This window comes from Colossoma macropomum, unplaced genomic scaffold, assembly GCF_904425465.1.
Source record: "Colossoma macropomum unplaced genomic scaffold, Colossoma_macropomum, whole genome shotgun sequence".
Classification (NCBI taxonomy): domain Eukaryota; kingdom Metazoa; phylum Chordata; class Actinopteri; order Characiformes; family Serrasalmidae; genus Colossoma; species Colossoma macropomum.
The window spans coordinates 15,643,664-15,771,751 of NW_023494793.1; the positions used below are offsets into that span (position 1 = coordinate 15,643,664).

The 128,088-nt window shown below is 39.1% G+C and overlaps 1 protein-coding gene across 1 annotated transcript; it reads left to right on the forward strand.

The window, feature by feature from the left end:
• Positions 1–3,893: 3,893 nt before the first annotated feature.
• lmx1bb (LIM homeobox transcription factor 1, beta b) lies at positions 3,894–72,888 on the forward strand. Its single transcript, XM_036578630.1, has 8 exons — positions 3,894–4,169; positions 4,879–5,074; positions 62,413–62,645; positions 65,530–65,705; positions 66,188–66,265; positions 66,756–66,822; positions 70,272–70,430; positions 71,557–72,888. The coding sequence occupies exons 1-8, from the start codon at positions 3,971–3,973 to the stop codon at positions 71,712–71,714; spliced, it is 1,266 nt and encodes a 421-aa protein (XP_036434523.1). The 5' UTR covers positions 3,894–3,970; the 3' UTR covers positions 71,715–72,888.
• Positions 72,889–128,088: the final 55,200 nt, after the last annotated feature.

Sequence of the window (128,088 nt, forward strand, 5' to 3'; positions counted from 1 at the left end):
GCAGGGTGATCAGCAGATTATGGAGAGCAGCGGCGCTCTTCACACGCACTACAGAGGAGAGGCAGCGAACCCTTGACAGCGAGGTAAAGCAGCTCTCTATTCACATTCAACTGCCAGACATGAGATTTTATATTATTAATGCTTGAGTATTTTGTTACTGTATGATGATCTAGGCCTAGGTTAATGATGAGTGACGGGCTGGGGGTCGTACATTTTTTAAATGTTTCAAACCGTTGCAGATGCTTAGGTATGACCGAATTGTTATTATTATTATTATTATTATTATTATTATTAATGTTACTGTTATTATTATTATTAGTAGTAGTAGTAATAGTAGTGGCAACAATAACAGTAATAGTAGTAGTTCATTTATAATAATAATAATAATAGAATAATACTTTCTACATGTGTTTTTACTTTTTACGCTCCAGTTTGTGTGTATGAAAAGAGACAGCTCTTTATGAATTATTAAGTGCTCTGTGATGTCCTGCTCTTCACCGTGAACATCATTCAGCTTATTTTTAGGTACAATTTATGATTAATGATTGTTGGATTAAAGCGCACTTGCACGAGCCTCACTCATAACTATGTTTTTTATATATATATATATAATTTTTTTAATATATGTCTGTCATGGCTTGTAGCCTTCGTGAGAAAAGTGTCAAAAATATTTACAAATGTTTAGAATTTGTAATAATAAATATAGAATTGAAACGCTGTGTGCTGCCGTAATTTTTGCAGCAATAAATGAAGCCGGCCTGCGCGCGCTTCCAAAAAACACATGTTAATACAATAAACGCTAGAAGCGCGTTGAACTCCTTTAAGCTTATGCAAATACTGCGCGCAGCGCTGACGCGGCTCTCCGGTTCCGCGCGATGACAGGTTGGGTTTGGTTTGATGCTGACTTTATTTGCCTTCTCGGACGTTTTAGCCGTTGGATTTAAACACCGGGCGATAAATAATGCCGTCTAATTAAGTCTAGAAGAGGACTTTACTCCCTCTCTCTCCCTCTCTCTCTCTCTCTCTCTCTCTCTCTCCACCTCTCCGTTTCCTTTCCCTTCATTTCATGCTTGATTCAGGCGAGCGAGCTCTGATAGCAGCGCACGCCCTCTGAGCTGGAGAAACGGGCTTTAGGGACAGTATTGCATTATCAGCTGAGCTTCTGAGAGGAGAAACGCGTTTAGAAGGGTTTAATGGGTGAAGTGCAGTGGCCGGTGGACCTTAAACTGTCGGCTGAAGTTTTTTACTCTTTTTTAATGAATGTGTGGGGAGTGCTTTCTAATGAAGGCGCGCAGGTATCTGGGGGTGCCTGTATGAAGGCTGGAAAAAAGCTTGAGGAGCAGAATCCCAGCCGCAGAGCAGAAAGAGACTCAGAGCGATGGAACTGTTCGCATTCAGCGCCTCCAGAGCAGATGGAGGCTTAAAGAGAGCCGTGCACTCGTTGTAGGCCCAAAACATGCCGACGCTTGGTCAAGGTGTTGCTGCCATTTTCGCTGGTGCCCAATTATTCCACAATTACAGTTAGATGAGCAGTTGGCTGGAGAGCGCGTGGTTGCAGAAGAACGAGCTCGACAGTTCCTCGTTATCTGAAATAATTGAGGAGCTGGTTTTGCGTAAAGACCGACCCCCACCGCACAACAAAAAAGCTTTTGAGGCAGTGAATCTGAGCAACAGCCAAAGACACGTGAAATTAATAAAAACTCGAAGCAGAAAGTAAGGTCCCTGGCTCTCAACACAAACGATCCACCATATGGATCCCCACCATTAGCGCAGTCCACACAGAGGAACAATGGAAAAGGTGCACCGAAGAGTTTCCATCGCACTCTGAATGCTGTTTATTTATTTATATTTACAACCGAGCATTTCTTTAACATCCCTCAAAGTAATGACGCTGAATTCCTTTTTAGAAATGTAATTGTATTGTTAACAGTATATAAATAAATAAAAAGATACATTTTTGTTTTAAATGGCAACAACGAATCAACAGCTGTTTCCTTAATAAATTTTCGCTAACGAATGAACTAATGATAACGCGGAGATTAGCTTGTCGATGGGTGCGTCAAATAAATTTACATCACAGTTATCTCGTGAGTTTTCTTCCTTTTTCTTTCTTTCTTTATTTATTCATTTATTTTATTTTTGTTGCTAGTTTTATCTGCTGTATGTAATTGGGCTGATGGTCGGATTGTAGCGTCGCCCCGTCCTTTAGCCCCCTTTTCCTCCAGTCCTCTCTGCCCTGCTCTTATCGGCCCTGATCGCCAGGTGCATCGGACACGCGGGTCAGAAGGTTCGAGTCTTCGTGATGGACACAGAGGCTGAAAGGCTGAAAGCGGCGCGGCCACGATGCTCCACTGACTCATATCAAAGCTCAGAGCGCCACAGCAGTGAGCCTGCGCAGCGAAAACCAGCACAAACACAAGCGTCTAATTCTGCTTTCAGACCTTGTTCGCTGCAGGGGAAATTCCTTATCCTAACAATAATAAAAATAATAATAATAATAATAATAATAATAATAAATAAATAAATAAATAACAATAATAATAGTTCGACGTTTGATTGATATATGAAAATATTACAGCGTTCTCAGTAATATATTTTATTCAGTGTGATATTCGGTTCTTTTTTTCCGCTGAATGTATTAACGTTAGTCTACTGTGTTCTTTTACCAGCAGATGCAGTAATCTTTAATTAGCATTGACAAAATGTTATATTTCATAACACTGTATTTCCTTTTTACGCAGTGATGTAATTATTAAGCCCTTCTTTTCTCTAAAAATTCTCAAAATATTCACATTTTCCAAAGTGTGTTTATGAACGCCTCTCTAACAGAACTCACTCTAACTGGCTCCACTTTAACCAACTTCTGACATCAACTTCTTTTTTTCTTTCTTTCTTTCTTTCTTTTTTCTATTATTTATTTTTCTTTCTCAATTTATTTTCTTTTTTCGTTTTTTCTTATGTTTAGTTTTCTCTTCCTTTTCCTATTTTCCCTTTCCTTTTTTCTTCCTTTCTTTTTTTCTCTGATAATTCATTCTTTCTTCGTTCTTTGTTATTCAGTTGTCTTGGTATTATCTTTCTTGTTTTCCCCTTTCTTTCTTTCTTTCTTTCTTTCTTTCTTTCTTTCTTTCGCTGCATTATTTCTTTTTTTCTCTTCCCTTTTTCGTGTTTGCTCTTCTTTCATCTCTTTCTTTCTTCCATACTTCTATCATTTTTTCTTTCGTAGTACAGTTTCGTCTTTCTTTCGTTCCTGGCTTCTTTCCTTCTCTCCCCCTTTTTTTCTTCCATTCTTTCTGCCACAGTACCCCTCCGCTAGCTCATTTTTCTCTCTTTTTCCCATTTCACCTCTGTTTCTCTTCTCTCTCGTGCTCTCAGTGTTGAGGACAGCAGCTCAGCAGCTCTGCACCAATAGCAGCTTCTCCGCGCGCAGGAGTGAAGGCGGGCAGAAAGAAGAGGAGGAGGAAGAGGGGGCATTTCCCTCAGCTCTTCTCAGGCTTAGGGCTTTCGTGAACGCCGCAGATCTCAATGGCACACTCATTTAACACTTAACGCCGTGACATCTCAGTCACACTGCTTTGGATTTTACTCGTTTCTTCCTGTTTTGGTGCGTCGAGGCCGCTCGTGTGTCTGCGCTCAGAGGGAGGATCCTGCTCTGTTGGTTAGCTCAGGGCGGCCAGGATACAAACTTTTGCGCTGTGCAAAAACAAAACAAAAAAAACATCCAGCGCAGCTCCTTCCTCATTAGCAGGTGATTGATCAACTTTTGCAGCTCTCTCTGTCTCTCTCTCTCTCTCTCTCTCTCTCACTCTCTCTCTCTCTATCTCTTGCCGAGCCTCTGCGCCAAAAAGCGTCAGGCTTTTGATGGAGCAAAGAGCCCTTCAGCATTGCCGGTGACGGCCGTAGTGAAAAGTTTGTAAAGTGGGCCGTTCCGTGCACGGTAGCGATTGAGATTGTGTGCTGTCAGCTGAGGTTTATGGGCTTTAGTGTTGGCATCTCAAGCGACAGCATGGCTGACGAAAAAAATATTGTTATGGATATTGCAACAGGTCCTGAGTCCCTGCAGCGGCGCCTCTGCGCGAGAAAAGGCTCGCGGTGTTCAGACATGCTGGACGGAATCAAAATCGAAGACCATCCGCTGCGGACAGGCCAGGCTGCTCTCGGAGTCATGCTGGGTAAGGAGCCTCTGAGGGCTGCTTGTTGTCCCACGTAGTTAGCATCGATGCGCAAGTACACGTGCACACGCTGCATGAAGTAATGTACTGTGTAGTTGTGACTGAGGTCTGTCAGATTACGAGCTTTAATACTGCTGCACAGTCATTTCTCCTGTCACGCGCATGGCCGCCATATACATGGCAAATGAAAGCCAATTTGACTGACAAAACTATTTCAGTGCACCAATGCAGTAACAGTTTCCAGTAAGCTCTACCTGTGTGTTATTAAAGAGATGCCCGGGTACTTGTCTCTGCAGAACTTCAGACATTCGTCATTCAAAACTTGCCAGAAGTGTGTAGAATTTTAAGTGTTTTAACTGTATTTGCATAAAGCACTGCACACGTTTTCATGTTGTCTCTTTAAGCTGAGTTAGATTTATTTATTTATTCAATTTCTTATTAGTTCATTTTTTTATTTCGAATGTATAAGTATATATATATATTTATATATATATATATATATATATATATATATATATATAGATAGATAGATAGATAGATAGATATATAGAGAGAGAGAGAGAGAGAGGTAAATGACATCTACATGTCTAAATAGAAATGAATATAAATAGAAAATCCTGTTTGATGTAAATCTGTTGCTCCAGTGTTCTGTAAAAGCTCTGGCTGATGTATGGCTTTGGAAGTCTAACAGTGAGGTGTGTGTTTGCAGGGCCGGAGTGCCATCATCATCATCACCAGGCGGTGTGTGAGGGCTGCCAGCGGCCCATATCTGACCGCTTCCTCATGCGCGTGAACGAGGCCTCGTGGCATGAGGAGTGTCTGCAGTGCGCTGTGTGTCAGCAGCCGCTCACCACCAGCTGCTATCTGCGCGAGAGGAAACTCTACTGCAAACACGACTACCAACAGTAAGAGCACGGCTTCTTCTCAGCCTTTACACATCCATTTACTGCTGTGCACAGGTGTGTGCTTTCAGTCCACTGTGGAGCGACTGGCCCCGATTCACTGCTCTAAATCCACCGTGGAGTGGCTTCCTTCCAAATCAGCACGCTTTTTAAAATCAGTTTTATTTTTAATATATATTTTTATTGTGTTTTGAGTAGGTCGCCAGCTTTTTCTTAATGAACCCATAGAGTAAATGTTGGAGCTTTCGTTTTCCTTAAGAGGCCGAATTTTTAAAGATTATATGCTTAACCAAACTATTGATTTACGCATTTTTTTTATTTGCGTCTTTATTGTTTTATAGGTTTCCTCTCGAATTCCCCAAACTTTAATCCAGGTATATGAAGAGGGGGCAGGCGGGGCGCTGAATGTTTTAAAGTGTAGGCCTCGCTCGCTTCGCTTCTCTTTTGCTCCTCGTTATTCCGCTGCTTGTGGGCGCTTTCAGTCCAAGTGTTTGGCCACCTGTCATCGACATGGTCAGCTATGGTCAGTGGGCTACAGAGGCCCATTGAGGCCGCGGAGAGCCGGCAATGCTTTCGGACAGTTTGTACCCTTCCAGTCGGACACACAGTGGCTAAATTATTAAAAGCCGGCATTAGTTATTTATTACATGAATTACAGGCAGCATTTTAGACACGCATTAATCTGTTATTTTGATATAAATGAATGGACGTATTTAGCGAGCCGTCTGTTCTGTTCATATTTTAAAATATTTAATATTTAATAAATAGCGTCGTTCACCGTGCTTTTTTACTGACAGAAAATAAACAGTTACAGACTGTTTCGCCGTGTAATATTAGTTAAATATCATAGACGTGTATTTGCTGTTTTGTAAGCAGCGCTGGGCTGTTGTAGTCGGTATGATCCTGTAGGCCTGTACAGCGATATTCTGCTTTATTTCTTCTGTTACTGTGCTGATGGGTATGGAGAACAGATTGATTGTGTGTGTGTGTGTGTGTGTGTATGTGTGTGTGTGTGTGTGTGTGTGTGTGTGTGTGTGTGTGTGATATTGTCGTTCACTCTTTACGCAGCTGATGAGGCGTTTTGTGTGAGAAGTTTTAAAAGCTCGCAGGTTTATACCGGCCTTAGCTGGAGCTCTTCTCAATGCCAGCAAACGAACAATGCAGACCTGCGCTGTGTCCGCTGCAGGACTTTACACTGGGCCACTCTCCCAGCATGCCTGAGCTGAGCGGGAGTAGTCAGAGGAGAGAATGAGAATTCCAGCCGAAGCTCTGGAGATGCCAGCAGGCCAGAGGCAGAGTGCTCACCATGGGCATCGAGGGGGATTATTTAATGCCGGTTTTGTGCAGTATTTGTGTTTGTTTCTGTACTGTTTTTAGGAACAAAATGTCCCGTCTTTGTAGGAATAGAAAAATAATAGACATATTATCAGCATCTTTTGGGTGTGTGCGTGTGCGTGTGTGTGTAACAAAAGCTACGTTTATTTTTTACGTTTTTTAACTGATTGGGCAAAGGATAAGGTTAGGGGACAGGATTTGGGTTAGTTTTTCTTGCATATATTCTTACATATATGTACCTGTGTGTGTGTATGTCGCTCTTGCTTGCACATGAATGGGTGCGCAAAGAATAATTGTAATAAATTATCCTTGAACGTTTATTATATACTTTTAAAGTTAGAAGGCCGTATAAAGACATTTGCCTGTAGTTTCGATTTTAGATGTAGACTACATTGGTTACGCAAATTACGCAAATTATTGCGCTGTTGCCTGTGCTGTGTCTTGAGGATTATAAATGCCTTAATAATGTTCCCTGTTCGTTTCCCTGCTGTGTTTGCGCGCAGTGTGCCTTCAGTAACAGTCCCCGCTGCGCGCTGCGCTCAGCTCCTCACAGGCGCCTTGTCGGAGCGAGCCGTGTGTCTGAGCTCACCTCTACACACTACTCTCTCACATAGCATCGGCCCATTTGTTTATTTGATCCTCACTGATAGCCTACTTAGAGATGTAATTGGCACCTTTTGGACTTTTATGACATTCATTTAGGTTGTAGTTGTCAGCGCGCGCAGAGCGCCTGCGGCTCAGGGCGGAAAGCTCGCGGCCGTTCGGCTGGATCTCTGCCTAATCACATCCCAGCATCGATTGATTCATGCGCTGTAATCATTAGAGGCATAAATCACAATAGCGGCGGAGCTTCATATTCACACCTCTCCTCTCCGCCTGCTAGCTCCAGCAGGAGCGTCACGCGCAGATTTACGGCTTGTTTTCAGACCCAAATTGCAGCCTGTTACACTAAAATGGAAGTGTAATTTAAGGACTGACTTTGGACACGCATTTAATGTGTTACAACTCGCGCATTGGAGATGGGCATAAACGTTAGTAAAATACATCTGCATTTGTCATAATAATAATAATAATAATAATAATAATAAAAACTATGGTCATTATTATTATTATTATTATTATTATTATTATTATTACTGTTGTTGTAGTTGCTGTTGTTGTTGTTTTCGTATGTCAATTAATATTTCACTCCATACAGCCGGTTGGTGATAAATGGTTGATTAATTGGCCTTCTGATTGGTTTTATATTTTGCAGTGAAATAGCTGTAAAAAAAAAACTCTCATTAAAACCTTTAATTCCTAAACACAACCAAAAGGTCTGAATAACAGCATTCCACAGCATGGAAAAAATAGAGCGATAATAAAACAGATTCGGTCCATACCGAATACCAGCACTATTACAAATATAATGTTAAATGTTCGGGGGAAAACAGGATTCTGACCTAAAAGCTTTCTGAGAGCTTTCTGAACCTTTACCGTCATTACTAACCACATAGCTCAATTTCTCAATTGCTCCAAACACAGTATTTTTAAATTGGTTCAAATGTCGTATTTCAATCACGTCGTTCAGTATTTCGTATTTATTTCTTATTACATATATATATATATATATATATATATATATATATATATATATATATATATATATATATAGGTAATTTCTCCACATGCACATATTTTGATAGTCTGTTTTTTTAAGTAATTAATTATTTTGATTATATGTACGTGTTTAACATCATAATATTGTATTGATTGGTTGTGATGATCATTCATATGTTTTAATGAAGAGCCTCAATGATATAGTCTGATTTCCATGAGCTAAAGTATTATTCTATACTCCAGGTTGTGAGCATCAAGCTGTATGGAATCACCTGGGTGGTATCTGCCGACCTCAGCAGGGGGAACTTAAGTGTGTGTGTGTGGGTGTGTGTGTGGGTGTGTGTGTGTGTATGTGCGCTAAGAGAGAATTTCATCCAGTCTTGTGTGTTCCTGTATCCCAGAGCAATGTGTGTTGTGATTCAGGCTTGCTGTACAGCACAGCACTGCACCAACATGTTTCCTAAATAATAAGAAAAGGAAAAAGAAATTTATTTTACTTCACTCAGTTAGTTACCACTGATTTACTGAGGAATGACAGTTAGACAGTGCTGACAAGTCTCAGTACTTGTGGTTTTAGCTATAGTTGTAGTATTTTACATAATCTTTATTCAATTCATGATCATTATGATAAGAATGCACATGAATATACCATATATGACATGATTGACATTTCATATGACATTACATGACATGATTGCATCTTATTATTGTCATGCTTTGATTTTCCACATGCTCCTTTCCCTTTAGAATAAAAGCTCTGGTATTATCTTATGTTGTTCTTGCTGTTGGTAGCTGGACTTGGCCATATTGTTTTGGTCCAGAGGCAATTTTGCCAAGCATAAGAAGTTGCGGATGTGCTCCCTGGTGTGCTGATGGGTGTTTTTTAACACCGAGGGAGTGAGTGTCCTCCTGCCATGTGTTGTTTTTTAATTAGCCCTGCACAGCACGTGGGACGTGGCATTAGCGCTGACGAGGGTGTATTTGGCTGGTTGTGTGCGTTTGTTGGATCACCAAGAGCTGTGGATCCTCCTGACTCACTAGGATGTAGTGTATGCTAAACACACAGCCAGGTTTTTCACCATGATGTCTTTGCTGGCCATTGCAATGTCATGCTGATATGTCCCTACACCATAATGTACATTTCCCAGTGCAAGGTGGTCATCTGGTTTTTGAATATTTCCTTGAATGAAGCATTCAATTCACACTCTGAACTATAAAGATATGAAAAAGGGTTCTTTGGAGCAATGCCATAGAAGAACCACTTTTGGTTCCCTGTAGAAGCTCTCAATGGATGGTTCTTTTGTAAATAAGATATGTGAGTCATTGAAAAGAAAGAACCTCCACAAAGTCACACCTGTAGTGGTTCAAGGTTTCTCCTGGAACTATATATCCATGCCAGGACCCATGTCGCCACCGATGATGTTATTGACCATTTGAATAGGGTGTAGCAGATCCTTTCAATCCCTCCACCAGAGCCTGAAGAAAAGAGAAAGAGTGAAGAGTATGGGTTTAGTGAGCGCACAAATTTGACAGCACAACAGCAGCAGTAATACACAGAATTAAGGAAACTGATGCAAGTGCATTGGTGCTGCTGCCTAGGCTCATTGCTGGATGTGGGTTAGCCCCTTATAGAGCTGTGCTCTGGGCTGCGGGCTGAAGCTCAGCCTGTTCCTCTGCACGGAAGTATTAGGTTTTGTGTCAACATCAGCCCAGTCTCTCCCAGCAGCATTAAAATGATGCAATGATCTGTCATCCCATGACTAGTGCGCCTTAATGCTTTGACCTGACGGGATGTTATTTTGAAGGGGGGTTGGGGTGTTGGATGGTGTTCTCCTATGTACACCTACATTGTGAAAGAGAGGTTTCTCTGTGGTGGACTCATTTCTTCTATAACAATTATTGTCTGTTCCTCTGCTCCCTTTTGCTAGCACTGATGGTTTTTGTATTTGACAAGGTAAGACGTTTGGGTGTTTAACGTAGCAGCTACAAATGTTAAAGGACTGAGAGTTCTCTTACTATTAAGTACAGTACTGGTTGTATTTAATATTACTCTAGGTGCTCCAAAGAGCATTAAATATGCATTAAAAATGAGCTGTTCCGCAGGCATTTAGCTTACCATTCTGCACAACCTCCTTAATGCTGCTTTTGTATTTGCTTTAATCGTAGAATCCTCACTTAGCCAGTTCATTTAATTTTATACCATATTGTTTCTTAAATAAGCATATTTTAACCGGAGCTGTAGCACAAGAGAAATCATGTATCAATAGTGGAATCCTTTTTGGTGCTATATGAAACCTTTTTTTAAAAAGAGTTCTTTGAAGGACTATACACACGGAAAAGAGCATTCAAATGGTCCTTTTAGTTGTCGTGGTTCTACGTATAACCACTCCCTTTACTAAAGAACCCTCAAAGCACTCCCTTTTATAAGGGTGCAAGCTTTAACAGTAATCTATTTTACAGTTTCATGTATGGTGCAATGTCTAATCATTAGAATTGATGACTTCAACAGACAAGATACATTTTTTTCTTTAAAAATCTTCATATAAATGTTTCTCTTTATTTGTTTAACATAGACTTTGAAAAAAAAAACCCTGTCAGAATTGTTTTTTCATTATGTCCTCATATGACCGTATTACCAACCAGGAGGTTTTCTCAGAAGGTGCTGTAGAATGTGCAGGGTGTCTGGTAAGTGAGCCCCAGCATGCTGGCTCTAACATTGGCTTTGACTGGTCCTGTGCTGATATCCTGGCCTCCAGCATGTGTCTGCTATGCTTTGGCTTTTCACAAGGACGCTGGAAAGAACTTGCACTGAGGTGCCAAATGATGCCAAGACTGTGTAGCCTGGACTGGACTGGCTCTAGAGCCCTCCTCATACATTCTACCAGCACATGCAGACACTGCTCATTGGTTTGGATTTAGCTCAAATGCAGAAGGCTCACTTCTTCACCATCCTGGGGCATCCTCACAGTATACTTAACAGCTCCGACACAGGCTTGCTCATACATACATGTTAAAAAAAGCTAAAACAGAGCAATTGACACATACTTTTGCTGTTTTGAAGTCTGGAAAAACTGTGCTGCCGGAATTAGTCCTCAGTGTGTTTCCAGCAATTCTTACAAGAAGACATTTTTAACAGCTTATTTGTTGCTTTGAATTTTGAAAAAGACTGTCTGGTGGAGCTTGCCTGGGGTGCAACTTATACATTTGATGATGAAGATTCATTTACTACATTCTTTCTCTCCTCTCATTTTCTCTATATTTCTCTCTCTCTAGCCCATCTCACTTTCTTTTCTTCCTTCCCTCTCTCAACTGTCTCTTTCTGTTTTTCTTTCTTTCTTTCTTTCTTTCTCCCACACTTTCTGTTTTCCTGTCTTATTTGCTTTCTCTCGTTCTCTCTCTCTTCCTTTCTTTCTCTCTCTCTCTTATTCGCATTCTCACTTGTTTTCTGTCTCTCTTCCTCTCTTTCTCTCTTGCTTTCTCTATCTCTGTCTTCACACTCTAACTTTCTGTTTTCTCTCAGTTTCTCTCTATCTTCCATTCTTTTTTCTCTCTCTTTCTATCTTTCTCTCTTGCTTTCTCTCTGTCTCTCTCTTGCTTTCTCTCTCCCCCTCAAGCTGTCTCGCAATCTCACTCTCTTGCTCTGTCTCATTCTCTCTGTCCTTTCTCTACCTCTCCCTCTCTCTCTCTCTCTCTCTCTCTCTCTCTCTCTCTCTCTCTCTCTTTCTCTCTTTCTCTCTCTCTCTCTCTCTCCCATATTGTAATGAGATTAGACACTCTTTGCAGCAGTAGTATTGACTGGTCTGAGTGGCAGAGATCAGTTGTGTATCCTGGGCTGTGTTAGTAAGCTCTGGGCTGCTTTGTGTTGAATGGAGGGTCTGGCGGAAGCTGTGTGCTCTAATCCCTTTATTCGTGTCGGGGGGAGAAAAGAGGCTTGAATGGGGTGGAACAGGACAGTGCCTCTGGAATGGCACTAGCCCTGACTCTGCCTTCTGAGCCCTCTCTCACAGCCAAGTGAGCATGAGAGATCTTATGACACACACACACACACACACACACACACACACACACACATACCACCGCATCACATTTGCTCATCGAAACTAATGTGTTGTCCTACTTAATTTTTTTTAGATTGTTTTGGACACTCCCGGTCTCAACACTGTTGGCACATTAGACAGATCAAAAGCCCTTAAAGTATAAATCGTTATTCTAGAGTTTGTAATTCCTATACAGACTATGCCAACTATATTCTGTTTATTTGCTGTTTATTTACCTCATTACTGTTACATTTCATGTGTTGCAGATTAAGGTAATGACAACAAACTCTGTCTTCACCATCAGCATGTGTGTACATGTGTTTGTCCACATCTGAACGGCCTAGGAAGAGCAGTGGCCCTAACTGGAATAAATAAGCTTCTCCGGTTCCTGGAGGAGGCCCTGCTGCTGGCTTTTGTGCCCACTCAGCCCTCCTCCTTCTGGGCTTAGCCTCCACTGTGCTGCACCCTCTCGGTGCTGGAGGTAATCTGTCTCCAGCTGGAGCTCCCTGTAGTTCTTTATTTACTCATTCAACTGGTTGGAAGTCTGTTAGACTGTAGATCAGGCGCACTGAAACCAATCTGATTACTGCAACTGGCCCGTCCCAGTGCATGCACCAGAGTGGAGGTTCAAGCAGAGGTCTGTCTGTAGGTTACATTTGCCTAGTTGAAAGTTATTCTCAAAGACCACTGAAAAGAACTGGACCAGTGGTAGCATAATAGAAATGTAATTATGGACATTATTTTTGAAATATACATATATCATACAGTACTGTGCAATAGTCAGAGACCTCCCTTAACAACCATCAAGTTATTCTTCAGCATCAAAAAAAAAACATATTCAGCAAAAAAATTCCTTGAAAAGAACTAAATATACGATAAGTTTTTAAGTTATATGTATATTTAGTGTGTCCAAGCCTTTTATTACAGCTTCCATTCTTTTCAGGAGACTTGCTTTAAGTTTTTGAAAGGGATCTATAGGGATATTTTTCAACACCTCCAAAGTTCAGTCTAAGTTGGTTGCATTTTCTGCTTCTCACGATTCAAGTAATTCCAGACACATTCAGTGATGGAAGGATGGGCCAAAACACCTTGACTTTCTCTTTACTTTCAAAGATGAAGGCTTTAAGTACTGTCTTCTGATGTTGACAGGAGCAACGTTTGATTGTTTTTTGAAAATGAAGGGTACACAATACTGTACATGTTATCTGTATGTTATAATCTGGTGCTCACAGCATCACATCGACTTCAAACGCTTGACCCTGTCTCTTTTGGTCTCTCATTGTGTTTTGGTTTTCTATATTATCTTCTGAGTGACTTCTTAACACTCTCAGACACATTATACTTCCTGTCAATAGTGTGGATCAGACATGTCTGAGAGAAGCTAAAAGGCTTTGCTGTCCATCAGCGCAGGAGCATCAGTCCTCAGTGTGTGTGTATCCGGGGCCAAATCCTGAACCCCGACCTCAAGAACTCTAGCTATGCCTTCTTCTCTTCAGGGCCTGGGGCAGTGCGGGCGGGGGGAAGGTTTAAGTAAACTGAAAGGACAATGTTTAAATCAGTGAAAACCCCTCCAACCCCCGCAAAGCCCTCCAACCCCAGTCCTCCTGTCCTTTTCTCTGTGGGGTTTGGGGATTGCTGCTGATCGACCCATCGCTGACTGGGCTAGGAAAAACAAACGCGAGCGCGAAACGAAGCAGATCACCTTTCAGTGTTTCCCGGTCTCGGCAAGTCGGGGAGCCCCCTCCCACGAGCGACTAAAATGATTTGTACCGAAGGTCGGGCGACCCATGGCAGCTTCAAAAAGCAGTGAGGGGAAATATTTGGAAGATAGAGAGGTTAGGAGGAGTGGAGGAGTTGACAGGAGGCAGGGTGATGGAAGGAGGAGAGAAGGATGAGTCGGAGAGGGAGGAGAGAGGAGGCTGTACGCCAGTGATGAGTAGCTTTACAACAATACAGATGTTGGCTTTACCCAAGCACTTGGCCAGAAATTTGGAAGAACTAAACAGACAGGCCAGTCAAAGATAATTTGATACAAGAGTGAGATCATAGGATTGATAGGAACGCAGAATTTTTCATTTTCCCAGTAAATGGAAGTATTCCTCAAGTTAACGGATCTTGTTTTTGTAGTGAGGGCTGCGTTGGCTGCAGTGTGTGTGTGTGATGTCAGCCTCAGCTCAGGTCTGATTTAGTCGCAGACTTTGTCACAATGAGCAAAGAAAGAGAGGAAATAAAGAAAAAGGAAAAGAGAAAGCAAGAAGGAAGAAAAAGACAGAAAAAGTGGGAAGAAAAGAAAGGAAGTAAGAAGGGATGAAAGGTAGAAAGAAAGACAGGAAAATAAGAAGAAAGAAAAAGAAGGAAAGAATAAAAGAAAGAGAAAGACAAGAAAAGACAGGAGGGAAAGCAAGAAGGAATGAGGGACTAAAGAAAGAAAGAACAAGATAGGAGGGAAGGGATAGAGAAATAAAAAAGCAGTAAATAAGAAAGAAAAAGGAAAGAATAATGGAAGAAATTGAGCAGTCAGAAAGAATAAAGGAAAGAAAGAAAGAAAAAATGGGAGAAAGGAGATAAGAAAGGAAGAATGAGAGGGTGGAAGAAAGGAGGAAGAAAACAGAGAAGGAGAAAAATAACGATAGCAAGGAAGGAAGTAGGGAGAGAAGGATGGAAGAAAGAAAAAGAAAGAATGATAGTGATCATCTCTCTGTCTCTCTCTCTGTCTCTCCCTCTCTCTTTCTCTCTCTTTCTCTCTCTCTCCCTCTCTCTCTCTCTCTCTCTCTCTCTCTCTCTCTCTCTCTCTCTCTCTCTCTCTCTCTCTCTGTCTGCTCCTCCCCTCTACTCTGTCCTCCCTCCTGGCTGCTTGCTAATATTTTTCTGAAAACAGCCACAATACATCTTCCTGGGAAATTCCAGCACTTGTGAACACTGCAAAATGATCTGCTCATCTCAGGAACATGCAGGATGAAAGGATGAGATATTGAAGCTTTTCAAAATGGAATAACCCCCTGATCTCTATTCTATTTATTCTATAGTTACATGCTAATGAAGACTCATGTGCCTTTGACAGGGAGTCACATAACATGAACATATTAACATCTGTACACAAAACAAAAGTCTGCTTACTTCTTAGTCTGATTGCAGAACATAATAATTGTACAAAGTAATTAAGTATCAAATTATAATTTATACAGATAAGGAACACTTCAATCAAAGATACTGTCAGGTAGCAGGCAATGTTCCTTGTGTTTCATCAGCATCATATTGCACCTGGTCTTAAATAGTGCTAAACACATTACAAATAGAAGCAGGTCCATGGTGATATGTCCCTCATTATTTTGTTTCATTTTTTTTTCTTTATTCTGCTCTAGACTTGTGTTTTGTTTTGAAAGGAATTTTTCCAAACCAGTCCAGCATACCTCATATTTGGCCTAAGCCAGCAACACAAAACCATGACAGGCACATGGTGCTAATGTTGGACTTTCCTAGAAGTCATGAAGATCTGCTTGGAAAACAGACCCTTCAGTCCATCTGATTTGACTTTCAGTGTCGAGTAGCATTTAATCCCTCCAGATTATTATTTATTGAGCAGCTTGCTGGAATATCAGCTATTGGAATATCACAAAGCTGTTGTGGTATTTATAAAAGTGCATAACATCATGTTACATAAGGAATTCTTGAGTTTTTTTTTTTGTTATTTTTGAATGACCTTTATGATTCCTTTAATATAGGTCTACTAAATAGCACCTCCATCATAAGCTAATAAACATCTATCACTTTTCTAACCGTATAAAACAAAGACCATATTTTTAACACAGAACAGACCTCGCATTGAAACGTGTGCTGCTGCACTTCAGACAGATTCATCTCCGCTCTGTATGGCTGTCCCACTACTGGTGTTGTTTTTGCGGAGAGAGTTAGACGCCTGGAGGTGGGCGTCTGTCTGTTGTCAGGCGTAAAGGGCAGCCCCCGTAAGCTGGGGGAGAATTGTGCTGACCCCCAGCCCCCTGAACATGAAACCAGAGCCAGCTTGTGGCACTCTGAGCTCAGCTGGAGAGGCGCTGGAGCTCTGACCCAGGAGGCACAGTACACTGTGTGCAGCCTCCTCTCAGGCTCCTCTCAGGTGTGGGCTCGACGATATGAAGTTTTTGTTATAACGATATTTTAAAGCTACACTGTGTAAGATTTTTTTAAATTGAAATAAGTTGCATTACTCAGTCATGCTAAAAAAAACACTAAAATATGGTGTCTGTGTGATGCTACAAGTCACCCTGTAAATGCTGAAATAATCATTTAAAAGTCAGGTGTTGGTTTGGATTTCACAGGAGTTTTTCACATCATGTTATATTACGTCTTTACATAATAACATCTCACTCAAAAAGAAGGTCTAGCTCGATGTTTAGATCTCAAATGCAAAATCAACACTAGGTTGATGAAGATATGATGACAATAATAGATAATTCACTTAGAAGACATGCTTCACCAAGCTATGACTGAGTTCTCTTTGAATGCTCTTTCAACACATTCACAATGAGCCAATTCCAAAGTTCCAGCTGACACTACAAAAGGTTCTTCTGCATGTTGCATGCAATCACACACTTCCACCAGAGAGGTCCCCAAAACTTACATAGTGTACCTTTAAGGAGCTGAAAATTCTGATAATGGCTAACATGAGCCAGTATCATGTAATGTGGTAAACAATGAAAAAGGCAGTTTTAGCTGAACAGGCCAGCCAATATTTTGGTTAGTTCCTCCTCTCAGACTCCTTTCAGTCTGCTCCCAGCTTTCTCCCTCGAGCTCAGCAGAGGCAGAATACCATGCCAAACCACCTGCGGCCTCAGCCCCAGTGCTCTAGCGTCCAAATAACACCTCCATCTGCACGCTAAGCAGCGCACTGACAATTTTAACTAGCTTGGTGTCATATTTTTCTCCCTGTGTACACATCATTTTCAGGTGTTTATAGCTTGCACTAAAGTAGGTTCCCAGGTCATTTTCAGTGTTTGCTGAGGAAATGTTAGAGTTGTTGTTAAAGGTGTGCCATCTTTATATCTTTTTCTCTTTTTATGGAAAAAAATGTTCTTTTGCATTACATGCCAGCATTTTTTATTTGGCAATCATATTCCTGCATACCATGATGAGTCATTTACTGTGAATGAAAAACGATTAAGTATGAATCTGAAGGATTATGTGGTTATTGCTTTAAAGAGCTATTTTTGGAGTTATGATTTAGTATCAAAATGAAAATTTCTTTCTTATATCTAGGGGTGTAACAGTCAAGGCCCACCCATTGTTAATCCACTGTCACTGTTTGCATTCAAGATGAATTAAAAGAACCCTTTTGTTTCCAACTAAAAGGAGTATTAGTACAATGTAACATTTCTGGGAAATAAAAAATGTTTACTTAATAAATTCATCATGCTTCTTGTATTTTAACTCTGCCAGTATGGTAGAACTACTCTTATTTTATTGTTAAGTTTTGTTTGGAAACAAAAGGATTAAAATTTTAAACATAAGTGACAGTGGAATTCACCAATCAGATTCTGGCTTACAGTGAGTGGAACCAATTAAGTGAGAATCTGTCACTCTAGCCCTTCTGGAGTTTCTAGATATGTCATTGACTGCAGTAGCCTAACAAGGTTTTAAAAAATGGAAAATGTAAGGGAAAATGCTTCACAGAAAACATATGTTAATGTCTATTAAAAGCTTCAAATGAACTGTATGGAAGGTTCAGATGTCTGTGTTTAATCTAGAGCAGGCAAAAAATGTTCATGTGCAGTAGCATTAGCTTAGCGCTAACTTACTATTGGAAGTCCCATAGGGGCACTAGCAGAATATTGCATTATCAGAAAGGTGAGGTTTAGTCCTAATTTTTTGACTAGGTTTTGACTTTTATGAGCTAGCTGAAGGCCTAGTTCTAATAGTCACAGTTCCCTACTAATAATGCATGATGAAATCATAACAGTGTGTAAAATATGACAGTATGTACCATTGAGATGAGTGATATCTGCATTGTAGTAATAATGCTATATAAAGCAATTACAAAAGGTTAATCAGCTAAACGTATGGCAGCATGATAAGTGACATACATCACATTCTCAGCTCCTGCTTGCCACCTTGCTAGCTCCAGTCTGGATGCAGTCATCATTTTCTCCATTTCTGTTTTGTTCAAAATATTATTCGAATATCGGGTTGTGAACCTTAACGAGAATCAAGTTCAATCACGAGCTGAGTGCATCATTACACCTTTACCAGCTTTACCACTTCTCAGAGACCCTTGCATATATTTGTGCAATTTTCTTTGTCAGTTTGTCAGGCACTGGACAGTGTGTTGGCAGAGACAGTATGGAGGTTCTAAGCCAGCTCAGGGTATCCAGGATGTGGAAGAGAGTGAGTGCCACTGAACCATGCTCTTTCTCTCTCTCTCTCTCTCTCTCTGGGTAAGCTCTGTATCCTGGCTTTCAGCAACGACAGCCTAGCTATGAATCTCTCTCTGCCTTCCATACATTTGCCTAGCAAGCCAAGCTAAACTCCCCCAATAATGAGTATTATCCCTCAAAGAAATCCCAGCAAAACACATCGGCCATAATGACAGTGTCTCCGACAGAGGAGGAAAAAAAATGATCCGCTCAGTAGTGTTAAGTGCTGCAGTGTTGTGCTATCAAATGGAGCGTGAAGGCTTGGACAGAGGTTTACGATTTCACTCGCTGTATCCTTTTCACGGCTCTTTCCTGTTACTATTTCCCAACCTCAGAACAGCTCTCTGTCAGTCACCCGTGGGCTGTATTTGCATACAGTTGCGACTCAGCACTGAACCTTTCTATACACCAGGGCTATATGCGTTTATCATGGTGACAAATAATGAGTTGGAGTGGGCACACTGTCTGTCAGCCATGCGATCCACACACTCCAAAAACTGGCTCCAGATAAGTGGGGGTGTGCGTGTATGTGGGTGTGTGTGTGTGTGTGTGTATGGCAGTTTGCAAATAGAAACAGCATGAGGTTGTATCTGACAGCAGGCTGTAGGGCTTGTGGGTACAGGCTTTTGAAGAGCTGGTGTTCTACGCATTTTCAGCGGGAGGGCAGCTGCTGTCTCCTTTCAACAATCTGGCTTGATCTACAGGTTACAGACACACAGCACATCTGTATCCCACATGCTTAGATGCAGACATACACATGTAGTCGCATTTGAGAATATAATTCAATTAATTGGTGCATCTTTCCATAGAAACAAAGCATACGCTGTGCCTAAAACATTTCTTTTTAAGAGCCACACTGGCGTGACATTAACCAGAAGCTATGCTCCAAGTGAGGGGTCAGAAGTGGCTTAGCGGGCCTCTAACATGACATCCTAATGCGATAAAGACTGAATCAAGAGAGAAGAGAAAATGAGTGAGGGATGAAGAGAGCAAGAAAGCAGGACAAATTTTCTCCATACTCTGCTTGCAAATTATGCTCCTAACTGTAGGTTTTCTCAAATGCCTTGATTTTCCAAAAAGTTAACATTTTGCTTCCTATGTTATGTCTTTGCTTTAGAAACATGAGTAAAAAATCAGTTTTGTTCCCAAGAGGGAAGAGAACATTAGTTGAAGTATGTTTTTAATCCTTATTAACATTCTCCAAAGTCATGCATGAAATATAGGGCTTGTGCCACACTACGCGCCATATGTTTTTCTTTTTCCCCACAAGTATTTTTCAAAAAGAGATCCACTACATCCACTGCTGTGCATTATTTTATTATAGGTTCTAAGTTCACCACAAGCCTGAGACACTGAGACCGAGAAGAAAATTCTCTCTTTCTCTCTCTCTCTCTCTCTCTCTCTCTCTCTCTCTCTATGCCTTTTCTTTCTGTCTTGCTCTCTTGCTTCCTGCTCTCTCTCTCTCTCTTTCTCTTCCCTTTTCTGTCTTTCTCTTTCTCCATCTTTTCTCTCTGCTTTCTCTCTCTCTCTCTCTCTCTCCCTCATTCTTGTCCAAAAAGTCTTTCTTTCAGTTGTCTTTTCTTTGTTTTGTCATGTCCAGTGATGTGGTATAAAATATAAAATGCGCTATACTTTATATTTTTAATATTCTTTTGTTTGCACAGACTTCGGCTTACATTTTATAGCATGTTTTCACCGTGGCAAACATGGTGGACAGTCCTCTTCTGCATCTTCATCTCCACAGACTTCATCTCCATGTTTTGGTGCGTCAAGTCTGTCTGCCTCTCTAGTTTGCAGGGTAATCATATTTCCAGGTACTTCCAGGGTATTTCTGGGGTAATCATAAAATTAATAGAAAGTGACTTTTTAAGCTTTCCGGGTTGTTTATGTGTGTGAACTGCCTGTGTTTTCAACTTCCACATTAATCCAAAGAATCTCAATTGAAATCTTCTGTAGGTGTTCAAAACTATTGCATTTCCGTGTGAAATAGTAACACAGTGGCAATCAGAACCAAACAGAATATATCAGAAAGGCTCCCAGTACAATACACAGTAGACCCTTGGCTCAGATTCTTGCTGTGACTCTCAAATCCACTTAGGTTATGCAGTATTTGGAGATGTGGTCTTTTTGCTCCATATTGCACGTCATGCATACAGAGTAATGGGGCAAAAGGAGAGAGAGAGGAAAGCAGTGAGTAAGTGGTTTCTGGAAGCAACATTAACACTGGGCTCTGTGGCATTAAAAGAGATTTACACTCCAATCTTTGAACGTTTTCTTTCGCTCAACAGATCCTCTTTTACAGATATTTCAGGGAAGTTATAAAAGTAAGTCGGCAAGTGAAGCAAAAACTTTCCAAATGCTTCTGTAAAGGCTAATTTGTGTCTAATGCTCTGCTGTAGAATCCAGCTGGTGTCAGTCAAATAAAGGTGCTTAAATAGGTCCTTTGGTATGATGCCCTTTTAGAAGACCTTCTTTTGGTTGCTTAAAAAAAAGTCAGTGGATGGTTCTTTAAAGTTTTGTACACAAGATGTGTTTAAAGGACCTCAGGATAATGTAAAGGTTCTGTAACAATTATTGCAATTATTGTTTTTTTTTTTTATGTCTAAGCCAAGAATCATTTGGGAACCTTTATTTTTAAACATAGGTCTAGAGACAAAGTCCAACTCCATATACAGAGATGCAGTACTTTTTAGCATGGTGATTCCGCTTTGCTTTTGGACTGATTCAGAAGCTCTTGAGCCCCTCCTGATGGCTATAAAGACAGGACCTCATGTCCTCTCAGATATTAAAGGCCCAGCCATGAAGCAGTGTTGTGTTGCCTGATGTTTTTTCCGTGCAGGAGCTGGAGTCTTTTGAAGCACGGGGTCTGCACAGTCCAAGAGCGGTTCTGCTCATTGTTAGATGTCATTCTCCCCTCAGCAGTGACCAACAGGCCCTGATGTGCCCATAACATTTAACGGTGCCTTGGCAACCATGAATGGAAACTCTTACTTTGCCCCTGCAATCAATGATCGTTCAAGTCTCGAGTTGCATTTCTTTTTGTTTTTTTTTTCCCTTCTCTGCGCTCCTTTATTTACTGTAATTATTTACCCCTGAGTCTTTGATATTCGTGAGCAAAGAGATGGGGTCTTAAAATGGTGGAGAAAAAACTGTATTATCTGAAGATTATTAAGATTATTGATGGGATAAATAAACCAAAACGAAAGAGAACATTTGTATCGAGTAAAGCATGGTGCCCCATGTATGGCGCCCCCAGGCAGCCCATGCTAAAGCATGCTGGGAGGACAGAGGGGACAGGACAGAACATCACAGGGAGGGCTGTGAGACCTCGGCCTGGCCTAGGAAATCATAAAGGTCACTTGAGGGTCTGCTTGGAGGAGAAGGGTCAAGGTTTTAGGTGTATGCGTGTTTGTCTGTGTGAGACTGTGTCTCCACTGCAGACGTTTTGGACCTTTAAACGAGTTCTGGACTCAGGGCCTGCTTTGGATTAGTCACTGGGATACTCTATGATAAACAATTCCTGTGGTCTTTATTGGGGCAGAGTGCTCTGTGAATACACTTGAGTTTTGGCCTCCACTGTTGATGCAGCTATGCTTGTACTATTGTTTATATACAGTGGAAGTACTAAGAAGGTTTTCTGTGGCAAAGTAAGTAGGTGAGGAAAATACAGTGCAATAAAAGTCAGAGACCACCTATCATGTATTTAATTTCCAGTCAAAAAGTTATTCATTTTTTAGCGTCAGGAAAAAAGTCTTAACAAATTAATATATATTTTTTTCAGTATTTAATGTGTCCACTTTTTGCCCTTATTACAGCTTCCATTCTTGTTGGGAGACTTGCTTTTAGTTTTTAAAAGATTTTTCCACACCACCAAAATTTAGTCTTAAAGGTTGGTTGTGTATTCTGCTTCCAAGTACTCCCAAACACATTCAATGATTTTGAGGTCTGGACTCTGGGATGGCCGGTCCATCTATCTGAGTCATTTGTTTTGTCTCTTTACTTTTCTCAGTAACAGCCTCTTGACAGTTACACATCATTTCAGGCCCATAGTGTTGAGTTGTTTTCTCTCAGTGGAAGAATGAAGAGAAACACCTGTAGATTTTTTTTCAGATCTGAAGAAAGAGTGGATAAAAGTTGTTAGAAGGCCCATAACTTTTTGAACTTCTGCTTTTTCATTTATTTTTCCTTATTTTTTTACTTTCTCTTTCTTTATGCAACTGGTTTGTGTTATATCTAGTCTTCTTAATTTTCTGAGAAATATCTCCTGAACAATTATTAAATTGTACATAATGGCCGTTGACTGGAAATTAAAAAAATGGAGGGTGGTCTCTAACTTTTGCACAGTACTGTATACTGATTGGCAGCAAATAGACATAGCATTTAGCTAAAGCCAATCAGCTTTAGCATTCAAAGGAGTTTACCATTAATACAATACTGATATTGAAACCTCAAGTCATCCAATATCAATATTGATCTAATATTACAACTGCTTAAAAAGAGCGATTTTGAACCGAAGCATTTCACTTAAAACAAGCTTTTAGTACGCTTTTATGCTTAATCTACTCAAACACTATACTAATCCACAGGAAAATTACAGCTGACAAAACGACATTACACAGTGTCAGTGTGTGCTATTTCAGGCTAGATTTGTTACAAGATTGGATCAAATTCATTCTTTTTTTTCCTAGTTTGATTCAGCATGTTCTGCTGATATCGGCCCAATACTGATACCTTATCCTGTGCCATCTCTAATGCTATGGAGTGTTATGGATGAGGAATACCTCTTTGCTCTCATTTACAGTCATTAAACAGTGAAACGTTTAATTGTGTATTTATGACTTTATAACTATGAGCTGTGGCTACCCCAATATTGTCGAATATGATGAGCTGAGTTTGAGAGGTCAGAAACAGCTTGCTCTGAACTGACTGAACATTCTCCAGTGTGTTTATCATGTCTGAGCTGTCCTCCTCCGAGGAGAAAGTTGCCCTGCAGCGGCGAACTGCCAGAGGCTGGTGAGTAATTGCACAAGCGGTTGACATTTCAAAGCCCAGGCTGAATCACCATGTCTCAAACACATTCAGGTGTTTGGGCCGGCTGCCACAATGCAGCCTCGTAATCCTGCCATACCGATGACATTTCAGAACGCTGGAGATGCCATTTTGACTATTGTTGCATTGATCGAACATGACACAGACACAGAAAAATCGAGGAAAGAACTACATCTCTTTTCCCCAGATATTGCCAGTTGAAAGTGAAGGTGTTTATCATCTCCCCAGGACAAAGAAGAAATTGTCAATAGAGGTAGCCATCTGATTTGTCCCCGCGATCCATGATTCGATCCAATATTTTGAGACGTCCACACAGATGCCTTGCATCAAACCCGGAAGGCACTAAAAGTGTCCCGAGCAGGTAGCCATTTATGTGGAAGATTCATAAGGCCAGCAGGATCAAAGAGCCCCTGAAAGAGCAACATGTAGAGAAACAGGAAAACTAAACAGAGCTTTTTTCCCCCTTCATCAGTGCTGTTAATCACGTTAACATTTGCTTTATGGCTTCTTCCACAGTCTGTGCTGTAGAGAGCCCCTGTTTTTTAATTCATCTTTTAATTGAAGAAGAATAACAGATGGAAAATCAGAAACAGACACCTAAATGCAAGAACAATGGTAGTTAAAAATGATCTAAATAAAAAATAAACTCTAAACTTTGCAACACGCACGCCTATTCTTTTGCAGGGTGTTTTTATATAGCTCCATAATATTTTCTTTTCTCAGGCCAAAGCACAACAGGGCTGGAGAGTGGACAGAGATCATGTTTGACATTTGTTTCTTTTTTTCCCTCCAACACAGCACTCAATTTATATCTCAAGGTTTTTTTTTTATAGGGATTTGTTTTGCAGGGAAACATTTAGCAACCTACTGTGTGAATTATATGCCTGAATGCCAGACAAGCAACTTAGCCTTGACCTGGTTTTAGCATCCACAGCCATCTGTTCTGTGTAAGTAAGCAATCTTGATTGACTTGACTATTGTAACTGTGTAGTCTCATGCATTATTACATTTACCTAACTAATACTTTCAGCAGTGACGCCTATGAACTAGCCCCCCATAGATAGACCATTACACTGCGTTATCTTATATGTGATTCATCTTAGGTATGTCCACAGAATCACAATGGATTATTTCTGTAATGGGGCAAGATTATGCAGAAGTATGGAGGCTGATTCTCTGATTTATTAAACCTTTAGGCCCACCCGGACCTAAAAAATGTTCGGCGTTCAACTTTGCAGGCCCTTTTTTGCCTCCTAATCAGAATTTATTTAGAAGCAGGGTCGAACAGGATTTCTTTTAGCTGTCAGATGGAGTGTGAGTGTGAACGAAGAGCCTGGTGCAGAAGAGTGTATGAGGAGCCCTTAAAACCTTTGGTTCCTATGTCTCAATTCATCAGTTACACTCTTTCAGTTTTAATTGGAATTTATTGCTTGTGAGATAAGCGTGGAAATAAGCCAGCTCTTTTTCCTACTGATCTATGAGGTGTTTGGTTGTTGCCAGTGCTGTGTGGTAATAGAACATGTTTGGGCCTCAGGATTGACCCTTGCGGCACTCCTCTTGACCTGCTCTGACACTTGCTGAGGACCCGATCTCTCACACCCTGTAGGAATTTTTTTCCCACAGAATTTCTTTTCCATGATGCGTACTGTAACCTGCAGTCCCATGATTTATGCTCATCATTATTCCTTGGTCCCACATCATGTGTAGCCACCAATGCTCTTCGATGACTTGGATTTTGAGGGCAAAGTTCACACAAAACAGTAATTAAGGGTTACTTGATAATCTAATATTTATGGAAAAGGTGTCTATGGGGTTTTCCCCATGCTGGTGATACACACGTGGGTGTTTTGAGGCAGAGCATTCCAGACCCAGCTATGTTAATTCTCAGCCTAAGGGGGGTACAGAAGAATGTAGCTGCTTTGAAGATGCATACCACCTCCTTTTTTCACTTCTACTGTTTTCTCTCTTGCACATTCTGCTAACTCTTGTTACTCATGGCCCTACTCATTCTTCACCTGTAAGAAGATGGTGGGGATGACGGATTACCACTCACATGGCTATGTTTCACAAGAATTAATGGGTCTACAAGTGCTTTCTCTGAGTGCAAAGAGACAAATCAGAGTATTAAATTTGTTGACATTGACATGTCAAAAGTATTTGGGTACTTTTGCAAGCAAGGCACAGGTATAAAGGAGCTGTTGTTTGTGTTTAGATAGAAGGCAATTCCTAGTTTGAGTTGAGCAATTCCATAACTTAAATTCCATAAGGAGAATTCAACTAATTCTACTTATTTCTACATAATTCAAGCATTTCAAATGTAAACAAAGTCATTCAGAGCTTACTCACTGATTCAGATTTCTTTACAATGGTGGTGACAGGAATCAAGGGTTGCAATGTCTGCAGAACAAATAAAGCCATTTTATTATTAAAACCAACAGTTAACCTACATGAATGAATTATTATATGTAATACTGTTAATATTGGTAAAATAGAAGTATATCTGAAAAAAAACAATGGTGCCTTACAATGCCCTGCATGTACATCTACACCATGATCATATGTATATATATATATATATATATATATATATATATATATATATATATATATATAGATAGATAGATAGATAGATATAGATATGTATATATATATATATAATGTATTTATGATCAATTCATGTAATAACTTCCTGTGAGGTAGATTTTAGACATTGAATGCTTCAGACGTCTATAAATTTCAACCAAACCACTCCGAATGGCTTTGTTTACATCTTAACAATTGAAGTATGCACACAAATGGTGGAATTCCCCTTTAAAATCTTATTGCTATGGCATATGCTTGTGATCATATAGGAATTGGAATATCATATGACTGTAATAATGTCTGTCATTGCCTTTGCTTTGATTAACCGCTGACTAAAGAGGCCTAGTTTTCTGTATTCTGCCAACACTGAAAAAACTGATGTATTGAATGTACTTGATTTTAATGTGTACATAATCTTCACATGCATATGTATTACACCAACACAGTTGCTTTCAAAAGTAAGTCAAATGAAAGACACAGTTGTGTTAATGTAATATATTTAAGTCATATAGAAATGATACAAATACATTTTTCAGTCAAGTGACCTAAGTACGTCACTTTTTTTCTCAGTGAACCCTCAGTGATGTAGGGGTCATATGTACCTTCTGACGTTTTTTTCAGAGGTTAATGCTCCCTCTCTTTCTCATTCACTTTCTCACACACAGTCCTGTGCGGCACTTCCACACACTCACGCACACGCGGGCACACACACGCACGCACCTTTTTTATTAATCATTTGATCTGTCCTGTGATGCTCCTGTGGGACTCCTAGCTGTGTTTAGCCGCGTCTGCGTCTCTGGACCCGCGGGCTGGCTCCCTCAGTGCCCGCACCGGAGCCTCCATTATTAGCTTTGGATCCGGGAGCGTGGCGGCCGTCTTTTTGGCCCCGGGGGAGAGCGGGAGCTGCGATGAGAGATGAAGACAGGCAGTAGTGGTGGGGAGAGGAGGGCTGCATATGCTGTAATTACTCCATTGATATTCCTTCCACAATAACGCTGTCACCGCTCATTTGCATAAGTGCTGCTCCCTCCCTCATGGAGGCAGATGAGCGCAGGCAGAGGAGCAGAGAGCTGTAGGACTTCTGCATGAGTCTGTGTGTGTGTGTGTGTGTGTGTATGTGTTTGTTTGTGTTTGTGTGTGTGTGTGTCTTCTGTTCTGTGTTTTTGGCCACACTCAGAAAGGAGGAAGCTTGTGTCTAGACTGGAAATCCTAATGTCTCTGCTACATTTTAGAAGATGCCTGTTCAGTGGTCTTTGTTTGATTCAGTAATTTAATTTGAGTTTAGATCTATTCTTAGATCTCTTAGCCATGCCTCCCATGACAGTGGAAAGGGTGATAACAGAATTTGAGTGGCTTTTAGTTGACAGCATATTTACAATATTCACTTATGATGAACATTTGGACTGCATTATTGATTATTTTAGCAATCAAGATTCCAAAATGTGTTATTTGAAAAAGATGGGATGCAAAGCCTTATTTGTGTCCCATAACATATTGGGGAAAAGAATAAAAGTGCCGTAACTTTTGCACAGGCCACATTTTATATTTATATTTTTTTCCCAGTATGTTCAGTTCAGCAGGTAAACAATAATTGTACATCAAAATGTGCAGAAGTGTGTGTAGAGGACGTGGGATGTGCTAACTTTTTTCATGTCATTTGTTATTGTCATTGTATATATATATATTAGTGCTGTCAGAACAAAACCTTGTATCTCCATTTTTGTCATTTTTCAGTTTTTGATGTAATTTGAAAATGCCTGTTGCTCTTTACATTGTGTGTAAATTTCATGAACAATGAACTGAAAGAAATGGCTGAAACTTAAAAAGTCATTAAAGACATTAAAGGTAAAGTATGTTATAGGTTTTCTTTCGACAGCAGTGACTGTAATTTTACAAAATACAAAAAGCTGTGATTTTATGTGTGCCAATGTGTTCAACTCAACCATTTCCAAACCTCTACTCATAGAAGCCCAAGATTATTGGTAGTTTCATACAATACCTGGTTTGGCTAATCAGCCCTTTGGTGAAAATTCCTAAAACAAGAGAAAAAAGACTCTTAGTTGGCTACAAAAAAAAAAAACATTTGCAAGCTGTGACATCTAATATCTATCAAAGTGGGTGCCATTAAGCACTGATTCCTTATCCAAATTTTTACGTCACAAATACTATTTCATTTTTCCCTATTACACACTCTTTGTATTTTTTTATAAAAATAATTTTTACAGAGCATATCACTGAAGAGACACCATCTGTTTATAGTTTATAGCGCAGGTTTGTAGAAAAATGGGTCAACTTTCAGTACACAAAAAATTGTTCATCTTCTTTTATTATAAGGGTTCAAAATTACATCACCTATCTATTTGACTGGAAAGAAGACAGTTACAGCTCTCATATAACACCCACCTTTTGAATGTAGGTTATGAAATATGAAAGTTATGAAGAATATGATGAAGTGCATTTTGGAACCCCCGGTGGTCTCAAGGAGTTGAAAAGGTTAAAATGATCAAATTCAAAGTAACTGTGCCTTAACATATGCAAAAAAATCTCCTTTTTAAAAAGAGTTTGCTGCAGAGGTTGTGTTTACTGTCTTTCAATGATCAGAAAATTATGCAATTTTGCCAGAGGTGCTCAAGCTTTCTTTTGCATGCAAAAAGTTTTACTTGGAATAAAATCTTGTTACATTGACTTCCATTCAAAGCTCAGAACAATTCTTCCTTTTCCAATAAAGTTATCATTTTGGAGAAACAAGGTTTTCTTCCAAATGAAAGTTCAGAAACGACAACGTATGTTCACTATATATTATAATAGCATGTATACACATATATGATACAATACACATCAATAATACAATTTAAAACATGTATTATTATCACACACACTACAAATAATCATTGTTGATTCAATGAGAAGGAAAATTTTATTCAATTCAATCGAGTAATCATTATGGCCTTGCAGCACTTCAAATATCCATCAAACTAAGACTCTAACTGCCTTATATGGAATGCACGCATCTAGCTTTTCTCCTTTGGGCAGCAGGCATGTTGGGCAGGCTGTGTGGACGTGTAAGTGTGTGTGTGGTGTGTGACAGATCCTCCATCTTGGCAGCGCGAGGTGTTGGGGACGTTTATTTAATGTCACTGATCTTCGCCTCAGTGCTGGCGTGATGAGTATTGGTCATTGGCTGTCTCTCCTCTATTGCTTTTCCTCGGCAGGCCCTGTCCTTCTTCCTTTCCCCTCAGAGTCAGGCCCTCAGGCTCCACATCATTTATTGCTGTCAAGATTCAGTGAGAGGAGGAGAAAAAAAAGATGTGGTGATGAGTGGGGGGCTAAAGAGAGACAGAAAGGGTGGGAGGGAGCGAGAGAGAGGAGAGAAAGTGTCCTGGAGTGTGGCAGAGAGAGTAGTGATTCCGAAGGGATGCAGGGAAGCGAAACACAGACGCTTTAGTCAAATCTCCGCTGGTGAATATTTAATGGAGCCAAGAGTGTTTATTTAGTTAGGCTGTCGATTTTTGCGCTCTGTCAATAGCAGGTTCGTGCGCCGAGCCCTGATGATCTTTGGTGTCTCCGTTCCCTAGGGTCCAGACACTAAACGCAATTATGGATTTTTTCTCCCCCCCCCTCCACCCTTCCCCACCACTGCAATGTGTTTGATATTTTTACTGATCTAATTTGCAATCTGGTAGTTTATTGTTTGGCATTTTAGTGGCGCTCAAGTGGCGAGGCAAATTTGATTTCCCCTCATAATTCTTTATAACGTCATTAATGCAGTTAGCGCACTGGAGCAGGTCTTAAATAAAAACGTGGAGAATCTGTCTGTGGATGGGCACATTCCTGCTTTTATTGTCTGTCCTCCCACTTTCTTTTCAGTCATTCAATTTTTAATTAAAAATCCTCACCATGGTTTTTGTCATTGTGAAATATGAAATTAGAATGATATTGCGTTGAGTCTAAAACAGGGCGTAGGTTAGAAGGTTTAACAGATTTTCGTGAGAAAAAAAATGACCAACTAACTGACAAGATGACAAGAATGAAACTTGAGACTGATCATGCAAGTTGGTGCCACTGAGCAGTGGTACACACAAGAGCATCCTGAAGCTACAAGGCCTGTGTACAAGGAGGTACTTCAGGGTTCATCAGGAACTAAGCACTGTTTGGATTGTGTGCTCTTAGCTGCTTGCTTTGCTTTGCTAGCAATGCTAGTGCTAGGGGATCATTCAGTAGCAGTGTTAATAGCATTAATGTGCAGGGCTCTTGTGAGGGATCTGTTAGCCGATGATGGATGAGAGGCAAGCCACCCAGACCTGAGCCTTTCCTCACCCGCAAGTCTGTCAGCTTCTTAAGTGGATGAGCACAATTAGCGTTGAAACCAGAGATCAGGCTAATCTGATGGCACGCTTCAACAACAAGAGAGAGAGAGAGCAAAAGAGAGATAGAGAGAGAAATTGGCCCTTTACAAGAAACCAGAAAAGGGTGTGTTAGTTTCTGTCTACACAGATTGTGAAAGCAGCAAGATGCAAGATGGGTCATGATCACTTTGATGGATTATAGCAATTACATATTTAGCACTGTGCAAAAGTCTTAAGCATCTGAGAGAACGATATGTAGAGCTATTTATCTGAGCAGTAAGCATTTAATTGTTAAAAAAACTTTAACATTAGTAAATAAATAAGTGAATAAATAAAGAAACACTATATTGAGATTTGATATGTGTGAGTGTTAGCTTAAACATTTCCAAATGTTTTCTCAAAGATGTGCAGTATTTACAGTTACCATCCAATACCAAGTTCAGCCAATAAGTCTTTCATTAATTTAAGGGTGTTCTACTATGGGGATTGTGGGCCAGTTCTGATCTCTGATTTTTTCATGTGTATATCAAATACAAACCTCATTTCTGGAAAAGTAGAAAAACTTTCTTTATTTTTAGCCAGTCACAATCTAGTGCTTTTACAGGTTAGAACACACTTAATACTGAGATAAATATATCTAATATCTGTTATATATATATATATATGTGGATGCCAATGCCAATGATGATATTCCTAAACATCTATAAAATGTAGAAAATTAAAATGAAAAACCAAAAAAAAAAATGAAAATGAATGAAAATTAAATGTGACTCTTATTTGTAGAGGCTTACAAATTCAGTATTATGGCTAAAATGCACATGTTGTAGCTCAGTAGCCCAGCGCCACCTATACTCTTCTGAGGTACAATAAATACGTCATCAAATATCAGTTTGAAATATCGGTCAAATCTAAACATCTTTTCGATGGTTTTAATTTTAAGCAAAAATCTGCCAATATAAAATATACACACATTATAAATTTGGGGGAAATAGGTCAAGGGTGCATGCGCCCACGCCTTTGAGTGTGTGTGTTTGTTGACTTCCCAGGGTATCACCACAGGATCGATGAAGCACATACCAAGTGTGAGATGATACGTCGGGCACGTCACAGCAGTACGAGTATGTTTCTCTAACTAACTAGCTGCACATCAAAGTGCGGCAGCGCCCCAGCCCGTCAGCAGTGTGCGTGTGTGTGTGACTTAACCTGTTCTCACCTGATACATACCTGCCATTGCTTGAAGGATTAGCCAGTTGTAATTGAAAGCCTCTGTGTTGATGGTTATTTTAACACCTTGAGGTAAGAGTCAACCTTTGGACTCATTAAGAACACTCAAGTGTACCTGAGTGGGGGGGCTTTTTTCAGAAGCCACTGCATGTGGCCGCAGCGTATTACAATTACACTGTAATACAATGAGAGGTAGGGAGAAAAGGAGAAAACCACGGAATAGCAGCAGCCAAAGCAACAAAAGCACCACATGGTGGTAGGATTACTGTGTGTCAATGCCCCTTTTCTACTCTATTTTGGCTCCCAAGTCTTCACGTTTTCCTTCTTGGTTTTCCAGCGAAATTGTAAATAATTTCATAAGATTATCCAATAAAACTGCCAAAAGTTTGTTATGTTTAGATGATCTTGAAAATATGGCTGCTCTGTCTGTGAAATTGGCGCATTACAGTATAAAAGCTGTTTGAAAGAACAGTGAAAATAAACTTCTTCACTGAACTTCAGCACCAAACAGCAAAATGGAGACTGGTATTTTACAGTATTCAGTTGCTGTTTGTCTTCCACAGATGTAGGGATTAAAAATCATTTAGAGCCCCACCACATTCCTAACTGTTATGAAGTACAAATTGTTGGTTTACATAAAAAAAAAAATTAAAAAAACAACAAAAAGCAATTTAACAATGTGAGTGTCATTTATTCATACAAGAAAAACACTTCCATTGGAGTGTTTATGAGCGGGCCAGTGTGCTCTTTTAAATACAGTAAACACATTGTTTTGATACATAGCCAGCATAGAAATTGCTACTGTTTCAAAACTACACCACCCCTAGGACTTATTAGTTATGGTTGGCTCTGATGGTTTTGACAGGAGATGAAGCCTCTTTCGTAATTTTTGTGCCTTCATTAAATCACTGAACTTCTAGTATTTCTCTCTCTGATGACTGTGGTTTTAGGCAGGAAACATTTCTACACCCTTTATTTCAGTCATGTTCTGCACAACTGCAAGGAGAAGAGGGGTTGATGTTTACTGTGTTTCCCTCATTCTCTCTTCTGCTCCACCAGCACGTAGATGTTGCTTTCCTCCCCTCAAGAGCTTGTCACTTTCAGCTAATGTTTTCTGCTTCATCTCAGCACCTTTTGACTACATAATGAGGGATGACTATCAGACCGAGCCAAAAAGAGTCGAAAAATCAGAGGCCCGTGATACCCTTTGGCGGAGCTGCTCCTTGTTGGAGCTGGCTGGTGGCAAACTGGAAGCAGATGTGGACTCAGGCGTGCCCATGTCTCCGCAGCCCGCACAGTGACACACACACACACCACGCTAGGCTTCTCTCTCTCTCAGAGCTACAAGGACTTTGTTCATGCTGAGGCGCTTTGGTTTCCTGCAAAATGAGAACGACTCTGCAGCTCCATGCTGAGAGGCCTAGAGCCCAGGGCTCGGCTAGAATCAAGAGAAGCATCTGACAGACTTTGTCTGATTCTTGTTTCATTTTCTAGAACCTCCCATGTAGGTGACATTGTTCCTTGATATGGCTCAAAAAGGCTAAACCACAGCCCTGTTCTATCAATGAATCAAACTTGAACAACTTAAAAATTGAATCAAAAATCATAACAAGCCAAATAAACCATTTTTAGTGTTGGTTCCATGTTGTGATGTAGAATAGACTTATTTTACTATTGCACTCTATTGAATAAAACACATTGCATTACACACTACTGCAGAGTAGTGAACTTAATAACCTTGTAAACTTATTATTATTATTATTATTATTATTATTAATAATAATAATAATCATCATCATCATCATCATAATAACTGCTTAGATTTTTGGGTTTGTTTCTTCTTTTCTTCTTGCATTTCTCACCTCTTGCTTTCCTCCCCCTTTCAGTCTGCTGCATTCTCTCTTTTGCCCTCTTTTTCTGATCTCTACCCATATTATCCCCCCTGCTCGAAGTTTTCTCCCTTTCTTCCCTTTCTCCATCTCACCCACTCTCCCCAAAGCTACTTTCTGCGCTAATCTGATCTCGCTGCCATATCAGAGGAATATGATTACATTTGCGAGAGGAAAACTGTCATGGAGAAAAAGAAAAGATATACCCTGTGATTTATTAGGTTTTGACTCAGATGCAGCATACTATGATATATGTAGAACCCAGGCCAGGTTAGCCCAGCACTCCCAAGTGCATTCTGAATTTTGCTTTATGGGATGCAAAATATGGGGGGTGGTGTCCATGACAATCTCAGAAACTGCGAAGGTGTATTAGGTAGTTTATGAATGAGCTTTGTTTTGTTATAGCAAAATGCACTGTTGCTATGATAGCCACATTTACTGGTGCTATAAATTTGAATATTTTTCACCTTTCTAAAAACTCATTACTCCTCAATTGTCCTGTATCTATTCAAGCCTTATTCTGTGTTGCATATTTGTTGACTGTTAACCTGTAGCTGGCTCTAGACAGCTGCACTCTTCTGCCTCCTGATGCAGCATATTGACCATATCAGTGGATAGAAATCAGGAGGGTCAGGGCGGTGGCTGGGGGCTGGGGGCTGGGGGTGCAAGAGCCAAAAGAGCGCTATTGATTTGTTTAACAAATTAGCCATGATGACGGCAGGTGCGGTCGGCCTGGTTACCAGGGTCAGCTTGTCATATGGTTGCTAACAGACACGATATTGCTCTGAGCTCTGATCTCTTCATACTCACACAATGGCTTTGGGTAGACCCTTGGGAAATAAGCCCTCAGTCTCTTACACACACACACACACACACACACACACACACACACACACACACACATACATACACTCTCTTGCACATGCTACTCATCACTGTCGCTCTTCAAATTAACTCCTTGGAAAGCTTAAACTCCATTGATTCATAATTATTCAGTGCCTCCCCTTCACCACCACTCTCTTGCCCCCCACACCCCTCCCTCTCCTGTGTCACTTCATCTGAGTGGCACTTGCCTTTTGAATTGGCGGAATTAAATTAGCTTCACTGACCTGAGAGCAGTGTAGCCAGATGATGGACATGGGGAATACAGCTTGATCTCTGTCTGTATGCCTGTCTCCATCTCTAATCTAGCTGTCTATCTATCAGATGACAGTGTTATTGCAAACGCACCTCTGGGCAGACATGAGGCCCATCTCCCTACACATTTGTCCTCTTGATTGTGTTAGTGACAAACACCCCAATGTCATCCCAAAGTGTCTCATCTGTGCATCTGTTTTGTTTTTTTTTTGTTTTGTTTTGTTTTTTTTTGCCAGTGGCTGTTATTACACTCTTAAAAAATAAAGGTTTTTAAATGAGCCTTGGCTTGGACTAGGCTTGTCGCGATCATGAAATTTGAGCTGATGATTACTGCCATATAAATAATTGCAATTAACAATTTAACTGTGTTTTTCTTCTTTTGTATGCAGCTATTATACAGGCCTGAAATTACTAAATTGGCTAATTAGCAATCTTGGTTCCTAGCTGTTGATACTTAGAAGATCCCAACAGAAGACCAGTTCTAGCTCAGATAAACACACATTACTCACTGCTGCCCTCAAAAGGTGTTACAGCATCAAGCAAGAAGTTAAACTTTTATTTTTGTTTTGTAAACTTGTTTTTGTTGAACCATGATATGTCTCAATAAATGTGTTTTCTGCTTTCTTTTATTTACATTAACTTACCTCAAACTAAGAGATGAAAACTCACCCAAATCACATTCTGTTTGTTGTAGGTCATAAACCTATGATTGTGAAAGCCAACAACTGTGGACACTTGAATACTTGTGATGAGATGACTATGTAATCATTGTGACAGGCCTAGTATGGATGTACAGTTCCAGGGAAAGCAGTTTTTTAAACTTGTAAAAGGTCCTTCATAGTTAAACATCTTCGTTAAAAGATACTTCACCCTCTTGGTGCCATAAAGGGTTCTTTGTGTGATCCCATAGAAGAACATCTTTGGATTCCCCAAGAAATCTTTCAATGGAACCATTTTTATAAATGAGACATTTAAGAACCTTTTTAAAGTTCTAAGAACCTCCACATAATGTACAGGTTCTATGAATAAACTAATTAAATTGGTTTACATTTTGTGAAGATTCTTTAAAGTTTCAAGAGGTTCTTCTCACTCACAAATCTTTTTTTTCAAGCATGGTTCTTTAGTGAACTTCTGGTTCGTCTGTGGCATTTCTCAAAGAATTCTTTTTTTTTTTTATTTTTACCCGATTTTCTCCCCAATTTAGTCCTCTCCAATTCCACCCGCTAGTTAGGACTCCCCTAATCACACGATGCTATCAACACTTGGAGGGTGAAGGCTAACACAGGCTTCCTCCGAGACCTGTGAAGCCAACCACCGCTTCTTTTCGAACTGCCGCTCGTGCAACGTCATTGGACAGCCGAACGCGCTCGGAGGAAAGCGGCAACCGCCAGATCTGCTGCCAGACGCCTGCGCTGACTAGCATTGCGCTGAGTGATGGGGGGAGAAGGAGGGAGAGCCACCCACCCAGAGAGAGCGAGGCCAATTGTGCTCTCTCGGACTCCCGGCTACGGATGGCTGTAGCATCGCCAGGGATCGAACTCGTGATCTCCTGATGATAGGGCCAACGCTTAGACGGTTGCGCCACTCGGGAGCCCCCGGCACCTTTAGTTTTAAGAGTGTAGGAAACCAAAGGTGGTTCTTATAAGGCATCTCTTTAAAGAACCCTTTTTGGTTCCATTTGACACCTTTATTTTTAAGAATGCACATGATGCCACAGGATCACACATTATAACTAAGATGACATGCTTTGTTCTTCCTTAAAATGAGTCATAACTTGGTGAGGAAATCACATGGCTAATTCATCAGTCGTTTTCTGCTGAAAGTTAACTGCATTAATTAATGAGTTTTCACAAGATTAAAAGCTCTGATCTTGTGATTGAGCCCTAGCAGTCAGCTTTTGCTTGTTGGTAATATTTCCCTAGTTGTGCTGTATGGGCATGGGGTTATGCAAGGCAAAAGGAGAAAACAGAGAAAACAACCTCACAGTGGGAATGCTGCTGAATGCCAGCACATGGTGGTTTTGCTTTTAAGAGCTAGGCTGACATGAAGCCTTTATCTCTCTGTATGATATATAGAGCCGTTTAGGCTAGCTGGCTCAGAGCGCTGCAGTAATTTCACTCCCATATCCAGCCTCTTAAAAAGCTGAGGCGGATGGTGGTCACATGCAGTGGACTGTGTTACAATTTAACGTAGATGCGTTTTAAATATCTCATCTGCATGACCAACATTAGGTAACCAGTATGTATGTGGTTGTCTGGTATTTACCCAGTTTGATTTGATTTGTGATGTTCAGTCACAATTACTCTCTACAGCCATTTGCTTAATGAAATGACATCAGCATTCAACTACTTTGAAATCAGTTTCATTTGATGCTTGTCATCATTTAGTAATTATGTAACAGTTTTCCTCAACCATTATTTCCCAACAGAGTACATAGCTGCAGTAATGCACATTTTTACACAGATGCACAAAAACCAGAAGAAAAAACATCTCCGTGTAGCTGAAAGGGCCATGATTAAATAGTTCATTTAAACATTATACATGAATTGCAAAATTCTCCCTTCGTGGTTACTCTTTAACCCTTTTAAATGGTCAGGGAATGCTGGCAGGCCCAAAGTTTTATTACACACTTCTATAACCTAAGAATAGCTCAGCCAGTTTGCATTGAAGTCCCTGCAGTAACTGAATTATAAGCCTTAGTATGTAATAAGCCTGGGATTTTAAGGGGTTAATTTAATGAGCAAATGTAAAGAAGTTGTGGGCTCTTTCCCTTCTTTTTGTCCTAATGAATGATCTTGTAGAGCAGCGAGATGGTAAGAGTATTCCATGTCTCTAGGCAGTTGTTTTTCTTTTGGTGTGCCCTGCATAAACGATATGTTCAATGCTACATCTAGCATCTTTAAAATGGTTACAAAGTCACTCTGATACAGTCTACAGAGGGCTAATCACCCCAACAGCTCCCTCCCTTTGGGCCCCATTAGGAGCTAAAGCAAACACACACACACAAACTGAAACAAACACACACTTCACAAGCAGATACTCTAATGATATGTCTGCAATTTAGATAATTACCAGTGGAGAGATAAACTGAAGTGTGTATTCCAGGTAATTGGATCTGCAACGTTGCAATGCTTACCTAACGTAAGCACCGCTGGGTTAAGGCTTGTTGTCTCTTTACTCCATCAGTGAGCCATCAATGAGAGAATGAGTGACGTTAGAAGAGGTTCCTTAAGTGTTCCTCTTCAGAGTCCTTACTGAAGACTAGCTGGTTGAAGAGGGGAATCTCAAAGCAGTTTTGAGAAGCTCAGCTCAACCCCAAGCAAATCAAATCTGACTGGAGATAAATAACATTGGGTAAAAGAAAAAGTCTTGTAAAAACACCAGGTCTGCAGGTCTGGGAGGGGCAGTTCCTGGATTGGTTGAAACCCATGGTTTCTTGTCTCTGTTTTTCTTAAGATTTTTTTCCCTTCTGCCCCCTCTCGCATGACTGGTCAATTAGTGTAAGGCTGATGTACCTGATGCTGGCAGGTTGGCTCTGAGTTTTCTGAAGTGGAAGAATTGTGAAAGTTTGAGCTCTTCAAGGAAAGATGATGGTGGTGCTCAGAGACTCAGCTCTGCAGTACTTTACCTAATGGTAAACCTCAGCTAGGTAAAGACTTGTGTTGGCATTGTGGCATAATGTCATAGCAGATTTCAAATAGATCAGGAGTTTAGAGAGTACTTCACTTTGCTGATGGAACAAATCTTTGTATCTTAGTAAACAGCAGTTGGTATCTTCAAATGATAAAAAAATGGAGATTGTTCTGACATTGATGATTGATGTCTTTATAAAAAAAAACACATGCAAACATACAAATATATTAGAGATGGAACAATAACACTTTTCCAATGCTGATACCTCCTATATTTCTGCTTTAAAACTACCACGCTTTAAACTGAGCTATTTAAGCTAGTAAGTCTTAGGTACCCAAGCACATAATTTAAAACCATTTAACATTGCAATAACTGTGTTTTTGCTAGTAGGGGAAAGTGAGGCACAACCTAACACATTTATACAATATATACATTTCTGCTACAAACATGCACTTGAGCTTTGTTTCTAGTACCGATCATTCATGTGCAATTCCACTGAAAGTGCAATGTTACAATTTACCCAATGGGTGGGTTTAATTGTAACAGACAGAGGGTTAGTTATAACACTGTTATAAAAGTCTGATGAATTAGTGTGAACAAAGTTAATTCAATATAATTCTATGTTGTAAGAAACAAATATATTTTCTATACTGCATTATATATTATCTATCTATAAGACAGACAGACATTTCAGTTGATAGATACACACACATTAAATTATGTATGAAAACGGACTGTATGTCAAACAATGACAGATTAATTTTGATGCAGTGTAGGACAGCAAATAAAACATCACATCAGTAAAATATGGAACATTGTACTGCTTTATCAACTGTTAATGACAGTTTCATTAATATGCTTATATAAAACCAAAATACTAACATCTGAAAGATGCTAATAAAATTGTATCTGCTTGTTCCATATGCATAAACATGTGGAACAAGTAGACAAAATTTACTTCATTTGTCGTTGTGTATTAAAAGCAGTTTAGTTGTAACACTGTGTAAGAACTAGCCCTGCAGTATGGAGGCTGTTCATAAGCCTAGGTAACACTTGCTGTAAGCTTGTCACATGCTTCAAAATGGTGCTGTGTTGTCAGCGACAATAAGGTTGGATTTTGTGAATTACACAAACAGCTCAGTAACTGAAAAAGACTTAGGTTGAAAAAACTCCCTGAAAACAATCTTCAACACAGATCTCTTTAAAACACTGAATTGCTCTGAATTTTTACCGGAGACCGTGGCTAGGAAATGTGATAATGTGGCCAGAAACACACGCTGCTTGACCTTGTGTAACAACGTAAAAAGTGTGTGTTAAATAGTGCCCCAGGTTGTTCCCTGCACTCCCCTAAATACACCAGACATGATTAGAATAAATCTATGAGGAAAGAAGAACTCTCTGCTTTCAAAAAAGTAGTTGATACCTTGTGAGCAAAAGTTTGGTTCCATATTTCTCCTTGATGGCCCCAGCCTTTGTATGGATTTGTTAAATTCCATTACCAGCACACTTGATTTAACATAATGAAGTATTGTTTAGCCAAACCAGCTATTGAATGATAACTACAATTAGTACTGGACTGCCACAAGAAGGGGTTTGGAAAGGGTTAAATGAATACACTGACATATGTAAAATCACTTTTTATTGAACTAATATTATTGTATTTTTTATGCTAATATTAGTGTTTTTCTAAGCAAAAAAAATATTACAGATAAATAGCTTTTTAAATCTCTTTTCCTCAGGTGTCTAAAGCTTACATGGATTAAAAGTATAAAAGATTTGCAGTAGTGTGTCAGACATACATTTTGTGTTAAAATGTGAAAGACAGTCTTTTACCTCCTAACATAAAAAGCAAAACACCAAAAAAGTACCTTATATTTTGTTTGCCTAATGAAGTAAGCAGTGCAGTCAAGCAAAAAATACTATTTGCTTGAGGGTTCAAATGCTGCCAATCACAAAGCAGAGATGTGTTCCCAAACGTTAAAAACAAGACAAATCAGTTCCTTGTATTGTGTCTCTTCAGTGTTTTTCTTCTTGTTTTTCTTCTTACCTCTTTTTTTGTTGTTGTTTTTTTATTTGTTTTTTTTGAATAGGTGGTCTGCAGCTACAATTGGGGTCAGATTTTTTTGCCTTCTTAATTAGATGAGGGACAGGCTAATTAAATCAAATTCATTATCTGCAGGTCTGGAAATCAAGAGGCACTATTGGAAATAAGGTTAGTCTGCCCCTCATCCATCATGCTCCTAACTAACCAATTTACAGCCCTGACTTTTGCATGCCGTGTTATTAGCTTGTCATAAACAGTTAGCTTTAAAATCTTTGAATGGAGGCCTGATCGTGGCAGCTTTTATCGCATTAGTTTCTAGCTCTGTGTCAGCCCTTTTTGGCCCAAAGATAAAGCACACAGGCAATAATCGTATTACGCACACCATAGATATACAGTGCAAACGACCTCTACTTAAAGCTAGCTGCTAATTCACCATAATTAAGACATACTACTGTAGCCTTTTGCAAACAAAGGCTCTTTAAGGCTTTCTAAACGGGAGCTTTTGCTGTTCAGTGAGCGCAACTGTGTTGTGCTTAAAGGATTCTCTTATTTATGAATTCTAAACTGTTTTAAGAAACACCCTTGTTTTTTTAATCCAGTGCAGCATCACTTCTCATTATTATTCAAATATATCTAATAGGTTCCATATTTCTCCTTGATGGCCCCAGCCTTTCTATCTATCTATCTATCTATCTATCTATCTATCTATCTATCTATCTATCTATCTATTTGTGATTTGCCATTAGTTCTTTATTTGTCTGGCCATTCGCTGAATTCTGTATTTCACCAACACTCCTCACACCCCTAGTCTCAGCTGTGTGTCAGAAGTTGCACGGCTGCTTTTGTCTCTAGCACACAAAAGACACTGGATTGTCCACGCCCAGTTCAAAGGCATGTTGTTACATGTGTATATGTATATTTCACGTTTATTTCAGTGGAAACATTTAGATTATCAATAAGCTCTTTGTTTATATATTTTGTTTTGGCTTTTGCTGCTGTTGTCGTGTTTGCTACATAAGCAACTTTATGCCATTAGATTGGCAGTGCTTTGGGCTGAATTTACAGTCAGAATATGTGAAAATATGGCATTTTCCTGCAAATTTGATTGCAGAATTAAATTTTTTTCTGCTGAGTTTAACATACTGGGAAAAAATAAATCATAACTTTTAAAATGTTTTACAAGTTTTACACAGGCCACATTTTATGTTTTACATTTTATTTTCCAATATTCAGCAAATAAACAATAATTCTGCATTGAAATGTGTAGAAGTGTGTTCTCTGTAGTGAATGTTTAACTTATTTTCACTCAGAAAATCATCAAAAACAAGTCATTTGACCAGGGGCACCCAAACTTTATATAATTGTATATCTCTCTACCACACGCTGCATTGCCATTGGGGTGCCTCATCGTAATGAAGCTGTATTTAGCAACACATGGCTCTTGTCCTCCACATTGTGCCTTAAAGTGAATTAGGGAGCAGGACTATAGAGAGGGTGATGGAGAGTACAGAGGAGTGGTGATTTGTTGGCAGAGTAGATTATAGCCCCTATGTTGAGAGAGAGAGAGAGAGAGAGAGAGAGAGAGAGAGAGAGAGAGAGAGAGAGAGAGAGAGAGAGAGAGGGAGTGCAAGGTATAGCCCCATCACTCAAAGTTTGCTCACACTAAATTGAGTTGAAATAATGGCCTTTTTCAACTGGCCCCTTCACACAATGGCATGGAGGCAGGTCATATCAAAGGCTTGCCTCAGGGCTGGAGAGACAGTACACAGGGGGAGTGCTTTCATAGGGTGGGTGAGACCGCTGTCTTGGAGCAGGGGTCCCTGCTGACAGGCACCTGGGGAAGGGTGTGGGCTTTTGGAAGGGGGCCCCGAGGCACTGTCATTACACTGGTGTTGGCGGAATAAGGAATGGTGACAGCCCTGGGGACATGCTGGATGCTGGAGGGCCCCGCTGGCCTGCTAGTGGGGCCATGGTGGGGTGAGTGGCCTCAGGCTGGTGGGATGTGTTAGCACTCTCATTCACCCAGCAGGTTAGTTTAGCCATTTCCAAACCTTTCCTCGAGGAAGTGGAGTGTTTATAGTTGCTTTCCAACACCTAGTTCAGCTAATCAGTCCTTCATTAGATTAAATCAGGTGCTGCTGATGGAATTTAACAACTCCATGCAATGGCGTTAGTGCACTGTGAACAACACAGGTTTGAAAGACAGGAACCAAACCTGTTTTTCTTACTGTATTGTTCTAACCTAGATAATCATATTTTAAAAATCTAAACATTCTTCTTTTGTTTTACTGTATTTGTTTATTTGCATTTATTGTAATGCTATATAGTGTTTTTACTAGTAACTGCCAGGAAGAATCATTTTAAATAATTTTTATGACTGAACAGCACTGTATGGTTGGGCAGAAGAACCACTTTTGGTTACCTTAAGAACCATTGAATAAACAATTTCTTAACCCATAGAAGTTGCTGTTATTACTGCCTATAACAAAGTAACATGTAATTTGATATTTCTCATGTAATTTCTTTAAGCAAACAGAGAAAATCTGTAGAAAGTGCAGATCAATACTATGTTTGTGTTTGTAATTAGAAGAAGAGATATTTTAATTTTAATTTGAGGAAAAGTTGTTGTGTATACCATCCTTTACATTTGCCATCTTGTTGACATTGCTTGATATTTTAACAAACAGTAAAAAAATGCAGACTCAAACCTGTTGATACCGAATGTACATGAAATGTAAGTGCAATTAATTCTGTAACTCACAAAATAATAACAACATTAATTACATGATTACATTTGAATAGTGTAGTAGCAATTTGTGAATTCTGTGGGTAAAGAACCATTTGTGTTAGTGAGTGTGAGTGTGAAGAACCTTTCAAAAGTCTAAAGAACTGTCCATAATGTAAAGCTTCAACATGAGTTACATGTTTTTCTTAGAAATCTTTCTTATAGCCCAGCCAAGAACCATTTAGGAACTTTTATATTTAAGAGTGCATGTGTATACTCATAGACACTTTTGTAATTGTGTGTCGTGTGTTTGCTTGTGTGTGGGTGTGTTTATGCCTTTGCTGCCCCCCCCCAGCCCGATTCCCCTGATCATCACTCATTGTGTGGCCTGAAGTGCTGCCTCTGCATTGTACAAGCAGCTGCTTTTGCACCGGCTGTGTGTGTAGAGAAAAGCCCACTTCTGCACTGACAATACACTGGCAGAGTGTATAAAATCGCCCCATGAATGCACACACACTCACTCACTAAAAGGGTGTCCTGTCACACAATGAATACACACACTGGCTTGGTCAAAGAGCTGGCGGAGGCTGTCATGGTGAGGGGAGTGTGCTGTCTGTGTGTAACAATAAAGCAAAGGCAGCATATCTGATCAATACCAGTGCAAACACATACACACACACAGACCCACACACACACACACACTGAGTCACATCCCTTGGGTTTACATGAGCAATGTGCTTCAGCCAGCTGGTGGGACATCACACAGTCCACAATGCTCAGCTGTGAAACAGCAAATTAACATGTGGATGGCATACATAGGGAGAAGTCGTGTGGTGATGCTATGCAGAATGTAAGATACAACATGTGAACGTTACATATGTATCGTTGCTGTCAGTCTCACAAAATAGTGACTTTTCAGAAGAATGAAATACAAATTGTTCTTAGTTTCTCTCTACAGGCCCTTTTAGTGGCCATTACATTGGCGGAATGGACATCAACTTGGATATTTGTAATAACATAATAAAACTGCCTTGTAACTGTTATCAGATTAACCAGGACACTGTTGGTTCTCTGTGAGAAGTTGTGGATCTGTGTTGAGATTCTAGCGAGCAATGAAGGGTGAAAGGAGAGGGCTGAAAACTGCCTGCTGTAAAATCAATCCACACCTTTTGGCAAAGATGGCCATGTCAAGATAAAAATGACAGCACAACTGCAGACTTCTTGATATGAAAAAAAAAAATCATGTACACTGCCACAATAAAAATTAGCATTTAACCACAATTTTATCAATTTTAACAGATTTTCTAACACGCTTGTATAAATGTTGACTTCCTTTTATGACAACAAAAAGGCATTCTGTTGCAAGGGCAGCATTAAGTATGCATATATATATATATATATATATATAATATATAGTATATATATATATATATGTGTATATATATATATATATATATATATATATATATATATATATATATATAATGGGTGGGTGATGTGATATGCATGTTGCTATTATTTTTTCTTTATTTATTTATCAACATATTTACTGTTCTATTAAAAAAAAATCATACTGTTCCTAAAAGAGACACTCATGAAAACAAGAATGAAAGCTTTGCACTCAAAGTCACTTATATGTAAATTGATTTGTTTATCTTCTAAAAAAAATCACTTGTTTGTGTTAACTGTGCTTTCATCAGACAAAAAAAGTCATAATGTTGGCATTTCGTCTTTTTTTTACTTGTTTTTTTAAATGTATCATATTGTGGTGTAAAAATTATCACCATTAAAATTTTTGTCATTATACATATTGTAAACTTTCATTAAAGTTCTCATTTAATCTCTAAAATACTTTGAAAATATATCTCTGTCTATCAAGCTACATGTTGAGCTTGGAATTACTGAAGTTCTCTCTCTGAAAAAAAAAAATATTCTGAAAGCATTTTAACTCTCTCTAGAAATGGACCATAATAGTATGGCACAGCAATTGCAGGAATCTTTGTATTCAGTCCAGATCCTTTAATAACATGGATACAATAATGTATGTAAAGATACATGTTAACCGAACATACTGATTCTTGTCAGTCTTTATCATAGAAACATTCTAACAAAATGTCTTTTATATATTTTTTTTAAATTTTACCTTCTAAGATGCACTAAAAATTAATTCTTAAACGTTTGTAAGAATTCTGTTCATTTGGTATAAGATTGCCAAGTTTGAACACAGCCAGTGAGAAACAACAAGAGAAACTGAGGGTATCCCACACGTTCCACTGCCAAATCACTTGAGGCGAACTGCGTATTTGGATGCTTGGTGATGGCGCGCCTTGATTAGACTCAGAGTAACATTAGATGGAACATATGCGGAAAAAAAATCCCCACTGCTATGAAGATACCAGATCAAATACATTGCACATGTTTAGGCAAGCAGGTGAACGTTCAGACAATTAATTTATTGTTCTTTTGGGCCTGTTTTTTTGTCTCTTGCTTTGTGCTTTATGGTGCAGTGTCTAGACATCACTGCGTGTTTGATTCTGTGCTCTACCACTAAGATGAAGAGACAATTATTTTGAGTCTTTCTAAGTACTTAGGATGTATGTTATTGTCTCAGAGTTATTATGGCGCAATGCCCAAGTTGCATTTTAGATCATCAATTTGATTGAATATTTGCCCCCTCATTGTGAAAATTGTATTTCTATTAATAAGAGAATTTTTTGACGATTAATTTTGTCAGGTTTCATGAATACATTTAGGCTTATATTTAGTAAATGTTACTTTCAGAGTCTGTATGAAAGAAAACACTGGTATGCACACTGATTGTATGACTGGACTTTCTACAAACCATTTTATGTTTATGATTTTTCAGTATGTTTATTAATATTTTAACCTGTTACATGGCCAGGATTTGGTGGAGGGTCTAAACATTTATTACACACTTCTATAACTTGCATTGTAGTCCATGTATTTGCTAATCGATAAGCCTTATGGTGCAATAAGCATGGGATTTTAAGGGGTTAACTGTTCAAATCAAAGAAATTTAAAAAAACATGTGTAAACAGTTTTAAAGCTAGATTTTACTGTCTTTTACTGTCTTTCATCTTACTTACACTGAAACATTGAAGAGAGCTTTAATATAGTATAGGTTGGCAAATATTGGCAAATATTGAGACCAAACTCAAACATTTACTTTTATTTTTGCATCATGTATTTTTGGCTCATGCTCTGTCTTCTTGTGTGTGTGGGCAATAGATGGCTTTGTGGGCTGAAGTAGAGAGGTTCAGAGATGATTGAAGGGGCGGTCTGTTGGTTTGGCACGTGCCCCGTCCCACGAGACATGTGATAGCCCTGCGCCCCCGCCCCATTCCCTCACCGGCCCGTGCCAGCAGGGGCTTTCATACCGCCCTGCCTGTGCCAACCATGTGGCATTTTTCCACAAAGATCTCAATGCATGGCTCTTTTCAAAACAAAAGGTCATGACAAGCTGCAGAAGCATTGTTCTGCTTGGTTTCAAATAAACGGGACATGGTGATATGGCTTTTTTTCTTCCGTGTATGGGGAATGAAGTCTTAAATCTACGAAGTATTTAAGTTGCAATTATTTGTTTTTTGTCCCATTTTGACTATTACTGCACCATGAGGGTTTAATCAACTAAATATGTTTTTCGAGTTCATCTCTGTCTGCTTTATCTGGTCAGTTACCACAAACAGGAGTTTCCCTGTAGTTGGAAAAAATAGAAAAAACATTGACTCATAATACAATTATAGTAGAAGCAAATGGAAAGGTGCTGAAACAACTGCCCATTGGCTTCTATTATAAGTTCAAAGAAAGCTGTTGAAATTCTTATCTCTGGTGATACAGATGTGCAAGATAGTAAGATTAGGGTCAAAAAAAAGTATTCTTTTAAGATCATAAGCAATTAGCAAATATTTTGTTATGTTCAGCATCATAGCTTTCAGCTTTTTGTACTGCAGAGTGCTTATAGCATTTTCCATTGTCCATTGTGAACAGTCTACCGCTGCACTGCTGTTTCCTACTCTCGCTCTCCGTCTCTCACATACCAGAGAAGCTGAGGGCCATCTCCACATCTGACCCTGTTCTCTGGAGCCTGAAGATGGGCTTTCAAACCCGGCCAACTCCCCTACACTCCTGGAGCCTGACCAAGCAGCCCAAGCTTTCGACCAAGGGAGAGACACAACCCCCCCTTTCATGAATCATGCATCGGTCACTTAAACCTTTTTTTTTTGACCGTCTCAATAGCCTAGCACCTGCTGCTTAAGAAATGTACAGAGGTGAAGGATAATTCATCCTATTTTTTGCGAGCATACGGTTTTGGCAGTAATAGCTGCAGTGTATAGGTGGTCCACAATCAGAGTAGGGGAATGTACCTTCTGTGTGTGTGTTTGTGTGTTTGTGTTTGTGTGTGTGTGTGTGTGTGTGTGTGTGTGTGTGTGTGTGAGTAAGAGAGAGAGAGAGAGAGAGTCCCTGTCTCTTTCATGCATACCAGCATCGCTCTGCTCTCCCAGACTACCCCCCCTCATTTTTTTGCCATTGTTGCCATGGCGACATGCTCACATTTTGCACCAGGCCCTCACACTGCAGACATCTTTGTTTGGCTAGTGTAACGGCGTTGCACAATAAAAGACGCTTTTCAGCACAACACCTCCTAATCTGGGATTGAGCACTTTGAAGGGAACTGCTGATCACAAATTCAAATATAGTTGCCGTATGCTAATCTAGCTGGTAATCCCCAGCCTTTCAGTCCTAAAACATCCTGTGAACAAAAAAGACTTGTTTGTTTTTCATTTTCTCCCTCAGACCCCCCCCCCTCCCCTTTTGTAGCATTCCTCCATGGCTTCTTCTTCAGTGGCTTCCCAAGAGGGAACATGACAGGGTGAATTTTTTTCAATTTTTTTTTTTTTACTTTGAAAAGTAGGACAGGTTTTATGTAGAATGTGCATTCCGATATAGAAAAGCCACAAATATTTCATATGTAAAGTGTCTTAAAACCACACGTGTTTAATTGTATGAGTAATGCGTGATCACATGTGAACGTTTTCTTGTCATCATGTGTTTTTTCATATTTTTCATAACACTTTTTTTCACGTTTGTGAAAAACAACATGCAAACAAGTGTGTGCATGTGAAATTCTTGTTTTTTTCTGTAAGGGTTGCAAAAAATGAGTAATTTCATACATTTTGAAACTATCTAAAGTGCGAGAAATTCATATATTTTTTAAATGAAGCCTCGGTCTAATTGAACCACTGAAGAACTAAATATACATTGTAAAATAGAATTCTTATTTTATCTTTAAAAAGTGATTCTGTGTTGTTTTTAACAAAATTCCCACGTCCACTTCCTCTTAAAGAAGACCACAGTTTGAAGCTTTGATGATCTGCCTTTCTTTCCTCACCTTGCTAGATGAGACGATGAAAATATCAGGAAAGCGCTTCGGTTCAACTCAACCAGTGTTCCTGCTGCCGTGAAGTGATCTTTAGAGTGATGTACTAGAAGAAGTGCTTTTGGTTCTATGAAGAACCTTTCAGTGGATAGTTCTTTAATTAACCATTTTTGTAACTGAAGGTTCCATACCAGTATAAGGTGTAACCTTACGTCCAAGCCAAGAACCATTTAGAAACCTTTTTCTGTTTCATATTGAGACTATAGTCTATATACCGCTATATAAAGCTATATAGCTTTGTCAGAAGCTAAAGGAGTGAAAAAGGCCTTCATGAACACTGATCTGCAACCCTGGAACAGCTGATCTTAGCCCGTATCTCCATCCATTGGCTCCTGGTCTCCCAGACACCACCATGCTAATATGTGGCTGCTAGGTCTGGAATATTCGTCATAGGACAATGTGTGCTTTCCCCTCACTGTGGAGCAGAGCTACTTCTTTAGCTCATTCATCACAGCAGTGCTAATGCCAGCTTGAAAGCGCTGCCATGGCAACGAGGTTCTGCACAAAGCAATCTCTAACCAGCCTTTTTAAGAGCATTACTCAAGTTAAATTCTTTACGCTTTTTTTTTTAGTCTGTCCTGTTGAGAGCATCCTACATCCAGTATGCTGGATTTATTTTACTCTTATAATAGCAGAAGGCTTTTTTTTTTTCTAGGTGAACTTGCTAAAAATGAAAGATTTGTAATATTGCTAGACAATTGCTAAATGAAAGATATATAAGCTTAAATGCTTGCTTGTCATTATTTGATTCTCTTAAACTAAAAAAGATTACTAATTTGGTGTTCTTATATGAGGTAATCCGTAAGGTAGTCCTAGGAGGTCTGTTCGCCCTGCACTTTTCTTTTCCCTCTCTTTCACTCTCTCTCTATCTCTCTCTCTCTCCTGCCCCATGAGCTGACATGGGCCTCTTCAGCAGCTCTTCATGAGGTCAAGAGAGTGGCTGTTGACTTTATAACTCTACCGAGCCTGCCGTTTCACAGCTAGCTACCGACTTTAAACAGGTCTATTAAATGGGCATTCACCACTTCTTAGCCAGACAGCGACAAGACAGCCAAGGAAGGGGGTCCACCAGTTTGGAATGTGCCTGTCAAGGTTGCTGAAATATACCTTGCTAAAGAGGGCTGCTATTGCAGAGCAGAGAGATGAGGATAAAGCTGACTTTTACAGCCACATATTCTATCTCTCTTTATTGTTTTCTTCTTAATAGTCATCTACAATGTAAAGCTGCTGTTAAAGCTTACATTAAGGTTATTTGACGGAGTCACTACTGACTGTCAGACTCATGAAAGGCAAGGATAACAGGGAAAAAGACGTAAGAAAGGCAGCAATGTACGCTAGTAATTTAAATCATGTCACAAACTATAGTGGAAATAGACAAAACTTGCACCATCTTTACTCACCTCTTGCAATGCAAACCGTTAACCATTCAGGCTGATTCTGTCTTATGGATGTTCTTTATATGTTACAAAGGCTTTTCACATTTTTCTGTCCAATTTACAATGGTTCTCCATTGACGTACTGTCCATTGAAAAGATGGTACAATACCACCTTTTTTCCAATATCGATATTGAAAACTTTTCTTCAAAAATTGCTAAACTTCAAAATGAGCTATTTTTATTGAAGTACATCACTTAAGCTGAGCATCTAAAAGTAGGCTACCATGCTCAAACTACTCACACTGTAAGCCCACAGGGAGAAATACATAGCTATTGGCAAGACATTACACAATGTATGTGGTATTTCAGGATTTGTTACAGGATTGAATCGGATTCAATCTTTTCCAGCATTTTCTGCTAATATTGACCTGATACCGATAACTAATTTAAGATTGATATCTAATGATTCTTCTATAGCATCACTTCAAATGGTTTATTTTCAAGAGTGTTTATTATCAGGTATGAACTATATTTGGGCAATGGCTTCTGCAATGCAATATACACAAATGAACATATATCATCTCCTTAAACCTCCAGGTTAACCTAACAGTTGTGGAGACGTTTTGCCCTGCTCAAAACATGAGGCAGTCTGTGGAGTGAGATTTGAAAACAGCAGAGCAAACACACAACCCCAGCTTCATCTATACATCGGTTAAGCTGCCTCTGCTTCAGACGCTCTTGATTTTTTTTTAAAGCTAAATCTCTGTCGGATAAACAGATCCCCCACCTTAGCAAGCTAGCGTCCAAATAATGACAGGGTCATCCCTGCTAATTAAAACTTCAGTAAACACTCCTCCTCTTTCAAATATCACTAAAGACATGGAGGAAGGGCACGAATACACAAACACACAGAAGCTTTTTTCCAGCCTCTCCTCTCTCTGTAATCCACTATCTATTCATCCGGGGTAAACTTCTCAAGATGGACAGGGCATGGCTGTGGGTGGAGAGGGGCAGGCTACTCCGGCCTCTGTATGGAGCTGAGGAATTTTTCATTAGTGAACAGCTGGGTCACAAGTGGCCCCAAAGCCATCTTAATATTGTGTAGGCCCACAGATTAGGCCCCGCTGAAAAGGAGCCAATGCGTGATGTTCTTCACTGGATCTCGCCTTTGCATATTTGCAGAGCCCTTGCTGAAGAACACCTCATATTACTGTTTGTTTTATTTCTTAGACGAAGGCCCTCCAGGGGTCAATAGTAATTATGAAGCCCCTCGTTCCAAATGTTGCTTTTTAACCGCTTCAGTGCTGGAAACCCCTTTTCATAGCAGGGAGCTTTTTTTTTTTTTTATTGCTCACATGATTGTTACATCACACACTAGCAAATGCGAAGGAAAATGATTTTTCAATGATGTACACTTTTCTTCTATAATGATGTCATTTGCCTGGTAAATGAGCTGACATGGATTGTATAAGTTTTAAACAGTGTCTTGTGTGTTAACCTAATAGTGTGGGTCTGATTGTTATTAGACTCATTATAAGCATCTCTGGGTATTTTATAATGCCCCGTTCAAGCAAGAATGTCTGCTCTAGCCTCCAGTTCTCAGCAAAAAGTAAAAAAAGACTGTTATGCCTCAATTACATTGGATTGGAAGGGTGAGCTCTAGAGTTATTAGCATTATAAAACAGGTAAAACCATATTTCTGAGTTCTTAGGCTCTCTAAATGTCTAAATTTCTTTTTTTACTTTATTTTTCTTTCTCCATGTTGGTGTGCCCTTTTTGCTTTTATTTCTGTTTTTTAATGTTGTTGTGATGATTTTCCCTCTCCCCCCACCACCCCCCCTCCATCTGTGTGTGACTCAGATGCTCTCTTATTTGCAGTGTACATGTTGTAAAGATGTCTCGTCTCCAGCAGGGCGGCAGAGGAGATGGGCATTAGTGCAAGGCTTGGGTTTCGGGGCTAGAAGGAGGGTGATGAGAAGCAGAGCAGACTGCAGAAAGCTGTCTATAACTCATGCTCCGCTGCCTCATTTACACAGCAGCACGTGCCACTGTGTTAGAATAAATGTGTCAGTGATTGAGTGATTCATATACGGCAGCAATGCAGGAGATGCCAAGACTGAGGAAAATGTTAGAAATTTAAGGGAATGAAATGATGTGAATTTGAAAGTTTGGGTTTAAAAGCCTTTTGTACAGTGTCATATATATATATATATATGGGTATTTTATAATGCCCCGTTCAAGCAAGAATGTCTGCTCTAGCCTCCAGTTCTCAGCAAAAAGTAAAAAAAGACTGTTATGCCTCAATTACATTGGATTGGAAGGGTGTTTTGTTTTTTTTTCAAAGATTTGAAGGATCTAATGTAATTATTTACAGTCATTTTTGGTCAAGTTCTCTACCTCATCACTACTTTTCAAAATAAGACATTTTGGATATTACTGGATATTATACACCTTTCTCAGAAATTTTTGAATCATCTACAGCTCATTCTGAATCTAAAATGTCTTGTATGCATTAATCTGGAACCAAACTGGTTATATATTGTTGAAAACATTGACTTTAATTGTACATGGAAACAAACGCTTTAGGTTGTTAATCATTCCTCTCTGGCATGAGATTCTTTGAGGATAGTCTTCTCACACAGTCTCTCTCTCTCTTTCGCTCAGTCTCTCCCTCTTTCATCTAGTCTGAGTGACATCACTGTCACTTGGTACATAGGAACTACTGTGCAGCATTGAGAGCACTCTCTGGAGTCCAGCTGATCAAACACATTGTGTGTACCTGTCTGTCTGATCTGACCACTCAGCTGTGTGCTCAACCTCCAGCACTGGCCTCCCTGCAGATCTTTTCATTCTTCAGTGCTATCCATTCAGCTCTCATCCTTGTATCTTAGTCTCTAAGCAGTGACTCTTTCTGTGTTTGTTGGGTGATGTAATTTATGGCTGATACACTCTCTCATTTCAAATGCATGTTTCACATCACTTAGCGCAGTTGAACTCGAAGGACATTTTGCTCGTCTTTACAGAGGAGCTTTGGCTGAACTGCCTCGGGACAGTTTGATTTGTGTTCTCTAAGCCTGTCACTGTTGCACTTGGCTCTGTCACTTGGAAAAGGTGTTGAAGTAGGTGCAAAGGCATGTTTGGACTATGATAATCAACTATATTTCATCCTTGTTTGTGAACTATTATGGATGCTGTCAGCTCAGTGGTGTGGAAAGCATAGCATTGCTCTGGGCTGTTTTTAAGATGTGTGATTTAGGGAAATCAAACAATGCAACCATGTACAAAAAGCTTATACACGCGCTCAATTGCATGTTAGTAGATGAAACCAAGTTATGTACAGTACTGTGCAAAAGTCAGAGCCCACGCTTTATATAATTAATTCCTAGTCAAAATGCCATTAAGTACAAGTTATTCATTTTTCAGCAAAAGAAGCCTCAAGAAATAAATATAATACAATTTTTTTCAGTGTTTCGTGTGTCCACCCTTTGCCTTTTTACAGCTTCCATTTATTTCAGGAGACTTGCTTTCAGATTTTCAATTAAATCTGCAGGGCAGGCAAGTCTTAGAACTTGGTTGCATTTTCTGCTTCTCACAGTACACATTCAATGATGCTGAGGTCTGGACTCTGGGGTGGCCAGCCCATTGTTCTAAGAACAACAGCAGCTTTGTTGGATTTGTTAACTGTTTTTTTTCCTCAGTAATGGCTTCTTGGCAGCTACACAACATTTAGACTTTAGTTGTTTTTTCAGAGTGGAAGGATGGACAGAAACAGGTGGATTTTTCCAGAGCTGAAGCAAAAGTGGACCTTGATTTTCTCCTGTCTCTCAAAGATGAAAGCTTGAAGTACTGTTTATGTGATGGTGACAGTTTTGGTGGTCTTGTACATTTCCTAGCAGTTTTTTTAACTCTAATTTTGGAATGTTCCCTTGATTCCCCCTTTCTTTTGCAAGTGTATTATCTTATATCTCTGCAGAAATATCTCCTGAAAATATGTAACTCGTACTTGATGGCTATTTTGACTGGAAATTGAAAGAGATTTGTGGAGAAGGGGGCATGGCCGAGCATCGAATGCGGGACAGAGAAGCCGGTCTGGTTGAACCAGCGGGCTAAGTAGCTGATGATGTTCACCTGTGCCTTGTTTCTGCCAGCCTACTTATAGTCATCTCTTCCTTCAGTAGGTGGCAGAGCCCAGAGAGAGAAGGAGATCTGTGAAGGCATGAGAGCTGAGCTGAACTGAACTGAGCTGATCTAGAAAGAAAGAAAAGAAAAGAAAAGAAAAGAAGGGACTGAAAAGTCCCAGCGATTGTCGTCTTACTTTGTGGGCTGAAAAGCCGAGTGTTTTTGCATTGTGTATAAATAATAATAAAAGAAAGCTCTCCGTCTTCACATCTGCCCCAGGCGTCTTTCCTCCACCCATCGTTAAAGTTGTTACAAGGTTGTACTCGGCCGTAGACAACACTGGACTGTATTTAAGGTGTTATATATTGTTTATTGACTTACACTAAAGTTCTTTAAGAGTTGCTGTTCAATCAATTAAGAACAAATTTTTTAGCACAAAATGTGACAATACTGTCAGTGTGCACATTTTTCTCAAAAATTTTCCTTTAAAAAAAAATCTACTTTCCTGCACAGTATGTATCACGTGGACCTATTCCAGCTAGCTTCCCTGAAATTAATTGAAGAACTTCACAGGTGGTCACCTTTGCAATGATTGACGATGCACTTGTGTGGTCTTATGAAACAAAATGCAGGTGTCACTTTCTACCGTCTAAAAGCAATACATTATTATTGTGTAACTGACATATTTGACATCACTAATATTGCAGAAAGTATTACAATATGCAATAAAAGACATCGTTCATACCTAGACAATACCCATGGCATAAAATGCTGTTAAGTAATAAATTGCTTGGTGTCAAACAAATATGACTAAGTGTCCCTGTAGCAATGCAGCTGCTTGTATTAATACCTCAGAAGATTCTAAAGGTCTGAAGACAATGCCGTTAAAGAATGAGCAGACCTGCAGAGACAAAGACTCTGTTCTGAATCTATCATGGTGAAAAAGATGGTTGGGGAGTTTTCTCCACAGAGATGATGACTCATGGAGGTTTAGATCACAATGTGTGAGCCACAAGGGACGAGCCATCATCTCACAATCTCAGGGAAGTGTAGATGTGTATAATTTGGTAGATATTTCTCCGACACTTGGAGGGTGACATTGTGAGGAATGAGTAGTGTCTGCTGAGACCTGAACAAGAGCCCAAAGATTGTTTTGACAGAGATGGCACCGCTGGGCTATTAGTGATGGTGCACATTCCTGTCTCTAATGTGTTTTACTTTTACCTGCTGGGAGTTTAATTAAAAAACAAAGTGCCTCAATTTAAAGCTCATTACTATGCTAATTTAGTAAAGAGGGGGAGGTGATTAAACTGCTCTTAGAGTTGACTTGAGCTTGCCCCGGGGACTGTGGAGAAGACATGGCAACTCTTTATTTGGTTTCATTAGTTCACACTGTAATCTCCAGCACACCAAAGAGAAATGCTGATACTAAGCTTTAATAGAGGCTCATGTTCCTTATGGATTATTAAACAGAAGTTTTTGCTTTAATTAATATAGTATCCTTTTGCTTTAATGAAACAGCATTTTTTAGAGTGTGGTTAAACTTTAAGGACTTTAGTTATGATAGACTGCATTTATAAGCTCCTCAGAATGGTTAGAGTGTAGGCATAGGCCATTCCTATTATTCTTGGTCCATGTTACGCAAAGGAAAATGCATGTATCGACAGTCTTATTCACAGATAAACCTCCCTACACTGTAAATACGTATCGTCAACATTACACTGGTTATGAACTGCTCCTTATGGGTGACTATTTTGGTAAAATAGTTGAGAATTACTGAAGAATATAAAAAGAAATAGCAATTTTAGCAGTTAGCAGGACACAATATATTTGACAGAACTTAACCAAATATCGTACTGCATTTGCCAGGAGCAGGTCATATGGGCATCAAATGTTCACTTGAAAAACCGTATCAGTAGGCAGTAGAACCTTAATTTTGAAAAGCTCCCCCAACCACTTCCCTGAAAGCTTTACTGTAAGGCGTTCTGTCCAAGCAGCTTTACCATCTCACATGTTTCCCAGATCCATGCTGAAGCTGCGAATCTGCTCTAAATCTGCTCCCTCTTTCTCCACTCTGGCTCTGGAATCATCTCCTTTCTTAGATTGCCCACCCTGCCGCCCCTGTGAATGGGTTGGTATCCAGGAGACGGCCTGGCTGGGGCTCCATGTTCCTGCTGAGCCTGGGACAGAAAGGTCATGGAAGCCATGTAGCCTGTAAATCAGTGACACTGGCCTTACCCGGTAGCTTGGCCAGTTCCTTTTGCAGCGTCCAACGGCCTCCCATGGACCTGGCCTCCCAGACACCTTATTGCTCACTTTTTTATGATTGACATGCTCTGAGCTCATGAGCCAGAGGGCGGAGGGTGGGGGGAACTCAGCTGGAGAAGCCAGAGGGACTGTCTTCAAAGTGATCGTTTACAGCTGTTCTCATGGGTAATCCTTATCCTTCTCTGGGTCTTACTCTCTTTCTTTCACTTTGATGAAGATGATGATTGTGGTGACATAAGAAGCCATTCTGATCTAAATTGTTATGGGCCTTCTCCTCTCCCCCCACCCTCACTTATGCGTGTTCAGCAGAAAGCAAGAGAGGAGAATAGGTGGGGTGAAGAGCATGTGTTTGCTAAATGTACGGCCATTATCCAGGCCTAGACTCCCCCAGACCTCTTTCCCTCCTCCAAGCTCGTCTTTTATCTCCCCTGGGCCTGTGATCCTTATCACCGAGGCAGAGGCATTGAGAGGAAGGCCTTTCGTGGTGGGGAAATCATTGGCAACATGTGGTGAAAGCTTTAAGATGTTGTCACACTTTAAGTTGCTCATAATCTGTTCAAAGGGAAGCGGCGCATACTCCTCTGAGCCAGGCTGCTTTTGCTGTTCGAAGGGAGAGAAGCTGGAAGGTGAGGTCTGAGGCTTTGGCGAGATGGAGCGCTCACAGCTGCGGCGAGCTTAGCCTTTGACTCCCAGGCTGCTGATTTCTTCTTCCAGAAATATCTTCATCCAGCAGGGCCTGTCAAATGTTCTGTTTACCCCGGCGAACAATACTCTGTAGGGAAACATCCCACATCACAAAAAACGAGAACACCGAAATGCTTTTGATGCATTTGTGCTGATGAATTGCTGTTTCGAAATTTGTACGCTATCGTAATCTTAGATTTTTTCATTCTCTGAAATTTGCCTCCCATTTCAATTTCACTGATCTATGATGACCGTAAATTAGCTATTTACTCAGAGATCCAAACACTTGTTACTCAAAGATTCCACAAGAGTACATTCCTCTGGGGGGAAAAAAAATGTGTAAGTCCCAGTGTGGGTAAGCACAAACATTTCGAGTTAACGAGCGATTGTGTGTGTGGCTGAGTGACTGGAAGCAGATAATGATCTCCCGGGGAGCTTTCCCGAAGTTATCTCTGGGGATTATCTCCGATTCTACTCATGGGGTCCAGGTCTAGGAGGGCCTGAATCAATATTGGTGCTGTGCTGCCTGAATTGCATCTGTTGATCCAAATGCAAGAGTCTTATCTGCTAATCTGTGCGCTCAGGTGTTGGAAGGGGATCATACAGCCCCAGAACAAACTAATGTACTGTCTTAGTTCATTTTTCCTCCCCCCTTTCCTCTCTGCATCCATCTATTCACTATTTCTCACTCTGGGTTTCATTTCAGTTTGGTTCTGGTCATCTTAGGTATTTTTTCCCAGGTTCTTTCTGGACTTTATAGTTGGTATACACCTTAACATTAGGCAGGGGTTCTTTTAAACCTTAAAGCTTCTTCACACTTCCAAATCTCATTTACAAAAATGATTCTTGAAAGGTTATTTAGGGAATCAAAAGTGATTCTTCTGTGGTTCTTCATAGGACCCTTTCTTTTTAACTGGCTACTATTTGGCCTCTGCAGTGCTCTTTAAATTCAAACCATAGGTACACTTTTCTTATAAAAATATAATAATAATAATAAAAGAATGTACAATTCCAGCTCCTTTTTATACCTTGAGATCAAACAGGCTAGAAGCATCCTGAGGTGAGAAGCTGTAAGTCTTCTTTCGAATATGATCTTATGTTGTGTGTTCAGTAGCAGCATGTGCCCTTATTGAGTTTGTAGAGAGGGGTAGTTTAAAAAGGCCCAGATGTGGGCCTGTGTCCGGCCCCACAGAGCAGCAGCTCCACTGGAGTTCTTCTCTTTCTCTTTCTTCTCTCCCTTCTGGCTTTCATCTCAAACCACAGGACAGAAATCCTCTCCAGACCACGTCACGGCATCCAAGATGGCACTAACATTGTTTATGTCATTGTTTATGACATTTGTGTTACAGCCATGCTCGTAGTAGCCACACTAACAGGGGGTCTGGGCTTGCTTTGCGTGGCTGCGCTCTATCACTAGCGTAGGCCCCGGGCTGTTAATCAGGTAATGTTACGGAGGATTGAGTGCGGCGACTCCCCGAGTTGGCCTTCGCCTGCTCACACTGTGGTGTTGTTTTAAAGAGCATTCTTTCGGCGCTGAACTTGGAAAGGTATTAAAGTGGGATTAGGGGCTCCTCCACAATCCAGTGCTTGTGTCATTCACTGGGCCGCTCTCTCTCCCCCTCCACTCTCTCTCTTTCTCTCTCTCTCTCTCTCCCTCTCTCACTGTCTATCTCTCTCTCCCTCTCTCTCTCTCAGTGGCCCCCTGCCTCCGCCCTGTTTGATTGTGGCTAGCAGTGGGAGTTGAAGTGACTGCGCCTTTCAAAAGGGGAAAAAAGGGGTAGGGTTAAATCCCTACTTCACTGCTCCCTGCTAATTCCCCTTGTTCCTCCAAGAAGGATTTACTTCTGCTGCCAGCCTTGTGAAAGGCTTTCTCTGCCCATCCGAAAAGTTAGCCGTCGCCTTCCTGCCGGGGTGTGGTTGCTATAGCAGGGGCGTCATGCGTGGCTATTCCATCTGAAGTCCTGCTGAGAACGTGGAGCGGAAGGGGGGGTAAGGACAGCCAAAAAAGTCCGGATTAGATTCTAGGACAAAGCCAGGACAGGAAGATTCCAGAAGGAACGAATGGGAATTACAGCAGCAAAAATAATGCAAGGTGACAGAGAGGGGAAATAGAAAAATAATGGCTTACAAGATTAGAGCGAGAGGGGAAGAATAGAGAAGAAGGAGAAAAGAAAAGGATGAAAAAGAATGTTTTCATTTGGATGAGAAGGATCCTGAGAGCACAGAGCGGAGAGGTGAACGGGCGAATCCAGGAAGTGTCGCGACAGCTCAAAAGGGTCATTTCCTGTCATCCTTTGCTTTTTCAAGCTTGATCTCTCAGGCGATGAGTCCCATCATTGAATAAACATTTGATTTGGACCTGCAGACTGGATCATGACAGATTTATCACCTCTAAGTCTGACAAGTCCAACATGTAATAGGCTAATCGAGCCAGCTCGGGTTATGAATACTCCATTTGAGATCAAAAGGAGGGATGGACATTTTGGATGCCGTTTCAATATGTGATTGATGTACATTTAGGGCTCCGAAATCATAAAACAATCTTTGCTGTGACCACCCCATTTTTATATGTCTCAGATGCTTTAGGTGATTATGTTATGACATTGGGCTTTTTGGTCATCGGTTATCAATTATTTTAGCAGTTCTGATCAATTGTGGCTCAAAATATGACTAGAAGAGGGAAAAAGTCATTGCAATATGAAAAATTGAGTGATTGTGGACAAAACTGATGGAGCAATAGGGAGTAACCACCAAACCAACCAAAACACATCAGTCCAAAAAAGCTATCCAGGCTAAATTAAAGGGACTCTCTCTCTCTCTCTCTCTCTCTCTCTCTCTCTCTCTCTCTCTCTCTCTCTCTCTCTCTCTCTCTCTCTCTCTCTCAGACACAAATGTGCTTACTTGCTCATTTCAGTATTCACAGCCAGGTAGCCCAATATTTTGTGAACTGATCTGAATTGTTGACATGCCAAGGTTTTTGATTTTTTCTTAAGGGATTAACATTTTTCCATTGTCAAACAGTAATCTCCTAAGCTTCTTAATGTTTTGTAATAAATTAAAGATTATCGGCTTTCATTAAGCCTGACAATGCCAATATTCATATTGTTGTCTTGATAAGCTGAAGCAGCAGCCAAAGATGTGTAGTCAGAGAGCTTTGTTTTGCATAGAATGATATGTCTCATAAACACTAAGTTTTGATCAGAAAAAGAAAACACCAAAAAAGTATTAAATACATTTAACATAAATAAAGCTGCCACAACAGTGGATGGCCAGGCTTTTTATAGTCTCTAAAGGATGGATTCCCCATGTTTAATTACCTCGAGTGATGGGTCAAAGACAAATTTGATGAATACATTTGATAGCCACAATGAAAATACACCAGCTATCCTTTTGCAAACATCAATACAGCTGCCCACCAAAGCTGGTGTGCCTCATGCATAGGTTACATCAATATCCCAATCTGTGTTTTACAAAGCCATTATCATCACAAAGGCTGCCACTGCTGCCCCGTGGCCTCATATTTACCCATATTCATCACTGTCGGCCAACCCTGTCCAGTTTCAGCAGATGATGGTGATAGGCATTTTCTTTCTCTCTCTCTCTCTCTCTCTCTCTCTCTCTCTCTCTCTCTGTTTCTCTCTCTGTTTCTCTTTCTTTCTCTCATAGTGCACAATGCCATCAATGCAGAGCATAGATATAGACAAGCACTAGAGCAGCTGTCCCACCGACCCAAGCAAACAAAAGAGCCAACTCTAATAAATCAGCTCTGATGGGTTGGACAGTATCACACTTGCTCACTCCGTATGCCTGCTTTCTTTAGCAGGGGGCTCCGGCTGCACGTCTGCAGACTAGGCAGAGCAATGGCCCTATCTCAGGTTTGAATGAAACAAAAAGATGTTATCCACAGCCCTTTTGGAGGAAATGAAGACTATGGAGGTGGCTAGGTTTTTGGGAACATTAGCAGGCATGCATTGTGACTTGCTTTCTGATCTGAGGGCAGAGTTTGCAGAAGAGAGAGATTATTGTTACCTAGCAATAGAAAATAGGTTTGCTAGGGTGGTCATGGAAGTGACATCAATGTGGGGCTGAACAGGTTTGAGAAAAAGTGGCTGTTGAATGTTTTGTGCATTTTAAATTAATGTTTATAATATGGCCTGTTTGTTAATCAATTTCAACCTTGTGATATTCGACCAACATATCTAAAGTAATGAAAGAAAAACTATACACTAATATAAGGTAAAATGGTTGTTGCAGTCTGTTGTGTGTTTTGGGCTATAAACATCCTGTTTGTTGGTCAGTGACTGACCTCACTTCAGCCAGGTCAGCCAACATATTAAAAGAAAAGCATGAAAAAATGTATGCTAATGATAACATGCTAATAAGAATATCGCTGCTGTCTGAACAAAACTTCGTTTGTCAGTTTTCTGATATAATTTGAAAATGCCTGTTGCCCCTTACGCTATGTAATTTCATGATGAATGGACCAAAAGAAATGGCCCAAAATGACTCCATTGACTTACATTAAAAGTGATGTATGTTTTTCCTTCTCCTGTGAAGTTATCATCTTGGAGATAAGTTTTGTTCTAACAGCAGTGATATGGTAATATTATTGGGGCTAAACTAGTTTGAAATAACTTCAGCTTCACCACACTCAACCAATACATCTAAGTAAATGAATGAAGACTATGTACTAATAATATTCTAATACTTGAAGCAGATTGTGGTATACACCAAATATCACTTCAGCCTTATTCAGCAGCTGGTCATACACTGCAATCCCATAAGAAATGACTTCCCTTTTCAGCCACATTGTCCCAGTGGTGGTGAGGCCTATCTAATCACTGCACCGAATGTGGTAAAGCCAGTGGCCCTTGGTGCTGATTGAGGTTTGCTGGTGCGTTTGGCCTGGGCGGCGAGATTGCATTTCCTCTGATTGGGCTCTGCTGAGGCGTTGAGGGGTTATCCAGGGTGCTTTAACATATGAGCCGCTATCAAAGGAGATCACCCAGGGGCTAAGCCACACACCCCCTGCCCCCTTAATCACAGCACCATGATAGACAACCACACATAGAGACATTCCTTAACACTTAACACAGGCCTCGTTACTATTTCTTCTGGTGCCATGTTGCAAAATGTTGCATTAAGCAGTAATCATACAGTGTTTCTTGCTTTAAACTGCAGGCTTATTATTCAGTCGTTAATGCCAAGACTTACTGTTCTGTAAATACTAGTAATTGACAGTAACTACAATAAACTAATATATAAGTTATGTATTTTTGAAAGTGTGGATCCATAGACGGGACCCGAGAAGGAGGGAAGAATCAGGAATAGAAGCATATCATGTTAACCATGACTGCTAGTGACCTAGCCTTTTACCACAGCTTTTTTCTTTCTTTCTTTCTTTCTTTCTTTCTTTCTTTCTTTTCAGGTTATTTGCCACCAAATGCAGTGGATGTCTGGAGAAGATCGCACCCACAGAGTTTGTGATGCGAGCGCTGGAGTATGTGTACCACCTCAATTGCTTCTGCTGCTGCGTGTGTGACCGGCAACTGCGCAAAGGTGACGAGTTTGTGCTGAAGGATGGTCAGCTGCTGTGTAAGAGCGACTATGAGAAGGAGAAAGACCTCCTCGGCTCTGTCAGTCCAGATGACTCTGAGTCAGGTAAAACTGCAAAGCTGGACAGAAAGTGCTGTAGACAATTAAAATGTATATTTTACATTGCCCATCACAAAGCTTGTACACACCCATTTAATGAGTACAGCTAAGCAGTAGGGCTCTGATTATGATTATAGTCAACTAATCTATCAACCATTATTTGATTAATCAACTAATTGAACAAATATGTAGTTTCCTCTTACAAGCAATTAACCTATTGGCGAGTGGTTGATTAATTGACTAACTGAGCAATTGTGCCTTCACCGTGTCCTCTCACAATCAATTAATCTATTTACTATAATATGATTAATTAATTAACTGAGCCTTTATGCCTTCTACGTTTTCCTCTCACAATCAGGTAATCAATTGACTGTAATTCAGTTAATCACATAATTGAGCCATTATGTCTTCTGTGGATTCCTCTCATAGTTCATTATTCTGTTGACTACAAGTCGATTAATAATCTAACAGAGCCATTATGTCTTCTGTGGTTTCCTCTTACAGTCAATTAATCTGTTAACTATAATTCGATTAATAGTCTAACCAAGCAATTCTGTCTTCTGTGGTTTTCTCTTATAGTCAATTAATCTGTGAACTATAATTTAATTAATAGTCTAACTGAGCAATTATGTCTTCTGTGGGTTTCTCTTATAGTCAATTAATCTGTGAACTATAATTTAATTAATAGTCTAATCGAGCAATTATGTCTTTTGTGGTTTTCTCTTATATTTGAATAATCTATTGACTACGAGTCAAGTAGTAATCTAAGACAGCCATTATGTCCTCTGTGGTTCTCTCTTATAGTCAATTAATCTATTAACTAGAATTCAATTAATAGTCTAACCAAGCAATTTATGTCTTCTTTGGTTTCCTCTCGTAGTCGATTAATCTATTGATCATAATTCGGTTAATTGTCTAATCAAGACATAATGCCTTCTGTGGTTTCCTCTTACTATAAAGCCATATCTTTTTCATGTTGTGTATTGCACTCTGTCAGAATGACATTATATGTATGTTATAGAGTAATTTACAGTGCTTTTGTTTTAAAGTAAACACCATGTCAATGCATCAACATTTTTCCACAGTTGACATCATTGGTTTTCAAACAATCAACTTTGTCAAAAACTTGTTGCCGCCCTAACAAGCAGATATACAGTAATTGAGCAGGATCGGCTAGTCTGGCACTCATATTTACAGTGGGGGAAGCATAACCATGACAGAGAGAAGCCACAGCATATTGATGGCGTGGTGTGGGCGGCTGAGGCTGCTGGAAAGAATTAGAGCAGTGGATCCATGTGAGTGACAGAGGGGATTTGGGGCCTATTCAGCGGCAAACCTATGCTTCTTATCGGCCCTCTGCCCCACCTCACTTCACTATAATGAGGCATCTTGCCCTGCCTCATTCACTCTCCCTCTCCATATGGCTCTCATTTCAGCACAAACACTTAAACGTCAAGAAATTTGTCGAACGCATCGGAAAACCTGCGTCGACTTTTTGGGATATTTGTTCCACTTCCGTGCTTCATTCAGGCCAGGTCAGGGATGAAAAGAGAGGGCTTTTTTTGTGAACTGGTCCCAAAGGGAGGTTATGTGCAGTCACAGCAAACTGCTTTAATGCAGTAAAGAATTCAAGTTTATTAGAGCACTGCACACTGGCAGAGAGAATGCGTATTGGAGAAAGAAGATAGAACACATTTGCATCTCCCAGTGATCCTTTTAAAGGGCCAAAGCATTTGCTAGCCTAATTGACACTCGCCTGCTGATGCTGCAGAGGCTGCATGTACCAAATTGCAGCAGCCCTTCATCTCAGGAAAGTGTCGCTCGGGGATCATAGCCATTACTCCGGTTTTTAACTTTTGAACCATGCCATGTCATGGAGTTTGGCCCGTTTTCTAATTACAATTATTATTCTATCAAACATAAGCTGATTTGGCTTATTAGATGAAACCTCCATCCGCTGAACAATAAAGCCAATCCCCCGCTTGGCTATTATAATTACAGTAGGAGAGCCAGGAGCCATTTCGTTTAGATGGCACATTAGTACGACCTACTGAGAGAGATTACCATGACACAGGAAGGGTTTGATTGACCGCCCGAGGATCGCACATATTATCATAGTCTAATTGAGACGCTGTGATGAGTTCATATGATGAAAGAACATCATAAGAATTTTGGTTCAAAAAGTCATAATGTGAACCGAGATATTGGATATCTGATCTCATACTGGGACAAAGATTTTATCACCTTGTGAAGGGTTTGACTTTTAAAAAGTTTAACTTTCATCCCAAGCAGGTTGAATAGTGGTCTTCTTAAATATTAGTACATCCCTCTTCTCAGTCTTTTATTACCAGACAGGTTGGCCTTTTGTTTCTTCCACTGTTTTGTTGTTACAAGCCTGCTATGTGCATGGACATGGGTATGGCAAAGTCACCTACAGACTTTGTGGTTTTCATATCAATTTCACCGCTTTTCCCACATATCTAGACTTAATTTCCCATATGTGCACAAGTTCCAAATTCATATTCTCCCTACAATATAGCATCCGTTATGTGTAGAATTCTTATCAAAGATTTATTCAGTGCAAAACAGCCAGAGCCGTGTGCTATTAATTATAAACGACACAATGTCCAGTCCAGTGACAGATGTGCATACTTCATGGTGCTTTGCAAATCGGGGCTACAGCCTTGTAGTGGATGTGGCCTATTCTTTCAGTAATAAATTGATAACAAAAGTATTAAAACCACATGTGTCTCTTTTCATTATGGATGCACTGTGTCTGAATCGCCTGAAATTGAAAAGAACAAAAACATCTATTCATCAGTAGGCTGTCTGAAAAGTTGCAGAGTTCAGAAAATGCGCTGACTCGTGTGAATGACGGATCTCTCCCCAGAGAAGAGTGAGGATGAGGAGCTAGATATCAAGCCGGAGAAATGCTCTGGAGGCCCGGGCAAGGGGGACGATGGGAAGGACCCGAGGAGACCCAAGCGTCCCCGCACCATCCTCACCACGCAGCAGAGACGTGCCTTCAAAGCTTCGTTTGAGGTGTCCTCCAAACCCTGCCGAAAGGTGAGCGGCTGCTGTTTAGCTCAAGGAACTGGAAATACAGGCCCCTCTCATCTCTTATAATATTAATATGCCTTAAACAGAAACCTTGTTTTGTTCAAACTGTATTCCTGGTATTGTGCTATAATACTGAAATGTAATTATGTAATTACATAATTACTACATAGTTACGTAGTAGTTATATTTAAGTTCCATCGACAGATTCAAATCTGCATGTTGATGTCAAGAAACTTTCTTTCTACAAAGCAGTAATTTTTCATCATATTCAGTTTGCATTTTCTTCTTGCAAACACAAATCGATTGAATGTTTAGAATTTCTTTTTCCAACAAAACTTCACAGCTGTTTTCAATGAACTACAGGTAACAAACAATTAGCATAAGTTACATCATGCTTACGATATTGTTGGCAATCATTACAGCTTCTAATGGGTTAAAGCTGTTGGGTGCTGAAAAGAAAATTGAATATTTGATGTCTTCATATTCAGGTAAGAGAGACCCTGGCTGCTGAGACGGGCCTAAGCGTACGTGTGGTTCAAGTGTGGTTCCAGAACCAGAGAGCTAAGGTAAGTCCTCACCCTGTACACTCTGCCTATCCATCACTCAGTATTACCCACAAGAACCCAGTGATGTACAGTCAAGGAGGAGATAACACAGCAATCTGTGAGTAATCCTCCTACCACGGTGCTAACAGCAAAAGCCCTCCTCACACGCTGCCAAAAGGGAGAGAGCGCTAGCAGGGATAGAGACAGCAAATCTCAGCCACTATCTGCCTCAGGCTTAACCTCTCGCCGCATTCCACGGAAAACTCCCCACGAGGGAAAGAGCGATGCACTCACATCCATCCCACTCTTACGTTAGTGTCTGAAACCCACCTCCAAGCTCTGATGCTATCTTCAAAAGCCCCAGGATAATAAAATGCTTTCAGATAGATGGCCATGTAGTTCAAGCAGAGGTGAACAACAAGGAGCATCAGTTTTTTTTTTCTAATTAGAATTGAGTTGGTTCACAATGTCCCGAAGTATTCTGATCGTGACTTTATCTGTGTTTTTTCAGATGAAAAAGTTGGCGCGAAGACAGCAGCAGCAACAGGAGCAACAGAACTCCCAAAGGCTGGGCCAAGGTAAGATGTCCTAATAGGAACATCAGAGTTACCGTGCTTGTTCCAGAAGTGATGATGTACTGATTTATCAAGATTTCTGACAATTCACATTCTCTTTATTGGTATATCATCTTGTTATTTTTACAGTTCTTTTTTTAGCAGTATGTTCAGAGGCGAATCAAAATGTCCGCATAATTTAGACTGTTTTCTTACAATGTGATGTGATTGGAACCAGGGGTCAGAATGTGTACAATGCAAATATAGTTATTTTATTTACTATCCAAACTGACCACCTAACATTCACGTGTTCTGAGTTTTTATGTGTTTGTAAAAAATGTTTTAATGAAAAATATATTTTCTTTGGGTACTATTTTGCCTTACAACAACTTGCTTGTACCTCTCCATTATGAATTTCTTTAAATGGATATGTTTAAAGCCCAAACCATGTCTCATAAACATCATAAGACAATGTCACAGGTTTTTAGCAGCATATTTGTTGCAATACCTCCTTTGAAGTTTTAGAGGCATCTGACATCAAAACACTCTGAACAACTTTGTTTACTTCTTAACTATTTATTATGCAGAATTTTTGAAAAATCTGCAAAATCCCTTTTTAAAAAAAAGATGCCAAAAAGTGACATGCCACAGAAGAACCACTTTCGGTTCCCTTAAGAACCTTTTGAACCATTTTTGTAAATGAGATGTGCAAGTATGTAGAATCATTACTGAACCTCAAAATAATGTAAGATTTAAGATTTTCCTACTATATGTCTAAGCCATCTCAAGCATAGTCCACCAGCCAACCAGAATGAATGGCTAGGAATTGAAGTCCTTACTTACTTTTCCTCGCTGCTGTCCTCACACAGAGCAGATGCTGACCTCTGTCGACTGTATGTCAAACAGAAAAAGAAAGCTTGGAGCATGAAGGAGTGTGTGGAGGTGGGGGAATTAATTTACAGCACAAGCACATTGAAGTTGCCTCTACTTCGATCCATCCACCCACTTTCTCCCCTCCCTGCTGGCAGTAACCTTACATCCCCTGTTTGACAGGCCAGCATCTCATGTTGCCATGCAGCCAAGTGTAGAGAAGGGCCTATTCTCTATCTCTGACCTGCACACTGACCTCTCCAGTAGTTGGAGATCTGTTACACATCTCACTGTCCTCATATTTTCATGGCGACCCATCTCAGGTCATAAGTCCTCTTTAATTCATTCTTTTTGTTTTAAGCAGTGCAACAAACTGGAAATGTGATGGAATAATATACTGTACTTTTTATTTTCTGGTTTGAAAGTGCTTGTATATCAAGTAACTATAATTTAAAAGTTAATGTGTTGAAAAGGCCCAAGCAAGTAAGCCCTTGTTGGTTGATTTAGGATCAGACCCTATGGAAACTGGAGAGGATGGGGGGTGAAGAGTATTTTTCCAAGTGCCTTGGTAGTAGACAAATGATTGCACTAGAGCTCAAGCCTTAATTCCTCTGAAAATATTTATTGTTATACTGTGAAAAAAAATGCCTTCTCTTACTTTTGCTCTCTGCTCTCTCCTGCTTCTTTTAAACTATTGTTAATATATTACTGGTATTATCAGATCCAATACTTCCTGTGGCTTTTACATCTCAAAGTCTGACAGTTAAAGAGAGCCTGGCTTTAGTGCTAATACTAATTCTGTGACAGTCAGACATCACAATAGCATTGTTGCGTGCAGCTAATTTGCTCTAAAGAACAAATCTAACCATTCCTGTCATGTTGGTAAACCTGTTTTACTCTAAAGCAAAACATGATTAACAGTATCAGCACAAAGTAAATTTAGATTTAAGATCCCTGAAGAGATAAGATAAGAAACATGCATTTCTGTTGTATTACATGATAGCAGTTCTTTCTCTCTTTACTTTGGGGAAATCTCAAAGCTTATATTGACATTTTACTGCTGAGCACAACCTCTTGTACCTTCCCCGCTGGAAAGTCATAATCCTGAGATCATTGAATCATCTTCAGCTATAAACCAAGAGTAATAATACTTTTATTTTATAGACCAATGTTAGACTATCCTCATGGTGCATCCAGTTATGAGGCTTTTTCACGAACTCGGCTGTAAAAGAGAGAGAGAGAGAGAGAGAGAGAGAGAGAGAGAGAGAGAGAAAGAGAGAGAGAGAGAGAAAGAGAGATGGGGGGAAAAAGCCCTGGATTGCTGTTGAGCGCCAGAATTGTAGAGTCATCACATCAGCACAAGTTTGTAGTTTCACTTTTCCAAAGTCTGACAGATAGAATGTGGGTCAGCAGTTCTGTGGCCTCCTGGAATCTGCTGTAGCCTCTCTGTCACTCTGATTGGATAATTCATGTTGTTTAGGTAGATAACGATCTCTTATTGGTCATGAACCCATGTCTTCGTCCAGTAGAAATGTTTTCTCAGAGACTAGGAGGAAGATGAACTGGTAATGGTGCTCACCAGAGACAGTCAGGCGTGGGTGAGCTGACCTGGTGGTCTTAGACACAGAACGTCTGCTGAAATCGGACTCCCCTTCAGGGAATACTGAGGCAGCTGAGTGTAGAGGCACTGATGTCATCGATCATGGAATCAAGTTGGAATGTGTCACCAGAGGAGACCCGCAGTTATTACTTGGTCAAACACGTTATCATAAACGATATCCATCTTGGTTATAGATGTCAGCTTTCTAGAGGCTTTTTAGCTGCAGGTTATTATTTTATGATTAAAAGCTGGGAACTGTATTTACTATAACATATAGGGGAATGCATTCTCTAAAACACAGTACTCACTGTATTTGCACTGTTGTGTGAAATGCCTCAATGTTTTTGCCTATTAAAAACCTGATAATGTGAATAAACCCACATGTTTACATGTATACTGCCATTCTAGCGCGGTGAACTTCCAACATCAAATGCTCTTACATCTGAATCAACGCAGATGTAATGGAAACTTGTGGAACCCTTTAGAAATGAATCTCATACGTTCTTGCAAGAGCTCACCACTCTAAAGTAAAGGGCTGAGATGGTGGGCTCGAGTCTGAAAGCCACAAGAGTCATTCCTAGCCCTCAGCTCTGAGAATGACTCATGGAGAATTGCTCTGTGGGGTTGGTCTTGTCCTGCTCCAGTACAAGCATGTTTCTTGTTTGTTTGGCGTTTCTTGATTCAAGTTCATCTTGATTTTGAGGGCAGATACTGTCATTGCCCATAATATTTTATAGAAATTAACTTTCCACGTCCCAAAAAAGATTTTACACAATAAATGAATGAGATGTTTTACATTATCTACAGTTACCTAACTGGACATGTGTCCCTAGAAAGAAGACCTACAAGGGAATGTTTAAAAAGAAAGAGTTGCTGGCTTTCTTTTGACGACTACTCTCAGTCTTTGATTTGCCCTCTGTCAAATGCAAATCAAAGCGTGACAGTATTTCTCATTCTGAGCACGTTCTAACATTTTTTCTTTTTTTTCCTTATCTGTATCCAGAGGTGATGTCCAATAGGATGGAGAGCATGATGAACTCCTACACACCACTGGCCCCTGCCCAGCAGCAGATGGTTGCCATGGAGAACGGCTACACGGCTGACCCCTTCCAGCAGGGCCTCACCCCTCCTCAGATGCCCGGCGACCACATGAACCCATATGGTGAGCAGCACCCCCAGGGGGCACTCCCACCCTCCTTCACAACCCAACACTTGGGCATGTGTTTGGACCACAGGGCCAACTCTCGCAAAACACAACTACACCACCATGCCGCCACCCAACCTCCTTTCCAAACACACATGAAGATGACACGAATGCATTCGCAGGCCCACCAGTTTATTTTGAAGTTTTCAGAGTAAATGAATCCAATATGTTGTACATTACCCACCCGGCTCTCTTCTTCTCCAATTCCCACACCAACAATCATCCGCTCTATTCGCTCCGCCTATGTATGAGGTTTGATGGCATATTCTGTTATGCTTTGTGACAGTGTTCATTGGCTAGTATATGAAAAGTCAGAAGATGATCTGTGATGGAACATATAAACACAACAATGGTTAACCATGATGGGTGACAGTCTAATCACCCCGGGAAAGTGTATACGGGTCCGGTCACAAAACATCAATAAGCTGTGCTGATCTTTTGTAGAACTGCAGCATTCTAAAGCTATGCTGGCATTTTGTGTCCATTACAGACAGGAATTCCTCAGCTAATAATATCAGATCAAGGAACAGTTCCTGCAGTGCTCTCAATGTTCTCAATAGCATTGATATATTAACACCACGTTTAAGTATTGCTTGGGCAGATTGTTTGGTCACAGATAGGCAATGAAGAGTTCCCTAGTGGCTTGTCATCCATTCCCTTTTAATGGCAAGGCCCCAATCCCCAGTTTCATCACACTCCAGCTCAGGGTTTATAGTGAAACAACAGGAAACAGGCAGCATTGCCAGCTCATTAAAAAACCATAGCCCATCAACCTGTCACTGTCTTGTGTAATGGTGTCATTAAAGACGGGACCGAGTATTAAACCTAACTGTGCCCACAAGGAACATGACTGAGCAGGGGATTAGCACAGAAGTAAACATTTGCTATTAGCTCAGGCATTTGGAAGACTCCCTTTTGTTTTAAAATGTCAGAATGCATGTTGCTGCTGTTTGTTTAGTGACATAATTAAGGAAAGAAAGGCATTGGAAAAGAAGGTGTGGTCGCATTAATGTACTAAGTCACTGATATTTCTGCATGGGTGGTAGAGATGAAAGTCATCACTTTATACTTCTTTTTTCCACAGGAAATGACTCTGTATTCCATGATATTGACAGCGACACCTCTTTGACCAGCCTCAGTGACTGCTTCATGGCTTCTTCTGAAGCAGGTTCCCTCCAGGCACGTGTGGGAAACCCCATCGACCGACTCTACTCCATGCAGAGCTCTTATTTTGCCTCATGAAAACCAACATGGATGGGGACAAGCAAGAGTGTGTTAAGTCACTGTTCCCAGTAAATGCCTCAGAACCAAGAACTCCCAGCAAAGCTTAAGAAAACAATGGACAAAAGGCCAAAACCGGGCCCAGAATATATAAAAAAACACAGGACTCGAAGACAAGCAGTCCTCGTTACTAAGTAGTAAAAAATGCAGCTCAGGACAGCCGGTTTTCTGAAGCTGACAGACTTTTTCTAGCTATCTGTAGATTGTTTGTACATGACTTTCACCGAAGTAGCACTCGACTCTTCGACATCCACTTGTGGAAAAGAAAAAGAGTATTGATGTACAGTTGAAAGCCACTGAAGCCACAAACCTCAGTCCACAGCGTCCTGCCAAGGAAGGCTGAAGATCAAGACACAAATCTCACAATGCATGAGCCCATATTCTTTGTGAACATGACATTGAGAAGAAAAATCTTTAGATAATAGATGAAAAAAAATCTTGTGTTGTTGAGATGTTTAAATGTGATGTTTGGACTCTCATAATTTCTCTTTTCATTATGTTCAGCATTGTGTTTTTTTCTCACTTTAATAGGTTTAGCTTTGAAAGTGGATTTAGACATGGTAGATGGAGGAGGAATGTATATTGTAAGTGTATTTGCTCTGTGTGTGTGCATATGTATGTGTGGGGGGGAGAGTGTGTGTAAGCGTATGTATGAAATAGGTGTGTGGATGTAAGAGTGTGTGTGTAGTCAACTCTCTCCGTGTGTGTATGTGCTTCAGTGCGTTCTAGTTTGAAAGATGGAAAGAGATGGACAGCGTGAGCTCTATCCTTGTGTAAATATATATGTTTCCCGAACAAATCAGTTGTGCATGTTCAAATGGAGATCATTCTATTTATTTAACTAAAACATGCTCTTGAAGGTACTTAATAACTGAAAAGCTTTATTTAAAAAGGAGAAAACCATGTCAAGCGGTTAAAAGCATTATCATAGTTCACTTGTATGTCATTTAATTATGAAATATATCCCCTTTTCCAGCTATGATGTACATCAGCAAATGTGTGCTATTTATTTGTTACAAACCCTGAACAGTGTCAAAAATGCATTTCCAAATGTGAAGACTGCTAAATTACCAAAGTTTGTTGGTACGATGAATAAACTCCATTTCTCCTGATTTGAATTTCCTTTATGATTAAATGCTCTCTCCATCTCTCTTATTAAACATTCTTATATGATAATGGAATGAATATGAAGACATATGAAGAGAAAATGCCAAAGCGGATAAGACTGTGTAGATGTGTTCAGACAAGAAATAACACCTACATAGAGGACACCTGCAACACCTACATAAGCTTTTCAAATGACATAAACCTATATAGACATTTGTAAAGGCTTATTCCAGCAAGTGTGAGTTTATGTAGGTATATATCAATTGTCATGAAAGGCTTATGAAGGTGTCACGTAGCCTGACCAATGCTGACCTTAAGTAACATGTTACCAAAATAGGCTGTTGTGCTACAGAACACATTAGATATACTGTTAGCACAGGTGAAAAGTGAAACTCCAGGTCCTGCAGAAGTCACTCACCATTCTGAATGATTTTTGACCACTCCTTTATGTCTACAGGGCTTCTTAAATGTGGCCAGATAGACAGCATACTTGTTTATCCCTTAAGTTAACTTGCTCCTTCTGCACAAAGGATCTGGAATGGCAAGTTGTCCAAGCCAATAACAGGCAGCAAAAAGCTTTTGACAATTTTGACAGTTTTAGTTATATACACCACCACCAACACCGCAATCACCACAGCAGTCGTTAGGCCTGTCACGACTGTGACATTTTAGCTGCAGATTAATTAACACATAAATCATTACGATTATTATGATAACAATTTGTCTTGTTTTGTTCATTATGTGTTACTATTAAAGTACAAGTCTTTCATATCTAATAATGAGCATTCATTTAGGCAACATTTTCAGTTTACTACTAAATCATTTATGGAATTCAGTATCACCAGAAAAAAAGGCAAATTGCTTTCTAGCTGTCAGTATCAGCTCAGAAGTTACAACTTTTAATTTCACATGACTTATTACAAGTCTTAATGCATTTTCTGCTTTGTTTTTATTTCCATGTTTTTGCTTCAACCCAACTGACGAAAACACACCAATTCGTAATCTATCTGTTGTGAAGTAAACATATGATTCTGAAAGCTAACAACTGTGAACAATTATTTCTGTCAGCTTAAATAATTGCAATAAGCTTGAATAATTGTAATCACTTGCCACATTCCAGCATCAAAGCTACGTCAAAGCAAAGCAGAGTCCCGTTCTCCACTAGAATAACCATATCCACCAACCACGTCCTTTGTTAGTTACTTGTTTGTTTTTTCTGTGCTTCTCAGCTGAGGCAAAGATAGTTTTAGGCCTTAGCTAGCTAGTTATCTTTGTCAGCCCTTGTCTGTCCGACAAGCCTGACAACAAAAACAATGCAGGTTCATAACACCCTATAAAACCACAGCCTAAAACAAGGGTATCCACAAGATGTCAGTTTGGCTTTTGCCAGTGGATTCTAATGTTAGCTAGGTTAGCTAGCTAATGTTAGAACCCACTGGCACCAAACTTTGTTCTTCTTCTTTTGTTTAAGAACTGTAACTTACCTTATCAACAGCAGTCTTTCCTCTTCTCCTTCTGATTGTAAGGAAAGCAGTAGAACACAAATGAGTAGATTTTTTGGACTCACATCTATTCAAACTACAAGGGACACAACACTGTGGCATGTTGGGAGAGCCTCAGCCAGTGCACTAACTTACATTACATCAGATAAAGTTGTTTTTGCATTCATAAGCTGACCCACTATCTCTTAAATGTGTTGCTATATTCAACTGCATTCAACTCTATATATAAACTGTTCCATGTGTGTCTATTAGGTTTATCAAAACAATGTGCTTTCTTTTACCACTACTGTCACTTTGAAAGTTTGTCTATACTGCATCACCCCAAGTACCCTGGCTATCCGTCAGGGCCCTCCTCTGAGACCCACTACACACTAAGCATTAAGGCAGTGGAGAGAACCGTTACATGCTTTTTTCCAAAAGCAGATTGAAAAGTAGGCTGAGATTGTAAAAGAAGAGTCTTAGATTTTATATATTTTAGGTCACTGAAGGGTAAAGCAGATGCAAGCCAGTACTGTTAATTTAATTTAGTGAAGAAATCTGGATGATTTGAAGTTGTTCAACAAAGTTTGCCAGTTAGGTAGGTATTAATTTGCTAGTTTACGGTATACATATCCTACCTTCAATTCAATCTTAGATATTCCTTATTATGTCACTTTTGATGGTACTATTACTAACATTAGTAGGCCAACTTTAGCTGCCTACTAGCGCACATAGCTAGCTATAGTTAAGTAACTTGTTAACTAATGTTGCTAAAGGGCAAATAAATCAATTCTTTATATTGTTCTCGAATCTCATTAAATATTTACTCCATTCAAAGTAACTGTTAGTTAAGGATTAAAGTTAACTAGATAAATGTAGGATAAATAGTATCATTTCAGCCCTCTTTCCTGTGAAACAAACCTGGTGCTCTTATAACAGTAGACTGATGATTTACCAATACGTTACATTATTGACAAATGTTTTTAAACATTCAAAGATTCAAAGACGTACTACATTCTGGTTAGATTTAATACATGTGTAATGTATCCCTTTTCACAATCTGAGATGATAGAGATGAGGACCATAGAGCGCAGGACAGAGGACAGACATAGAAAAACAACAAGGAGGAAAGGAGCGCACAAGAAATGGGTATGGATGAGAGACAGATAACTCTTCAGGGAAGATGGTGGAGATGGAGGGAGAGAGTGAAGTGAGTATAGATTTCAATAAACTATCACTTTTACTTATTTAATTCTGTGTTTAAACATATGGATAAAGCAGTTGGGCTGTGTAATGCATGGGTGAGTGCATCTGCTTTTTTTCTGATACCGAATGCCATAAATCATTTAGCAGTAAACTGAAAACGTGGCCCAAAGGAAGTGCCATTATTAGCTGAATGTTAATTTAGTTATAGAACATTAAGACATGAACAATGTTAACAGTGTTTATCATTGTCCCTGTTTCATTTGAAGGTTTTGATTTTTTGCTGCAAGTTGCTTTGCTGCACAAAGGTGTAGGATCTTAATTTTTGTCTCAAATTGCCTGAAAATTGTCCGTTTAGCTGATGAAAGTAGATAGATAAATGGATAAATGGGTGGATGGATGGATGGATGTACGGATAGATAGATGGTAAAAAAAATTTTTTTTAAAGTTCTGGTATTTTGAAAGAAACAATATTACATGTAAATATTTATGACAACTTTTGTTGTTTTGCAGTCTTGCCTCAGAAATAATGCCATATCGCACACATTTTATCCTCTTGTTAATCTTTTAGCCATTTAACCCCTTAAAATTCCAGGCTTATAACATACTAAGGATTATTATTCGGTAACTACAGGGACTTCAATGCAAACTGGCTAAGCTATTCTTAGATTATCGAGGTGTGTAATAAAACTTTGGGCCATTTAAGGGGTTAAACCACCTTTGGGGAAAAAGATCTTCAGCGTGTGCTTTCAACAACATTCTGGAAAAGAACCTGTCAGGAATGTTGCTATGTTACAGATATTTGCAGGTATTTTAATTTTTACATAATTGAACAAATTTTACTTAGTTTTTAAAATAAGATTTTTAAGAGAAAGTCTGCATCTGTTGCGTTATTTATTGTGGTGGCATACTTTAAACAGGCCCTATTGCCCAGCAGCCTTTGCTAATTGCCACACAGCTCTGAGGACGCCTGATCTTGTTTGATATCAGAACCTAATTTAATTTTTTACTTTATTGTAATAGTGAGAGGATTTGAATAAAAAAAGCAGTGTTCCCTAACTTTTGAGAAGTAGGGCAGTGTATGTTGCAGAATGGGAAAACTGAAAGCTCTTGACCTTTCTTCCTAATACTCCATAAATTAATGTGGTTATCTGCATCTCAGATTCCTCTGTGAGCAAAGTCCTGGAGCCCAGCTTTAGAGCTCCAGCAGCAGTGCTCTGGTTCTTCCAGCATGGCTGTGGGCTGTGTCTGATCAGACTGCAGTACATCTCTGCTCTTATCTGCTCCTCATCTGCCATCGCAGGTGTTAGTAGGTGTGGTCGTCCATCTGTATATGTCAGAGCAGGCCTTATCAGCAGATCCTTCACAGGAACACCTCCACTAGGCCGGGATGAAGAGCACGCAAGACAAAATGGGAGGCACTCGCTTTGGCTTGCTGACCTCCAGGTGACCTGCTTCTCTCCTGTGGCATTGCTGTAGTTCTCTCCTAGAGTGACACCTGCCTCTCCCTGATCAAAAAATATCTTCACCAGATGCGAGTAGTGCTTTCACTGCACGTGCTTTGGAACTCAGCTAGTACTCCTGGCACGCTTTTGCTGGTTTTCATTGATTTTTTTTTCCATGGTACACAGTCAACAGGAAATACAACACAGTTTTGCTTGAGGGCAAAGAATGCTTATCTCAACAGGAAAGTTGTGTGGTAGTGTCAATGTATTTCTGAGCGTGTGTGTGTGTGTGTGTGTTTGCCTGTGAAAGACATTTAGTGAGTGAATGCACTTCCTCATAGGCAAAACAATGACAGGTTATGTATCCTAAATAAGAATAAGGAAGACGTCGTTGCCAAGATACGACAGCTCACTGCTAGCTGTTAACGTTAGCAAAGCTAGTCCTAACCTCCCTGGGGCTCTAAGCAAAATTCTGCAAAGGGGCCCTCCTACCTGACCTGTGAGCCATGTAAACCATTTGCAAATGCTACACAGTCACATCTAATATCCCAGTGCACATCTACAGTCACATCTAATATCCCAGTGCTCCCACTACAATCCTCACTCCTTTAAAACCGTTTTCTGTTGGTGTAAGAATAAGTAGGCCTATACAGAACAGAATGAGGTACAATAAGAACCTCTTAATGGTGAAAGGTGAATATTAATATTGACGTGAATACTGACAACTTAAGCATAGCACCTGAAAAATTATAGATAATTCTATGATTACTTTTATCTGCTGTATCTGTCTCCTCCAGATTTCCTTTTAAACATTTTCAAATATAAAATACTCTTTGTACTATGGCTTGGCTGAATACTTGATGTGATTTACTGAAAGCATCCATTTTGCACCGCATCAATGTCATCTATTGCTTTCCATTTTGCATTAGTCCAGAGTTGTAACCAAACCTTAGCTGAGAGACTACATAATCATTGTCTTGTTTTAAAATAATGTGCACCTTTGAGGAGTGTGCTATAATGCTCATATACTGTCTGAACTGTTCTCCACAGAGGTTGCTGCTGCAAAGCCTGAGTTTCAATTCATGCACATGTATATGAACACATTTACACACGAGAAGCTGTAGTTTCTAAACACCGTTGCCTGTTGGTGTTCATCAGACCTAATAAATAATAAATAGTTGTATTTCACTCTCACAGACTAGAGAGAGAGATGAAGCTAGCTACTTTTATTTGTTAGGAATTACTGTAATTTGCTAATATCAAAGTTGGAGAGGAGAGAACACACTGTTTTTTTTTTTGTTTTGTTTTGTTGTCATGACAGATGGATAGTTCAGTTTCATCTTCTAAGTTGTAAACAAAAAGCAGCTTTGACATGAGGGGGAGGCGGGGCCCTACACAACGTGCATAGTGAGCGTACTGGCGTTAGATGTTATCATTTTTAGCCCAAATTTATTTGTTTTCAAAAAGGCTACCATACTAACCTTTTTATAAAATAAAAAGTATTGTATTTGTACACAAACTGGCTGCCTTCAGAGAACGGCGAAACTGAGGAACCTTAGCAGGCAGCGCATTATACAAACATTCGATTCGGACATGACTGGGTGCCTTCCTAGCTCAAAATACTAACAATATTTATTACATCTCAGACACAGCCTATACTACAGTAGTAGTACACAGTGCAGACTTTGTGTAATTCTGACATAAACAACCATTAAATACAAATTCTTTATTTTTCAGTGTCAGAAAAAAGCAGAACACCTATATTTAACAGAGATTTACACAAAAGCTTTAGCAGCTAAACATAATATAATTTTTTTTCAGTATTAATTGTGTCAACCTTCACCTTTATTACAGCCCCCATTCTTTTCAGGAGACTTGCTTTCAGGGTTTCAAAGAGACGCTTTTCCACAAGTTCAGTGTTAGAAGTTGGTTGCATGTTCTGCTTCTCATGGTCAAAGTAATCCAAAACACATTCAATGATGTTGAGGTCTGAGCTCTAGAGTGGCCAGTTCACCATTCTGAGAATACCAGGAGCTTCTTTGTTTGATTTGCAAATGTTCTTCTTTTTTGTTATTTCTCTGTAACAGAGTACAAGCATGTGCAGAAACACCTGTTTAATTTTTTTCAGGTCTGAAGCAAGAGTGGAGCTTGATTTGTTAATTTCTCAAAGATAAGAGCTATAAATACTGTTTATCTGATGGTGGCATTTTTAGTCCTCTACCAGGTCTTGCACTATTGCTAAGTCCCATTTTCTCTACATCTTTAAACTAGTCCACTTTTTTATAAACTCCTGTTTATTTATCTATTTCCTTGGACTTTATCAATGCACATGGATCATTTTATATGTAATCTCCTCAGAAATACCTTCTAAAAAAATGAAAAACCTGAGTTCAGCCTGTTGTGAATTGTGGAAGCCATGCTTCCTATCTGAGCCTGATGCTTGTGTGAAGTGTAGCTATGCAATGCACACTTATACATTTTATCAATAACAATATGCTTTACAGGGTCAGACACTACATAGGCAAATCTATTAGGTATTATAACTCAGCATATGTAAGGCAAGTGTGTGATGATTTAGGCATGCATTTCAGTTTACATGATACTAGTGGTGAAATATCATGTGGGGTGCAAGGAAAATTATATGAATTTCATTTTTTGCTGAGCTCTTGCTTTATGAATCATAGTTTGTCACTACAGCAAATGTTTCTTTCTAGGATGTGGTTTGTGGCCATATAGATACCTCTTAGCCTCTGAAGTCTTACTTCATTATATTAAGCTTTCAAGCAAAAGAGTAAGAACAGCTCTTCAAACTCTACTGATGTGTGTAAACATGAGAAACCATGAAGCAACTGGGTGCTAAGTACCTACATGTTCTGAATGAGCCTGAGGGTGTAGCTTTTCCACAATTCTTTATCACAGTATGACTCTCATGTGGCTCAAGTGGCTTTGCCACATTAGATAATGTCTGGCTTTTTTTTTACCTGGTGCTGTAAACTCACCGATAACGTCTCAGTCATAAAAGCTGTGAGCAACGGAAGCTGAAATTATTGCAGGCTGATATAATTCTGAACTCCTTACAAGTTAAACATTTCTCTAAGAGATGCTCCCAGGACATTAAAATTAGTTTTGCTAAGCCAAGCTAATTCCAACAGAATCAATGTGTTTTCTGTCAGAGGCAGCCCAGCAGTTCCTATTTACCCAAGATGGAGTTCAGGTCAGCTTCATGCTAGCCTTATTTTCTTGAGACACATTTGATGTGCTGTTTGTGTTTGCCCTCTCCAGACAGAAACCTTCATTGTTGCAGGTAATGTTGCAAAGTGTGCAGCATGTTGTCATCCACAACACGGCCTCTATAGTAACAGGCTCAAGTGTCAGAAATTAGAGCATATCTAATTTTGCTCAAACAGAGTGAGTATAAATGAATAAAGGGCTCTGTCACCAATGATCGAGTGACCTTGGTGCCCTGAATCTCCTCTCTCAAGAATGCCTGAGATACGACGAGAAGGGTGGTCTGAGCAGGCAAACATCTTTCTGGTTAGAGACACCATCACACACACACACACACACACACTCACCTTTTGACATTTCGCACATTCTCTCCTCAGGTCCTCTGCAGCTCTGGCACCTCATAGGAAATTAGCCCTGTGACAATATTTTCGTTAGATTAACTTCATCCTCATTTTCAACAAGTAGGACAGCCATAGGCCTGTCCATTTAGCTCCCCCCTTCCTCATTCTGAACGTTCCCTTCAAATTCCTGACCAGGAGAAAACTCCATGTCTCCTAGGTTGTTTATTGTACTTATTAAATGAATGGGTAGGTAAATTCTCAGCAGTGGCCTCTTAGGTGCACAGCTTGATAGCTGATGATCAATGAAGTCGTTCACTGGTGATTTTTGCCTAAAATAAGTGACAGGCTCTGCTCTATGGTCCAGTAGTATGATGGCATATTTATGGTGCATTGTTTTGTATAGTGACAAAGCCCATTAATAATCTGGGAAATAACGAACCCTCACAACATTAATATGTTTGCTTCCATCATCCTTTGTCATGTGGCTTTCAGATGTTTTGTTTTCATATCTACTGTGTTGCATCCTTTAATTATGTGGCCCCTTGGCTCGTATTTCATCACTGTTATTTTTCCAGTCCTTCAATTAGCTGGAACGGAGCAAAACCACGTATTCTTCTGCCCAATTAATTACAGGCTGGGTGAGAGACAGTCAGGGCCTCTCTTGAGTTTGGCTCAGTCAGGCTTCCACAGCCAAGTAATCCTCTGAGTTCATGGCGAGTCCAAACGAGAAGCAGGGGAGTGCAGCACTGTTTTTGTCAGGGCGTCTTTTATTGCCTGCGGTTCACTGTTAGCGGGAGCTTTTAACCAGCGTCTGACACTTTCAAGTGAGCCATTCTTTTCCGCTCGGTCTTAGTCTCTGTCTCTGTGTCTCTTTCCCCTCTCTCTCTTTCTCTCAGTCTTTCTCAGTCCCAGTCAGAGCTGTTAGGGACATGCATATGAGCAGAGAGTCAGTGGGAGGTTAAGAAATACAACAAAGAGGGCATCCTAAACCAGCTAGATGACTTCTCTGTCCACATGCAGCCCTCAGTTACCTTTCACCTTGCCTTTACCTTTGTTCTTAGAGTTCATATTTTAAATGTAGACTATACGTTAAACAGACTATCAAACTTACACAGGCAATGGGAAACACTGTAGCTCTATTCATTAGGATCAGCATCAATAGAGAATGAGCATAAATAGAGAGCTTTGACACAGTCTCAACTCATTCACCTTGGGAAGATATGTTAACATAGATGTAACCTTATAAACATATGAAAATCCGTTCATAGTGATGTCTTGCTGAGAGACTAGCTCAGAGTGCCTTGGGAAAGGAGCGAGATGTGCTGGTCTTATGTAACAACTTAGAGGTTTACAGTTAATTTTTAATGGTGGCAAACCATGACTATTAGTATTAGGCCTTCAATTTGGGTCATAAATGTGAAAATCTAGTGAAAAACGAGGAAAAAACACAGCTATGATAATGCAAATTTTTGCTAGCACTCCTGTTTGATTCTAGTAGCTGAAATGCGCAAAGCATGCACAAACCGGAGACGCATTTGATTACCAAGTGTAAATGCATGTGGCTAAAATCTTATCAGGATACAATCCAGATACTGGTCACATGAAGTGCCGAGGTGTCTTACAGACCTGCCACTGTGTTTTGTTTCCAACAACTGACTGAAAAGCACTGGTCAGGCTATGGCCTGTAACACAGTCTATCTACGTATCTAGGACTTCCAGAAGGCCTAGAGTGACATTTTCTCACAAAATTTGCCACACCCATCAATCAATTCATTGGTTCCACTGTCCTAATTATCTTAGTGGTTAATCTGTTAGGCCTTTAATCTAGCTCTTAAAGGCCTAACCAATGGGAGAGCTAGTTTGGTTGTATCTATCTACATATCACAAGAGAAAAATATCCTGATTGGAGAATTTTCTGCTGAGCGTTTCAAGAATTTAACCTAGTTCTATACATAGCTATACAAAGCTATCCATTGCTTCAAACAGTTTACCACTTTAAACTGACTGGTTATACATTTTCTATCTTAACTTTAAATGTATGTCCTTCCCAGACTTCTCTGAAAAAAAAATCCCCTCTAGGATTTATTAATTACATTTATATTTATGTTGGTACTTTTTTGGCAGGAGAATGTATTTTTTGCCCACAGCAGAAGTATCTGTTATAGCAGAGCAGAGTGTTATATTCTGCCATGTTTGCCCTTCTGAGAACAAAGATGAAGGTGGAGCTTTAGGGAATGTCAATAACAAGACTAGAAAATGGTACACGTACATGTATGTTTTGTGGCATATGATACATCTGAGATGATGAAATGACTTATACAATTATTTTTTACCTTTTAAAATAATTCTTTATTCATTCTTTAACATCATTCTTTGAATATTCTCTCTGTGCTGTGGGTAGGGGATGGTTCTTGACCCTGAATGTGCTTGATAATCCTGCTGGATTGGATCCCATCTGTTTTGTTTTTCCTTTAATGTCATTATTAGCACTTATTGGTACAAAGGTGTGGAATGCAGGCAGCTGGTTTGATATGGGAACGGGACACTAGAGCCAGAGGGCATTGTGTGTAGTGGCTTTGACCTCAGAGGCTAACGCATGCCAGCATCTTAACCCTGTGTAACACCCCATGGCTAACGCAGCGAACCTCAGTTCTCACCTTTTCCCACCGTCCTTTGTACTGAGAGATGTTGCATCTATGCAATACCTCACAAGAAAGTATGGAACTTTCTCCACCCATAGTAATTTTCCTAATGTTTAAGAACAATCTATTAGTACCTGAAATAAAATATTTGACAATTGATCTGAATTTTACTCAATACAATGTACAGCACCTTTCAGATTACGAAGAAGCTCCTCTTCATACATTTGAAGTGTCGCTGATACTGCCTAATTTATTAACCATTCCATTATATATAGCAATGTATTTCTATGCTTGCAGTAGTTCATGGGAAACATAAGAATGAAATCAACCTTTGAGCCTTTTTTTACTTCTTCTTCAACAATAGTGTTGCTATTAAAAGTTGAAAAAACATTTTCTCCCATGAGAGGTTTATTTTAGCAGTTGCGAACCATGACCATTAATGCTAGGCCTTCAGTTTGGGCCATAATGTCTAAATGGTGAAAAGTAAGAACAAAATAATAATGAAAATGTTCATTTCTGCTAGCACCCCTAGTATGTTCGCACTAAGCTAACGATGATTCACAGTAGGTCACATGTGGCTTGAAATTTACATAAAGAAAGGCAGTCTTCCAGATAAACAGATACATGCTAATGGTAAGTTACCTCAGTTAATGTTATTATGCTAGCCTATTTTAGCCTGTATGTTTCAGCTCAAAAACAACCCGTCTAACCTCTGTGAAGAGGTAATAAACTGATGTCCAGTGTGATGAGTGATGTTGAACGCTTTATTTCATGACTGGGTTTGGTGTAACGTGGTTAAAGATGTTCGAGCAGCCATGAAAACCCAATATCCTTCACAACAGAGAACGGCTGATCATCAGAGCGACAAATTCCATCACCTTTGCTGTAACAGTTGTAGCTTTTAGAAATTTTAGCTGTGCTGCTGTAATGTAGCCAGTGTCACCTAAACCTTAACAGTGCTCTTCTGGCATACAATAAATGCGTCATCAAATATTGATTTGAAATATCAAGCAATTATCGGCTGATACCGATATGATTCTGATATCATTGTGCATTCCTATATTGTATTGTTTTATCTCTAAAGGGATCTGCATGCCTTCATGTGACAACCCAGTATCATGCCTGATTGTTGTGTGTGATAGTGTGATTACTGTTTCTGATCTGATCAGGCTGTTTTGAGTGCACTAATATTGTGTAAAGTGAGTTTGGCCAATGTAAGAGTGCACATAAGAGAATGCGATTGGCAGAGATTATGTTGTGATGCATTGTACTACATGCTTGCAGCAGACTGAACATATGTACCCGTGCATGTTATCAGAAAGCTAAAACTTGAAAGCAGTGCCAACATTTGAACCACCACACACCTCTAACTTTGCAGTAAATTTCAAACACAACATTAAACATCACATTACAATGTGAAGTTGTATGTATGCTTGTTTGTACATTAAAACAGGCCAAGTCTGGGCATGTGTTGAAAAGACCCCTGTCCTCCACCCACCCTTAAAGCCTATGTAGTTCAAACACTGATATATAGCATTGTATTTATGTATGCTATTCTATAATTGTCATGTAATGTGGCAAGACATACAGTGCCCTCCAGAATTATTGGTACATAGTAAATATGATTTAAAAAATAGAGTATGTCTCAGTTATGAAGTACAATAAAACACACCACTGGAAATTAGTATTGTTTTGCTCAAATTAGCTTTAATAATTTCTCTACAGCTGTGCATGAAGATTTACTTTAACTTGATCTACATTTCATCAGCTTAACCTTCGCTTTCTCATATTCATAAAGTCATGTGCTACCCTTTTAAGGAATCCAGGCTTGGAGCATAGCCAGGAAAAGATTGACAAGAGCAGTACTGTAACTTCCTTCAAGCAGAAGGGGGGTTGTTATTTAGATGATGTCTCAGAAAGCTTTAGAATGCTGTTATTTTACTATTCTTTGTGTTTCAAGTTGTTGTCATTTTATCTGTATAAATCTGTAATAAATGTATTTTCTTTTGCAAATCCCCAAAGTAAAATCCCAAATGAGATTATTGTGCTCCATAGAATCACATACACATACTTTCATATAAAAAAATGCAAGGAGGGTAAACACTACTAAACAGTATTTCATAACTAAATCCAATATGTGTTTTTAAGAGCACATAGCTGTGTACATATGATGTCGGTTGATTTCTTGTGTACCAATGTCCTTCATTCTCCCTCTGTCTGTTCGTCCTGTAGACCACATAGTGTAATTAAAGGGGGCATTTATTGTCCCCTTGTTTATAAAGGATAATCCAATTACATGTGGTTAAACACTAACACAAAATAAGAGCTTCTTCTGCATTCTAAAGCTTAATTATGAGTACTTTGGACAATGCTGAAATTCATATTTACCAAGCAGTTGAATGCAATAGAAGCTTGTTTACTTAGCCAGTGTAAAATGATGCTGGTAAATGCATGGCTGCTACATGGCCTGCTTCATCTTTCTGCAAATGCTTGGCTAAGGGCTATCCATTATGACATGATGGAGCAATTGTTAAGATGAAAAACATAGAATCTAAACTCGTTATTGAATTCTATTCTTAGTTGTGACAGCCAACGGTGACTGCATGGCTATAAGTGTGCACAGGGTTTCAGTTTACCCGTTTAGTCCACAAATAATATGGAGTTCAAATAATGCACTCTGTCTGAAAGGTCTTTAGTTCACTATTTTCCTGACATGAATGGTCGTAGCCGTAATGTATAGACGTTATCTTTTTTTTTCATGAGAAGGCCTGCCGCAACCTGAGTACTCTCAGTCTGTCATGATCTTGTTACACATGTACAGGTGAAACCAGATAGCAGTCTACTAGAACAGGTCTGTGCTCAGGTAAGGTAAGGAGGAGAGAGGCCTGCTTTTGAGGTCCCACAGGGATGTGTTCTGGGGCCTGTGGGAAATTACACAGTCCACTGCATAAGCCTCGAACACTATAGAACACTGAGATTCCATCCTGCTGTATATCACTTTAGATAGTCTTGACAACACCCACCATAGATTGTAAATCTCAGGTAGTGCAGGCATGAATGGATTGGTCCACAGTAAATATTTAAGTCAACAGGCAATAACTGCTCGACCAAGCTGGCAGGAGTTCTGGAACTGGTGCAAACTCTGTCATGTACTCTATTTATTGCACAGGCCTAATACCACCAATAAGAGGCCCATTTTCTCCAATCACAGAAAGCCACCGCTGTCTTGTTCGGCTTAACGTAGCTCTCCAGATGTCATCCTGGTTAGAGCTTTTATTAATGATGCAAAACAGTCAAAATATGGACATGCTCTTACTTTGGGGAATTGTTTAGCACAATGAACTTGTGGCTTGAATGAGGTTATATTTTGAGAGTTTAAATGTAGGAAAGTAAAACTTTAAAATGTGGTGTGCCTCTTAGAGAAGTTATACCTGAAAATAGAAAAAGAAGGTTTGCATTTGCAATAAGAAAATGTGCATTCATCAGATTTTGCACTGCAACTTGCAATATGCAATATACAATATGTTTTGTATACAACTGATGTGGCTGTTCCTACACTGGATCAAACTCTTAGGGCTCAGTAGCAGATAGCAAACAGCTGTAGCTGATGCAGCCCTGTGTCCAAAGTTGAATGGCCAGTCTTATTTTACTGCCTCATTAGTCACATGACCCAGGGTTGGGAATCGTTTTCCCAGTGAGAGGACCTCTGGGCCATGTTCAGGCCAGACACTGAAAAGGATTAACTCCACACAATCAATGCAAAACAATGAATCCGCCAAAATCCAATCTGCTGACTTCTCAATTATTTAAGCCCCTCTGCTTTCCCTATGGAGCGCTGCTTAGCTTCCCTTTCCCCAGCCTGGCTATTAAATACTTCTTTAACACAGCAAACTAAATGACAACTGGGCTGGCTTTTGGGACTAGAGGAGCCAACTGACCTTAGGTGTTTGACCTGATAATGACTTGTTTTCATTGGTTGAAATACAAAGGATTCTAACAATGTCACCTGCTTGACCCCAGCTGACCCCCCAGTGAAATATTACAAGTTGGGAGTGGCTGGATGCATAGAGCCTAGTGGTGTGGATGTGTGAACGTTAACTGATTATAATTGAGATGGTGGACTATGATGGAATTTACTTTATTGTGACATTGATTTTCTACTTTTTTTAATATCACAACATCCTCTACAATGTAAAGCAGTGGTTATGAATTCATGATAGAGGTACAGTTGAACTGGGAGGAGACAAGAAGGCCCTAAATTTTCCTTGTAGTTTATTTTGTTTTCTAAGAGGTTCATTCATAACATTTGTGTGGTTTAATGTGCCATTTTGATATGTCCATTTTCCAAACTTTCTGTATCCATTAGAATTAAACAGGATATTTTTGTAATTGCCTTTAAGACTCATATATGTAAATCATCTCTGTTCTGATGGGCTACCCTGCATTATGGCTCATTCAAAAAGGACTTGAGGCTGAAATATCCCTTATAACTTCAGCTTGAATGGGGGGACTTTTGTATTGTACTAGAAGAAATTAGGAAGATAATTTGCTCTGAAAAAGCATCAGATGCATTGCTTTTGCACTATTCACTGGCTCTAAATTCAGGTTAGGCGCTGCTGCACTAACACTGAATGATTGCACATGCATAGTGAAAACACATGAATTCTGATCTGAGCATTCTCATTAAGATCTGATTTAAAAAGATCAGATTTGTGTGCCCACACAACCTGTCACATCAAGACAAAAAGTCTAATTTGTGCCATTTTAGCCTGGTAATGTGAACATTATTTATCCAGGGCCTTACAATTACATGAGTAGACATAAATTAAAAGACTTTTGATGTTATATAACTACAATTCCACCACTGAAGACATTCAGGAAAGATCTGTTTTGGGGGATGCCCCAATTGCCATGATGCAATATCATTTAGGCCACAAATAAATATTACTTAAAATTCAATCATTTGCATTTTAGTGAACCAAAAAGGGCCAATCTTTTTTACTACAAGAGTTTGTAGAGTAATGTGATGTCTTCGGCTCTTTATCTTAATCTCTTGTCTAAGTTAGTCTACAACCCCATTTCCAAAAACTTGGGACACTGTGAAAAATGTAAATAAAAACAAAATGAAATAATGTGCAAATCATGCAAACCCTATATTTCATTCAAAAAAAAAAAAAAGAGTAGAAAGACAAAATATTAAATGTTGAAACTGAGAAATGTTATTGTTTTTTAAAAAATGTATGCCCGTTTTGAATTTGATGCCAACAACACATTCCAAAAAAGTTGGGACGGGGGCAACAAAAGAATGGTAAAGTTGTGTAATGCTAAAAAAAAACACCTGGTGGTTAATTGGCAACAGGTCAGTAACATGACAGGGTAGCAAAAGAACATCCCAGACAGGTGCAAAAAACCAAGAATATCATTTCTCAATGTAAAATAGAACCTTTGCTTCTCATCATCTACGGTACATAATAACATAAAAAGATTCAGAGAAATCTCTGTATGCAAGGGACAATCCAAAAACCAATATTTGCTGGCCATGAGCTTTGGGCCCTCAGGTGCCACTGCATTAAAAATAGATATGATTCTCTAGTGGAAATCACTCTCAGGGCTCAGGAACACTTCTGAAAACCACTGTCTGTTAAAACGGTTTGTCGCTGCATCCACAAATGCAAGTTAAAACTCAAAAACACAAAAAGAAACTATACATAAACAGGATGCAGAAATGCTGCCACCTTTTCTGGGTGGGCCCGAGCTCATTTAACATGGACTGAGACAAAGTGGAAAAGCATCCTCTGGTCTGACGAATCACACACACACACATCATCTAAACCGCTTATGCTTCTGGGTCGCGGTGGGGTGCTGGAGCCTATCCCAGCTGTCATTGGGCGGAAGGCAGGATACACCCTGGACAGGTCACCAGTCCATCGCAGGGCAGACAGACAGACACACACCTAGGGGCAATTTAGCATGTCCAATTGGCCTGACTGCATGTCTTTGGACTGTGGGAGGAAACCGGAGTACCCAGAGGAAACCCACGCAGACACGGAGAGAACATGCAAACTCCACACAGAAATGACTCTGGTCACCCGGCCGGGAATTGAACCCAGGCCATTTTTGCTGTGAGGCGACAGCATTTGAAATTTGAAATTCTTCTTGAAAATCATGGACACTGTGTCCTCCGGGCTAAAGACCACTCAGCTTGTTATCAGTACACAGTTCAAAAGCCAGTATTCATGATGGTATAAGGGTGCATTAGTGCACATGGCATTGTTGACGTGCACATCTATGAAGGCACCATTAATGCTGAATGATATAAACATGTTTTGGCAACATATGCTGCCATACAGACGACATCTTTTTCAGGGAAGGCCTTCAGCAAGACAGTGTCAAACTACATTCTGCATGTATTACAACAGCATTGCTCTGAATGAAAAGAGTCTGGGTGCTAAACTGACCTGCCTGCAGTCCAGACCTGTCACCCACTGAAAACATTTCACTTTCAAAATCACAGCAACTGGTCTCCTCAGTTCCCAAACGCTTACAGTGTTGTTAAAGGAAGAGGTGATGAAACACAGTGGTAAACATGCCCCTGTTCCAACTTTTTTGAAGGGTGTTGTTGGCATCAAATTCAAAATGGGCATATATTTTTCAAAAAACAATTAAATTTCTGTTTCAACATTTGATTTGTTGTCTTTGTACTATTTTCAATTAAATATAGGGTTTAAATGATTTGCACATCAGTTCGTTTTGTTTTTATTTACATTTTGCCCCGCATCCCAACTCTTTTGGAAATGGGGTTGTATATGTTTTGGCAAGATTTAAGATTCACATTGTGGTATTCTAACTAAACTGTTGCACTTGTCTGGGCAACTTTACATATTTTATCAAACTGGTTTGTCACTGTTCAGCTCTTACAGATAGAGATGTCCAGACAAGACTACAGCCTTTCTTAGGGTTAAGTGCTCAAACAGCTGTACATGACAAAGAAACATGAACTCTCATGTAATGACTCAGACGAAAAGAAATACATAAACAATATATATATATACACACACACACTTTTCATTACATTAAGCATTTTTATCACTAAAAGTGATGATGGGAACATTTGATGAAAGCAAGCTGCTGGTCAGAAAAGACTTTTAGTTTTTTTTACGCATTTTCACTTGATCGCTTGCTTTTTGCGCAGAAAGTGGATGGTAATGAGATTTCAAATTCAATTGCTTGGCAGGCCAGTAGTGATCATATTCTGAGAAAAGGGTTTTATCATCTTTTAACGTTCCAGTGATTAGCCATGTTTGTGACTGCAGGTCACCATCTTATAATACAACAATGTTATTTTGTCATTCATTGAATTGTAGGGTCTTGACCATTCCAGTCCCTGACATCTTAGTGATGAATGTTTACATGGCTGGTTCGCCCCTCTGTCTGTTCCCCCTCTTATTCCCTGACCAGTTGTATCAGCCTATTGACAGTTTTACTATGAGCTCTTAAATGTCTCAAATAAAGCTTAAATGAACAGCTCTCCCATTCTCCAAAGGTTAGTACATCTCGATTTTTTTGGTGTGTCCTCTCAAATGCCACAGTTAATAATTAACTATCAGGGTGGTTGGGCGAGAAAGGAACTTTTACGACTGAACAGTGGTAAGGTTAATTGTAGCAATTCCTGCACAGCCTATCTAACTTGATCCTACTTAACAAAGATAAATTTTGAGATTAACTGGTGTGATCTTCTGGGCTTTGTCTGTGACAAGTAACCTAATCAGGAAAGACGTACAAAATAGCATAAAAATTCAAGCAGTTGTTTAAAATATTCTTTTTTGTGCTGTTTTTGGTTACATGTGCACTCCACACATTTAAGTTACAATAATTTAAAACATACATCACATGTATTCTCCTATGTTCTTACTAACCCTATCCTGGTAGGCTGCATCTGTCATTACGAACACATAGGCTAATTGGCCTTTTCAGTCTTTGGGTCCCCTGCGTTTGTTCTCAAACTGGCTGTTGTCAGCATTTTAAGGCCGTGTTTATTGCCTCAGTCAACAATATAGTACAGTTACCAGAGGCAATGACCACCATGGACGTTGTCCAAGAACACACACCATACCATCTCCATTTCACCATTACCAGCGCATGTACCCCAACTGCTCTAAAACACAGTGGCTCAGTGTTTGGCAGAGGAGGCTGGGGAGAGCGTGGCTGCCATCACCCACTGCCGGACCTTGCCCTCTACCTCGAGGTCCAGTGGAACGAGGTTTCATGTGTCCACTGGCTCGTGTGTTGACGTGTTTGCGAGAGCCCTCATCCGGCCATAGCATCGAGTCTGCGTGTCAGCGCATGTCTGCGTTGATGTATGGGCTAGTGTGAGTGTGTGTATACGTTCGTTAGTGTGTTTAGTAGCTTGGATTTCAAAGCAAGTAAGGCTAGGCCTAGGCAACTAGGCACGGTGGCTGGCCTTTCCCTCCCTCTTTTTCCTCAGTTTGTCATCAGACAGGCTCACCCCCCTCCCTGCTGAACGCCACCGTTCACTTCCTCTGCTGACAAGAGAGAACCGCCATGCTAGAGCTAAAAGCTAACCACCCAGCAGGAAAATGAATGGCACTTATGTTAAATTGGCCGTTTACCGCCTGTGTTTTGAGTTTATGTTAATGCTGGTTTGATGATGTGTGCCTTGCTGAACTTTATGAATGTATAGACTCCTTTTTGGATTTCCTGGACTTTACGTGAGGGTTCATTAATGTGCTGTGGAGCCAGGAAGGATGGCGGTTTCTTTTTTATGCTGCTTACTTTCACGTTTCCTTATTTTATTTTGCTGAAATTTTTTTGCACTACCAGATGGGATTGACAGTAGGCTCAACAAGAGTGTTTCAAAAGTTTCAGTCATTGTGCTTTATCATGTTTTTAATTAAAATCATTTTATACTTATACGCTTTGTGCAGCATAGATATGGGCCAATGTATTAGAAAATGCAAATTATTGTCACTTACACCCAGCATTAGAATGTGACACTAAATCACCCTATTCAAAATCATTACAGCTGAGTGTTGCTTCCCTAAATCCTTTCTCTAATTTGCCTGGCTGTTGGTGTCAATCATTAGCAAAAATGACATGCTTGATACATTTCTCACCGCAGAAAATAATATGCTGACAAGGGCCTTGGGGAGGAGGTTAGAGGAGGCTCAGTGAAGACTGCAAGCCCCGACAGAGAGTGGGCTTGTGAGCCATGCTGGAATGAGTACCCGATCGCCTGGAGCCGAATCCAGCTGCCCACAAACTCCTCTCACCAGTGGCTGGCTGCTTTGAAGGCACTGCGTGTCATTTCTTGCCTCCTGAAATCTCTGGGAACATTGAGTTCTCTCTCTCACTCTCTTTCTCTGTTTTTCTCTCTCTCTCTCGTTCTCTCTCTTTCTATCTCTCTCACATGCACATGCGCTCATCCGGTAAGAGTGCTCAGGCTGTCTGTCTGGCAGTGAAAGGCAAGAGATGAGATGGCTATGGGTGCACTACAGAAAATACCCAATTCCTCATAAATTATTAACAATGACTACTTAAACTTATATTACAAGTAGCACATGTAGCCGGCTGCTCATTTCAGCAGCACATGCTCCTTTGAGAGAATAACAAAATATGATATCTGTGTACAGGCAGTTCTGCTTTTAGCATTGTAGTTTTACTGATGAGAAGCTCTAGAAACATAACAAACTTTCCATTATTATATAATAAATAAAATAAGTATTACAGCCCCATGTTTATATTCCCTGCTTATTCTTGTTTTTATGTATAAGCTAGAGCTCTTTGCTCATTTTCCAGCCTGGAACACAGTGGAAGGCCACATCTGTATTCCCCAAGAAATGTAGAGCACTAGAGATGGACTGTGAGGTTGATACTGATTTCTGATTGTCCTTTTGCGTGATTGGTCGATTCTGATTCTGATCACGGGCAGGGATAGGGAAGTATGACGAGATGATGCAACATTTAACTGCCCAGGCAATAATATGAAACATTATTTATTTTGGTTTAACGGGCCTTGCAACAAACTCACATGAAAGATGTGCAGAGTTACAGCCTCCTGGCCAACAAGTTAACCTAAGTAGGCACTAGGCACACTGCAATCTCATAAACTTGGATTATTTCAGACAAAAAAAATTCTAGCACCAAGATAAAATATTTTAAGGCAAAACAAAGTGCCATGGGCACATGGCTGTACAACTGACTTAGGGCTTACTGTTAAGCATCAGTGGTGGATTTTTTTTCCCACAAAGAGTACCTTTAACTTTATGGGGTCTAAGGGCATTTTCTTGATTTTTGCATATCTTCTTAAATTCACCTTGAAAGGCACTTACATATGTCATCATACCTGTATGTTTCAAATCAAAATGCTCCATTATCTTCATCACTACTTTCGAAAACTGCTGCAGTTGCTATAAATTCTTTGCACGCCATTTCATGCCTCTCTGATGTTAATTGAATGAAGAATGAAGGGTTTCTAACATGATGGTTAAGTTCTTAGTGATGTCCTAAGTGTCCATTAATCAGTTTTACACAAAATGTAGATGGACACCCAAATCTGCCAATTGCACATGGTGAGAGGCAGATGACATGTATCTTATCCCCTCTTCATAGCCTCATAACTCCAGATGTGGGTCACATACGATCTTGCAATAAGATGGAACTGAACAAGCAAGCTTTACAGAAATGTTTGAGCCATATTTCTGTGCTGTACAAATATCTTATACAAGATATTTCAAGCAGTGCTGAATAGTCTGTCCATACTCATGCAGTTCACACAAAAAGCTTTGGCGGAAGGCTTTGGTAGTCTGTTAGTAATTCAGTGCCTATGTGCTTTGTGGAGTGGTTGCCTCTGGTAGATACACACTTGAAATGGTATCGTCGCTCAGCATTTTCCTCCAGGTTTTTTGAGTGCACTTTTTAGGTAAGGAATTAATTTAAATTAAATTAATTAATCTCCACAGTCTGGTACCTTAGTCAGTGTCATGTTATCTGTCTTCGCTAGCTTCTGATACTTACTGTACTCAATTGGATGATGCACTCTCAGGTCTCATATCTCTTTAATGGTGTTAAAAGTTATAATGGTGTTTACTTTGCTTACCTCATTGAGTCACATTAGTTTTCAGGCTTTGCAAAAAAAATGGCTTGGTGTGAGTCAGATATTGTAAAAACCGCCAAATTCACAAAATATTTCCCTGCAGTGCATGCAGCAAAATTTGGCTTCGGTGTTTTGTGCCACTGATTGGCTCTCGCCGTCGACCAAAATGACCTTTCAGGCACAAACAGAGAATCTCTTTCAAAATGTCAGATTTATTCATATGAATAAACTTATAAAACATTTCACTAAAACTGATATGGGATCAGATTTTCTAGGCTCAGGGTCAAAGGTCATTTCTGAGCTTGTTTCTTTTAGTAACCACTATGCATTCAGAGACGCTGAGTACATCATTTACTTTTCTATTTACTACTAACATTTATACTTACTCTGTGAATTTATTATCTTTTCATCTTTGTGATAAAGATACAAACCCAATTCCAAAAAGTTGGGACAATAGGTAAAGTGTAAATAAAACAGAAAGCAGTGCAAATTCACTTTGATCTTTATTTGAATGGAAACAGTGTTGTTTTACCTTTTGAACTTTACTATTATTTTTAAATATATGCTCACTCTAAAACTGAGGCCTGCAGTACGCTTCAAAAAATTGGGATCAGGGAAATTTAAGACTAAAAAAATTTAGAAATGTTGCAAAAAATAAAAAATAAAAATAGGACATACAATCATGCTTGGATATAAAAGGAGCATTGAGGTAAGTCCTAGTGAGGATGGATCGAAGCTCACCTATTTGTCAAAAAAATGTTTACAAATAACATTCATTAGTGAGTATTTCCAAAGATTTTAGATATTTCACCCTCTACAGTGCAGAATATCATTAAAACATTCAGGGAATCCACAGAAATCTCTGTGTGTAAAGTGCAAGGCCAATTACCAATACTGAATGTCGGTAACCTTCGACCATTCAGCTGACACTATATTAAGGGTGCAAGCAGACCCTCTGAGCAGGTTGGTGTGGGTTCATTTCAAAAAGAACTGCAGTTCATTTTAAATATTAACACAATACAGGCCAAAGACATCTAAACATGGTATGTGGAAAAGCTGCTATTTTCACATGTGCATGTGTTTAACATCTCTTCATAAGCTCTAAGTCGGTAATGACTAGGTAGTTTTGGTTTTAAAACAAGGCTAAGGCATGTCTGAAGTCATTATAAAATACTCAATATACATATTTGACTGCACAGATGAATTATATGATATGCAGGGTATCTAGTGGCTTACTGCTCTAAAATCACAAGACAGATAAAACAAGACATAAACCCAACAAAACCAGATAAAATAGAGAACAGCATCATTCAGAAAGTTCCATGGATATTATCATTGTATTGCACATCATAAAATCTGCACAATCAACTGTGACCTTTTTGCTTGTATGACTTTGTTTACATCTTTTGGTTCGACATGTTTTCAACAGAAGTAAATGTGTATCATTTTCTTGGTTGGTCCAGACCAAAGGAACGAACAGTATAACAGTATAAACGCACCCTAAAAACATCATGCTTCTGTAGTGAATAGAGCTACATGGTCTTGAGAACACTTCAAAATATCCCTTGTCAATAAATACCATCAGTCATTAAATCCACATACACAAAACCAAAGCCACATATCAACAACATTCAGAAACGCCACCGAATTCTCTGGGCTAAAGCTCATCTGAGATGGGCTGGCACAAAGTGGAAATGTGTGTGGTGGCCTGAGAAGTCCATCTTTCAGTTTTTTTGGAATCATTTGGACCATCCCAACTGTCAGCAATGCAAAATTCAAAAAGCAATACCTGCCATGGCGTAAAGGTGTGTTAGTGACAATGGCGAAAAGAAAAAAAAACAACAAGAACAAAAAATTATATATATATATATATATATATATATATTATCTTTGAAATTTGTTCAAAAAGGATCTGCAGATCTACCACTAAAGAACACATAGGAGCAGTTTAAGAGTTAGGAATTAAACTGGCCTTAAAAAATGTGTGATTTATGTAATATTTGTGTATATATGATAGCTTTAAATATTTTATTTTTAGAGTTCCTCTAAGTTTGGTTTGAAAGGACTCATCCAAAATATTTCTCAGATTGTGTGTAGCAAATATAATAAAATGACGATGGGATGAGAAGAAGAAAATTAAAGGCTGAATAGATGGCTCTCTATCCCCCTCAAAACATAGTGTCTTGGCTTAAGCAGTTGCATTATCTCAGTAAGACTACTTAGCAGAGCTGGTAGTTAGCTCCAAAGATGCACTCCTCCAGACTTCATTACATGCTATACACTTTAAACACATGTTATTGTAATGTTATTTCACAGACACCAGATCACAATGATGATTTATCACTATTTATGTATTGTCTTTGTGGTATAAGATGATATATTTTAGGGGTGTTATAATGTGCATGTTAATAGAGAACATTTAGATTTATTAATAATAGTTCAAAATGATATTTATGACTTATTTATTGTACTCTGGAAGAGCAGAACATTTAGGCAATGCTTGGCTACTATGTAAAAATGTGCACATTTTATTCATTTTACTGCACTTGTAACTCTACAGCACTAAATGTCAATCCAGGGAGAGGTAGGCCAATTTCTACATTTTTAAAGTTATCAGCTCTGAAAACGTGCTAGCCACTCATGTTACTTCAGCATAAGCATGGGCAGATATGTACATGAAAATAAATGAACAAATTTATTTGATTTCCACTGAAAACAGCCATTATGTTATCCATTTTTCAGTGTCAGGAAAAAAAATATACATTTAACATAAAATAATTTTTTGTTATCTTGATACAGATTTTATTACCTGAATTACAGCTTCCATTGTTTTCTGGAGACATGCTTCAAACTATTCACTACAACTATAACATCATGGCTGAAACATCTTGGCCCTAGATCATCTTGTCTGAAGAGTATGTTGATGTCTGTAAGGTTTTTGCTTTGGCCAGCATGACAGTTATTGAAACTGGAGATGCATTAATATGAGATGCTCAATTTAACATAACTGCTACCATGACTGTTACTGAGGCATCATGCAGCTCTACCCCTGCTTACCGGACAGGTGTCACCCATCTCTAGCGTTCATGAGCAAACGTACCTCTATGGGTGATGTCATGGGTCCTAATTGAGTTAATGAGTGATGTGAAAGGGGTGAGTGTGTTTCAGCATGACATGCTCAAACCGATCTCACACTGTTAATCATCTCAGCAGGAGGAGTCACGCTCTGAAATAATAAACTAATCAGCTCTGAAAACGTGCTAGCCACTCACGTTACTGGAGCATGAATGCCCAATGGGCCTGAAGCGCTGAAGGATTCCTTAATGGGGATTGGTCGCTGGGCGTTTTGTTCCAGTCCTTCGAGTGCCGATAGGTTGACATGAAACAGCTGATGGGGAATACCCACTACAGCTCCCTCTCCAAATATAGCAGAACATTTTTACCCACAAAGCAGATTGTTTTATGCTGTGATTAATAGCCTGATCACAATTATTTTAGCTGATTACAATAATTTTATACAGTTGTTTGCTTTCACTATTATATGTTTACGAACACAATGTGAATTGGGGCGTTATCATAAGTTGGAATTATGTAAATACATTAAAAAAAGCAGAAAACACATTTATTGAGACATGTAAGTTTTAACTTTGATCAGTAACATTTGTTTATATAAGCTTGAGCTATTTCTGTCTTCAGCTGGGAGCTATTAAGTGTCGACAGCTTGGAAGCAAGATAGCTAATCAGCCAATTTGACATCTTTAGGCTTATACTCTAATAGAATTCAATGAAAAAAAAAAGTTTAAGGGCCCGTATCACAGAGAACTGAATTTCCCTCTTTTCTTGAAATAAATGAATTTGAAGCTATATGTAAACATTGTTAAAGTTTCAAAATGTACCTTTCACTGTCTTGTCTATGCATGGAAAATACGCTGCAAAAACAGCCTGTTTAGAATTTCTGTGTAGTCAGAGTTTCAACTCATTTAAATATATTCATCATATTCATCACTCATCAGTCTAGCCCCACCCTTTTATATTGGAGTTTTTAAGGAGTGTTTCAGCTCTGAGGGCTTTTTGAATGAGGCACTGTCAATCATTACATCACTCTTAAAAGCAAAGTAACAAAAACAGCCTGTTTAATTCTTAGGGATAAAGAGAATTTTTTTTGACCATTTATGTTGCATAAAACTACACAAATGTTATAAGTGGATCTCAGAGAAAACAATAAAATACAAGAAACATACAGGCCCTTTAATCACAGCTTTTTTATATGACAGTTGTCAGCTAAAATTTCTTCAAGACAGGTGTCCAGTACCTCCATGTACCTCTACATATATGACAGAATATTTTTACCTACAAACTGAATTTCTTTTGTGTTGAGCACTTGATAGTCTGTTGTAACTGAAATACCACAGTCTGAAGCTTCTGCTTGCTTATTCAGGTCTGCATTGGAATTAATAACTCAAATCTTTTTTATTCAGCTTACATAAATTCACCTATGTGTACTGAACAGATCTATATTTAGGTCGGTTAAGAGGCTCTCTCTCTCCATAGTGTGTGTTCTGGCACCTACTTGCAACTTTGTTCTTTTGTTTGGTTTTTGCCTTTCAACCACAAAACCGCCTTATGCTAAACCTGTGGCTAACCAGCACTTTGAGCAGAAGCACACCATGAAACTCTCATATGACAAGCTAAATGTGTTCATTGGCCTTCGCCTCACATCCCATTACACATATCGTGTATTCATTCATGCCAGGACTGTTAGATGTCACATATCAAGTCTGAAGGCCAAAAAGAACAATTTGGTCAACAGAAATCCTTTTCTTTTCATTTAATCATGTGTGTGTGTGTGTGTGTGTGTGTGTGTGTGCGTGAAAGAGAGAGAGTGGAGGGAGTGGCACAGTGTTTGGGAGTGTATAGGTGTCAGCTGCAGAGTAGAGGGTCCTCCATCATCAGTTCAATGGTTAGGGAGGGGAAAGGCGGGTATGGTCAGTTAACAGTCTTGCATGCTTCTCTTTGAGAATGCTGTCAGGGGCAGCACTGATGCAGGACCTTGGTGATCTTCTCCAGGTGTCTGGACACAGGTGTCCATCTGAGCAGAGTGGCCACAATGCAACTATAATCGTCTGTAAAGTTTGTAGCCATAAATATGAAATTAGAAGCCTTTTAATAATAGTACTACTACTGGTGCTTATACTAATACTACCACTGCTGTTAACCGCTTTTCACATTATCCATAAAATGCAATTTCTGGCTATTTTGGAGGATATTTTTTTCTTCAATAAAAATGATAATGTGGATTAAATATATGTCAGTTCTAGTGTTTATGATTTATAATGTCAAAACAAACTGAATTTTCGTCTTTGTAGGCGAGCTAGCAAGTCAACATTCATAAAAGTATTGTATTTAACTGTATTTAAATGCTATTTTACTTGTGGCAGTTGTACACAATTTTATTACATACATATCAACTGCACTTGTGCTTTTTATCTCAGCACAGCCATCTTTGTGGAGAGGTTTGAATTGTTTTCACAGCAGGGTGTTCTTACCCCTCCCCTTTCACCTCTCATTGCTTACTAGCAGCCCAACACAGTCTCACAACATTGCACACAGTTATAGGGGAAAATATTTCATTTGATTATGAATGGCCACTTGGGGGCTGCAAAAAGAGGCAATAAATAAACAAATAAATGAATAAAAATAGCTGATAACAATGTGCTTTGATTAATAAATAGCAAATTTAAGGACTATTATTATCAGTAGTAGTAGTAGCAGTAGTAGTAGTAGTATATGTTTTAGTGAATGCCTCTACTGTAGCCTTTGTATTCTTTTTATTTTTTCCTTTTTTCTTTTTAAGTACGTATTCAAGGAACAAAATCTTTCTTTAAAACTGTTTTCCATTTTTTTATTGCACAATCGGATATCCTGACTCTTTTGATGGCTTCCTTGCTACAGAAATCAAGAGGACAGTTTTGATTCAGCTCAGACATAGTTTTGTGTTACACTCAGTAATATTTTGAAACACTGCTCAAGTTTAATAGGATGAGTTGACAGTGCCAGTATTTTATATAATAAGCTGTCTAGACGACCTTGTCGCTGCAGCAGTCTCAGTCAAGCAAAATGCTGGACTTCCACATCTGTCTTTATTTTTATATGGTTTTTCACTGTCTCACGTTGCGGCTTTTCTAACCCAGTCAGTGTTTCTGAGATTCGCCGCACGAGGATTTCCAGAAGACCTATAATAAATTTATTAGCATATTTTACTCATGGTTAACCATGTATATTTTCTGCATGCTTTTCAGATATTTTTCAATAAACAGTTAGGGAAAATAAATATGTATCCATTTCTTACCAGCATCGTTGTTCCTGAAATGTAAGCAATGAAAAGCTCTGTTACAATGCTCTTGAATATGTCTTATGTAAAATTAAAACCATTCTTTTTTCTTGGCAAACCAGCATGTATTCTGTCTTTTTTTCTATTAATGTGTCCTTTGATACCAGACCAGCATTTTTTGATATTGAGATTGCAGTTGTAACTGTCCCTGTCTAGAATAATGAATGAGAAAAGAAATGCATGTCATCACATATTTGTGTGATTCCAGACAAATAATCAACACTACCACAAATATTTTGTATTGCAGTTATGGTCTAGTCACACAGTTTTGTTCTCAGTCTCCAGCAAGCAGCACAGCTTAAAACAGCCCAGGATTGATGTTTTCAGTGGTAGTATGAACAATGGCTGCAGGCTTCACATTTGACTTGGCTGTGTCAAAGCGCTTGGTCTTGGGCTCGAACTCTCTGGCAGGGTGCAGAAAAAAGAGAAGAAAAAACAGGTCCCAGAGTCTTGGATTAATTAACAGGAGAAAACTCCTAGTTTTAGGAGGTGAGCTGGTGTGGCGAAGTCTGATGTTTTTCCAGCAGTCTGTTCCACAGGGATAGGTTTGCACTCATCTTTGATAGTTAACCCAGGCTGACCTCACTCTGACTCCCACACCACTGCCGCCCTGCTTCTTATTAGAGCCTGTCCACCTGGCTGACCAACACACACACACAGACACACACAAGCACCAAGACAAAGACCGATGGCTATTTTAAAGGTGGCAAAGTAATAACATCATCAAAACATCTCAGAAATAAACAATGAGGCCTCTATTGTCCACTGTAAGCACATTTCCAAGCTGAAATAGTCAGTCTAGCCAGTCTTTTACAAGCATGTGTTAAATGACTTTATTTACAGTATGGTCTTGGAGCAGAGTCAGAACTACATTAACATGAAAGGTCAGCCCAAAACTTGCGAGCAAAAATGTCGCCTCCAAAATCCTCTTTCTCGCCATGGAGATAATTGACCTAAGCATGCTCTGCCCACGAATGGGTTCTTCCATAGGAATAATTTCTAGAGAATGTTGGAGAAAAAAACCTATTCAACCTAATACATTTAGATTGGAGTTTAGATTCATGACCTTATCATTGGGTTTCTAGTGTAGCATCTTTTTGCAGACACCCTGGTGGCCAGAAGACTTGGTGTATTTCAAATAATCAAACAAACTGTTATCAGCTAAACTAGGTTGTGTGTGACTGTGTTGAGCTGCTAGCAAGCAATGGGTGATGAAGGGAAAGGAGTGAGAATCTCTTGGTCTGAAAACAATTCACCCCTCTCTACAAAGGCGGCCATACTGAGATAAAATGGACACTCCAAACTTCACTTTTCTTAATTTCTTAAACAATAATAATAATAATAATAATAATAATTTTATTAGAATAAAATATTTTTCTCTGTAACTCTATTATCAGATTAACTAGGACACTGTTGGTTCCCTGTGTTTGAAATGTAGTGACACTGTGTTGAGCTGCTAGTGTGCAATGAGGGGTGAAAGGGAAGGGATAAAATACCCCTGCAGTGAAATAATTCAAACCTCAAGATAACATGGATTGCACAACTGCAGCTTTCCTGATATCAAAAAATCAACTGCCACAATAATAAAAGCATTTAAACACAAAACGCTTTTACAAATGCTAAAGCACTCACCTATGAAGATAAAAATCCAGTTTGCTTGTGGTTTGGTAAAAGCATGTGTATTTCCATGTAAATATATTATAGCAAGGTTACTGAAGATGCATAATTTTGTTTAAGCAACCTTCTCCATAACAGACTCATTTTGTGGCTACTGTGAAAAAGGCTTAAATGCTATGCTGTTAAGCTGCACTGTGTTGTTGTAGTCATTCAAATGACATTTACCACAATGCTAACATCAGCTTGATTACATGCCACAAACCTGGAGCTGATCTATCCTAATGGTGTGTCCTTTCACACACATATAAAATAAATACCATTTAAAATTAATCGTACAAAATCTTTTCTATTATGACAAAAAACTGACTGCAGTACACGCTGTAAAAGGTTTGCCAGTTCAACCTAAAAAATTTCTTAATTTGGTAACAATTACATAAAGTAGGTTTATTCAACCTAAATACACACTTTGAATAAAGCATTCATTTTTTTTTTATTTGAGTAAAACTAATTCAATTGCTTGTTACCATAGGAAGTAATTTTTTAGGTTTAAATGACAGACCATTTTTACAGTGCAATATCTCATTGGCCTCAAGGCAATTTTTGCCTGTATTACCTGTTGTGACTCAAGGATGCTCCGATCATGAATTTCTAGGGCAGATTCCAATTTCTTTACAGCCAAATTAGCCACATGAAACACACTAGCACATTTCTATAAAACACCATATAATAACATAATTTGCTCTTATGTGCCAGAATATCATTTAACATTCTTAAACAAAAAATCTGTTGCCTATTTTAATAATATGAAATCAAATATTGTGCTACAGTAAAAGTAAGAGGCAACTGGCTATGACATTTGGTAACTGTAGCAGCAACATTACAACAGAAGTGATTCACATTATTTATGTCATAAAATTGCAACACATATTGGCCATACTAAAAATAATACATTGGCAGCTTATGTGTTTGGAACAAAAATCTGCTGATTCAAACCTTGGTTCCAATCTTGTGCTTCCCTCATTGCTAGGTAAGAATGCAATTGTGGGCAGAGCATATAGGTCTGTTGACCATATATTAAACAAATGTAGAGTGACTGTGCAGTGAAAATAGAAACATGTTTGTTGATTGTTATCTAGAACACACTGTAACTTTAGCTTGGATTTCTGTTATACTGGCAGCCTGCTGAAACAATGACTGGGACCATGCAGTTCCATTAAGATCAGAGTCACATCAATTTGACAAATAAACTGTTTGCATATTGCAGCCATATTCCATTAGCGGTCTACCTATAAAGATATTTCAGAGAGAAATGCCCCACTGTGAATGCTGCCCTTGTCTGTACGCATGAGAGTGTGGGTGTGTGCTGTCACAATGTGGATTCCCAGCGCCGTTTAAAGTCATTGTCCATTACAAATTGCCTCATATGGTGGTGGGCATTGAATCGGCAGCATCCATTTTCAGCAAGGTTTGGATTGGATATGTGGAAGGGCCTGCATTTATCAAGCAGTCTTTGCTGAGACACAATAAGCGCTGTGTGTAGAGTAGCCTTAGGCTTGCCTGCTGGGGTGTACTTACTGAAGGACACCAGGCAGCTTCCACCTGCATCCCTGAATCCCTATGGAGCTGCCCCCCTCCACACCAACGCTTATTGTTTGTCATCTATCTGTTTTTCCAACAAAGGGAAATGGTCATTTACCATCTTGATCCCAGCTAATGCAAATTCAAGCACCAAAGTAAAGGTTAGCAAACAACACCCTGAGATGACACTGACAGGAAAGTGTATAAGAACCATTCTACTGAACCACAGTAAACACATTATTTAAAAAAACAAGGTAGTATTAAGACATTAATTAAGCTAAATATATATAAAACTTTGTCATTTATAGGGTACTTTCTAGTTGGAGGTCTGTCTCAAAACCATAACCCCTGAATTTAAACTTATGAAAATAGGTCATTTATAATACAATTTTTATTTTTAATGATCTTTTTGGTTTCTTTTGAAAGCAAGGTTGGAAGATTTAGATTTACCATTAGTTTTTTTTTAAATAAAAAACTGTTGAAAAATTGCTGTCCCAAGCTTTCACGTCACTACTGAAACACAGAGTTTTAGTTTACAGACGGAGGCTTATTTTAGTCACACTCCTACATTTTAGAGCAGGAAGTGAGGCTGCATCCCTTCTCTCTTGTAACCTTGTGACCTTAAGAATTGTCAGTACCAAAACACATATTTTCTGCAATTAAATAAATGTTTGTGGTTTATATAAAATATATAAAATATATTTATATAAATATAAAATATATAAAAATAATGAATGTGAACAACTGTTAAAATCTGTGTTTGCTAGTCATTTGCTGGCTAGTGTTTTTGAGTTCTGAGCTAAAATCACTACCAAAACATTTAGTAAACATTTTAGTAGTGTTATGTTATTGTTAGAGACAAAATGGAATGTAGAATAGTTCAATCCATAACAGCAACAACAGCAACAACATTATTATTGTTGTTGTTGTTGTTTTGTTGTTGTTTTACTTATTTTTAAGTTTTATTATTTACATTATTATTATTCTTAGCTGAAACATGAAAGAGCGAATGTGATGTTTTTTTGGAGCAATTTTTCCCATTAAAAAAAAAAAATCCTTTGCTGTTTGTACACTGTACAAAGGTTTAAAAATGAACAGAAAGCAAAGATTAAATCAAAAGCAAGTAACCATGATTCTCTGGCTCTTTTACAGGTTGTCAGCCTGTGATTCTGTCTTTTATTTCTTTACAAGATAATTCTGAAAGCTTTCTTTCAATCCTGGAAAAATAATATGTGGGCTGTATCCAGACACCTAATTAATAGAGCAACCGGATGTCAACCACAGCAAGAAAAGGGCCTTGCTTCTGTTTTATGTGCTCTTAAATTCATTTTTATATTTTTCCTCCCAAGAAAATGTGATATTAAATTACATGCTTCGATTTTAAAAGGGGAGCTGGAATGGGGCTGGAGGAAGTGGTGGGAGTTGGGAGTGGGATGCTGTTGGATGCTGCTCCGGAGTTTAATTGGGCCAGATATGATTAAAATGTGCTCCAGTCAGCACCAATTGTGTTAGGGAGAGTGTGTCTCTGCTGCAGAGAATGACATGTGTCTGATCCAGTCAACATCAGAGTTGCCACGCGCACTTGGCTCTCCACCATTTCTCTCTCTCTCTCTCTCTCTCTCTCTCTCTCTCTCTCTCTCTCTCTCAATCCACTTTATCAGACTCACCCAAGGTGCTGCTGCTGTATTGTATGATTGTACCCAACTGATCTGAATGTGCTGCTGTACCGTGTGCATTTTTTCCCTTTTTGATGACTGACGGCAGATTCTGCTTAATGAATGAGATAGCACTTGCTATCATACTGAGTGACAGATGAATGTTTGGAGATGAAGTGCAGCAGATGACTGGGTGTTTGATTGTTTGCAATTATTAGGATCTTTTTCCTCTTCCTGTAATTCCTCCCATTAAGTCACTACATCTTTTGTTTCCTGAGGCAGGAGAGATATAAATGCTATGATTATTAGCGGCACAGCATGAATATCAGTAAGGAGATATATTTCAGCATATCATCTCTAAAACTCATGTTCTGGCACAGCAGGACTTGGTGCCATTCTTGTTGCAGCTGAAGGTAGAAATTAGACTTGCAGTGCTACTGTGATAATCTCTCAGTTCAATACTGCCCCCTACATGCCTTTGTTGGTTGCTGCTGTTCGCGACAAATGGGTAGGACTAGTATGAATTTGCATGAATTATTTGTAGAGGATACATCACTTGATCATATAAAAGGTATCATATATTCTTAAATTTAAATATATATATATATATATATATATATATATATATATATATATATATATATATATATATGTATTTATATATAGATAGATAGATAGATAGATAGATAGATAATAGACAAACTCTACTATATGAAACAATTTTGGAATATATATATAAATTATATATAAATTCCAAAATTGTTTCATATAGTAGAGTTTGTCTATTATCAATGGTGTAATTCATCAAATAATTGTTTACAAGTAATGCATCATTACTAATAATACTGAGCATTAGTAATGAATCTGACATCTACTAAAATAACTGCATATGGCAAAAATACAAAGGTGTATTTTATAATCCTGATTTCTTATATTAATCACCTTATAATCACACTTATATTGATGCTGATAACTGAATTTTCAACTGAGAAAGCATTCTCCAGTGTTTTGTCATTATTAACTTATTGATTAAACAAGACATTATCAATACAACTCCTTATTACACTAGTTTTGGTGAACCTACAATATTATATAGAAAGGTGGCTGACATTGATGAATGCAAATTTTATTCATCTCCTTAATGACACTGCAAAAACCCATAATCTAATTTGTATTGGTAATTTTATTAGCTCTAAGCATAAATGCTCATCAAAGAGCAGCTAGTACAGAATGGGGAGGTATGGATGTGGGGAAATTAATGCTCTTAGCAAATGCTTGCCTTCAATCAAACAGCTATAAAACTCATCATTACTGAGCAGGCTTCCCCTAGAGTACCGTTCACCTCTCAGTAACCTGAGTTATGGCTGAAATCACCACTTTTATATGCTATATTATCAGCAAACAGAATTACTCCGCAGCTACTGCTGTTCTTGAACTACAACACTAAAACACATTTCAGTTTTAAATTTGTCTCATATTTTTGTCTTCTTCTTCTTCTTCTTCACCTTTGTCTTCTTCTTCAGTCTTCTTTTTATTCCTCAAACTACACTATTATGACACTATTGAAGTGTTTCAAATTGGTTTGTCATATATTTTTCTCCTTCTATTCCTTTTTCTTCTTCTCTGTTGTCATTTTTGTCATATTTTACTTCTTCAAAGTATGAGATTTAAACAGCATTTTAGTTTCATTCATCTTCTTCTTCTTTTTCTTCTTCTTCTAAATCTCAACAGATTCTTGCCTGTAATGACTTGCAAAATGGCAATCATTCCTGACACTTCTCTGAGAGCTCCAGGTTACCTTTTGCATAACCATACACCATAACCTCTGACCCCAGCAGAAAAAAAAAAAAAACAGTACTGAAGCATCTGATTTAGAGGATCATAAAGGCAGACAGAACGCTCCGTGGGCTCCTGGCCCAGACAATGAAGAAGAGAGCGAGCAGAGGGCACAAATTCCCCTCCCAGCTGCAGGCCGATCTGCATGCTGAATTCCAGAGCGGGGGTCTGCAGGAGCCTGAGGGCGACCAGGCTGGCAGGGTGCGGTGGTGGGGGAGACTGGAGGCTACAGCCTGGCTCTGCAAGCACAGGTAGGGGGTACCAGGGGAGGCTTGTTTAATGCACTCTGCATTCTTGACCTCCTTATGGTTGTGTCTCTCATGTTTGTGTGTGTGTGTGTATATATATGTTTGTGCAGATTCAGTAAAACACACACTCATTATTTTATACTTTATAATTTATATCAGTATGTAAAGGATATGTCTCATATGTACAATAAATATATGTACAGTATTGTGCAAAAGTCAGAGACAACCCTTCATTTATTTTTTCTCCAGTCAAAATGGCCATTAAGTGGAAGGCATTCATTTTTCAGGAGATATTTCTGAGGACATTAGGTGTAAGATGATCCACTTGTATAAAAAGGAAAAAGACAGGAAAATAAGTGTAAACAGGAGTTTCACAAACTGGACATAGTAAAAATTGGGCTCCAAATCACTGTGCCTGGTAGACCACCATAACTATCACCATCAGATAAAGAGTACTTAAAGCTTTCATCTTTGAAATAAATGAGAACATCTAACTGCACTCTTGCCTCAGGTTAAAAAAAAATCCACAGGTGTTTCTGTCTATGCTTTCACTGAAAGGATGTGTAGGTGTCAAGAAGCTGTTTTTCCTATTTAAGAAAAGCAAAAATTTGCAAATCTGAAGCAGCTTATGTTCTCAGAATGATGGACTGGCCACCCCAGAGCCCAGATTTTAATATGTTTGAAAGCGTTTGGGATTACTTGGTCGGTGAGAAGCACCCGGCCTTCTAAGACTAAACTTTGGAGGCGCTGAAAAACATTCCTGCAGATGTCTTTCAAAAACTGAAAGAAAGTCAAAGAGTGGAAATACTGAAAGAGTTTATATTATATTTAGTTGTTGAGACGTCTGTGTCATGTTCTGTTAAATATGTTTTCTGCATTTTAATGATGTTGAAAACATTAATAACTTGTACTGAATTTTGCCTGGAAAAAAATAAATGACTTTTCCACAGTACTGTAACCCTAAACTCTTATAATTAAAGGTTCCTATAGGTTCTTGGCTCAGACATTTTAAGAAACACCTCTAAATGCTATTGCTATGTATAATGCAGAGGTTCTTTAGACTTCATCTCACAAATTTCATTTACAAAAATGGTTCTTTAAAGGTTCTTCTGTGGCATCACTCCAAAGGAACCCTTCTGGCACTTTTGTTTTTAACATAAAAAAATAAACAAAAAAACCTTTTCTCTGTCAATGTTTAAAACATATTATATAAAAGGCATCTTGCAGCATTAGGACCATTTTGCTTCTGAAAACGTACACACACACACACACACACACACACACACACACACACAGACCAGACTCATCTGCCTCTCAGCTTGCCTCATGCCAGGTTTGATTCTCCGAGTCGCCATGGCTGTGCTGGAGGCTGAGGCACTCAGGGCGAGTGTAATAAAGTGAGCCATTGTGAGTCTCTCACTGCCAGACTGAGGTACAGTGCACACAGGGTTCAGAGCAGGGTCAAAGGTTCTGCGCTTCAGGAGCCAGACACACAGCCCACAGCCTGGAGAGAAAAAAACTCAAGCAGAGAGAGAGGGAGATGCCACTTATTACACGTTTTCAAAAATTCCATCCGCTTTGGCCACCAAAACAGAATTGTTCTTCATACTGAATCACGCAGTTTGTTTTAACAGTCATCAGAGCTCTCATCGCAGAATGCTCTGAAACACTGCGGAGCATTTAAAACACAGAACAGCAACGGATGTGGCTTCTCTGGATGGAGAGAGAAAGGAAAAAAAGAGTTCTGGTTTGATGGAAACAAAATCCTGTGCATTGCTGCTTCAGCAGAATACCAAACGACACAAAAGAGAGGCAGAGAAAGCAGAGAGAGAGAGAGAGAGAGACAGAAAAGGAGGCAGACTATTAAAATGTGGCAGCAGTCTAGGACACGATATGCTTACTCTTTGCTATACATCAGATTTCAGCATAAAAATCTGTCATCCTTTCCAACCCAGGCTTTCACTCTTAAAATTAAGGGTTCTTTGAAATGATGTTACATAAGGACCACTTTTGGGTTTCTAAAGAACCTTTCATCTGATGGTTCTTTTAGTTCCTACATACCAATTACACTCCTAAAAAGGTGCCAGAAGGGGTTCTTTGGAACGATGTGTCAGAAGAACCACTTTTGGTTCCCTAAAGAATCTTTCACAGGATGGTTCCTTTGTTTCCACATCTAATTTACACTCTTAAAAATAAAGATTGCAGAAAGGGTCTTAATGCCAAAGAATAACAAAGAATGTGAAAGAGATGTATGAGTGTAAAAACCTTTTTAAAGTTTAAAGAACCTCCTCATCACATAAAGATTGTACACCAATTAAAGTGTTGTCTTAAAACCATATATCCAAGCCCAGAACCATTCAGGAACTAAATATAATAAAAAATCTTTTAGTATTTATTGTTTTCACCCTTTGCCTTTTTAGAACTCTCATTCTTTTCGGGAGATTTGCTATTCATTTTTCAAAGAAATCTGAGGGGTTCTTTTTCCACTCCTCCAAAGTTCAGTCTCACAAGTTAGTTGCATTCTCTCTTTCTCTCAATCCAAGTGATCCCAAACACATACAGTGATTTTGAGGTCTGGGATCTGGGGTGGCCAGTCCATTGTTCTTAGAACACCAGCATATTGTTTCCCCCCAAGAACCGTATGTCCAAATCAGTGCTTATTTTTTTAAGACTGTATGCTTCCATCAGTAGAATGGAATGTCTGTCATTCAATCAGTTGAATCATGGTCAGTCGTTCGTAACACGTTATATATCAGCTCGTCTATGCAAATCTTGCCCTTCAAAAAGCCTTTTCTTGTGATCGTTTCTGAATGCTGAGGCCGCTGGTTAAGATGACACAGGCCTGTGAAGAGGAGGAATGTGTCTTTCCTGGCCTAACCGGCCTGCGACCTCTACCCGCGCTCTACGAGGGGGCGTCTCTGGTCACTGTCCATTAGGTCTGACTGGTACTGCCCGCACAATGGCCACACTCTGTCCGGCACTGTCAAGGATGCACTGCGGTAGGCACGGGGGGCCGACAGAGGAGCTTTGATCCGCAGCCGTATGCTCGCTGGGGTGTGCCGTGTTGGAAAGCTGATATTTCTGTCTCGGTGTATCGGCATGGTCAAAACTAGAGTCAGAAAGGGAGAGAAAAAGAGAAGGGAGGGGGAAAGAGGGAAAGACTCCAAAAATCTGCAGATTATTAAAAATGTTTTGCCTTGAACCATGTTGTGCTTCTGTGTACTTCGATTAAAGGGTCATGCTAGCAAGCTTGAGAGAGAGAAGAAAAGGAAGGCTTCTTTTCTTCTTTTCTCTTTTTAAATGCTTTAAGTCTTAATTAAAAGAAAGGTCCCATGTGTGCTCCAGAGTTATGCATTTGTTATTGAAAAATGCAGTCTGTGTACATATGTGTTCTCGTATATGGACAATAAATTATTTATGATGGCCTTTGCAAACATTTATATGTCAGCCCCCAATGCCTTTTTAAAGGGATGCACAATAATGGCAGAATCATATAAGCATGACCAAATACTGAGTTGACCAATGTTATAAAATGAAATTTGATGGCATATATATTGCATGCCGGAAAAGCAGAATGTTTAGGCAAAGTTAGGCTACTGTGCTAAAATGTCAAAAATATAAGCTACATGTCTCTCTAATGCTGATCCAGATGGATTTAGTCCTGATATCAGCATCGCCGGATATTTACATAAAAAACAGATTAGAATATTGGCATCGGCCCACAACAGTGCATCCCTACCTTTTTAAGAATTATATAAGGCATGATATACTGTCATATCAAAACCTTGTAACCAGGTGCAAATTTATGAATTTCTGACTAAAAATCACCATGACAACATTTATGAGGCTGCATGATGCCATAAGTTGCACAAAAAAGCCAGGAAATCTGATGCCACTCTTTATTTGATGGTGTGAACTCAGCTGAGCTGTGCTAGTTGCTATAGGCAACATATCTAGCTAGCAAATAATAGTAGTGGACCTTGGTAACAAAAATAAAATTCAGTACATTGGTGTGCCATGAACACAGCAATCTCCAATCATTTGCTCTAAACAACATCTAGTGCTGTAAAAGGTGGGCTTCTGGTTATTTAGCCTTTACCTGCTGTGAAACACAAGGCTGGCTTTTTATTTGTCCCACATTAAATGGCAACAGCAGTTACATTCTGGTGCCCAAGCAATGATGCATCGTGTTTAATATTCAAAAATGGTTTAGCTATAGTAAAATGAGCTAGTTGATGGTGGGCATTCTCATTATAGCAATGTCTCTGAGATTAAATACTTGCTAGCTGGCCCCCTTAACCTGTAACAAGACTCATCCTAAAAAGAAATTCTGGCTGTGCCATTGCTCATAACTACAATTTTTATTTTACACCATTTGATAGCACCAGCTGCCCTTTATATTGTGTGAACACTGTGTGACAAATGGACCAATAGAAATGGGGTAAAATCTTGTAACATTAACTTACATTTAAGATGATAGTTAAGGATTTTTTGTCTTTTCCAATTTTTGATGCCATTTAGATATTTTTTCAGGGAGGTTTTGTTACTACAGTGCTGAAATTCAACTTTATAGAGATGCCTTTGATGCAGAATGTGTGTGGCATGTGTGTGTGTGTGTGTGAATATGTATTAGTGTGTGTGTGTGCATGTGGTGAGGGCACCCACTTTAAAGTGCTCAGTGGACTGTGATGACACAGAGACATAAGACACACTCATCAGTGGGTGTTCGAGGTTCAGTAGCTGTGTGTTGGGGGGATGGGGGGGTTGATACTGTGAAAGTACATTCACTCCCATGGACTGAGAATGCATTAGAAATCCCCCTTTTCTGCTTTTTAAAGTTTAAGGAACCTCCACATAATGTCAAGGTTCTACACCATTTAAGTATTCTTTATTTCTAAGAGTGTATCGAGTTCCTTTGCTTTCTATTCCAACATTATCGCTTGCCTCTTTCTTCCTTGTTCTTTCTTCCATCTTTTCTTCCATTGTCGCCTGTCCTATTTGAGGGCTGAGACTCTGGGCCATCTTATTGGCTGCAGACCTTCGGATGTCTCCCAGTGACAATTGTTCTGTAGATCAAATAAGATGGCTCTCAGTGCGGTCCCATAGATACCAATTAACTTCTATTGGAATATTTAAGCAACAAAGTTTTACAAGTTCTCCCATGGGGGCGTTTGAGTTGACTGATACTGCGTGCTTACCGTCCCATGATGTGATGAATGGCGGCGAAGGGGAGTCATCCTGGCTCGGGTTACGGCCTGAATTATGGCAGACACTAAGAGGCGCTTCTTGCAATGACCTGCAGAAAAGACTGGACAATGGAGTCCATTTTGGAGGAGGACAATGGAAGAGGTAAGGAAGGATACCTGAGACAAGAGCAGCCCTCATGGCCAGTCTTAGAGGACAGGGTATGACATGAGGAGAAACTGTATGCTGTATTTTTCCAAGACATATGCATACAAATACAATACATCACAAATAACTAAGCATGTAAAAATTGTGATGCATTGATTTAAAGCTGTTGATTCTGGATATATTTTGCTTGATTATAATTTATTACAATAATATTCAATGAAGTATGCACTGTGTATTCAGTGTATGTCTACCCTTAACATTGCATATGTTAGTGACAGCTTCATTATGACATCAAATGCATGAATGAAGTTTTATTTGCCCACATAAGACATGGGAATGAAGGTAACTTGACACATTTGAATGTCTCCAAGCTAGCATCTTCACTGTTCACAAAAAAATAGAACACTGAAGAAGCATACCTTGATTACACAGTCCTACAATTGGTGACCACAGTTTAAAATATCAAAGTCATTTTTCTGGTTTTAGGTTGTCTATACAAGACCACAATTTGAGGTCAAGAATCTAATTAAAACATCCGCTTTGGCTTTAGTATTGATTACTTTGATATTGAACAGGACATTGTGATACACCATATAAAAACAATGCACTCTGTAGTTTGTTAGTGACATTTAGGTTAAATCAGCTAAACATGGCTCTGAATGTAGAGATTGTAGGCACAGATGGGTGAACTGGTACTGGACAGAAAAAGGGAGAATGCAGCGCTCTGTCTGTCTGTCTGTCTGTCTGCCTATCTATCTATCTATCTATCTATCTATCTATCTATCCTTTAAAGGGCTTGTATCAAGGAAAACCACATTTTCCTATTTTTCTCACTTTTTAAAAATACAGGTTACTGCACAATTTTAAAAGTCAAATTCAATCTTTTTAACATATTTTAACACCTCAACAAAGGACCAAAGTTGTACAGTTTCTACTGCACAATAATGCATACAAACATACCATTAGGGGTCTGCATCAGTGGTCAGTTCTGACAACAGAAACTGATCTCGACTGGACATTTTTGGTTGGCGAACTATTTTGAATTAGTTTAATATACATGATGACTCTTATCAACCTGGGCATCACCTTAAAACTGCATACCTCTATTAGAAGTACCATTCTAACCAATTAGTTCAAACTGCAGTCCCACAGCTAAATAAACTAATAAATAAGTAAGTAAATAAATATATAAATAAATAAATAAATAAGTAAATAAATCAATATTGAGGCCTTAGACATTTATATTTATGTTATGATCTATTTGCTTACATTTTTTCACTTTTTTCAATGTTGTTTTTTAAAAAAAAATCTTTTTGATTTCTTTTAAAGTGATGTTGAGTTTAAATCTTAAATAAAAAAAATGTTATCCCACAAAACACAAGCAGTTTTAGTCCATAATCAAAGCCTTATTTTAGCCACATGACTGTATTTTAGAGCAGGAAGTGGCGGAAAGCAGAAAGACTGCATCCCTGCCCCTCCTGACCACATAGCGAGCAGTTAGATCCCATTGTTTTAAAATAAATGTGTCCCAAAGTCTGAAAATCAGTGTGTAACATTGAGAACTGTCACTACTGAAATACATATTTTCTGCAATTAAGTACATCTTTTGTGTTTTAATGAAAAATACTAAGATTTTATGTGTGTACAACTGTTCAATGATGTGTTTGCTAGTCATGTACTGGCTAATGTTTTTGAGTTATGCTTAAAATTAGCTAAAATTGTCACAACCAAAATAGTCAGTACCAAAACTATACAATTATACAATAAAATTAACAAAATTAAGATGTAGTGTCATTCAAAGCAAAAGGATTTCAGTTCAAAGTCCAAGTCAGTTAAATGTTAAATATGTTTTCAACTCTGACTTTGAACCAATTCAGTACAATGGTCCATTTAAACCCACACAAACATCATAAGTAGAGCTCAAGTAAAAAAAAATAATAAAGGATAATGTGCAACATAGCCCCTTTAAAATCATTTGATTCCACTATTCCTATTATTTCATGCACAAGGGCAATGCATCAGTAGGTCTAGTTGTGAAGAATCTAGGGATGACAGATAGAAAGGGATCCTCATTTGGTTGCAAGCCAAACAAGTTCAGTCTCTGACAACTGGACAAATTTGGATGCTGACAGACCTGAGTGTCATATGGAATGTCAATGGAAGTACATTGCACCCAGCGCTGAACGTTCGCTGCATAAACAAGTCCTATCATCGGTAGGCCTCAGGACCTTCAGTGAGTGAAAACGGGATTGAATCATTTCACCGTTATACTCAAGAGAGATCATCACAAGACAGAGAAAACACTGTTAATAATACAATAGCACACACTGTCAGCTGCCAATAATCAACGAGTCTTTATCGTCAGGCTCAACCAGGGCCAGCAAAGGGACCATTCTAAGGGTATTATCTCCATTGATTTGTCTGCAATTTCCCAGCATTGATTTCTCTTTGTTATCACCTTCCCATCTGAGTCATTTTGAATAATTGATGAAGGAGTATTATTCAGACTCTCAGGTTCCTCCAGTCACATGCACCAACCTCTGCTCTGATGATTGTGATGTAGTTCTCATGTAGCAGCTTGTGATTTTGAGCTGTGCAGGAAGGCTACATAAAACAAAAAAGTTTATGAAGCATAAATTTTTAAAAAATAAGAGTGTCAAAAAAGGTTCTTTTTTATTTCATTTTAAAGAAACCTCCATATAATGTATCGGTTCTATACAAATGTGAATTTTTCTAAAATTGTTTGTTCGATCCAAGAAACATTTACTTCTAGGAGTGTAGGTTTATAGACTGGGAGTTACTTCATTAACTGATATTTGTTTCAGAGAAAATCACTTTTAGCACAACATCAGACTGATAGTAGGCTCTCTGTGTGGAGGAAGCCTGGAGAAGAATTCCACCCAGACTGCACTAGGGGGACCGTAAAGCATAGTGGTGGAAACATTAAAGCCTGGGGCTGTTTGTCTTACAATGATGGTGATGAGCTTGAATTCATTGATGGGATTTGGGATGCAGACCTCCAGAAGCCTACAAAGAAATTTTTCAAAAGACACCAAAACAAACCTAACCACTACAAATAAATAAATAAATAAATGCCACTTGTTTTGACATTTTGTTTCCTAACACAATGAACTTTTTAGAAATATGTCTAAATACATTTTGGGACCACTGTACATGTATAAAATTCGAGGGACACCTTGTCTTTTCTCATGGTTATTGTTCAGTTAAGTAAGAAGAAACATACATACTCAACTTCATATCTTTTTTTCAGTATAAAAAGTAAGTTATGCCTAAATAATGATGTGCACTTTTTTTTATAAACCACTGGTAAAATCACTCATTGAAAATCTTGTACAAGGAACAGGGTGTGGCATTACTCTCAGGTTGTACTGTCACAAATATTGTAAGAAAGTTTTATGTGTTATATTTCAATTAAACCCAATTGTCTTTATTATGTCGAGTCGAGTTATTGCAAACCGACAAAGAGAGCATGCATATTAGTCTTAATAACATTTTCCGTTTGCATTTTTCTGCATTTATTAGGTCCATTTATCAGGTTTGTATGATTTTATGCATCAAAAACAAAATTGTAATTCATTTTGCATGACCATTTTCCAACTTCTCTTGATCTCTTAGTATTAAAAAAGGCTGTTTTTGTTACTGATATATGTAAGTGAGCTGCCCTGTTTTGTGTCTCATTCACAAAGCAGTCCTAGCTGAAGCACTGCTTATAACTTCAATGACAATGGGCGGGGCTAAACTGCCTTCGGTAGAATAGCCGGATATATGTAAATATGTTGTTTTCTGTGAATTCACAGAAGCAGTGAATGTAAAAAAAGGCTGCAGCTTAGTTTCCATATATGGACTGTACAGCCTGGGGTATATTTTCAAACTCAATGTTTACATACCATGTCAAAATTCAGTTTGGAACTATATATGCCTCTTTAATCACATTGATACAATATACAGACAAATGAAAAAAAAATGTAAGTGTAAATATGTATACTGAAAGATTTTATTTATAGTGTAAATATTATCCATGTATTTGAACCCTGATCCCTTGAATCATTCTGAGACAAAGACTTGTAAAATGAGTACTATAAAATGTTCCAGTGTGGTTGTTCCTAGCCTGCGTTGACTATTGAAACACCACAGTGTGTCTGTTGACACAAAACACACTCTGCTTAACTGCACAATCCACAGTTTCGGGAGTGTGTTTGCCACTGTCGGGGAAAAGTTTAAAAAAACAAACAGTAGAGGCAGGGCGTTGAAGCGATCCCCATCTGCATGTGGTTTGCATCTCTCTAAATCCTTCCATGCTTTCTCTCAGCCTCTCTCTCAAAGAGCGAAGCTCAGACGGTCAGGGAGAAAGGCACGGAAATCCAGCCTTAAACGCGCTGGCAGGGCTAGGCCATCGGGCAATGTGCATCAAATCAAGCTGCTCTTTTATTAAAGCATTAAGTACATGTTGCCTTTGGAATTTTTCAAAGGCTTCGTTTAGGGAAGTTGTTGCGTTGGGAATTGCGAGAGGAGGCCAAGGGAGAGGAACGATCGCCATCTGTTTAAACACACCAGGGCTTAGCTGGGCTAGCCGGAGGCAATGCTCTCTCTAACTGGCCTGCAACTCACTCTCTATTTCTCTCTCCTTCTGTATCAGAGAGCAGGTTAGGATGGGAGATAGTAGATAATCACTACTGTGGCCCATGCAATGTTTCTAAAGGCTTTACTACTAGTGTCCTGTCTAACCTTTCATACTGCAGGTGCTTTCACTGTCTAAACATTCCAACAAGGAAATGCCAGGCTTGTCAGGATGGTACTTAATGACTAGCTCATGGGTGCCCAAGCTTATTGTCTTTGGGGGCCAAAGTGTGATATCTGTAGGAGGCTGAGAGCCAAAAAGGCAAAACAGCTAGCCAGCAATTTGTTAGCCTTACTTTTTGCATGCTGACAGTATATGTGTACACATGTATATTCTTAATATACTCCATACTGCTTGTATACTGCTTTGCCTTTAAAATCAATAAAAAGATACTCTTCACACAGTGGTCTCTAAATATCTTCTTGACTGTGTACCACTGCCTAGTATACTCGTTTAGCTTGCAATTATTAGCTAGATATGTGTTGTAACATCTTCATTATTTTTTTCTTTTTAATTCTTTGAAGGGTTCTTTAAGGCATCAAAAGTGATTCTTCAATGGCACTGCTCCAAAGAACTACTTTTCCTAAAAAGCTCAGTATATGAGTGTAGGGGGTCAAAGGCCATAGATTTGCATTGCAACAGTACACTATAGTGGAATACAAAGGTTTTGGTGACTCTGGTCAAATTACATATTTTGTTGATTTTTCACTCTCTACATAGAACACACCTCTGCACACTGTAATGCATAATTAATCGTCATCTGCTGTATTTAACTTGTTGGGAGAAAAAAAAGCAAAAGTTATGCCATATTTTATATTTTATGTGTTTTTCCAATATGTTAAACTCGTCAAACATTAATTGTGCATTAAAATGTGCCAAAGTGCGTTATGTGTAGAGGACGTGTTAACTCATGTTCATTTAGAAAATCAACAGAATATGAAATTTGACTAGGGGTGCCAAAACATTTGCATATGACTGTGGTGTAATATTATAGCATATATTTCAAAAAGCAGTGCCATAGAAGAATCACTTTTGGTAACATTCATCTGCTGAATAGAACTTACTGGGGAAAAAAACCTAAAACAAATCCAATCAAGCAAACCAATAGAAACTATGCATTTAAATTAGCAGAAAATACAATGTTTAAGTCCCACATAGAGGAATTTAAAATTTATTTTCATTTAGAAATTCAAAAAAACGTGCCATTTGATCAGAGGTGTTCAAACTTTTGCATACGACTAGATATTACATCCACACAGTTGCTGCTAAAAGTAAGTAAACTGAAAGAAAAAATTTTGTTGATTAGAGATTTGTCCTGTGAAAAAACTGACACATTTTATAATTTATTTTTTCCAATATGTTAAACTACCTGTAAAGTACTTTCACTCAGAAAGTCAACAAAAAAATGCAATTTGACCATGCATGTTCAAAGTTTTGCATACTCCTTTATATGTATTGTTACTAGAAGAATTTTTTTAAAAATACAATTTTAAATGAAAGATAACTATAAAAGCTATAAAAATATGTATATGTAAAAGTACATGCTTTCTCATCGGCTGAAGGAGTAGGGGTTTGGCAACGTTCTGGTAAAAACATTCAACCTAATGAGAAATTATAGATACATTTAGTAAAAATACTACATTTAGAGAGTGCTGTTATTTTTAAATGATTCTGTATGTGTTTGAAAGGTCACCCTGTTGGGATTGATCAGGTGTAGCTTTTTCATACTATAAAAGTGCTCATGTTAGTATCTTGGCAACTTTGTCGTTGCCATTTCCTGTCTACTTTTGAATAGCTACAACAACACTGTCTACCTAGTGTAGCATTAGGGCTGCAACAAACGACTAATTTGATAGTCGAATAATCTATCGATTACTGAAACGAATAATCGATTATTCGGATTATGAATCAGTACATTACCAAATAACTTTTATGTAGTTTTTAGCTTTTAAATTTAGCTTGAGGTTGTTTTATACATTTGTTAACTAACAGTAAAGACAATAAAGATGAATAACATTCAAGAATTCACTGTTTTAATGAACTTTCCTGCTAATACAGAAAATAAAAAAAAACTCCAATGTATTTTTCCTGTCAAAATTTATAACGAAGGATGTGCAAAGTAGCAGCAATAAAATATAACAAAACTAAATCAGTTTTTCTTTAATCAAATAAATTAAAAAATCTAAATTTAAATGTTAAATATAAACAGTGCAGTCTGTGATCTGTGCATTCTGTTGTCTGTCTACACTTTGCTGCAACTACATTCTACAGTCACAGGTCTTTGTTGAAACGGAGGAAAGGCAGCGTCTCTCCGTGCTCCTGTGAGAGTCTCGCTCTCCTCTGAGAGCGGATACTCCCCGCTGCAGAGAAGATGCGCTCTGATGGAGCGGATGGGAAAGTGGCGAACGTTTGTGGAAAACTTCTCGATGAACAGTTAAAAATGAACGATTTTAGTCTGAACGCTTCATTTCAACGGTAACCCTTTGTCTAGCTACCCTGTGTGTTCACGGAGAACTACCTCCTTAAACTGTTAACGAGTGGAGCTAAACGTTCGCAGAGAACAGAGACCTGTTCGGAAACGCTCTCCAGTGGTGAATAATAGTTACTTGCTCCTCTGTTCCAACTCCGTTAACAATTCCAGAGAAAATGCATTTCGAAATAGAAAATGTTACAGCTCGGTTCACAGCATGAAGTAGGACGGCTTTTAGCAATAACATTAGCGAACTAGCTCGCTAGCGCAACTATTGCCGCGTCCCAAACCACACACTTCTATACTTCACACACTACACTAATAAGTGCACTTCCAATGGTATATGCGCTATTTTTACACACATTTAGTGTGCTAGTATGCGATTTGGGACGCGGCATACCTTACCGCGATATCTTCTTCATCCAGTGAGCCGACAAGTTTCCTCTTCAGATGCTACAGTACGGAGGTTAGCCGTGCCAGCTAAGGTCGGCTTACAAAAAGCACAACTGATAACCTCTTTTTTCTAAGTTTAGCTCCACACTTTTAAGGATTTTGTTCTTGAGGCAGCCATCGCGCTGTTGTTAACTCTCCAGTGAGCGGCAATGTCAAAACTCTCCTAGTGAGTGCGTGAAAGACGCGTAATGACGTCACCAACTAATCGACTACTAAATTAGTTGCCAACTAATTTGATCGTCGATTGTAGTCGACTAAGTCGAATAATCGTTGCACCCCATGTTGCATTTTAAGCTATAAACTCTTAGCATTACGTAGTGACTCCAAACAAAGTATCTCACTAAGTTGAATGAGATTTTTGTCAAAGCTGTGTAAAGCATTAGCTGTGTGAGAAAGCGTTTGTGGTGGAACATTTTTTTATTGAGAAAATGATTTTTGTTTTGGTTACTAATAAGACATTACACTACCCACCATAATTAAGGCTATGTACTAAAAACTTTTGACCTTTTCCAATAATTCTGGATCTGGCATTATGTGAATTGTATAACTGTTGTTCCCCTTTAAACTGAGTCTTCAATAACAACACTGACTGACAGTAATAAACAGTAATCTGCAATTAATGAAACTGCACCTTTCACAAAGCTATTTTTATATGAAATTGTGTGAAATGTTAGCCTTACTGTTAACTGTTTTGATGAGCTAATCTGAACTCTTGTGTGTTCTCGAAACACAAAAATACAGTTATTCCAGGCCTTGACCCCAAAGTCATTATATTTCATGAGCTGATGTGGTTGTACCGAAGCTTGTTCTTCAGCACAGTTTCTTTCCACATTTTCCAGATATTTTTGTCCTGTTTTTGAGCACAACACTCCAATATCACATGGAAGGCCTGATCTAATATGCATAGCCTCAAAAGTCAGTCAGTGATACACAAGTTTATTTTAAAAATGTGCTATTGTAGTTGGCCGTTGATTTATGCATATCCTTTACCAGGCTGTCACTACATTTTATCTGGAGCAGTACATTTTCAGACTTGTACAACTTGTTTTTCTGTCTCTGCTGCATACTCTCAGCCACAGGCTGGAACAGCTGCAGGCTCTGTCAGTTAGGACTGTTCAGCCAGGAAATATCACGGCCAGCACAAACCAAACTTAGTGTAAGCTGTCACACTGGAGCCGTGGCGGAAATAGAGTCAGCTATTATGCAGATAAAACTTGCTAAAGCATCACAAGGGAAAGGTGTTGGAATGGTGTTACAGCACTGCAGGTAGCATATCAAGCTGTGCCCTGAAATGGCATATGACATTTTTTAAATATTCCTAATTTCCAAGTCAAAGAAAGGCAGATTTCATGATTAGGCCATGCTGCAGAACTGACAAATGACAGGCTTTAAGTTAAATGAATAAATCATCAGGTTAGAAATTAGTTGTTAAGTCTTTTAGTACAAAGAGTGGCTTACTTTTTTTAAGTGTTATCAAGGAGTCCAGGAGGAGGAGTTATCTCTTTACGAGTTATTCATTATTCAGTGTCAGGAAAAAAGCAGAAAGTATAGATTTAACAGAAAAATACACAGAAGCCTCAGAGAACTAAATAATACAATTGAAGGGTTTTGCTCCAAAACACATTATAAGCCAATTTCAAGAATTTTGTCTTTTTTTCATGACAAACGTTGTTGGGAGTGGGCTTTACACAGTCAAGAAATACCAATGTTGCATTATGATTAATAGTACATTTATTATGTAAAATATAAATGTGTGTTTTTCATTATATGTCCGTTGTTATTCTTTTTAAAAAAAACGTCTTCTATTTAACCGTCCGGTTATGCTGTGGGTCGAATTGACCAGTTTGTAAAGTTTAAAAATACAGGAAAAATGTTTTTAATAATATTTGGAGCACAAAATCTTTTCTGCTGGAAGGATCAATTTGACTCAGAACAAAAGAGATGTTTTGATTTTTTATTATATTATTATTGCCCCCTGACAGAAAATATGTTAAAAATGTCAAAAAAGTCTAAATAAGAATAAATAAATGTGTTGAATGTATAGTTGTTGTCAATGCACAGAAAAAATGTTAAAATTATTTTTTAATAAAAATAGAAGGATACACCTGTGGATTTTTTCAGATCTGAAGAAGAGTGGAGTTTGATTTTCTACTCTCTCTGAAAGATGAATGCTTGAAGTACTGTTTATCTGATGGTGACAGTTTTGGTGGCCTACCAGGTCTTGCTCTACATCTTGCTTGTCTTTAATATATATTTTTTTTTAATTCAGCTTTAGAAACTCTTTTTTTTTCAATAGACTTTCTGTTATCTTATGCACATGGATTATTTTATATCTAATCTCCAGAGACATATCTTAATAGCTTAATGGCCATTTTGACTGGTAATTTAACAAATCAAGGGCGGTCTCACTACGGTGTATGAGTATATGCAGTTACATGCAATAGTTTGAACACCCCTGGGCACATTAAGTGTTACAGTGTACACGTCCTCTGCAGAGAACAGACTTAACTATGACATTTTTTGCAGATTTTTAGGAAAAAATCTAACATAAAAAGGAAAATATGCCATCACATTTTGTGTTTTATTTTTCCTCAATATGTTAAATTCAGCAAATAAATAATAATTGTGCATTAAAATGTGCTGATGTGTTCTCTGGAGAGAATGTGTACTTATTTTCACTTGGATAATCAACTGACCATGTAATTTGACCAGGTATGCCCAATTTTTTGCATACAACTGAATATTTTTATGGAAATTTGAATGATTCTATACCAAATTAAGGGTCCTTCCTAGAAACTTTACATTATGTGGAGATTCTTTTAACCCTAAAAATGTTCTTCATACTCACACATGCAAACATGACTGTCTAAAGAACCATCCACTGAAAGTCTTTAATGGAAACAAAAGTGCTTCTTCTATAGCATCATGCAAAAAACATTTTGGAGTCTTTGGATTTTACTTTTAAGAGTGTATAGATTCTGTTTTGTTCTCTTGGATTCTACAAAACTGAACTGATTCCTCCTTGATACCTTTTTTGTGTTATATCAACAACATCCTAATCAGTACTCAATCGATTTACATTTTCAGCAGTTTTAACACGGCCTCTTAGTGGCACTGTGGGGACATGCCATTTTTTCGCAATGCAAATTAATATGAAACATTATTCCTGGTATGCAGTGATGCAGTGGTGTGTTTCAGCTCTCGCTACAGCTCACATGCTCGATTTGGAGCTGCAGGGGGGCTACTTACAGCATTTTGTGATCCATGTTCTTCAGAAGCCCTCGCAGTAGGCCAAGAATATGTATCCAGTTCAAATGTGTCCATGAGGGCAACACATCTGGAGCCTGGACCCTCATCAGAGAGAAAGAGAGAGAAAAGAGAGGAACAAACAGTAAAGGGCATAACATGGAGAGTCTTGCTTCGGACCACAGTCACATCACTTACTGGATCATTCTGGAATGAGGTGTGGGGAGAAATAAAGAATGTGCCATTATTTCTCCTCCAGAAAAAAAAAAATCCATTTTACAGAGAAAGGCCTGTGATCATCTGAGGTTTATGGGAAGTCTTCAGCAAGTTACACTCCGTATTTGAAATCATAGAGGACAGCACTAAAAAGGCAGTTTATTTGAGGCACTTACCAGTTGCCATTATAATTTGTCACCTCCGTGAAACTTGAAATAGTGCCCTGTTCCCGTGATCCGAAGACTTACATATGCATTTCTTCATAATCTTTTTCCTGCCATTATTACATTACCACTGCCAAGTAAGTTAATTCAATTCACAATCTTTCAAGTTGTTTCCAACTTCCAGAAACATCTTCAGGGAACCAATTAAATAGTGCTATAGCTGTACCCTTACTACATTTGCTTTATTAAATGCTTTAAAAAAAATCACAGCTTATGTGAGATTGACTTGTCCAGTGTACCTAGAGCCATGCAGTGTTGTGGCAATTTAAAGTAAGATCCTTACCATTAGTGTGAAGACCTTTATGACAACCTGACCTCATCCATTGATGTCTTCCAAAGAAGGGACCAATTAAACAATGAGGGAAATGTATACGTATTCCTTGAAATGAATAGTTCCAGGCGGGAGGGAGAGGGGAGATTTATTGCTGATGTTGACCCTCAGTGCTAAAGGCAGAGAACCTCCAGAGGAGCTGCCTAGGGCTTTGTGCCAAACACCTTAACATTTAAAGAGGTGAAGAAGAAACTATCCAGAGGAGACAAGAAACACATCAGTAGAAGACCGCTCCGCATCACTTCTCTTCCTCACACACACACACACACTTCCAGCAGCTGACCTCCTTTCTCTTGGCTGGTCCACGTTTACCTCGTCCCTGAGGTTGAGGTGGTCATGAAGGTGAACTGTTGCTCATTGGCCAATTCACCAGCAAGTGAGGATTATGTTTATGGAGATGGAAAATGAGACGAGAGGGCAAGTTGGTTCGCGATGGGAACATTAACCACTGCTGGAAGAGCTGCTGCCAGACTCTCCATTTAGAAGCGGAAATCAAGAATTTGTCAGAGTAAGCTGAAGGTAATTAGGTGAAGCAGTGCGCTTGGCCCAGAGCCCCCACCTTCTCCCCTCCCTTGCTCTATGAGGTGTCAACAACTGGCTGTCTTTGCTTGGCAGACATTTTAACCTACGATGTCAGGATCTGCTGCACACTGCATCTATCTATCATGAAGAACTGAGTTCCTATCTGAACTAACTGTTCCTGGACTGTTCCTATCTGGAATCCTAAAACAACTTTTGTTGCCCCATTCTGAAAAGCTAACACATTCTGTGGCCTCATCGTATGCTTTTCAGACAGGAAACAGACCCACACTGTGTTGCTTAGTGAGAAGCCCTTCTCCGTTACTAATGGTACAGGTGTTCAAGCATTACGTCATCGTGGGGAATTCTGAGCCACCGAGCGAACGTCTGACCTTTTGCTTACACTATGAGAAGACAATTATACAGCATTCCCTTTGGAACTGAATGAGATTCCTTCACATAAAGCTCCTATTCTGGTTGTTAGTGTGATCCCCTGCATTCCTAAACAGCTACCATTTGACATTCATTTGATCTAAGATTCAGCAATTCCTACAAAAAAAGAAAAAAGTTCAAAACAAATCCTGCCCCATCTACTCTAAAATGCCATTCTGCCACCAAAAGGTCAGGGGTCAGCTCAGTCAGGAGCAGAGGTCAAACCTCACAACACAGCTCCAGATTGCCACTAGCAAGTTCACCCAAATAGGGTTAAGGAAAATCAAGCCATATCTCAGGCTGAGGTCAGGCCTGGTTAAACCTAGCCTGGCGTGGGTTATGAGAGGGGATACTGCAGAGAGGGTTGGATTCTCTCAGGCAAGCACCTGAGCTCATTGTCTGCTCCCCCTCTGCTGACCCCACATGGCTGAGATATTACTGCCCTAGGCTGTTGCTCTGTACAATCTCTCTCCCCTCTCTCTCTCCCTCTCTTTCTCTCTATCTCTCTCTCATTGTCTCTCACTCTCTCACTCATCTCCCTCCATCTCTCTGCAGGCTCAACCCATAAACTAGGGGCTTTCATGCGAGATCACAGGTGCTTATTTACAAAATGACAATTTTCTCTTTCCATAATTCCATGTTACCGCATTACCAGATCTTATCACAGGAGTCAGTGTCTTATTCCTGAGGTTTTATAACTTAATGAAAGATGCTTAGCTCTGTTCCTCCTCCTCCTCCTGACACACAAATACAATCAGTTCAGCCACTGGGGGGCTACAACAACAGTCCCAGGATCTTGGCATGTCTTTGACCAGGAAGCATGGAGAGGTCATGGGGAAGGCAATCACTCTGAGCTGAATCTGCACATGGAATTTGGGAAAGTTTTCTCTGTTTTCATCTTAGTGTAAATGTATCTGTGTGGATTTATGCATTCTAAAAAGAGTTTGATGCAAATGTTTTATTTGTTTAATTAACATGCATGTATTACCAGTATTTGATGGATTATCAACATTTCTGATTTCTTAAGAATAAAACTGCTGTGGATAAACCATGTTCACTCATTCTTGCCAAGTTTAAGTGGTAATTATGGTTAAAATCCTCCATTTTACCCTTTTTTAGTCAGTAACCCTTTCATTATTTACTTTGAAACTAATATGTAAGGTATGTAGTAGGAAGGGAATGAATTTAAAAAGTGAATTGATTCAAATGTGTGCACATTTCCACATGAATATGTTACATTAATAAAAGAGATGGCACAATACCACTTTCCCATACCAATACTAAAACTTTGAGTATCGACCAACACTCATATAGATCCAATAGTTTCTCTTTAAAAACTGCTAAAGCTGCAAAATTAGCTACTTTTAATTGAAGCACTTGAGATGAGCATCTACAAGTAGGCTATCACGCAGAAATACATAACCATGAACATGACATCACACAGTGTGAATGAATGATATTTTAGGCTAGTTGTGTTACAGGATTGGACTGGATTTATTCTTTTTTCCCTCTGATATCTGATCCAGTATTTTCTGCTGGGTATTGGATCAATGCCATCTCTAATCGATGTAATTTTTTAATTCAGTTTACTTACTTTTAGCAATAATTGTGTTGATGTATGCAGTCGTATGCGAAAGTTTGAACACATTTCTACATGCTCAAAATACAGTTGTGAAGGTTTGGGCGCCCCAGTCAAATTACATGCTTTATTGATTTTCTAAGTGAAAGTAAGTATGTATCTTCTAAACAGAACACATATGTGTCTGTGGCCTGTGCAAAAGTAATGGCACATTTTATATATTTTTTTCTAATATGTTAAACTCAGCAAATACATGTGCACTAAAACTGGCAGAAAAATGCCATATTTTTAAATGCCAAAGTTTGCTGAAGAGGATGTGTTAACTTATTTTTTAACAAAGCGTGTCATTTGTGCAGGGGTGCCCAAACCTTTGCAAGCAACTGTGTTTTAAGTAGAAACCTGCACACATTAGAATTTAATTGAACATATTGCTTTTTTCAGTTTTTCAGTGACGTCTAGACCTGCTGACAGAGTTTAAGGGGTTAAATGAAATTCTTTAAATTTAATTGAATAGGATGATGAATTTGATTGCTTCTCCATTTCTTGATGCTTCCACGCTGTGAGGTCACTGCTCCAGAGAGGTGTGTGAGGAGTCAAACGTTTACGCTTCCTGCTGCCTCCTGCACAAACAGGACGTCCCAGCCCTGGGAGCAGACACTGTCTGGGCCTCGTACTAGGGGAAAGTAGTGCATGGAGAAATATTTTCACAGGATTAACCCTGGCCAGGGTGGGCTATTCTCAGCAAAGGGTTAAGAGTTGAGGGAAACAGACAGAGGGAAGACCGCCAGGGGTAACTCACTTATTTGGACATTTCTTAAAGTGGTCCCTTTTGTGGCAAAACTTGAAAAGCTGAGACATTCAAATGGTCTGTTGAGCAGGTTTTTTTGTTTTGCAAGCAGTTTTTTTGCATTGTATTACCAAATCAAATTACAGTGTATTTATCTATTTCTGTACTGTGAAGAACCGATGCAAATTTACAGCAGAAACAC

Bases quoted from the DNA above. Each gene is read 5' to 3' on its own strand.
- lmx1bb (XM_036578630.1), top strand. From the start codon at position 3,971: ATGGGCTTTAGTGTTGGCATCTCAAGCGACAGCATGGCTGACGAAAAA. The intron at 4,170-4,878 runs GTAAGGAGCCTC...GTGTGTTTGCAG, and splicing joins TGCTCTCGGAGTCATGCTGG to GGCCGGAGTGCCATCATCAT. The intron at 65,706-66,187 runs GTGAGCGGCTGC...CTTCATATTCAG, and splicing joins CCTCCAAACCCTGCCGAAAG to GTAAGAGAGACCCTGGCTGC.